Source organism: Ananas comosus, linkage group 15 (genome assembly GCF_001540865.1).
Source record: "Ananas comosus cultivar F153 linkage group 15, ASM154086v1, whole genome shotgun sequence".
Taxonomy (NCBI): Eukaryota; Viridiplantae; Streptophyta; class Magnoliopsida; order Poales; family Bromeliaceae; genus Ananas; species Ananas comosus.
The window spans coordinates 2,092,011-2,217,037 of NC_033635.1; the positions used below are offsets into that span (position 1 = coordinate 2,092,011).

The window sequence follows — 125,027 nt, forward strand, 5'->3', positions numbered from 1 at the left end:
AGAAATAATTTTATTCATTCCTGAGAATAGCAGTTTTAGATACCAAACACAACTTTACTTTTATTCCTGATTATTCTGAAATAGTAAGCTATTCCGAGGGTGAAAAAGTTTATCCTGTTCGTTATCCCCGAACCAAACGGGCCTAAGATTAAAGAATATTGAATTGAGAGTATTTTAATTGTTTTATAAAGAAAATAGGCTATATTACAAAAATAAATTTTGTAAATACCAATTTTTCATTTTTTCTCTTTGACTTTCAAAAATCTATGTTTTATTCCTTAACATTTCAAGTTGTTATTTAGTCCCCCTCTATTAGGGTTCTATTATTATTCTGTCCATTTCTTATAATTTATATAAAAAAAAAATTTTTAAAATAAAAATATATTAAAAAATTATTTTTTATATAAGAAGTAAAGATAATTTAATTATTTTGCCCTTTCCGTTAATGTCGCATTCTTCAATCTCCACACCTCAGATAAACTTACATCATAAGTAATATTATTGTCTATTTTTGTAACTTAATAAATAATAAATTATAATAAATAAAAATTAATATAATTATATCTCTATACAATTATAAAATAAAATTTAAAATAACTATATTAAATTTAATTTAATAAATTATATAATGCAACAAATAAAATTCTGAAGTTTAAAAATTATTAACATTTAATAAATTAATTTTTCATCATTTTTTAAATATATACAAATTAAATAAAAAGATATATTAAAACTTAACTAACCAAATTTTCATCATATTTTAAATATACAATTTAAAGAAAAAAATTAATAACTTCTATATCACCATAATTAAGTTCATATTTTTCAACTCCTCACTTACCAAAATTGACTTCGCCCAATAAAAGAGCGGAGGCAATTTCGGTAGGTGAACTGAATTTTCAACTGTAATAATATTACGATGAACCAAACAGCAAAAGTGATCAGTTTTCGCCGAAAATCACTTTCTTCTATGTGACACCCCATTAATCCCACAACGGATGAAAATGAATTGTTATTGAATATATAAGAGAACTTTACCCTAATAAGAGTAATGCTTCTATACTTTTTTTTTTTTGGTTACCGTTCATTCACGCGTATTCAACGGCTCAGATTTAGTTTTTTTTAAATTGTGACCTGCAATAGCAGGTCACTTTGGGAGAGGTACCGGTTACCAGGTACCTCAAAAAAGAATATTTTTGTCTTTTAATACATGGGCAATTTAGTCATTTTACATCTACTATATTTTTAAAATTTTTATTTTTTCTTTGTTTCCTTTTGCTCTCTCTATCTTTCCTTTCATAATTTGGCATTTCATATAAGAAAAATTTCAAATGATTTGACAATATGATCATTGAATTTAAACTTTAAATAGTAATATAAAATTTCTCTAATTTAAATTTCACTTTTAAATTTAAAATTTAATATTATATTCAAATTTATATTTTAAAAATTTAAGTTTCATATAAATACTTTGAAATATGGTAAACAGAAATAATTGTTTGAATTCTAGTCTTCTGGTTTAGGTTTGATTTTGGGTTTCGAAAAATTGGTCAGTTTTGAATTTGGATATGGATTTTTGAAATCCGTCGAGTTCGGAAATAAGTTTTGTGATTGTTAGTCAGATTCGAATTCAAATTCCTAACTATTTTTTTTCTCACCAATAATTCTAATCTTTTTAATTTATATGTTTAAAATTATATTTAAAATATTTATTAGCTCTAACAGTTAAATTATCATTCTGTTTAAAATATTTATTATCTTTACCGGTTCCAAATTGTTCTTAATGTTATTCGGTTCAATAGGTTAAAATCAGATTCTTGATAGAATAGGTCAAAGTCTGATCAGTCAAATCAATCGGTTCAATCTAGTTTTTAAATCATTGAATTTAAAATTTAAATAGTAATATGAAATTCCTCTAGAGAAATCTAGTTGTAGAAATCTTACTCTCTAAGTTTTTTATGCATTACGTTTTAAACTGGTGCGAATAAACTGTATTTTAAATCTTGGTAGAAATTTAGTTTTTAAATAGTAATATGAAATTCCTCTAATTTAAATTTCACTTTTAAATTTTAAGTATTTAATTTTTAAAATTTAAATTCATCGTATTTAGAAATAAAACTATTTCTAAAATTTCTATAATTTAAATTAATGCATAATTTGAGAAACACTAAAATATTTAAAGTAGATTCCTAAATTAATGCCTAATAATTTCATAAATTTGGTTAATCAATTAATTTTCTAAATTAGTACTAATTAATGCATAAATTTAGGACCTCAATTAAAAATTTCTTTAAATATTGTATTATTTAATTACCAAACTAACCTTGAATAAAATAATCATTTTACCTGCTAAGTATTAAACTTATATTTTTACCCTCTATTAATCAACGGTTAAGATTTTTTTTATTTTTTTAAAAAAAAGTACCGAATCATTTCTCCCCTAATAATAATAGCTAGGCTTAAGTATTTTAGGCCGGTGATTTTGGCTCACCAAATTATTATTGTTAGTGATCGAGTCATTACATTTGATATCGAAGCCGATTCACCAGCTGAAAGTGTGAGATAAGTTTTGGCCGAGTCAGGGTGGAATGACAGATTAAGATAGGGTCGGTGAATGACAGGCTGAATTAGGATCGGAATGAGAAGACTAGTGAACATCGTTCGATTCGCTAGCTGAAAGTATAGGATAAGTTTTGACCGAGTCAGAATCGAAATGATATATTAAGATAGGATCGGTGAATGACAGACCAAGTCAGGATCGAAATGATAAGATTAGCGAACATCGCTCGAAATGACAGATTAAGTCAGGATGGAAATGATAAAACTAATAAAAATTGTCAGATCACTGTGTGTCTAGGGCTGACGCAGATAGGGGGGGTTTGACCGTGCAGTCCCACGCACAAAACCGTGCGGAGCTTGTCTCAAAAAGCTGCACGATGCGGCCCATTCGTGGGTCGCACAGGGTCATCGTTCCTGCACCAAATATTAGTTTTAGATAATTTATTTATTTTAATAAAATATAATTAAAATATTTTTTTTGTCGTTATATTTGGTTAATTTATAATACATTCCGACTACATAATGAACGACAACTTATTTTAAAAATATACTGAAACAAAAATATATTCTTTTAAATCTTTCTATTTCTTCCTAAATTAATATCTTAAATATTCTTAAAGAACTCAGGTTGGAGTTCATATAGAAAAAAAGTAAACGTAAATTTTATATATTTTTATTTAAAGTTAATTTCTTTTCACATCACGCTTGTTAAACTCTTTTTAAATATACAATAAATTCAACGTAATATTTAAATTTTTGAATAAATAAATGTAAAATTTACACCTCACTTTTCACTTTTTCAGTGTACAATCCGCATTTCTCTTCTTAATTAAGAAGACAAAAAAAAAAAAGAAGATAAAAAATTCTCAGCGAGTCGGACGGCTTACCATTTGGATGCATGGTAAACATAGAAAGACTCATTCAACCATTGCAAGATGATTGAGACATTAATAAGATACTAATAATACTTCGAATAAGACACATGAATTAATTTAGGTCATTTAATTCCTCAAGATTCAAGCACTATGCATGTATTTGACGAGGCAATCTATCAATCTATTTCTATATATTATTTCTCATAAAAATTGCCACATGGCAATTCCTCCTTCACCCCCTCTCCACACTCTTTGATGCTTCGCCTTCCCACCTCATCTCTACCCAATGTTTTGTCTTTCCATCCGCCAACTTTCTAATTAATGTATTCATATGATTTATTTTTATCTAAACAAATCGTTAAAAAAATATATATCTATTTGCTGTTGTAACTTTTATTATTGTTATATATGATTTATTTGTTGTTGTAACTTTTGTCACATTTGTATATATTTAAATTAAAAATTTTTAAATTTTAATTTTGTCAATTTTTTATCTTTTATAACATTAGCCCGTCACAATGCACGAGTAACTTCACTAGTATTTTTTATAACATATGCTGTTAAATAAAAACAAACATGATTACAAGCCAAAGATAATTAATTTCGTCCTCAAATTTCGAGATCCATAACTTTTGATAAGATTGTATTTTAGGAGCAGGACTGCTGTGCTTCATAAGCCGTTTTCGATGATAGAATTTTTGAATTGATGATTGGCTTCGCTAAATTTGATCTAGCATATTTAAAATTTCTAAAGAATAATTTTTATAATTTTTTAATATTATTTACTTAGTGATCGAAATGTTTCAAAATTAATAATTTTTAATAATTAATGTCTATCGTTTTCAAGTTTAACAGTGTAGAAGTGTTCAAATCAGATGAAATTTTGATGCAAATTTTTTTATACTATTCACAACAGGATCAATATCTCTAATTGAAAATTTTAGTGTTATATCATTATTTTTTATAGAATTTTTATTTTCAGCTATTGATGTTAAATCCTTCTGATTGCTAGTTGAATGATATCGAAAAATCGTAAAAATTATTTTCTAAAAATTTCAAATACGCTAAATAAAAACTAACAAAGCCGATCATCGATTCGAAAATTTTACCATCGAAAACGGCTTAGGAAGTATAGAGGCTTTCAGGCTCCTAAGAGCACGACAGCCCTGCACATATTTTAGTTCCTAATTAACGATATTTTGCTTCAGTCCTTATCATAAAGTAAGTAAATATTGTTTCTCACTTGATCTGTACACCTCTGCACTGAATTTATTGACTCATTATCTATGTACTTTCAATTCAACGATTCAATTTTTGTATATGAATCTATGGACGTTAGAATTAGAATATTAGGTGAAGAAAGAAATTGATAAATATATATAAAAAAATTATATAAATGGACAGAGGTGGCCAATAATTTATTCTTAGATAATAATCGGCATGAGAATTAGAGTAAAATGTTTATAAACTTTTAGGAACAACTAATGTTGAACTTATAGGTCTAAGAGCTAAAGTAAAACTTTGCTAAAAGTTCGAGATAAAATAGTACAATTTATCTATAATAAAATGATAATTTTAAAAAAATAAGATTAAAATATTTATATATAATGCAGTTACTAGGCCACAAGATGATGATGATCCAGGGAAGTAGCAAGTTTTTTTTTAAAAAAATTTTGGGTAAATTTCAATTTGTCCTTCCTGGCTTAGTTCATTTTTTACTTTCAAAAAAATAAAATTAATTATTATATAATTTTATATTTATTTTTATTAAAAAAGTTTACTATCAAATAAGATAATAAAATAAATTTTTTGATAACGACAGTATACTTAAGTGTAAAAAAAATAAAATATGCTAATTATAAAATAATTTTTTTAGAGAAAAAAAAGTATGTTGCCTATTTCGTTTATTTTTTTATAAATAAAAATAAAAAAATAGAATATCAGATATCAACAATTAAATAGCTGAAAATGATAAGTGAAATTATAAAAAAAGTTAAGTGCAACTTTAAGCTATACTAGTGAATTACCCGCGCGATGCTGCAGATATAAAATTATTTTTATAATAAATTATATATTTTTTAATATTTTTATATAGTTTTATAAGTCTAATTATTAATTAAATAAAAAGTTATATAAAAATAATTATGCGCAAAGTAAATTTATACAATAATTTATTTTATAAAATTTATATGAAAAGAATTTGAGATAAATCTATCAAAAATAATTTAAGAAAACCAATAAATAAAAGGAAAATAAAATTGTAAAAAAAATTATTTAATAAAATTAATTATATATATACACACATATGCACTATATTTTTTAAATTTTAGTCCTAAAATTTAAATTCTCTATTTTTTTAAACAGCGATATTTTATGTAATTTAAATTGCATTTATTAGGTTAGATTTTATTACGCAATTTACTACGCGTATTATTAGAATTTAGAGATTTAAAATTTTAAATTTTGAAAAGTTTAAAATTTGAAAATAAATATTATAATTTAAAATATAAAATATTAAATTTAAAATTTAAAACTTTAAAATTTAAAAATATCAAAATTTTAAATTTTGTATTATATATATGTGTGTAGAAGGAGAGAGAAGAGGAGGGTTGGGGGGATACGTGTCACTCTAAGGTTTTTCAAATCCTCCTTTAATGTAGTTAATTAATAAATAAAAAATAAAATAAATAAATAGATTATTATGTTGCGGCAAATTAAAGTGTTTTTTTTTCTTTATTAATTCCTGAGGAAATAAAAGGTTATTTTAAGGCTTTTTTTTTTTTGACCCTCATTCGAAGAACTTAAAAACCTAAAATTAATGAATTAATTAATTAAAGTACTGTTTTTGGCAAACGCACGATCTCTGTCGTCGTCCGATCAAATCCATTCTCAAATCTCATCCCACACGACGCGAAGCTTCCCGGCTTTTTCCTCTCCCCTTCTCTCTCTCTCTCCTCTCTTTCTCCCCCCCCCCCCCCCCTCTCTCTCTCTCTCTCTCTCTCTCTCTCTATTGTTGATGATTCGTGATCCAATCGCAGGTCCCAATACTTCGGACGCCGATCCGTCCAACAATTTAGTGGGAGGGAAAATTAGGGCAGGTGAGATCTCGTCTCTGATCGATTAGGGATTTTTTCTGCCCTTTTTTTTTCCTTTTTTTGGTGTTAAAGTTTCTATTTTTCTCATTGGAAATGTGATTGATTTCGAAATGGAACGCTGGATCTGTGATTCCTCGCGGATAAATTGAGTAGCTGTGAATTAGCTGTTTATAATGGGAGTGGAGCACCGATGCATGCTAATCTTTTTTGTTTTTTCATCGGTTTTACTTAAAAAAGCCGTTTTTTTTTTTCATTCATAATGGTGCAAAATAAATTAGAGATGATTTAGTTTTATTTTTATTGCCTGCGTCTTTGTTTTGTACTTTGTTTGTGCATTTGATTAGGGCAGCGGATTAACGGAATGGGCTTTTTGTGAATTTTCTGTGGTACCAATTGTTAATTAATCTGCTGATAGATGTTAAAGTGGGTAAAAGGTCCTGTTTGGCCCAGCCGGAGCTTCTGCAGAAGCGCCTTCTGACTAGAACTGTTTGAGAAAACCCTAATTATTCTTCAATCCAATCATCCTGGCGGCTAAGTTTCAAATTAGAGCGTCTAATTTTGATGCCCAAAATATCACTTTGACTTCTTGCTCAATCCAGAAGCTCGGGACTTCTATGTTGCCGAATTCTTGGCTTTTACTTCTGGACCGAAAAAGTTGATTACAAGTCAGGCCTAACAGATACAATTGTTTAGTTATGTTTGGAATCAGCCTTACAGTCGAAGGTTAATGAAAATAATAATGTATAATATGTTTGATGGTTCTTGGAGTCCAGATGGGGGCCAGAGAAGAAACAGTTCATGAACTCGATGGTGAGACAATTGCTGGTTCACCTCTATCCGTGAGGAAGATGCAAACGTTCGAGCATGTTGGGTCACTTGCGGCCGTTGCACAAACATTTGCCCCTAGGAGGACAAGGAGTAGACTTTTTATGAGCATTTACATTGTTATAATTCAAGCCAAAATTAATGTTCTCTTGCCTTTCGGACCGTTGGCGGTCATGCTTCGCTATCTCACTGGAAAGCATGTAAGAATTGTCAATCTTTGTATGATGGTTTATATCTTTTTGGGTAGCCTATTCTTAAAAGAATGTGTTCTACTGCCTTTATGAACTAAGCATAGTTATATTGATTTCCTTTACTTCACAGGGATGGGTTTTCCTTTTCAGCTTGATTGGTATAACACCTTTAGCTGAGCGGTTGGGATATGCAACAGAGTAAGTTGTGATGGATTTTTGAGTCGGTCTTAATTCGAGTTGTCCTTAGCTTGATTCTAGGTCTGTCCATTTACATGATATTCTTGTTATTTGTGCAGACAACTCGCTTGTTATACTGGCCCAACAGGTGCTTTTCTCTTTGTATCTGCAAATTACCTTATCTCTGTTTACAAACCATGTTCTTCTTGTTTCTTCTCCTTTTTTCTTTTCCATATTTGGTAATGCAATCAACATCTGGGAATTGCAGTGGGGGGCCTTTTGAATGCTACATTTGGAAATGCAACAGAGATGATTATATCAATATATGCACTGAAAAATGGAATGATCCGTGTCGTCCAGCAGTCTTTACTGGGTTCTATTTTATCGAATATGCTCTTAGTTCTTGGATGTGCTTTCTTTGCTGGTGGTATGGTTCATTGCGACAAAGATCAGGTCTTCAACAAGGTAGTTTGTCTGAAAAGCAAAGCCATTTCGTTGTACATGTTTTCTTTGTCTAGTTGGTTGCTGTGTTATATCTAGCATTTATTGACTTCAGGCATCAGCTGTGGTGAACTCTGGATTATTGTTAATGGCTGTCATGGGGTTGATGTTTCCTGCCGTGCTTCACTTTACACACTCGGAGGTGCAATATGGAAAATCAGAAGTTGCTCTGTCAAGATTCAGCAGTTGCATCATGCTTGTCGCTTATGCTAGCTACCTCTATTTCCAGCTTAAAAGTCACCGCAGTTCATACAATCCTATTGTTGAAGTAAGTTGTCCCAGAAAATTGGCCTCTTATTTTGAGTGTTGATTCAATTATGTAGAGAACTGTTGATTATGCTTGTGGCTTATGCTAGTTAACCCTAGTGCTGTCATCTGATTTCTTCAACGCTAAGTACAGAATAAAGCGATCGAAGTTGGTCAACTGAAAAAAAATGATGGAATTGCAATAGTACCTTTCCTGGAGTGTGATTTCCATGAATTGGCGATATAGATATCTTGCCATGTTCTACTATAACATGTCGAGTGCTATAAAGTATAACAGGTATAATACAAGGCTTGTCAAAATAAGTTTTCTAATATTCATTAGGATTTTGGATGTTTTATCCATTCTCTGACAAAGTGGACTTTATTCATGTCCACGGCTGTTTGTATTCCATGTTCTTCTGCAATTTACTGCTTGGTCAGGAATTTCAGACTTTCTATAGGTGAATAATTGATTTTTATGTAACGGATGACAAGTAGTGCTGAAAAATTTTCAAAATAAATGAGGACAAAATTTACATTCAATGGGGGCCCTTGGAGATGGTAAGGAGGAATAAAGGAAATAAAAGCAACATTAGATGAACTATAAATTGTCTGAGTTGCCTATTTTGGCACATTGCTATTGATGCTATAGTTTAAGAGAGCAACACGATAAATTTGCTATCCTAGGAGAATCATGAATGGCATTTTTTTTATCTGGCTAATGCCAACTGTCAGTTTTATAATATTATATGCATCAAATGGGCTATCAATAAAACACTTGTATGTTATTTAATATCACAGGAAGAGGGATCTAATGAGGGTGATAGTGATGAGGAGGAGGTTCCTGAAATAACACAATTGGAAGCAATCTGTTGGCTTGCTGTATTGACCATTTGGATTTCCGTTCTCTCCGGTTACCTAGTTGATGCAATACAGGTATAAGTTACTTTATTGCGTAGAGTTGTCGTTTCGCCTTGTATATTTGATTCCTTCCGTTTCTTTTCTGGGAATGCTAAAGAACTAACCCTGTTATGCTTCTATTTGCTTCCTAGTGGCTGGAGAAAAAATCCATCAATTAGAAAGCTAATCTTTTATTAGATGAATGTGTAAATTCTATTCTTCTATTGTAAATTACACTATGATTCTTAACCTCTTAGTGTACCTTCTGTTTAGTCCTCCAAAGTTCCATAGGAATTGCTACAATTAAGTCTCTAATGTTTATGTACTGAGATGTACGGGCAACAGTCAGGCAAGCAGTTAAACAAGTTGAAAGGTTGATTAGTCAATTTGTCTGACATGTGATGGTTCTGACTTAAAATATAAGATTTCTCCTATCCATTTATTTTTGGTTTATGCCATATCAACTGTTCTAGAGTAGTTCAACATGTGGCGCTGTAAGCAGTCCCTGTAATGGTTGTTATTTTGTGAGGAAGATATTCATGCTGCTTTATTGACTCTCCTTGATGTCTATATGTTTGAAGTCTGTGTGTAAAATTTTTGATGCATTAAATGCTATGATGTTAAGACCATAATAGAACCATTTGGTACATTATACATAATTACCTACTTGGTTCTGTTTTCAGGGAGCATCTGAATCTTTGAACTTGCCGGTTGCTTTTATTAGCGTTATTTTACTTCCTATTGTTGGCAATGCTGCTGAGCATGCTAGTGCTATTATGTTTGCCATGAAAGATAAGCTTGTAAGTGTTATAAATGTTTCTGAGACTCTTTTGTGTGTATAATCCAATTGGTTTGTTCATGAATCCTTTTTTATCCCTTTAGGACATAACATTGGGGGTTGCAATTGGATCCTCTACACAAATATCAATGTTTGTGGTAATCATCTAAACTTATAAAACTTACCTGCTTTCCATGTACAAGTTCTTCAATTTGTAACCGTCAAACTCTAGCAAATTGATTTGTTCTGCAGTATCATCAACGATATTGTATATATTACATAAAATCACTGAAAAGAATGTTTTATCTTTTATCTTTTTTCCCTGTCATTCATCTTTTTCTCAAATTCCTATAACGAACATATGATGAAAATGGTAAGCTACCAAAATGAATGTGGTGAATGTTTGCTGTGTTTCACAAAACTAGTAAATCTCAGTATTTGTGGATAAGTAAAGCACTATACGAATGTTTTCCGTAGTTATCTCAATCGAAGTGGGCATCTCCTGTATCAGATATGCATATTGACTGCATGGCGCACTCATTAAAGTTTCTGTGGTTTTGCAGATTCCATTCTGTGTGGTCATCGGTTGGATGATGGGGAAGCGAATGGACTTAAATTTTCAATTATTTGAGACTGCAACCCTCTTTATAACAGTACTGGTCGTGGCATTTATGCTTCAGGTTCGTATTAAGTGGCAATCAGCATATGTTGCGTTTTATACATTTTAGTTTCTTAATTAATGAAGTTTCTCCTTTCATGATAAAAGCTATGCTTGGTTTTCTACAGTCGAGACTATAACCATCTGTATTAGGATGGAACTTATTATCTCACAATTGATTTTATATTCTTAGGAGTATGACTTCATTAAATGGCTGCGCACTAATCATATATCTCTCTTCTTTAATAATCTCTTTCTTCTTTGTTTAAAAGATATTTTGCTGGTTCGCTGATATCATCCCGCTTATAACATGAGTGTATGGAATTTTTTACCAAATACTAGCTGCATGTGGAGAGTATATTTGATGGATTCATATGAATATAGCGAGTAAAAACCAACTCTCAACTATCTAAAGCTTGTTTGCATATGTGAACTCTTGACTATATGGTTACACATGAAGAAAGAACTGCTATAAGCAACATAGGCTTGGCTTCTTTCGCTCAAATTTCAGGTTTGAATAGGCTCATTCGAGTCTGGAAGGCTCAGCTCAGCTGAAGTAGCCGATGAGATGAGCCATTTACTGATTCTGACATTCAGCATATTATAGCATGAATAATTAGAACTGCATTTTTCTTTGTGTGTTTAAGTAGATTCACCTATTAACTAAGTTTCTTAAATTGTGTGTTACTGGTTTTCAGGAAGGTACTGCAAACTATTTTAAGGGGCTAATGCTTATCCTATGCTATCTTATAGTTGCTGCCAGTTTCTTTGTGCACATTGACCCTGCTGCCAGTAAGTACCAGAAAAGATTTGCATGAACTATTTAACCATTTTAGTAACCGCACTTTGGAATGATTATTTAGGGGCTATTGAAGTTAATTTTTTGTCATATACTTGACCATATATCTGTACTATCACCCGAAATCTGTTCCTGATGGAAGGAAATATGTAATGCCTTTTTGCACAGGCTAGTAGGCAATGGTTATTTCTCAAGAATAGTTTGTGTTAATTCCTAACTGCAAATTCTTGAAATTTGTTGGTTATGTTGCAGGTGATGATTAATAAGTTCGTATTCATCGCCAAATTGTCTTATTCTGACAATCAGCCAACCTGCTGGACTAGACATATTAACCAAGTCAGATTAGAGCACTAAGACAGGTTCGACGTATGGCAATTCTCAACCCTCAAAGTTTGAGTAGTCTCTTTTGGATCTAGTTAAGTGCTCCATTGCCCAAGAAGCCTATGAAAGTTTGCAGGTTAAGCACAGATTCAATCGGATTCACTTGCTTGCGGGGTGTATAGGCCATTTTTGTCACATTCTCAGCTTTATCCTTCAGTAAATGATTTTTTTCTAGGACAGAGTTGTTGTATCATCAATTGTGAAATAATCTATGCTGCAATATTCTGTCATATGCTCAGGTTATTGAGATGTTAGTTTTCCAATTGCACATGGAATACCACAAATGATAATCAATGAAAAATAGAAAGAAGATGATTCTCTCATGCATTGCAAAAACAAAAGTGAGCGTCCAGGTCATATTATATTATTCAGGCCAGAGTTGTGTATTAAAACATGAGACTCTTTGCGTGTTATTCTTGATTGAATGTTACATTCCCTAAGATCACACTTAATTCCTGCAGTGTCAGGAAACTAAGAACAGAACTAATGTGTGATATCTTCGCACTTGAAAAAATTATTGATCATTTTTGGGGTCAAAGTAACCACTGGTTGTGCGAGTGGAGGATGGATCCATGCTGGTGATCTGCAGGATGTATTTCTAACAGTAAAGCATTAAATACATACTGTACCTCTGGTGAATCTAAATATATTGCATTCTATTAATATCAAAGTTTTAACTCAGTTGTTACAGTGCCCTCTTTAGGATTCCACACTTCATGTGAAAGCCTGCTTCTATTTGATATCAACCCATGACAAGGTAATACGTGCTTTGGAAAGAGGTGAAAATAAAAAAAGAGAGCTCCAGCTCTGTATTCACTCCTATCCTATGCAATGGAAACTTCAGCTTGAGTCCTCTTCTGGGCCCGATTGGCTAGCAAATTGTAATCCTACAAATTCAAGTCACCAAATTAATATGTAAAGCCTGTTGAACAAGTAAGCATATGAAAGTTTCAACAAACCTGCTAAAATGGAACCTGCTAAAATGGTGCTTTTAATCACCATATTACCAAACTAGGACGTGAAAGAAGGCAACGCTTTAAGAATATATCAGAGGAAAGAAAGGGATCTTAGCTACACTTCTATGGAGATAAATAAGGCTGTGCCTGTTTTATAAATGACAATACCCCAAACAATAGTCAATCCTGGAAACACGTGAACTAACTTCAAGAAAGCAATCTTTTTACTTAAAATAGTTTTGAATGCAGAATCGATATACAGATGCCAAGCCATTGATATTGGTGGGGTGTTGGGTTCATGAGTTCTGAGTCTTAGGAGGACTCTGCTAGAGACTGTATTCGGGTACTCCAATTCTCAAAAAGAAAATAAAATAGAATAAAATAAAAAAAATTCACTTAATAGTAAAACTATCTTGTTCAAACCTGGGACACACCTGCTCGTGTTCAGAATAAAGGCAGGCCCAGTTTGAGGCTTAGGTTCCATTTGGAATTGCGTAAAAATAGTGTTATGATTGATAACAAAGTACGATAAAAGAATATTCTATTTATTTTTGTGCATAATATTGTCTTCCGCATATCGCAACGAATCGACTACGATATAGTTTCTACGGTCCCACCAGAAAACAGAGAAACATATTCCTATAGGCTTTCGCTGCAACTTTATTGACTCTCCTTCCAATTCTATTTGGTTTATTAGTGTTAAATAAGCCTCAATGCTGAACAGGCCCCCTAGAGTATATTTGTCTAAAATCCAAGCCTCCGGTCGGTTGGGACAAAATAGATTTGTTTACCCTGAGCGCTAGTTGACCGAGGTTTCCAGAACCTGAATTTTTGCTGATCCTGCATAGGTATGCGTGCATGTGTGTGTGGACATGGGTGCACACTCCCTTGTTGTGCGAGCCCATGTGCAATTAACAATATTGCATCATGATTTTCTATGCTTGAGAGATAAAAACGACTACATGCATATATCCCTGCGAAATCGTTGTCTCCATTGAATGTGACGGTTTGTATAAAAAAAACCAAACCGTGCTCTTATTTTATATAACATATACGTAAGAAATTAAGTTTTGAAAGGGATATGTGAAAATCAAGATTTTGCAGGGGCATATACATATGTAAATATAATTATTTCCTTGGACCATATATGCAAATATTTCTGAAGGAAAATTTTCTATCAAGTAGCTCATCTTAGAGGTAAATGATATTTTCTAGCAAGAGGGCACAAAGAAGTTCTGAGCAATAAGTGTAAACAGTTGGACAGTGGAAACAGGGAGAGAAAATAGTACCTGTACAATAGCCTGTGCACAAAGCTTCCCAGATAGAACAGCACCCTCCATAGAAGCTAGGTATTTCTGTTTTGTGTAATCGCCAGCCAGATAGAACCCTTCGATTGGGGATCTTTGCAAAGGGCGGCATGATTCACAGTTCGGGATAGTCTTGTAAACCGATCTGCAACAGTCCACAGCGAGAATTATGACAAGAAAAAAAAAAAATAGAACTAGGGAGACCTTATTCAAAAGCCGCATAAAATTACTAGTTTAGAACTCGACAAACTAAAATGGCGTCAAAAATGCAAAGCATTAAACTGCACTGGGTATTTTAAAGACCCATATAATGCAATAAATCAAAACCTGCTTAATCTGACCAGTTGCTTTGATAAAAACAATTGTCATCAATTCAATGCCCTTCACTTTGAGCCATTCTATATTTTCCCTTCTTCAAAAGTTCTTAACAGTTAGATTGCACACTCACTTGCATATAGTCGCCCTCTTTGTTTAGTTTTTTCTTTTCATTTTTTATTTTACACTTCAACCGTTTATTTGCGCTATAACATATCATCAATGACAAGATTACCCTTCAACTCCACACTTCCACAGATACAAGTTTTAACAGAAACAAGTAGGATAGGCGTTTTAAGTAGAATAAGTGTTTCATGCTAACCTTGGTGTTTTGACAACGTGATATTTCAGAATCTTTGCTTTACTCTGATCCGCAGCAATTTCGTCAGGAAATAACTTAGCTAGTTCTTTCATAGTAGCATCAATGATTTCAGTGTCACTGCGTGAGATCCATTCCTCTGCAGGAGCGAAAACTAACTCCAACATTGAACAGTTAGGATCATAATACTCCTGCATGGAAATTATGACAACAATTAAAGGATAGAAGTTTGGTTTTGCGATGCATACTGATGTTGATAATGAAGTTTAGCTGGCAGAATAAGTGCATATTTCATGAGAAAGCATCATAACTGAACAAATGTCCAATTTCAAGATAACAAACAGTTTTTAACACTTCTGATATTAAATGAAATTTTGTTCTGAGAACTATGGAGGTTAGAAAGGTTTGATGAGAGAGCAACAGGCTCATCCTCAAAGTGAATATACTTTCAAAGTGAATATATACTTTAGGAATCAGTAGTGAAGTTTTCTGAAGAAAAGAATAGAATCAAGCCATGCCGGTGAACAACAGAAAACTTTCACAAAAACTAACGATTTACTGAGAAACCTGTACCTTGCATGTCAAGGACATGTCTGCATACACACTCAGGAGGGGACTCCTGAAGAAACGAGTTACTATAAGAAATGTGAAGTTGATAACTACAAGACAACGGTATAATATAATTGACAAAAATTGAATATAGAAACAAAATTACGAAAATTTAGCCGTTAGAGGGAATGATAAATTTTAAAAATTAGAATCTACTGCTCTGCGGCATAAATTGGACTCAACCCATGGTCATGTGGTTCAGTAAAATTGTAACTAAAGTGCCTCAAAGCTTCTAAATAAACAAACAAAAAATTGTACTCTGCAGCTGAGATTGAATCAGTAAATGGAAAACTTCATCTGTTATGTAGGAAATACAATTATCAAAGATTTTTTTTCACTCACTCACAGTATATCACATAAATCTTACAATAGAGGAGTATCTAGCTATGGACCAGAGACAATTGGCACTACCGAATATTTCCTTCCACCATGAATACTTCAGATGCTAAGTTTAGTAGCTTAAAAATGTATGACCTACTCCTCAGAAATAGTTAACTGATAAGAAGTATTCTGAATATATTTGTTCTTTTTCTTCGAAGTGAAAAATTTTACTTGTACTATATGCTTTAGAGAACAGTTGAGAGAGTGTCATTGCTTGGTTTCTGTGAATGTTCCAAACCCTAAATGAAGAGAAAAGCTAGAAGATGAAAATGTACTCGACTGAAAAAGAAACTGTTATTTCATTTACAGATTTCAAAATGAACAGATATTAACAAGTAAATGAACACCGTATTAACGTAATCAATAATGGTTAATTACTTAAGTAGGCACCAAAAATGAAACAAGCAAACTAAACTAAGTAAAATCAGAACCTGCTGAACAAAAGATGGTCATATGTGTTCTTCAGCTTCCTGTCAAACCTGAGAAATTCAAAGAACAAGAAAGTATCCACGTTAATAATAAGCCCTCAATCAAAACAGAAAAAGTAAACCCAACAAAGCCTTATAATAATTAAGGTAACCTAGATAAGTCATCTCTTTCATTCATTGTCTTGCAGCTCCTTTTGCTAAGGAGGTTCAATTGATATACTAGAGGACAGTGAATATTGAAAATGAAACTCAAAAATTTCAACTGACCATATATGGACGTTAATCACTGGAACTCCCACCAACTTTTCCAGCTTTTTGAAGTAGGGAATTTCCCTCCACTCTTGTGGCAAAAGAAGCTTCAATATATCAACTGTTTCATCAACTAATTAGTCACACCCTAATGATAGCAATCAAACATGTTACCCTTTTCTTGTAAAGGAAGCATACCAGGAGCAGCAACAACATAAGCATCTCCCGTTATTAGAGAACCATTGCTGAGCATAAAGTGCTTTACAGTTCCATCAGAGTTCAACTCAATATTCTTTACACGTGAATTAAGTCGGACTTCACCACCCAAGGACTGAATGTGATCCACAATTGGCATGCAGAGCCTCTCTGGAGGGTTCCCATCCAAGAAAGCCATTTTGGAACCATGCTTTTCCTGTATTCTTAGAAATTAATCCTTATTCAGTTAAAATGTTGTCTATCATGCACTAAATACTATCCTCACTTAAAATTATGAGTCAAATATTTATAGACACAATAAGAATGACAACAGCTACTAAGTATGCTAAAAGCTATCAGCACTAAAAATTACAGTTTTTCAAATAAGAGACTGCTGTACCTGAAGAAAACGATTCAAAGCAATCAGAATGCACTGCATGGATAGCTCATCTGGGTTGATGAAATTAAGTGCCTTTGACATGGCAATGAAAACTTCATCATTCACTCGATCAGGAACACCCTGTACTGATCAAAACAATAATGTCAGGTACCATATGCATCCAACAGAAAAGGAAGAAAGGTTGGTTGTGAAATCAACAAGTCTTTATTAACATGAGATCATACAATACAAAGTTGACAAGAAAAAGAACCTAGAGCCAAAAATTCTGCCTTCTTTAAGTTCACTCAGGGGCTAGGTTGTTGGGAGGGGAAAATTACTCGCTATTTTCTTTTTACTGTGGTCTTAAATATTACTGTAGTAAAAAAAACAAAACAACTAACAAAGAATCAGACTGCCAATCTGCAGATAAAATTAGATTTGTTCGGTTTATCACAGCATTGCTGTTTCTTGTTCCAACTTAATCTAACAAAGATCAAAATAAAAGGAAAAAAAAATCAAAGAGATAAGAAGCTCGGACAGTTTTTTGGCATATTGATTGACGTAGCTTTATAAATTTCCCATCACGAATAGCATGAGAAATAGTTTTCATCATAAAATAGCAAAATGTACAAAGTGGCTAGGCCATTATGTCCAATGCATGTTAAATTCATCGTTTGTTAAATGCTAAGCAAGACATTCAAGTACCATTATCTCCTCGTAATTTCATGGTTTCTCAGAACATAAACTTCAAAAATTGGGTATTTGTACTTTGTAGCATACATATCCTTCTTTACCTGCTTTTTCATCCACTCGGTAACACTTAAACCATCCTGAGCTTCAACATATGCTTGGCCACCAACCATTGCGGGCAAAAGTCCAATAGCAAATTTCACCTTCTCTGGCCAAGTTAGCATTTCATTGTTCCTTAATATGGCCCATATCCCTGCCAATTACATTCTTAGATTCCATCACTATAAGTGCATTTAATAAAGAAAAATTTTAAAAAAAACACTCACATACTAGTTCTCTACAATACTATTGCATAGACTAGAAATAAGATAACTTGTTACAGAGCTTGCGTATGACAAACTAATCCGTAGATACTCACGTCTAATGGAGTAATCATGATTCTATTTTCATACCATTCAATGGTGCAGGCAGAGATTCTGGAAAATCAAATCGGCTGAACTCTCCTGGCTTGTTTGGCATCGCAAATATCATAGAATGCTCCTTCCATTGCAAACGATCATTAATGCCAAGTTCACCAAACAAATTCTGCATGTTGGGATATGCTCCAACTTCACCGCAGCAGTCAAAAGAGGAGCATGTTATGGACATGATGCATTGAAAATAATACGAACAGAAAAATGAAAAGAAGATGGACTACAAGTACCCAACAAAGAAAAAGAATAAAAGTAAAGAGAAGCCTATGAAAGTTTTCTAAAATCCAAAAAAAAATTGTCTCATAGTGAGGATGACTACAGAGAAACAAGAACATATGAAAACTTTCATAGGCTTCTCTTTACTTTTATTCTTTTTCTTTGTTGGGTACTTGTAGTCCATCTTCTTNATAAAAGTAAAGAGAAGCCTATGAAAGTTTTCTAAAATCCAAAAAAAAATTGTCTCATAGTGAGGATGACTACAGAGAAACAAGAACATATGAAAACTCATGAGGTTACTTTAAGAATAGATTCACCAAAAAGCAAAACTGATTCAATGGTTATTAATTGAGCAAGTCATACATGAGTAACTTGTGATTGCCAAAAATCCTAAAATCTTGGTGCGACAAAGTCTCGAACAAATATTAGGAACTGTTGACTGAGTATTACATGGTATTGATTACATTGGGGAAGCTTGAATAAACTATATATATATATATATATATATATATATATATATATATATATATATATATATATGGCCACTGTAACAAGTCATACAGAAGCAACATATGCTACTGACTGCTCAGGCAGACAAATAAGATTAATGAAGTATCAAGATAAACTTGATATTGCGCAAAAAAAACTCGACTTGAATACTTTAGCCACCTTTTTAACCTTTATTAACCACAAAATAGCAAGGCGAGGGATAAGCAACAATGCTAAAATCTAAAAAGATTGAGTGCTCAGGGATATACTCACAAAATATATGAAGCCCAGTCTCGTACCAGTCTCCATCAGCATCCTTCCAAGCTGCAACCTGTTTAAAAAGGTCCTATCAGGATGAGAAACATGAAAGGTTTTTTGTTTTCAATAAGCCATGAAACTAAATTTTCATATAATGAATGACTCTTTTATGAATGACAGAGGAACCAAAAGAAGTATCATTTGCTTACGACAGTTAAAACAAAAAATCATTATTGATTAAAGCAGCATTATATGACTAGGTTTGTGACCTTAAGAAAAGAAAGTATGAGAGCATTCAAAAGCTTTGAGAGTTGACAAATGCAAGAGACAGAAGCATTCAAGTAGCTACATGACCTTTCCACCCAGGACATCTCTGCCCTCCAACAGTATAGGTTTGTGACCAGCATCTGCAAGATATTTTGCTGTTGATAAACCAGCCAAACCTACCAGAAGGCAATACTCCTCATCACAAGAGATTAAACAATGCAAATACCGAATCGAAATGGCTTAAATAAGCTTAACTGTTATGGCTTTTTAAGTTTATGATGCAACACAACGGAACAAATAAAACAGAAAATTTCTGCACAAAATATTGCGGGTATAAAAAAAAGGGGCCCCAGCAAAATACACGGAAACAGTATGAACAGTAAAATGTCTTACCTGCACCAGCAATTACAACCTGCAGTGCTTTATTTGGACGTGCGCCACTACGGAAAAATGATGAAAGCTGAGCAGCTTCTACAAAATTGACGGTATTCTCAAGTTCAGGCCTTGGATAGTCCTTGCAGACAATCTATTGTGGGAGACGAATCAAAAAATTATTCGTGGTGACATTGTCAGAAAAGATCGAAAGGGGCTATTTGTTTTATCAGAATTTAGAAACCCAGAATCCACTTCAATCTGAAGTGCCTGGTCCTGCCATTTGGGCAGCCAGGAATGCGCCATTTCGACCAGAAATGGAGAAACAAATCAGGGCACTTGCAACCTTAGAATTTAATGCCGATATATTCGAAGTGGAGCTCACGAGAAGGTCACACTTACAAATAAAATAACAGGTCTCGACCTGGATATGAATATAGAAGGACATGAAACCTGCAAATGGCCCGATTGATGGTTTGACCTTCTTGTGCTCCATGGAATGGAAGATTCCAAGCGGCAGCCCATGTGCTCACAATTTTTGAATCCTTTGACGGTGTTGCATCTTGAATTTCTGCTAAAAGAGCATCTTTGAGAAGGATTATGACTACGAAAATATCTATTCTGGATAGCTCCATTAATATTTGCAGCAGACACGCACCCCACGTCCATGTTAACCTGCGAAAAAAAGCTGTTCCAACTCAGGATTAACTTCGCAGCCCACTTTGATTTGCAAAACTTTGAACCACGACAAGTAAGAATTTCAGTAATCCCCAAGATAAGGAACAAACTTGTAAGCAGTATATATAGCAATTTACTTTCTGGAACGAATAAACAAAACGAATTGTAACAAAAATGGCATCTTGTAACAGCTCAGTAAATACATCAGAAGTTCAAATTCAACAATACGATTGCTTAGAGCTGTTCGAAGAAGCAGCGACAGCTTTTCATCAAAATCTCCTAAACTGCTTCCGATAGAAGCTAAAAGCAGAACAAAAATAAAAGTTCTGATTAAGGGTAAGAATCTGAATTCAGATTTCCAACAAATACTCCCAAAACAGCATAAAACTGAAGCATAACTCAACTAATTCAACAATTAAAAGATAAGCAGCGGATCCACAGAAATAGACTAAGCTTGCCGAAGCTGAATTTGAGAGACCCTAGCTTCAAAGAAGCCGAAAAAACACCAATTTCTCACCAAATCCCCCCGTAGAAACCATAACTTTACTGCAAAACAACAGAAAAAAGGGGGCCGGGGGAGGAACAACTTCGCAGCGATGCTTACCGAGTACTAGAATTGGAGATTAGAGTTCGCGGAGGAGGGGGGATTTGAAACCTACGGGAGCAAAAGCTAGGGTTTTAGTAATGCTCATGCAAAGAGTAAGAGGAGGAGGAAGACGAAGAAGAAGAAGAAGAAGAGGTGGTGGGTTTGGTTTTTTCAAAATCGCTTTTTTTTTTTTTGGGTGAGGGGAGAACGGAGTTTGCAAGGGTGCGGTCGAGTGGTGGTTTATGTACGCACCGCGCTTTAACACGCCACTACCCGTTGATAAAGTACGTCGTGGACCGGCCCACCACGTCATCTATAGTCCAACCAATCACAGCACAACACATTGGGACCGCTCAACTATATATCTTTGCCAAAGAGGCCCCTTAATATTTAAGTAAGAGTTTTTTTTAAAAAAGAAAAAATTAGCACGCTACACGCTTTCATTTATAGAGAAATTAAATTAGGCTACAGGAGTGAGGCAACCGTGACCTCGAAAAGAAAAAAAAAATTGACAGTTTCTTCGTCAGTGAACTGTATTTACAGTTAGTAGGTAGTATGATTATCATGAAAAAGTAATTCCCAATATACCGTCAGAAGAGACAGCTTCCGACCAGCTAATAGGGGATCCAGTGTGATGTTTCTGAAAATCATCCCATTTCTTATCTCTCAAATGATCCACTTAAGTAAGAATTAGTTAAACTCTATAATTGTATTAGTTATTAGTTATTTAACATTTTAATTTTATTTGCTTAAAAATTGACCAGAGTTATCAAATTTCATGAAGTTAACGATTAACTTAGTCAACCTTCCAGACTAATTTGACTGAAATTATTAGATTCAAAAAATAAGTCTAAGTAATTAAAATCATCCAAATAAAAAAAATATATATAAGGTATTAACCAAAAAAGAAAAAAGAAAAAGGTTGAAAAGCTGGTTACAATAGACTACAGTTGAGGGGATCTCCGTGCAATTTACTAGTTTTCTGGGGCGGTCTATAGATCTGGTCCAGGGAGTTGTTTTTCCGCGTGGATGTGCAGTGGAGGAATATGCGCCGCTGCCTCAGTGCTACGGATAAGACAACACCGAGGGCATTCTCGGTGTAACGGTTACATTGTCAGGCGTGCCAACACGTGGCAGTTAGCGATACGTTCACGGTTTGACGCATAAAGAGCCCGTCCATGTGGGGCCCACGAAGATGGTGGGGCCCAGGAGTCGACTTCGCGTAATTCCGTATAACGGTGTTGAGAGCGTGCGTGTGTGAGCCCTTGGGCCTCAATGTATTCCTATGGCCCATGAGCCAACGAGGGCCGCAGCCCACGACACTTAGCCCATAGACCACACCCCACCGCTCATGGACCACGGCCTACATAGAATGGCCCACACCCTACGGACCTCAGCCGTGGTCCACAGCTTGAGGCCCACAGCCTACGGTCCATGGCTCACAGACCGGGCAGAGGCCTACGGCTCATGGCCTACACCCCACGGCTTATGTCCAATTGTGTATGGCTCACGGACCAAGGCTTACTTGTGGACCCAATTTATGTGGGGCCCACATGAACCAGATGCAAATCGTCAAACTTTTTGTCACTTATGCAGTAATAGTCGATTACATGTCAGCATTTCAAGAGCGCCAAGTCATCGCTTTTACATAATCTTGAAATTATACTACTCTTTACTTTGGTTCAACAGGAAAAAAAAAAAAAAAAAACTATGCACAAGATCTTCAAAAGTGCACCGCCCTTCACCAACAACTTCGTGCTATAAAATTTTTAACTAAAAAATTTTAACTTTTGTTCAAGTTCCATGTCTATAAAATTTTTAACTCTAAAATTTTAGTTTTTGTTCAAGTACTTAAAAAAAAAAAAAAAAAAAAAAAGATAGATAACATGCTATTCATTTCGTTTATTTTATTTAGAAATAAATATAGCTGAAAATGTAAATCAATTTTTTTTTTCTAATTTGCTCCAATCCACTAAAAAGTCTTTGTCAAGTTCCGTCTAAATAAAATAAAAATAAATCTATTTCAAATCCGTACTGTTTCATTAAAGAAAAGAAAACGATGCGTGAACAAAAAGTAAATTAGATAAAACAAAATAGTAAAATTAAAAAGCGGATCCACCTCGGAAACTGTTAGGTTGGAACGTGGGCCCTTGAATAGCCGTTGGAGGGGGCGCGCGCGCGAAAGAAGAGAAACAAAATGGCGGGAAACAGGTGGCCACCCAACGGTCCAATTCCGAGCTCGTCACCAGCAACTACCCCCTCCTACTTAAATGATCGGTTCCCTTTTTTTCCTTTTTGAGGTGAAACCCTAACTCCCCATTCTCCTCCCCTTCGCAATTTTTCGCCGCCTCTCCGGTAAGGTCCTTCCGATTTTCATCCTCTTAATCCTATTTTTGACTCGAAATTACCGCCAAAAGAGACTCCGTAGATCATCAATCGCCGAGGTTATATAAAATTTTGTTGCTAAAAGAATTGTATTTCAGATTACAGTTGTCAAATTAATGCATCCTTGAAGAAGGAAAAGGTTGAAAGTTTCTGATTGAATTATGCTTAGAGTAGTATAGTGGTATGATGATGTGTTCAAATGGAATTACGTGAGATGTAATTGTGTAAATTTGAGTTCACGTAATCCGTTTTCCAAACCTAGTTCTCATTGGGCTTACGGTCGTCATCGTTGCAATATGTTTAGTTTGCCGAGAGAGACCAAATTTAACATGGATGAACTGGAAAAACCGCTTCTTGGACCTGAAAATTTTAATAGAGAAGCGGTCGATTTGGTGAGTAATTAGTTTATGAACGGAAATACCTTCCAAGGAAGATCACGAAAAAGACGGTTCGCTAGCTAACATTGTTGTTATTTTGGACGCAAGGAATGTATGCCCCTGGAAGAAGTCTTCGAACAACTTAGAACATCGCGCAGCGGCCTTTCAGCGGCAGATGCTGCTGCACGGCTGCAGCTTTTCGGCCTAAACAAATTAGAGGAGAAGCGGGTAGTTTGCTAACCACTTCGACGTCTTCTTGCATGCGCAAACTCGAGCGCTTATTTATTCAGCAAAAATTTCTATTTCAGGAGAACAAATTTCTCAAGTTCCTCAGCTTTATGTGGAATCCTTTGTCCTGGGTTATGGAAGCGGCAGCCATAATGGCGATAATTTTGGCTAATGGTGGGGTAAGTTTTCTTGAGAATTGAGGTGCTCTCTCTTTCATAATCACTTGGACGAGAGGATTCGATTATTATTTTTCTTTAAATCTACCTCAATTTCTATGTTTCTTTCTTGTTTGCAAGGGAGAGGGTCCTGATTGGGAAGATTTTGCCGGGATTATCTGCTTGCTGATACTCAATTCGACAATTAGTTTCATCGAGGAAAATAATGCTGGAAATGCTGCAGCAGCACTTATGGCTCGTCTAGCGCCTAAGACGAAGGTTTGCGACAGATTACATTTTGTTTCGTAAAAGCTCTCTTATAATCAATGAAACATCATGCCAACAATAGGCTACCTGGAAATATACTGCTTCACTGAAAAAACATAAAGTTTATTAGCAAACATCCCTACCATTTTGTTCCGACTTTTGACACTTCCAGGTGCATAATTTCATGTGAGAGATTTATTTTTCCTGGCATCGACTTTTTTCTATTAGTATTCTGAGCCGTAAATTCACTTTTAACTTCGAATTTAGATACTAATCACACATTTTTTTTTACTTAATTTCTAAATTCAGATGTTCTTAACATACTTCAGCCTGTTTATTAACTATAGGTTTTGAGGGATGGGCAATGGCAAGAGCAGGACGCTGCCACTTTAGTACCTGGAGATATAATCAGCATTAAGCTTGGCGATATCATCCCCGCAGATGCTCGACTGCTCGAGGGAGATCCTTTGAAAGTTGACCAGGTATATCACTTTGTTCGCTATTAATATTATATTGCAAATTCAGTAAAATTTTAATTTTCAGGGTAAGATGTGAACAATGTTCAACACTTGCTGGATTTGCTCTTTGATCTAGTATACAATTAGTCCTTTCCTGCTATATCAGATAAAAACAAGCCCCCTGCATAAATTCCTAATCTTAAATTGATAATACGAATCACATATACTGTTCCTGCCTTTATCTTGCAGTCGGCTCTCACCGGTGAATCTCTTCCAGTTACGAAAAGGGCCGGCGATGTAGTATTTTCTGGTTCAACATGTAAGCATGGAGAAATCGAAGCTGTTGTAATTGCAACTGGCGTTCATTCTTTCTTTGGAAAGGCCGCACATTTGGTGGACTCCACTGAAGTTGTCGGGCATTTTCAGAAGGTTAAAATCATGTAAAATTGTACTGCATTATTAAGCACGCAAAGTTCTTTACATCCGACGACAATTGAACATGTTTCAAAGATACACTTTTGTGACCTGTAATAAGCATGTCTTAATACAATATCATGTGTACCGTATGAAATTTTCAGTTGAAGTAACTAATTTTTCAGGTTCTTACTGCCATCGGGAACTTTTGTATATGCTCAATAGCTGTCGGAATAATTGTCGAGATTATTGTCATGTTCCCAATCCAACATCGAGCTTATAGAGACGGGATCAACAATCTTCTGGTTCTTTTGATTGGCGGAATACCGATAGCCATGCCGACGGTATTGTCAGTAACCCTCGCAATTGGTTCGCACCGCCTGTCGCAACAGGTAAACTAAATTGGGGTTTTCTTTTCCTTTTTTTGGTTACTGTTTTCAATCTATGTTTGTCTGCAGGGTGCGATTACTAAACGGATGACTGCTATTGAGGAATTGGCGGGAATGGATGTCCTCTGCAGTGACAAAACTGGAACACTTACTTTGAATCGCCTCACTGTCGATAAAAATCTCATAGAGGTGTTCAACAGAGACATGGATAGAGATACGATCGTATTGCTCGCAGCTAGAGCTTCGAGACTTGAGAACCAAGACGCAATTGATACGGCGATTATTAATATGCTTGCTGATCCTAAGGAGGTTAAAAAAAAAATTTTAAAAAAGAAGATCTCGCATCTTTATATTAATTATGTTAAATTTGTCGTATCATTTTGTTTACAGGCCCGTGCAAACATCACCGAAGTGCATTTTTTTCCATTTAATCCTGTGGATAAGCGGACAGCTATAACATACATTGATTCTGATGGAAGTTGGTATAGAGCTACCAAAGGAGCTCCTGAGCAGGTACTGAAGCTTTAGAATTTAGTAAATTTTAACAATTGAAGTAAAACCATCTGGGTTTTAGTCGTACGAGGTAATAAACGAAATGCAACATTGGGTACAATAATCGATTCAGAAGGCATTGGATAATAAGCATATGACTTGATGTATTGAATCGGTATTTTACTTACATTTTGTTGCACGAAAGATTTGCTAGATGCTGTATGAAATCTACAAATTCATTATTATTTACTTCAGATCCTAAATCTCTGCTACAACAAGCATGAAATCGCCGGAAAAGTGCACACGGTCGTTGATAGATTTGCTGAAAGGGGCCTGCGCTCGCTTGCAGTTGCTTATCAGGTATATCCAAGAGCAAGGTGGATCAGCAAATTAACATTTATGATATTAGCAAGCCTTTAACTAACATCACTTGCGACTTTTTTCATGTAAGTTTGTGTGATGCTTGGTTTTAGGCTGTTCCTGAGAAAAATAAAGAGAGCCCTGGCGGTCCGTGGATTTTCTGTGGATTGTTGCCATTGTTTGATCCACCAAGACACGACAGTGCGGAGACCATTCGTCGAGCACTAAACCTCGGTGTCTGTGTGAAGATGATCACTGGTATGTTAGAACTGAAAGAAACTACCAAAGATGAACTCAATTTTGGCTCCTCAAATATTGGCAAATACTTATTATTCCATGTTTCGGTATTACTCTTTAGTGTTTAATACTGAGGACTCAAAACCATTATGCTTCTTTCCCTTAGTTCTATGTCAAAAACTGTACCTCACGGTTTTTCAGCAAAAGACACTGCTTTTTACTGCATCTCATTAGTTAATACTATGTTTCTTTTTAAAAAAAAATTAGTCAGAAAAAAAAAAACTTGTTTCTGGTTCTATAGGTGATCAGCTGTCCATCGCAAAAGAGACTGGCCGACGTCTAGGAATGGGAACAAACATGTATCCTTCCTCGTCATTATTGGGTCGCGATAAAGATGAAAATGAAGCCCTTCCTGTCGACGAACTTATCGAGAAGGCTGATGGATTTGCTGGTGTTTTTCCGGGTACTGTAACATTACTCGACATTCTTTAAGCATTTCCGAACTACAATGACTAGTGATCACTTTCTCCTTCCCTCGGTTCCGCCGTCTATTTCAGAGCACAAGTACGAAATAGTGAAAATTCTTCAAGAGAAAAGGCACATAGTCGGGATGACTGGAGACGGTGTAAACGATGCACCTGCTCTGAAGAAAGCGGATATTGGGATAGCAGTGTCGGATTCAACAGATGCTGCGAGAAGTGCCGCTGATATTGTCCTCACAGAGCCCGGATTGAGTGTCATTATTAGTGCTGTATTGACCAGCCGGGCTATATTTCAAAGAATGAAGAATTATACAGTTGAGTATTGGATTCTTAGTTGATACTTCTTTTTTTTTTAAGTTCTTTAGTACTTGATAATGATCATCCCACATGAATGCAGATTTATGCTGTATCAATCACAATAAGGATAGTGGTAAGTTGAACCATACCATGTATATTCTTCAAATTTCTAGGTTTCTTGCGGCTCATAATGCTAATCGAAATAGCTCTTTCTTTTCAGCTTGGTTTTGCGCTTCTCGCATTAATTTGGGAATATGACTTCCCACCTTTCATGATTTTGATTATAGCCATATTGAATGATGGTAATAACTCCTCTCTATAGGAATGGTGGTATCTTTGAAAAACGAAAAATGCGGTGATAAATATACTATTACAGGTACGATCATGACGATTTCCAAGGATCGTGTGAAGCCGTCTCCAAGACCTGATAGTTGGAGGCTAAAGGAGATTTTCGCCACTGGCATCGTCATAGGAACATACCTTGCATTAGTTACTGTTCTGTTCTATTGGGCTGTCAGAAAGACCAACTTCTTTGAGGTATAGAACATGACACTGATGTGCAGATAAAAGATGCTTCCTTTCTTATTACCAACTTGAAAGTTAAGTTAGATTATTGGCGATTTTGTTAGTAACAAGTAATAATGCTTCGCATTGTAGGCTCACTTCAAAGTGAGATCTCTCGGCAGCAGCGACGAAGAGATTTCATCTGCTATCTATCTGCAAGTCAGTATCATCAGCCAAGCTCTAATCTTCGTCACGCGCAGTCAAAGTTGGTCATTTGCCGAGCGGCCCGGTACTCTGCTGTTGTGCGCATTTGTGGTAGCCCAATTGGTAAGATTCTCTGAGTTAAACTATCAGTCAGACTTTCTGACTTAAACATCAGACAGAATTCTAATTCTAAGAAGATCAGTAGCAAGTAGAATCTTTAAAAGCTCTTTAATGTTACACCTGTTGATGCCGTAACTCTTGGAAATGTATTACCTTTGAACTGTATTTTGAGGCAAAGCATTGAAGCAGAAAAAGTATTCAATCTGCATACCAACAAAGATGTGACCTTGGATGCAGGTGGCCACACTTATTTCTGTTTACGCGCATATCAGCTTCGCTTCAGTTCGCGGTATTGGGTGGGGCTGGGCTGGGATTATATGGGTGTACAGCGTGATCTTCTACATACCTCTCGATATAATCAAATTCACCGTTCGATATGCCCTCAGCGGAGAAGCATGGAATCTGATATTCGACAGAAAGGTGTGTAGACCCAATAGAAGGGGTAGTAATATTCTCTCTCCTATTCTAAGCTTTCATTTCATCAACTTATTACTAGACTGTTCTTGTCATATATTTTTTCCTGGGACTATCATAAGTGTAATTTCTCACTTACTGACTGATACTCCTGCTCTTTGATAGACTGCTTTTACCTCAAATAGAGATTATGGGAAGGAGGATAGAGAGGCCCAGTGGGTACTCTCTCAGAGGCTTCTGCAGGAGCCTCTATCCTCTTCAGATTTTGTGGGCAAGAGGAGGAGATCTTGTTCGATTGCTGAACAGGCCAAGCGGCGTGCTGAAATAGTGAGGTAAAAAGCTTAGGCTTTCTTTGTTGTTCCCAATAATGTAACAGCAGTCACAAATGTAAAAACTGCCCAATTTAGGCCCCTACAAGGATACGGACAAAATTCTAAATTTCTGTCATAACATGAATCACAATGTGCTGCAGTGCAGCATATTCATCTAAGTGATGTTTACATCGCAGGTTGGGAGAAATACAGACACTCAGAGGGCATGTAGAATCAGTGGTGAGGCTGAAGAATTTAGATGTGAATGTCATCCAGAGTGCTCATACAGTTTGATCTCAACCAGACGGTAATTTAGTATCATTTCAAAGAGATTGGTTCAGCTCTAGTCTACAATGTTCCCAACTTCATCAGTTGCCTCGCGATGCCGAACAGGGTCGACAGAGTCGGTCGGCAGGCGACCCTGTCGATGAAGAAGTAACTCTTCAAAGATTTGTTAAAGTTAGTTTGTTGAGGTACTTCCTGGAAGGTATCATTGCCTTTTTCCTCTAAATCTTGTGATTCAAAGAGATAATAAGGATTTCGGGCATACACTTTTTGTGCTTTTCCTATCCTCATAAATTTGAGGTGACTGTAATCATAAGATAATATCCGTACAAAGTCATGGTGCTTCCTGAGACATCAACTTTTTAAATAAATTCTATCAACTCCCACCGAATCAAAGAACTCATCTGAATGAAATTGATATAAATATGACTACTAAGTCATTGTGAATCAATGTAAGCTTGGCACCTATTGGGAAACTCCACTAGACTTATACAGCGCTAATTAGACATCAGTAAAAATAAGCCTATATTTACCAACAACATGGAGATAAACAGATCACCGTCTGAAGTATTGAGAGAACCAAGGCAGCTACCCCGATGCATTAATTAGAACGTGTAATCCTGCGTGTCCGGGTCGTCGGCTCGCCGTGAAGCCTCTTGTCCGTCTCCACTGAGCATCCTCCTACTCATGTTTGCTCGCTGCACCAGGCGAACCAGCGCTTGCACCACTTCCGACATGGGTGGTCTGAATTCTGGCTCGGGCTGTGGTACAAGAAAATTTCAGCGTATTTTCATAAAACTAATAAACCCTAATATTAAACAGAGATAGAGGCACTTGAAATAAGAGCCTGTTTGGTAGAGCCGGAGCTTCTACAGTAGCATTATTTGAGTAGAGCTGTTTAAAAGACTTAGCAGTTTTCCAGGTAGATTCTCATAAAAACTTCTCGCTGCAGCACAAACAGAAGCTTCCTATCAGAGCTTCTGTTTTTGCAGCTTAATAGCTCATTTTAGCTTTCTCACAGACAGCAAAACCATCTAGACTTTTTACCAGCCGAACCACTGGCTTGTAGAAGCTTCTGCTTTGTTGAGTAGAGAAGCATTTCAGGAAACCAAGGCAAACAGTCACTTAACACATTAATGTACAGAAGCTGAGTCCAAGTTCATTATATACCTGAACACATAGAGCAATGATGTCTGCAAATCGTGAGAGAGATTTCGCAGGGTATAACCCCTTGAGGGCCGGATCAACCATCTGGTCTAATGCATCAATGTCATGCAGCTGAGGAGTTGCCCACCGAACCAATGACTGCTCGGATCGTGGTCTAGAGCTGTAAACATTTTGTCTCAACAATTAGAACTTCGATAGGTCCTAACTTAAACTATTTGACAAGCCACCAGTTCGCAATAATTGGCATTAATCTACATTAAGATTTCTTGCAATTACATTAACTCTAGTCATCTAGGACCTAGAAGTGTCAACATATAGAATTTACCTGTCAAACGGCTTCCTTCCAGTCAAAAGCTCAAGCATGACCACCCCAAAGCTGTAAATATCACTCTTCAGTGTATACTGGCCCGACATGGCAACCTCAGGAGCACCGTATCCAGAGCTCTGATCTAATGCCTGGGAAAGTGGATCAAAAAGGAATATTAAGAAAACTATCATGTAAACCAAATATTGGTTGCATATAGCCCTAGAATGTTCATGTTTATCAACAAGTTTGAACTTTTATTTAGTCCTTCCACTCCTGCAACACATTTCTTGTTGATCATGTTTGCCATGTGTATATAGCACAGAAACAACTGAGTGAGAAAACTACAAATTTTGAAATAAATATAGCATCGGGACAGTGGAAGAGAAATAATTTACAACTTAAATCAATTCTGTCCAACTTGTCCATAATGTGACAGCACTCAGAAAGCAAATTGTACACAACTTTACCTGCAACTCCGCATCAGGAACAAGGCTAGCAAGACCAGCATCTGAAAGGTGAGGATTGAGTTCCATGTCCAATAGAATGTTGGAGGATTTGAAATTCTTGTGGACAACAGACGGTGAGCATACTTCATGTAAATGCCTAGAAATACCATTTAAAGGGAAAAAATAATTAAGCACCAATGTGTCGCTTAAAGAATGTATTCATTAAGCTTCTTAGGCTACTAGTAAGATTTAGAGGAAATTGGCAATGATAATAAATATTGTAACAAAAATATTTTGCACTGCACCAGCAAAAACAGATTAACAAATAATCTACAAGAAAAAAAAAAGTGAATCTTATATTTTTTGAATCATGAAGCATGAAGAATACCACATTTATGTCTAGAACCTGAATGATATACAAACCTTGACTAGTTTATAAAATATTAAGGAATATCACTACGACTTTGAAATTATAAGTTCCTAAAAAAGGACTTCTTAATATATGTAATGACAAACATTTTAAATCAGGATAGAAAACTACCAAAAATGTCCACTTACTCTAACGCCCGTGCAGAGCCCAGTGCGATCTTGACACGAGTATTCCAAGTCAGTGGATTGGTGTATTCATCCGAGAGGTGAAGGCGATCTTGCAGTGAGCCATTTTTGTGATATTCATAGACCAAAAGGTGCTGTCCGTGCTCTGAACAGTAGCCTACCAGCTCGGTCAGGTTTGGATGATGTAACCGCGAGATGTTTGAAACCAACTCAATGAAGTCCTCTGATCGTTGGTTGGCTAGGATAGTTGAATTTATTTTCTTAACAGCAAGAACCTATTGCAATTAATAACTTCATAAATCAGGATTCTTCGAATCAACAAACATATAATAGACTAAAGGAAATAATTTTGGAAAACATTTTTTGAGAGCCCGATAGGAGTAGGGAGTGCTATTAAGCAAATATAATATGTTTAACCAAATAGTCATGCTGCTGCAAACTTTACAATCCAAACAATCAACCTCTACAAACCGCAGAAATGCAGAACATAAATTGATAATTCAGAAAAAACCCTCTATATAGTATTGTAGTCTTTTTAATGGAGGAACAGCTGCCATTTGGCAACATTTCATAATAAGTTTAGCCTGTTCCTGATTTCTCTCCAACAGTATAGTCAGGAATGGGCTAAAATGTGTACTACTATATAAATAAATGTACATATAGTGGAGCTCCATTCTGAATGCGTACGACTTTGTTCCTATGATTGATCAGAAAATAATTATATCTTTTTTCTTTTCGACATTTGCAACATTTTCCTTATGGATGAGATTGCAGGCAAGAAACAAAATGTTTTTGACACACACACTTCTGCAAACCCAAACTGTTAATTTTGAAAGAAGAAAAAGATCACCAAATATTTACCATATTTCTTGCAATACGAAAAATTCAGAGTTCTAGCACCAATTATGAAAGCTGACCTTTCCATCATGAAAATGTGCCATATAAACACGTCCAAAAGTCCCTTCACCAAGAAGATTATCCATGCTGAAGCTGTCTGTCGCCATCTGCAGATCTGCAACTGAATACACTGTTGCTTTTATGGGAGTTTTGTTTGTTTTCCTTACAACAGGCTTTTTTGAGAAATCATCTTCATCAAACGACTTGTTGCGCTCAATCTTGGGAGGAGGCTTAAGATTGATCGGAGCAGGAGGGTGCAGTGATGTTGTGTCGATTGTAGGAGGTGTTTGGATTGACTTCATCTCCGCAACTATTGTGAAAATGAAATCATATTATTTATTCGGTTTTGCGCGAAATATAAGTGCAGTTATCAAACGGAGCAAGAATTGAGATGGAAAGTGACGAATAAGCTGAACCGAGCCCAAATTCATCAGATCTTCATACCTTTAACCTCACTTGAATTAAGAGGAGCGAAGGAATGGTCATACCTTTAACCTCACTTGAATTAAGAGGAGCGAAGGAATGGTCATCTTCAAGATGTTCTTCCCTTGAAGATTTCCGTGTTTTCTTCTTAATCACAAAAAAAGCTGCTATTCCACCTATTACCAATATAGCTATTATGATTCCTGCTATACCCCCACCACTTATACCAGAACTTCCGCCGCCGCCACTTCCATTGTTATTAGATGGGCTGTTACCACTGTTGGAACGTCCAGGGTTTGTTCGACGACCTGGCGGAGGAGGCGTGTATGGTGGAGGTGGAGGTGCAGGGCCAGTGCTCCAAGAATTGCCATCAGTCCTGCAAAAGGACATATAATGAGTTTCAAATAGAGCTCTTTTATACGCCAAAATTGCAAAAACCCCTCAAAAGCCGTTTGCACCATTCCTCCTCAATACAGAAAACTTATGCAGCACTTTATAGTTTGTCCCCTTGCTCTCACATTTTTGGTCTGGAGCTGGTCGATAGTCTTAAAACATAATCTTATGTACCCATTATACTGTTTTAATCTCTAGACATATCATATTTTAAGACTTTTCAACAATTCTTGGGTGGAAAATGTGACAGAAAGGTGGCTTGAGTGCAAATAGTCAAGAAACTGAGGGAGTTAAATGAAGTTTTAACATCTCAAGAGGGTAAAATGTAATAAATACTGCATTTTAGCTTTTCCTTATATGATTTTATTGAAGTTAATTAAGTACTCACTGAAGATTGTTTATCTTTTTTAGCTGCTCAGGAATCCATCCGGTGAAGCGGTTATTTGCAACGTTCCTAAAAGCATAGGCGAATAGGTCATTTGAACTTGCAGACAAAAATGTTTTAATAATTCAAATGAAAAAAAAAACTTCATTTACTCACAAATCTTGAAGAGGCAGATTAGCAAGGACATCAATAGGACCTGAGAATTGGTTGTTCTGCAAATATCTGGCAAGATGAATATTAAATCGCAAATATAAAATTAGTGGAATTACCGTTTCACGTCAAAGTAACACATAAATTGCACAAGTTCTTTCTTACAGAGTTGTTAGAGTTGATAAGGTGTTGAAGCTTTCCGGCAAATTACCGGAAAGTGCATTAAAGGATAGGTCCCTGCAGCATATGTTTTCCACATATATTTCAAAGACAGCAAAGCACAATAAATAAAAGGAAAATGAGGAACTTTGGAGACTAAAGCAGGGAGAGAAAAAGAAAAATAAAAACTTACATTGTTGTTATATTTGTAAGTGTCGAAAACGAATCGCTGAGACTGCCCTGAAGTTGGTTATGACCAAGGTTTCTGCGTTCATCAGCACACAAACATTTAGTTGGAAAGAACAAAATAAGTCGCAAAAGGGACGCAAAATTAATTTGCTTCTAACTCGTTACATACAGATATCTAAGTGCAACCAGCTGAGTTATTGAGTAAGGTACATTTCCACTGAATTGGTTCCCCGCAAGATTTCTGCATATCAAATTCTTTCGAAAGTCAACCAATACCAAGCCCAACGGACAAGAAAAAAGAGAAAAGAAAGAGGTAAATCTATCTAAGTTTGCATAACTTACAATCTCTCGAGGTTAGGTGGGAGATTATAAGGTATAGGATTACCGCCTCCGAGGTTATTATTGCTCAAGTCACTGCACCAAATTAAAAAACAAAAATTACAAAAAAAAAAAAAGAGATTGAAGAACCAACCAAGTTTTGAAAGATGCGAAACACAAAAAAACTGGGGGGAAATGCACTCACAGCTCAACTAGTGAATTCATGTTCATTATATTGTAACCCAGTGTCCCAGATAGTCCCAATCCAGATAATTTGCTGATAAAAATGTATAAACAGAACACATCATTAGTTCAACTCACATTGCTGTATTTTCTTATCACTTCTCTTTATTATTTTCTTATGTTCATATAACTTGATATTTACCATACTTTTTCTAAAAAAAGTATGAAAGAAAGAAAAAAAAGTCACATTGCTGTAACTGCTGAACCAGAGCATGTAATTCCCTGCCATGGTTGCCCGCACGGGTCGCCGTTGTTTGCGGTCCAGCCGTTTAATTGAGATGGCGAATTTAGGCTTGTAAAAAGGACATTGAGAGCAGAAACTGCATGTAGGAATATCAGAATTGTTAATTCCTGCTCAGTTAAAGATTTTCATCATATACCAAATGAATTGGATACAACCAATGTTTTTTTTTTTGGATTCGGAGATGTAAGTTTACAAATATAATGTTATCACCACATATGAGATCAATAAAGATGGATCTTTTATGTGTGATTAAAAGTAATAGATCAGTAATAATTTGTACAAACCTCGCCAGAGAAAAAAAAAAAAAAAAGATTAGATCACATGAAATTGGTCATCTGAAAGATGAAGAGTTCTAGTGTTTGCGAGAAACCTACTTCAACTGCGCTTTTTCTTAAAAAAAAAAAAAGAGATTTTTCCGCAGGTCATAGATCGAAGGAGCCAATTTCAAGAACAAGAGTGCATGATAACACCAAAAAGATTAAAAAAAAGGGAAAAATCGAAGAAACTTTAAGGATAAATCCACTTCCTTAATCCCAGTGTAAACTCATCTAAGAGAGCTAAAAAAAATAATAATACCACATACCAAATAAGAATCAAGATGCAATCAAATTATTTGACCAAAACAATACATAGCAATGCAGATCATTTTACTCAAATCCTTCCTTTTCCTCTTCTAATCTAGCAAGAAAATAATAATAAAAAATAAAAAAATAAAGATAAACCAAAAATTAAGGGGGGAAAAAAATCCCACTCACCATCAGATGAATCAGTGTTGGCAACAGCAAACATTGGATTCCAAACCCAAATGCATGCCAAAAACATCACCAAATCCATCCCCACCATCTCCTCCTCTCCCTCTCACCACCTCCCCACCTCCACAAAACCCAAAAAAAAAAAACAAAAAAATCAAAAAAAGATCCCTTTTTTGTGTATGTGTGTGTGTGTTCTTTGAAGTACAAGGCCCGCTCCCCTTTCCTCCTCCTCTTTCCTTTTATAACAATAATAATAATAATTTGTTTATTTTTTTCCTTCTATAAATAAATTTTGTGGGAGTGAATAGAAGAGATTTATAGCTGTCACCAAAGGGCAATGTGAATCCAAGAGGTGGGATATGTAAATAAATGATTTTGTCGGTAGTTTTGTGCAACTTTTTAGGGGCTTTTTTAGAAAAGAATCTTTTTTTCAAAAATTTTTACTGTGGGGGGAGAGAGAGAGAGAGAGAGAGAGAGAGAGAGAAAGAGGAGAAGAGGGGAGGTGAGCGTAAGCGAGAAAAAGGGGAGGTGACGCTAACGGGGCGGTCACGGGACTCGCGGGGAAAAAGTGCATCCGACCCGTTTGGGGGGGGGCGTTGAAAGGGAAAGGAATAATTGCGTGGACCGGGTGTGTCCGTACATTTCATGCACAGATTTAAAATATTTTAATTTACTGTTACTTGATGCTATTTTTGTTTCACCATAAAAACATCATTAAATAAAATTGTAAAATTTAAAAATATAATTTACCGAAATGTCTTTCGTGGCATTCAAAAAAAATTTACATGTGATATAAAAGAATTTTGAACAGCTCTTCTTTATATGATTGAATTATTAGTCTTAATATATGGTCAAATTATGATGACTATTTTATATTTTGGTGTTACGTTTTGAAAAATTATATAATATTTTTATTATATACATTCATCCTTTACTTATTGCATGAATCACATCTTTATTTATAGTGCACGGATCATACTTATACACCAGGTGCAAGCAAATTGTGTTCACTGGGGCCACAAAATTCGGGACTAGTAAAACATAAAGATGTGGTGTATGATTAAGTGAGAGTTACACCATTCCTCACCTAATTTGATCATTAAATTTAGTTTATATGCAAATTTAAACCCTCTCTAATTCACAACTAATTCCATAAAAAGGTTTTATAAATCTTTCAAATTTAAAAGGCTTCGTACATTTTAATAAAAGTAAGTTGTATTAGGAGGGGAAAAAATAAAGAATCTCAATAAAAATAAGATTACAATAAAATTGCACCAATGTTCTATATATGATTGATGTGTTATTAGGCCATGGTGGACCTAGGGATTTAAATGTATCTAGACTAGTCGAGCTTTCCTTTGTTTGGAATGATAAGTGGGAGCTATAATAATAATAATAATAATGACAATTCGCCATAATCCACACAGATCCACCGAAAAAATAGCAGAAGGTGCGGAACCCTTTTTTTTTTCCTCTGATCCATCTCGATCAATCAAAAATTCAGTGTAGTACTCCCGACCTGCCTCAAATGAATTAAGCAGTAAGCAGAGACAAAAAAAAAAAGACAAAAATTAATTGATTCCAAATTCACCCCAACCTACTAAGAAAATAGGACAGGAGGTGGGAGACTCCTCTCGCCCCTGGATCCGCTGGTACATGTGCTCTTTTTCATATATATAAATATATGGCCCATGTGGAAACACCCAATCATACACCTAATTAAGTAGTTTCAAATCATTGTTTAATAACTTGGGGCCAATATTGACTAAATATTGCTTAGATGATGAATTGTGTATATTTACTCATTCATATTTGACCTTGCTATAACATGATATTATGCGACTGATTTAATACTACATCTAATTATCTTAGAGTATATATATATTATTAAGTATTTAAGTAGAAGGATATTTCTCACTAAGACCTGCTAAAAATATGTGCATTTGAATATAAAAAAATGTTAAATTATTATATATGCATCATAAAAATGGTTCTGAAAAGTTCTTCGAGCTTAATTTAGTTCTACGTTTTCTTGGTATTTTAAAGTGTATTCACACACACTAATGTGCAATGACAAAATATTGCGAAATAAGATAAGGTTTATTATATTTGCGTGTTACGAAATTTGGAATGAGCTTTTGTATATATATATTATTATTGATGTATTGAGGAACACAGCTATGAAACATTCTTTTTATTCTTGGTGATTTGTTTTTTTCCTGCATGATGGTGTCACGGGGATTGAAAATGAAAGGTGGAGATCCAATGACCGACTCCTACGCTTACCTCCCTAATTAACCATCACCATCCAATCATAATAATATATATATATATATATATATATATATATATATATATATTTTGTTATTATCCTTTTTAAGTTAACTCAAAAGCTCATTTAAAAGTCAACAAAAATGTATAAATGTGAAGAAAACTTGTCCAAACACACCAAAACTTTTTGGACTTTTTATTTGCCGAATAAACGATCGTCGCACTACTCAAATTTTATATTGTATACCTGTGTTTTATTTATTTTGTCAAAAATTAAAAAATATAATATAAGATTCACATTTGTATATTTAATCCCAAAAAAAAAAAAAAAACAAGAGAAAAAATGGTATACGTGCTCTGGTTATTTTCCCTCTTGTTGAGGAGTCATTATTAGCATCGTGAAATGTAGCAAACGTAGCTTCAAAAGATGTTTTTAAACACGTAGCAATTGCTTCAAAGGATTTAAAAAGAATAATGCATGCCATTTATTATTATGTAGCATAATAATACCTCACAACCGCATCAAAATTCTCGAACGTGACATTTTTTTTTTTTCTTAATTGAAAAGGAAGTGAAATATATAACTTTTATTGATGAATTGTTGGCTCGTCTCAATCACTAGCTGTACACAACTCATAATCGCAGGAGTCGTTTTAATCACTACTTACGTACTTGTCTTCCTAATCATAGGATTTAGGATTCGGCGATGACACGAATATTAGGAAAAATAGTTTTGTATTAGATATAGAATAAAATTTGTATATTTATATGATACATATTACATTTACAAGGTTAATCAGCTGGCGAATCTGTGGGAGAAGCTCAGCCCAGCGAAGCGACTTATTTGTAACCAACAGTGATAGCCAGTGTTAACTGTAACCTATAGTATCTTCTTTTTTCTTTTTTCGTTTTTTACGCCATCCTCCGAGGCCAGTGCTGCTTCACCCCGTGTAGCTAAATTTACCGTCTGAATAAATAACGCGGGTAGCTTGCTACCTTTATCTAAAAATATATATATATATATATATATTACGAACCAACTCACTAACATTAATAACTTGTTCAGTTCAAATCATCTGCTCGAAACGCCTGAATCCAATTTAGACCATATAATGTGCGACTATTGACGCGTCACTTTTTGTTTAGATTCTGACGTTCCCGTCCTATCTAATTTCCTTGCTACTCCCTAGTCCCCAGTTTGAAACAAGTAGATGGTCTGTGCTGGACCTAACCCGGTCCGATTTCAATATTGAGGCCTGGGTCCAGCCCGGCCGGTGATAGACCCAAGCCTTCGCTGACATGGGCCTAAGGCCTCATGGGCCGAGCCTTTCCACTTATACACAGTTTTTTTTTTTAATAATTTACTTTTAAATAATTAAATTTTTATAATTTTAATACTTGATATAATAAAAATTGTGCTAGATAAGATTTTTAAAGAGAGATAAGCCACACCATTTGCTATTCTATGGAGAAACATACATCTCAGGCTTGTTTGATGCACCTATTTTAGATTTTAGAATTGGAATGAGATTCAACGACATTAATAGTTATTGTTTTTTCTACACAAATCGAATTTTTATTAGGAATGGTTCGGTCTGGTTTCGAATTTGAACTCATTCATTTCAAAGTACAGTATTCCAAAACATCTCTTACAAACAACTTCTCCTTCTGTCCCTCCATCATTCTCTTTCTTAACTAAAACTCGCTCTTGAAATCGTAGGTGTTCAAATTGTCCATTCCAATTTACATTTGAATAATGAACCAAATATCTTTGGCTGATTCGTTATCTCATCTTTTCATTCTAATACAATCTAATTCTATTTTCTATTTTTACACACACTAAACAGTTGGATTTCTAAATATGGGTTCTGGAATAAATGAACCTACTAATAAATTTTAGTTTTTTTAAAAATATTATTTCCCGTAGGGTCGGAACCCATTATATTCCAAGCCAATCTATTAACATTGACCCCTATAAATATATACACGACAAGATTCAAATCTCTGCTATATAAAAAATTTCCAAGGATAAGAACCACTGCACTGGACTATAGTTCTGAACAGATAAATTTCGTCGAAAGTACACTGGACCAGATACAATGAATATTTATTTTTATTATTTTTATTATTGAGAGAGAGTTGAAAGCCAGAAAGTGACAGTTAAAATGAAAAAAAAAGAAAAATAAAAAGCATACTAAATTCCAATAAGAATCAAAAGAAGTACAAGTTTGATTGAAACACTCCCCACACTGGCGTGTACTCTCTCAATATAAGATATTATATATTAACATTAACATCACTTACTAACTCTCCCAAGTCTCACCAGAACCCAATCCAAACTCCAGAGCTTCGTCCCTTCTTCTTTAACCTGCACAGACCCTTCCTTATATATATATATATATATATATATATATATATATATATATATATATATATGTATGTATATATATGTATACCTCAATACAATTCCAACTAGTTTATCTGAGTGAGTTTAAAACCCTACACCTGCCTCTTTTCAAACCCCCCTTTTTATTCATAATAAATTTATGAACCCTGGTCCCTAGATTTATTACTCCTGGAATATTAAAACCTCCTCCTTTTTTTTTGAAAACAAAAAAGTTTAAATTTTTTTTAGGATTTTATATAATTTTTCGTCTCCTTTATCCACAATGTCCCAAACCACCCAATCCATGCGCGGCGCCGCCACCGCCGCCGGCGGCGGCGGCGGAGGAGCAGGAGGAGCCAAGATATCGGCGGCGGCGGCGACGGAGCTCATGGTGGCCGTGGTGATCGTCGCGTTTGTGGCCTTCGTCTTAGTCTTCTTCCTCTACCTCCGCTCCAAGCGCTGCCGCGGCGCCGCCCCCGCCCTCCTCCCCGNGAGCGCCGGCGGCGGCGGCGGAGGTTCCGGGATTGCACGGGGCGGTGGAGGTGCCGCGGCGGCCGGCGGACGTCACGGTGTTCGAGTTCGGGTCGGCGCCGCCGCCGCTCCTCCTCCGGGCGGCGGACTCCCCGCTGCCGCCGTCAAAACCCTGCCTTGTGCGCCCTTCCGGTCCTCCGACTTTGAGCAGGGGCTCGAGTGCTCCGTTTGCCTCTCCGACGTCTCCGACGGCGAGGAGGTGCGGTTGCTCCCGCGCTGCGGCCACGGCTTCCACGCGGGCTGCGTCGACGCGTGGCTGCTCTCCCACTCCACCTGCCCCGTTTGCCGCACCCCCGTCATCGCCGACCTTTCATTGCCGCAAGCTTCTTCCGACCCTCCCGCCGCCGAATTGGCGGAGCCGGAGCCTTCCGACGCCGCTTCGGATGACGGTCAGTCGCCGGAACCGCCGATCTACCCCACAAATGTGCTGTTTTGGGGATCTCAGGATCAGATCAGTACAGGAAGTGTTGCTGCTGCTGTGACAGGTAGTTCGCATGCCGGATGTTCGATGAATTGTCCCAACTCTGCGACTTCACCGTCAACATTAATAAGCAGGGCTGATGTGGAGGAGATGAGATTGTCGACTACGAGCAGATTGAGGTCGATAAGAAGGCTTTTGAGCTGCGCGAGTAGGGGAATCGGCTCGACTTCGAGCCCTAGAGGCGGTGATATTGAGCTCGGCCTCGGAAGAGAAGAGGGTGGTGGTCTCTCATTCCCAAAAATGCCCATTAATTCTTGACTCAAGAGCTCTACCGAGGTCTCGAGAAATGCTGTACATGCTGGATTTTCATGTCTCTCTGTGTATAGGTGGTTGATTATGAATTGTTGCAATTCATTTTTTTTTCTCATTGGTTGCGCAATTCATATACTGTTTCTTTGTTTCATTGAAAACCTGTATCTTGTGAACTAGGAACCGACGGTAGCTTGTTCATAATAGAATTTGTATAGATATGAAGTATTTTTATGTTTTTATGTTAGTAAGATCCTGCATGAGAGCGTGCCCCTTGCTGTTACCAAAGATAAATTCAAAAATTTGTGTTGATGCAAATTTGCTTTAAAGTCATTTGTTTGCTGTGGATATATTTTTGAATTTTGGTCTAAAAAGGTTGTGATTTTAAGGTACTCAACAGCTATGTATCTGTGTCCAATAATATATCATTCCATCTGATGGATTGATATTTCTGGAAATATATCTTACTTCAACTGCCAATATGGTTCATCTGATAAATTAGATGTGAACTTGTTCTCTCTGTTTATCAAGTATTTTGCATGTTCGACAGTTCGGTAAAAAAAATGAATGATAACTTTTCACATGTATAATGACTTGATCAGTTGTATAGTTGGCTTGTTTAGTAGGACTCTATCTTCTGTATGATTTTCACATCCAATGGAGTTTAGGAGCCATATGATTTATCCCTGGAAAGAGGATCAATATATATTTTGCAATTTCTGTTTATAAAACCGAAATTTTCTTCTAGAGTCTTCTACTCATCCTTAATATAATTACAGGCTTTGAATTAAATGCCAAGTGTACATGCTGATTTATCTGTATTCAGACATTCTGGCTACTCTTTATTTGCCTGTCTTTTTCGGTTTTGCCTCCCTTATATTGCAATTTTTCAGATTGGAAGTTTATGGACACTGCATGTACGGAGACGTTGGTGGTCCAGTTCTGGAAAGCTGATAAAGATTTTGATGAGAATCCTTATCTTTATGTGGATAATCTTTCTTTGAATTTTTCATCAAGTAGTGCAAGGAATGCCTAATCTTTACATCATCTGACTCATACTTCATTAGCCAACATCTGACCTGTTTTCTGATGAATTACTACTAGCATTCTATCATTCTTATCCAAGTTGTTTTCTGCCACTTGATTTAAGTCGAAATCAGTCTGTTACCTTCATATTTGACAACAGCTCTTGGATTTTTGCACTTAGCTCCAAATTTCTTGCTTGTTCTCTTCTTGATCCCGAACAATCTTGAAACACTGCCACCTTCGAAGCTCAAATACGCCACGGAAACTGAATGAAAAGGAAAATGATGTGGATGATTAGAGAAAGTAGCTTTTACAACTAGCCTCTCTATTTAAGGATGTGAGACCTTGATGTGGCCAGTGACAATGATCTTTTGGTTTGTGGTGGAAACTAAAATACAAAGGCTAATTTGCTGTATGCGCTGGAATGCACACACGAGGATTAAGACACCCCAACTGCAGAGCAAAGTGAATGAGAGCAATTATTATCTCAATCATTATTAAGTTAAGGTGGTATATAACTCTCAATGTAGTTGAGGTGGCAAAGCAGATGGCTAGAGCAAATTCATGTATTGGTCTAATTCTCATTCCTAAATTTTGGTTCTGCAATTTGGTCATGCAGCTTTCTCTTTCTGGACATTGCATTAGGACTAACTTTGTATTCTGCAATTGGAGTCACGTAATCGGCACCAGTGTGTAATGCTTTCAGAAAATAAAGTGGTAGAAAAAGTCACTCCAATTGATTTGGACATCAAAATTTCCCACATATGATGAACAGGAAAAGTAAGATAAACATCTACAGAATCTCACAATCTACTTTTGAAGTGAAAGGAAAGAGTTAGGACTGTTTCTTTTGTTTTGCATATAATGTATGTATCAAAGATATTTGCTATTTTCCTTTCCTTTCAGTAATTCTTCTGTAAGTGAATATATTTGACACTTTTCATGAGTACAGGTTTTCTTTTCATACACCTACCCTGGAGGAAATTAAACAAAACATTGCTGTTATGACCACTTCAGATTATATTAACTGCGAAAGCATTATCATTATTTCGTCACAAGAATCTATTGCTCGTTTCTTTCGGTTTAGACTTTCGCTGTGAAATACAATACATTAAATACAAAATGGATAATTTCTTCTAGCAAAATTCTTTGTGATAAAGATCAGCGACAGAGTTACACAAAGGTTGAAAGCAAAATCTCCTCTCGTAATCTACATTTATTAGCCTCTTAAGAACTTAAAATAGGAGAAGCTTCATCTCTCCCCATCGGTATGACTCATCTTTTCTGCTTCTTCAAGAAAGGAACCCTGGCACCTTGAGACTGGTAGTTTTCATTCTTCGTCGACGGTTTGAACAGTTCGCGCACATCTGTTGAAGTCAGTGTACTCTTACAAGCCAGATCAGCAAGCTCAGTTCCTGAGGATTTTCTCTTGCCCGATTCCCTCAGAAAGGATGTGTTACTACCACCACTTCTAATGAACCTCTTCTTCCCATCAGCTTCTTCACCAGCAGTTTCTTTTGCAAATTTCCGTTTCTTGGTACTCTGCTTGTCCATCGGGAACCCTAACTTAGCCATTGAGATCGCAAGCCCAGGAAATTCTGAGCGTAAAGATGACAAACCATTGGCCAGATTATCGCCATGATCAGTATCATCACTCGCCTTTTCCTTTCTTTTCCTTCTGTTAGAGGATTTCTGAGATGATTCAGGTGGCTGTTCATTTGATCCATGTTCATTTTTGGACCCAAATGTGGCCTGAAATTCTCTGTATGCAGCTTCTTTCGACGACTGGCTTTTTTTCCACTGCTCAGGTCTTCTTGCAAATCTGTAGGGGGGAAAAGAGAGAAAAAATTTATGCAAAAACAGTCCTGAATTTGCCTATCTGCAGAGTAATTCCAGATAATCAGGAACAACAGAAGAGCTATAGCAGATAGTTACCCATCAATATCCAGCTTCTTTAATATATAAGGACCGTGCTTTGTCTTGGAGAGCTCAGCTTGCACGGCGACCAGTTCCTCAGCCATAGTCTCTTTTAGGGAAACATTACTTGCACTGAAGCACTTCTCAATTGTGAATGAGCTCGAAGGATTCAGGGCAAGTTCTCCATAATGGCCTCGTAATCTTTACAAATAAGAGAAAAGGTACAGACTTTAGCATGATAATCAGAAGGTTCCACCTTAGCTGCCGCTACTTCTCTCTTTTGGGTGAATTACGGATGATATTAATACCAAACATCTAAAATACAAAACTCTTTCTTATAAAGAAAGGGCAGGCATCACATTAATGAAGGAATTCACAGGACGAGTGTAAATATTGGATGTAGAAGAAATTGCTTACTTGGCAATTACTTTGAGCTTCAGTTTTGTAGAGGCCGCTGAAGAAAGAAAAGCCTCGAGAACACGGCTTCCTCCAGCATCTTTGGCAGTTTGGAAGATATGAGCATCATCCATAGAAGTTATACTGGCAATGTACGGCCGAATATATTGCTGTTCATTAATCATAGACAAAACAGGTCAAAACTCTTACTGAATACCTACAATTACAGAGTAAATAACTAGCAATAGATTCGTAGGAAGACATGCAAATATAGTAAAAACAACAGTCAGATTGCCTTCCCCGCCCCCCATTAATAGGCAATGAAAGAAGAAATGGAACTGGACCAACAAAACAGAGAAAGACCACAAAATGAAAAAGGAAAAAGAAGAAAAAAAGGATCAAGGGCCTTGGCCGTACATTTGGGTACTTAAATATGGTCTGCAACATCAAACAGCCCAAGACATTCATCTTGCCTGATGGTGGCCATTCCCAATCAGCCTTATCCCTGAAGTAGCTCTCAAGGAACAGGATATGGGAAACAACATGGCTAGGAGACTCGGGATCTGAATTTACCGCTGCAGCAAGAGCCTCACAGCACTGAAAGCCAAAGAGATGAATTGCATCATGCAAGAAAATGAGATCAACTTAAAAATGTTGATCTAATGAAGTTAAAGAAAATAGGAAAAACTCAATAGCAAATCATGAAAAAAGGAAACCTCACGGCCATTCACTTGAAGACGCTGACATGCCGCTAAGATGGAAGCTACTACTCCTGGCTTCCCAAGTTCAAGCAGTTCCTTCAGCTTCGGACAGAGCTCCTCCGAGATCAGGTTTATCTGCATATCAGAAAAGAAGAACATCATTAGCTGAGGCATAGTAAGATATTAGATAGAAAACTGGTCATCCAATTGCCAAGAGACAACAGAGTCCATAGGGAATACTGAAATGACTCCTTTTCGAATAAGAGCCCAAGTAGGTGATTTTAAACAAATAAACGAATCCACATTTACATAAATCATATAACATACATATACGTGCTTTACATATACAAAATGTATACATATGCATGCACAACAAAGTTGCCATACGTGATCCCTCCTAAAAGCCCAACAAATCAATACGCAAAAGACAAGGAAAATTTCAAAATAAAACAAATGCAAAAAAAATTCAAAGTGAAAAGAGAATTGACATGCATCATACGTGATCACTAGTTCTGGCAGAAGCTATCAATGCTTGCACAACAAAGTTGCCATAAGGGTGAGATGAAATTTCGAACAATGATCCCTTGAACACTTCAGTAAGAAGCTCAGCATACAAAGTCTCTGGTGCAACTTCAATTATCACCTGCAAATCACAAATAAACTAGCTAACTTTCCAAAAAAACAGCATCAGAAATATATGCATGTACGCGGATAGTCCATTAATATGTAAAATACCAATCGGTGGTTTTTGAAAACAAAAGGAACAATAAATATAGTTTGTAAAGTACACAATTGTAAAAACTTGGCATTTCCCTACAGCTTTTTCCAGCATCCTGTCATATGAGTGCTGTGCAAAGCAATGCTACTACACAACAAATGAGGTAATCAGGAAGTGTCAACAGAAAGAGGATGTGACAACACTCCTCAAGCCTGCAACATAAATAGCTAATCATGTACCGCAATGTTTTGCAGCAATTCAATTACCCAATAGGATGTTATAATAATATATTAATATGCTTATGCATGGCCATATAACCATCAGAAATTACAATATTTCACAAAGGTTTTCATTCAGATTATATTTAAAAGTCAGGATCGGTAAGTTTCACAACATTTCCATTATTTTCAGTAGAAATTTGTTGTTATTCTGCATATGCCAACTCTATCTTCTCTAATTTCTATGCCATATTACACCTGAAATTCAACATTTTGAACTCCCTAGTTGTTGTCGCACCATCACTATCAAATTCAACATATTAGGTGCACAAGTAGTGCTACAGACTCTGTTTCCTGACATCTCAATAGCCTGCGCATGATTGTTGGTGCCACGTCTAGCAGATAAAGCAAATTACATTAGCAAAAGAACAATTAGTGCACCTCCAGTAAATGGCTGGAAGCGGGGTCTCCAAGTAAAACCATTATTTCCTGCTTTCTTTCAGAATCAATTAGTTTTTCCTGTGAAACATTTTCCTCATGGCCCCCAAGAAGAATTGAAATTGCATGAATCAATTCTTGATCATTCCCGACTGACAACTTTAGGGCTGTCTGCAAATGAAACCACTTATTAGACCAAATAAACCAGATTTCATAGTACATACTATCATTAACTACTATGATTTTATAAAAAGGACAAACCTGCAACACAAAGCTACTGTACTTGTCAGCTCTCAAAGCGCTGATCTCATCTTTGGCATGGTTCAGAGTTTCCCTTACAAGGAATTTAAATGTATCGATAAAGCCATTCTCCAATCTCCCAGGGTTCTTGTCAACTGATTTAGCTGGATTTAACCGCTCAGAGAGAACAGCAGATGGCTTAGTAGTATGATATTCTTCTAAAGAGTCCAAAGGAACTCCCTTACAAAGACAAAGAAGACTGCGGAGGACATGGGATCCATAGCGGCTTTGCATCACATTGGCAGCATCAGCAGCAACAACCTAAAATAATGTGGTAATGCATAGGTGAATAGAAGAACTTCCACCAGTAGTAAAAGCCGGTGGACATTGTCTTTATATGGATAAAACCCCTGGTAAATTGTATTACGGACATATATACCTGCAAAATCTAAATTTTATACAAATCAGAGGGAGTACCTGACACATCAAATGCAATGTCTCTTCAATATAACAATAGGATCGCTCATCTTGATGTTTGGCAAGAGACCTGAGAGCTGTTTCGATCACATGGGACCCAAACTTATCCATCGCAATTGTTGCGAACACCTCTGCACAATTATGGAGAAATCCACACAGTTGATCCAATTCACAGCCTTCAAGAAGATTCTGCAAGGTACGGCTTATTACAATGTCGGTGGCAAGCTCAAGTTCTTTGCCCCTAGTTTCTTCCAACGCATTGCCACATATGGTTGCTCGGTCCTCTAAATCTATTGCATTACTCTCAAAGAGATTTGCAATTTCTGAAAAGTACTTTGCAGTTTCTGGATCCACCCTTTTCCTGCGTTGTTTTCAAGAGTTCATCAGCCCAAGAGAAATGCCACTATGAGCAGCAGATAAAATTGGCATTTAAGAATAAAAGTACATGCTAAGGAAAGAAAGAAGGCGCATAGGAAACAGTGAAAAACACACGAAAGATGGAGTAATAAGAACTAGAAATGATGATTAATCGAACCTAAGAATAGATTGTACAGGCTTGGATGGCTCGAAGTTCTTTGAAGACTTCAGATTTTTGCCATTGCCGCTCTTTGATGAGCCCTCTGAAGGGTCATTTTTAACTCGATCATGAGGCCTTTTTCCTAAATTCTTCTCCTTTATCTTTCTATTCTGCCTTTTCTTCGACGAGCTCCCCTCAGGAAGCCTAGAATGGCCTTCTCTGGGCTTCTTATCCTTACCCTTCTTCCTTCCTCGCCGCTTAGATGTATCTTCCTCATCACCAGTATCTGATGAACTCGGTTTGAGTTTTTTCCGTTTAATAGTTTTTGAACCAACGCACACCATAGTTTCAAGGTGTTGTGGCACTATAACTGCACACAAAGCACACAACACAAGCAAGAAACAAGTGAGACTCTCACGAGTAATAATACACGTGGCGAACAAGTTGATCTATAGATTAAAGCGCACAACGAAATCTCATCAAAATTGGCACATTGCCACCACATATGGATCAAGGAACATGTATTACGATTCAAATATGGCCTTACAAGAAAACATTATTCCAAAATCAACATTTTTTAAGCAACTTCGAAAGCATTAGCACTAAAGAGAGAGCCAAAATTATCAACTTAGGACTATATCTTCATCAAAATACACTTAATTGCTGCTCATAACACATCAATTCCAACAAAACAAAGTAAAGGATGATGCGTTCCCACTGCCAACCGCAACAAGATCAAATTTTATCTTATTTTTTCCCACCTCTCATTAGTTGTTTCTAACATCGCCTACTGAAATTCATCGAATCGAATTGCGTAAAGAAGAGATCTTAGATTGGAGCCGTGATGAGCAGGAACGAGAAGGATTGGGATGTGCGAAGAGAGATTCGAACCTCAGAATCTGCGAGAGGCGGAGTTGCGCGGGAGATTTCTCGCGCGGGATAGTGCTCGATTCGATCGGAGAGTGGAAGGGAAACCAAATCCACAGAGCTCCTAAAACCCTAAATCAAAAGCGTCGGCTTTTCGCCGAACGAATGGAACGGCGGGGGCGAAAACACCGTTTGGCACCGCGGCTCGCCCCGCGCGGTTGAGAGAGACGCTGCGACAGGCACGTGCTCGGATGCGGAGCTAGGGTTTAAAACGGGTCGGATAATATCCGATCCGCCCCGAGTCTAAATCCAAGCTCGTAAGTGGACCAAACGACAGATTTTCTATGATCCAATATAAAATGTACTTCTTCCAAAAGCGCTTTTCGGCAAAGCACTTTTTGTCAAACGCTAGTCATCCCAGAAATCCACAATAGCGTCGAATCTTTCTGCTTTTAAGAAAACTTCAAATATCACTCTCATAGTTTCGCATTTTTTTACTTTAATATTCTGTAATTTAAAATATAATAAATTAGTATCTCATAATTTTATTATTATTTTTTATTATCCTTTTTTTAATTTTTTTTCGTTAAATAAGTGACAAAATTAAAACTAAAATGTACTAAAATAAATATTCGATAAATCTAGATAGGATATTTAAAATTTTTTGTATATAATTTATCGTTGTTAACGGAGGAGCCAACAAAAAGAAAAAAAAAAAAATCACAAGGTACTAAATTGGTACCCTTTAAATTATAAAATAGTAAAGTGAGAAAGTGGCAAACTACAGAGGTGCCCTTTCTTTTTTTATGTTAGGCTAAATTTTACGTGAATGTAAAATTTTTTAATGTTTTTCCAACGAAGTTTCGTTGAAAAGTTTTCGATTCACTAAACCTTTCAACGAAGCCTTATTTAGTTTTTAATTTACTGGCACGTGTCAATTTTAGTTTTATTCAAATATTATAATATTATTATTAAAATTTTATTTTTTTAAGTTTTAATGTTAAAAAAAATTTAATAAATTTTTGGGTGGAAGCAAAATCGATATACGGTTGTTTCAAAGCTTCTCTCTATCCAAAAATTACAACTTTCTCTTTAGGGCTCAATTTTTTTTTATAATAAATTTTTGAATAGCGATAAATTTGATACGCATCAACGAATCAAAAGCTTCCAATGAGGTGTCTAAAGCTTTTTCTTTAGCAAGGTAATTAAAAGTGTCTGTAAAAAGCAGGACCCCTTTTTTTTTTTAAGTAATGGAATTTTATTCCCTTCTTAAAAAAAGTTAACTTATATTTTAAAAATAATAATAATAATAATAATAAATTTTTTTAAAAAAAACGCACCTTGTTTATTGTGAGTAGAATATCTATGGGTCCACGGTGACCACTGAAAATTAAGACACCCCTGGAATAAGAATCTATCCAGTGGATTAACAAATCAAACCACCCCACCCTCTAAATTACTGACCAAACTTAATTAATTGACTGGTTAATTACAGCCTTTAGAGTCTGACTTTGAATTTTAATTTTATTTGCAGAGTTTTGATTGGCCCGATTTATTATTAAAGGACTTATGTAAGAGACGAAAAAAAAAAAAATAAATTAAGGCTTAGTTTGGTATTGAGGTCTATCTAACGCTATTAGATAAAATGGAGTTGAAAAAAAAAAATATAGAGATATGCTTATGCGTTTTCTGGTGGAACTGTAAAAAATATATTGTAACCGACTCATCGCGATATACGAAACACAATATTACATATAGAAACAAACATGATATTTTTGTATCGTACTTTCTCACTACACGTAACGTAATCTTCCCGCAATTCCAAACAAAGTCTTAGTCTCATCCTGATATTTTATTTCACTTTTTTTTTTCTTTTTTTGGAAACAGTCTAATAGCTGGGCTAATGCAGCACATAGGACTTCATTACTATATTGAATATTGAATGAAATTTTAGAGGCCAAAAAATCATGAAAACCATATTGTAATGTACAAACCCTATTGGTTAAATTTTAGAATTAATATTCAATGCTATTAGTTAAATTATATAAGATGGAACATAAAGAAATTTTGAAGGAAAAAAAAAAAAAGAAGAAAAAAAACAAAGAAATGAGCTTGAAAGCATAATGGCGGGGTCTAGTGGGACGCAATGTAAATTTTCAAATAGAAAAATGCTACTTTTACGCTTATTAAAAACTAGATGTAAATTTAATACTAAATTCATTCAATAGTTTAGATAATTCTTTTGCATTTTTAGCATTCAAATAACCAAAGTGTGATAAAAATAGTGCGAGAACTAGAGAATTGGATGAAAAATGTATAAAATTTGTATTTGTTTTTTTGCGAGACAAATAACAGTACTCTTTCAAACACTACATTTTATTTAATTTTCAACTATCTCAATAGAATTATCAGTTCTACTCAAACTAAATATTATAATCTTTCACGGCTCTCATTGCCTCGTAATCGCTAGCTCTTTTTTTCCTCCCATGTGATGCTTTTATTATTATTATGATGATGATCTCTTATCTTATTGTATGTAGTTTAATCCGACCCCTAACAAAATAATAATTATTTCTGATAATATATGGTCAAGAAGAAAAGGTATTGAATACGATAATAACACTATATTATTTTTATAGGTTAATTGCATACAGGACCCTACAAATATGATGAATTACAGATATATTCCTGTAAAATTCAATTTTCATAAATTATTCCTGCAAAAGTCTCAATGTACTCAGATATGTCCATTTGATTAGTATCCGTTAGAGAACTGTTTAATTTTTAACAGTAAATTTGTGAAATGATATTTTCTACGCTCACATATATATCCTTCCAAAACTCCAGCTGGTATCCATTTACAGAAATGCCCTCACAAATCTCCATTTTTCTCTTTCTCTTCCTTTTCGGGCTGCGGGAGCGGACGGCGGCGGCGGCGTCAGCGGTGGCGGTGCGGAGCTTGTCGGAGTTGCAGTCAATGAGGATATGGCTGAAACTTGCAGCGACGAGACGGAGGGTGAAGGTGCAGCCGATTCGAAAAAAGAGGAGGAAAAGGAAAAGAAAGAGGAGAAAAAGAGAAGAAGAAAAAAAAGCAGGAGAGGAAGAGGAAGACGAAGACGAAGAGAAAAAAAAAGAAGGACAAAATTATCAATTCATATTATTAATTAATTATAATTAAATATTTTAACTGTGATTAACTAGATTTTTTTTTAATGGATACTAACGATAGAGATATATCTGAATACATTAAGATTTTTACAGGAATAACTTATGAAAATTGAACTCAGCAGAAATATATCTATAATTCATCGTGTTTGCGAGAATCTATATGCAATTAATCATATTTTTATTTCTAATCAATCAAATTATATCTCTAGAATTTATTAATCTCACCATAAATTTATTTTTTTAGAAAATTTGTGTGCATATTCGCTGGGTGGTGTGAAAATATAGATGATACAGTATAACTGCTGTGAAGCGGCACTTGTGCGCGCCCCCTCCTCACATGGAACACGAATACCATTCACGCGTACTCCCGTGGGCTTATGTAAGCACAAACAGCAAAAGAGTACAAATTTGCACCTCCCCCAACACACCCCACCTCCCCCAATTCCATGTCCTTTTCCTGTGGGCGTTTGCCCCTCCCCCACGCAATCCGACGCAGTTCCCACGAGGACTCCTTTATATAAATCCCCCGAGGAGGGAGAGGGTATAGAAGATGCGTCGATTCGCCACGGAACGAGCGAAAAAATTGATCTTTGGGTCTCTCCTCTCCCGATCCGCCCCTTCTTCGCCTCTTTGCTCTTCTTCTTCTTCTTCTGCTGCTGCTGCTGCTGCGGCGGCGGCGATGTCGTCGACTACCATCACCTCTTCTCCGGTTTCTGTGGAGTCCATTAACCCAAAGGTGAGGCCTTTCTGGAGTTTTTTTTCGATTTGATCCGTAAAGGTGCGATTTTGATTTGCTTGGGGGGTTTAATTTGGGGGTTTTGGATCTGGGATTCTCCCAATTTGTTCGATTTGATGCTGTCGACTCCTTTAGAGATGCACCGATCGGTTGTTCCTGGGATTGATTTGGCCACCTTGGTGGTGATTTGAAGTGGATTGTTATGGTTGCTGTTCCAACTATTTGTGTCGAAGGCGATAGTTTTATCTCATTGCTTGCTTTCTCTTTAGTTCCAAACTTGCTTCGCACTCGATAGCTTGTTTACCAATCAGTGGTGCCCTGTCACTGTTGCAAATCTCTCTGCTATTTCGTGGAGTTAAAGCTCTAATTATTGTGGTTAATTTTCTTTTGATCAATGTTCTTTTCCTTCTCTACATGTGTCTATGCTTTGCTCGGTCTCAGTGGATGAGTGTGATTTAAAACTTATTCTTTTTTTTTTTTTTAAGTTATTGCATATCTACATTTTCCAGTTTATTGTAGTGTTTGGCTTGGTTTTAAGAATCCACCTGTGCAAGAACAAATTGTATTCGGCAATGTTGTTGTCTCACCTCACAGTATAGATGCTTAAGTTGTTGGCTTCTGTATGTTCCTACTTGGCTTTGTCCAAGACTTAAATTTGACCATGTTTTTGAAGTGTTATTACTACATTTAAGTATTAACTTCTTTAATTTTTTTTTTTCCCTCTAAAGTTTGCTTGAGGCGTTATACACGGCCCGAGATTATCATTATTTGCTTATACTGACATTCAAACCCATTTTTAGGTTTTAAAATGCGAGTATGCCGTCAGGGGAGAGATTGTAAGCCATGCTCAGGTAAATTAAATTAGCTTCCCATTTTCGGTCTTTTTCAATTGCAGTCAAATATAGTTATCGATCCAAGATTGAGATAAGCTATAGAACATAGCATGAAATAGTATGATTTTTTTTTTTTTTGGGTAGCATTCTAGGAAACTTTCTCCAAATCAGACATTATAATGAATCGATTTTGTGGATGTTGTTTCCTTAGCTGGTGTTTGTCATAGATTGTACTGATGCTATATTATTCATTCCGAAGACAATTTAAGATTCATTTGTGAAACGAGAACAGTCTCTAAACTGCTTAGTTTGCAGAATGTAATGATCATTGAAGTTTTGGCTTGCTATTGAAATTTTATCTGTATCTTTTTTGCCCAACTCCAGCGCTTGCAAGAAGAGTTACAAACAAAGCCAGGCTCTCACCCTTTTGATGAGGTATACTATAAATATTACTTCTCTTGCATCTTTAGGTTTATCCCTGTTCTTTTGTTTATGTTTGTTAAAATTTGCAGCTGAAAATATACTTCCATCTTGTGGGTTGTTTCTCAGTTTAATTTTGAATTCCCTTTTTTTTTTCCTGATAGATACTCTACTGCAACATTGGCAATCCTCAGTCACTTGGTCAGCAGCCGATTACATTCTTTCGTGAGGTGAGCGTATTTCCTTTGAATTTTGGTTTGTCGCAATGTAGTTCAATTTCTGCTGCACATTTATGAATCTTTTTCCAGGTCCTTGCCTTATGCGACCATCCATCGCTGTTGGACAAAGATGAAACTCATGGCTTATTCAGGTAAAACACCAAGATATTGAAAACCGAAAAAAACTTTATTATCTTATCCACTTTAAGTGCAATATATTATTTATTAGTAAAACTTTATAGTCTTGCTTAGGATCTGTCATATAATGGTTTATGAAAAGCTTATCATGGTACATGACTGCTAGGAGTTCGTCGTATACATTGCTCACCGCTTTCTTTTTTTTTTTTTTTTTTTGGCTCCTGTTTTAAGAATCTCGATAGCGGGCTTTGGTGTAACGGCTAACTTTTTCTATTGTGACCTGGGATTTTTGACCATCTCTCAACTTGTGACAGCATAATTGAATATATTATTTTATGGGACCAGAGTATTATTTTTCCGCGTCTTGTTGCAGCGCGGATGCTATAGCTAGAGCTTGGCAAATTCTAGATGTGATCCCCGGTAGAGCTACGGGAGCATACAGTCATAGCCAGGTAAGAGCACCCTACCTTAGTATTCGTTTAAAAAAAAAACCTCGATGGATTTATTCTTTTTTATTACTACTTTTTAAACAGGGTATTAAAGGCTTACGGGATGCGATTGCTGCTGGAATTGCTGCCCGTGATGGTTTTCCTGCTAACCCAGAGGATATTTACTTAACTGATGGAGCAAGCCCTGCAGTATATACTTAGTCTCCATTTTTACATTTTTTTTTTGACAAATAAACACAAAGATTTGTTGTTTTTCTCATCATTGTTTTTTTCACCCCCTTCTCAGGTTCATATGATGATGCAGTTATTGCTGCGGTCCGAGAATGATGGTATTCTCTGCCCCATCCCTCAATATCCGTTGTACTCGGCCTCTATCGCTCTTCATGGTGGCTCTCTTGTATGTCTGCTATTTTGCTACTAAAATTCTTTATGATTTATTACTAATTAGTGCAATACAAGTTGGATGATCAAGTACTAATTAAGAAAATATTTTGCCTTTCAGGTTCCATATTACCTTGATGAAGCAGCCGGATGGGGACTGGAGACTTCTGAGTTAAAGAAACAACTGGAAGAGGCTCGATCCAAGGGCATCAATGTTCGAGCATTGGTCGTAATAAATCCAGGCAATCCTACTGGGCAGGTTGTTTCATGTTCTTTTGTTTCTTTGACATAAAATATTGACACTTTGGGATTAGGATCAACACATTTTCATCATATTTTTTTTCCTCACAACATTTGATCTGTCAATTCTGCTATATAATACTAGAATTTCCTTTTAGGGGTTTTGCGATAGTCATGGAATAATACTATTATTAGGCCTGTTTGGTCCCGACGGAGCTTTTGCAGACGTGATGTTTGGCAATGGTTGTTTCCGCCCCCAAAAAAAACCTAATAGCTATGTTTATGTAATCATCCTGAAAGATTTCTTCTACAGAAGAAGCATATGCTTCAAATTGGGGCTTTTGCTTTTGGGGCTCAGGAGCTCATATTAGCGACGAAAGCTCAATCTTTTTCTTTTGCTTCTTCTCATAGTAGAGTCTGTTCTAGAAGCATAACCTAAACTGGGACTTTCTCTGTGTTCTCATGATGATGGCTCAATCAACAGAGATGTACAAAAAAATTTCTAGCAGTTGCAAACAGTTTTGCGTGCGTGTGTGTGTGTGTGTGCGGGAATGATTGAAATTACTGCCTTTGTTTTCTGGTAATGATTATTGTATCCTTTTCAGGTTCTTGGTGAAGAAAATCAGCGTGAAATTGTTGAATTCTGCAAGAATGAAGGCTTGGTTCTTCTAGCAGATGAGGTAGGAAACTCTTGAAATCTTTCATAGATTGATCTGTGCCCGAATGGCCATTCAATGGTTGAATTTGATTATTGATACTCTTGTGCACTTGTCAGTTCCAGTGAGCTAATTCCCTGTACTTATTAATGGATCATGCAATTGTTTCGTAGGTTTATCAAGAAAATATCTATGTCGAGGACAAGAAATTCAACTCATTCAAGAAGGTTGCTAGGTCGATGGGATATGGCGAAGAAGATTTACATCTAGTATCATTTCAGTCCGTTTCTAAGGGTAAACCTCATATTGGTCCTCGGTTCATTAAATATAATATAGTCATAATATATAACTCAAAGCCCTTTTCTTTTTTTCGAACAGGCTATTACGGAGAATGTGGCAAAAGGGGAGGTTACATGGAAGTAACTGGTTTTCGCGCTGATGTTAGAGAGCAGATTTACAAGGTGGCATCTGTAAACCTATGTTCGAACATCTCTGGCCAGATTCTCGCAAGCCTCGTGATGAATCCACCTAAGGTTAATAAGTTGTTTTATGTGCTTCAAACCAAAATTCTATCCTTTGATAGCACTGCAAGATGAAATGTTCCATTTTATAAAGTTTCGGCGATCGTAATAAAATGTCTCGGATAATTGTGCAGGTTGGGGATGAATCATATGAATCTTATGTTGCGGAGAGAGATGGTATTCTCTCATCTTTAGCTCGCCGTGCGAAGGTTGGTTCTAAATACAGTCTTACTATCGTTCCATCTTTTCCTCTAATAAGAGATATGCTTATGTATAACCTTGCAAAGTTATCTATTCATATTTATAACCCTGATTCCCTGCAAATTTTGAATTTTCTGAAACCTTCAAAAGTCGAAGCTGTAAGGTCTACTCCCTCGTGTCGACAAATGTACCCCATCTTTGCAATACTTCTTATATAAAATCAACTCCTCCCTTGAATTGGGTAACTCCCCAACTTAAGATTTGGGCATTTTTGTCAGAAATTGCAGTTTGGAGAGGTATATATGAAAATTAAGAATTTACGGCGTTCATACGTATAGATGATTTTGCAGGGATGTACATATGTAAAATCCGCTTTCTTAGACGTACCTTTCATGACATTAAAATTATCTAAGCTCTACTTATCTGTCCGGGTGCAGGCTTTAGAAGATGCATTCAACAACTTAGAGGGCGTGACGTGCAACAAGGCAGAGGGAGCGATGTATCTCTTCCCCCGAATCTGTCTACCGCAGAAGGCGATCGAGGCTGCTAGAGCAGTCAATAAAGCTCCTGATGCCTTCTATGCTCTCCGCCTTCTAGAAGCTACTGGAATCGTCGTCGTGCCTGGATCTGGCTTCGGACAGGTACCCATTTTCTCCAACTTAGGATTTATTCGGTCTATGAAGTAGTTATGCCAAGCACCCTAGATTGGACATCTTCATCGTATTCTTCAATATTATTTTTATGATTCTATTTCATATATGTGGTTCTTACTAATGATGTTCTTTATTTGTGAGAAGGTCCCTGGAACATGGCATTTCAGATGCACGATCCTGCCGCAGGAGGATAAGATCCCGGCCATCATCTCCCGTCTCAAGGCATTCCATGAGGCATTCTTGGACGAATTCCGCGATTAGGGTTCGCAACTTTTTCTCGAAGAACTACTAAAGGCCAGATCAAATTCCTGGAGTGCTCTTCTTACAGTTCTTGTGAAACATCAGTTGAATCAGAATAAGCATAGCCATCCATCTGTTTTTCCCCCTTGTGATGGATCATAGCAGAGATTGTCTTATGACTTGTATGTTACCGAATGCTCATTTCTCATTTCGTTGATACTTAAAAAAGGCGATTGTTTTTCAATCGATTGTGGTGTTTCATGATCTTAAATGGTGAAATTGTGTGATAATCGTGTGGTCTCGAAAGTTCGGTTGAATCTGCCATTTGAATGAGCTCTTGAAGGGCTGCTTTGAGCATTGTTCTGGTGCTGTTCTTCAGCTAGAACCCTTTTGATCATTAGATCCTGTGCAACAATAACTGTATTTTTTTTTCCAGAATAAGGGCTACAATTGAAACAGTTTAAAACAAAGTTGAGGGGACCGACCGTCTTTAAAATAAGTGGCAAAGGGCTTGGTGGTTGGTACCAGAGGTCCAAAGTTTGAATCCTAGTTGATTTATATTTTCGGCTAAATTTATTTCTAAATGAAATAAACGAAGCGGATAATCTCTCTCAAAAAAAAAAAAAAAAAGAAAAAAAAAGTTGAGGGGTAAAGTTGAATTTAAAACATTTGAGGCTGCATAAGAAATTAACTGAAATGTGAGGGTCTTTAATGCAATTTTACTCTCTATTCAACTACTAATCGGGTTTGAGAGCTTTTGTGCCCGGTTTGTTGTGATTCGACCCTATTTCAGGAAAAAAAAAACAAAAAAAACAAAAAAAACAAAAAGCGATTCTTTTGGCGCCCTAGAAAATCTTTGAACCCCTTCCTCTTCTCCAATTCCCGCTCCTCTCTCTCTCTCTCTCTCTCTCTCTCTCTCTCCCCCAACCTTTTCGGGGATCTCCATCCATGGCGGCGCAGCAGCAGAAGCACCAGAAAATGGCGGAGGAGCAAGAGGAGATAGAGGAGATGCAACACGGCCCTCTCCCCATCGAACAGCTCCAGGTGAAAAAAAAAAAACTATCGAGTTCTCACCAAAACCCTAATCTTCGTCTACATCCGCATCCGTTGTTATCAAGATCGAACCTTTCTCCAGTTTTTCCTATTCTTATCAAGAAATTTATTACCGTTGGGATCTGTATTGGTTCTTGCTCGCCCCGGCCGTGGCCAAGATTTGATCTTTATTTAGTTTCTGTTTCAAACACCCATTTTTCTCAACTGGATATCATCCATTTTGGGTGCTAAGCTCTTCTTCTCCTTCTAAAATTTGGTATGCAAGCGTTGCCTACATTCGCCCCTAACTTTGATGCAGGGAGATGAATCCAGCTGTTTGTTTTGTTTCCCTTTTCTTTAATGATCATAATATTTTTTTCATTTCCTTGTATTGGTCATCATTTATAACATATACCCATGCGAGTTTGAACCAATTGATTTTTTTTATGCTTCTGTTATGGTTGCTCATGGTTATTTCTTTAACATCTGATGATTCCCAGGTTTACTATTCAGTTAGGACTAGATTAGAAGTTTCCAACACTTCCTAGTCATTTCTTTCTCTAATTCCGACTATCAAGTATAAACACAGTGATAAAATTGTTTGCCTTGGTGTTGCTTGAACAAATGAACAACGTTCGAGCCATTGACAGCGACGACAGGCATGTAATCCGTGAATTTGGTTTTTTTTTCTCGGTAGAGTTAGATGCATCCCGAAAACCGATATCTGAGCTCATGAAAATTTTAGTACATTCTTTTTTATTCTTTGTAATGATTGAATTGATTCCATGGCTCATAAATCACGACTTCAGCCTTTTCTAATTTTAGAGAACAGGTCTACTAGTTCTCCAATGCTAGTTAGTAAAAGACTACTTGAACTAGTGCATAGTCCTAGAAAATTGAAATTAAAAAAATAAAATAAAATCAACATAAGAGAAGAAGTTAATCCTTTCGCATCTCTTAGTGTGATATAAGTTCTTCTCAAGGAGCTCTCTTGCGTTGTCATAATCTACTTGCCGCTGACTTCACTGCTGTGAAAGTTCAAGTCATAGCTTTTTCAGTCGTCACAGCTAACTTTTGAGTCTTGATTAAGATGTCTTCGTGGTAAGTAGTGAGCATTTTTGTTGTTACAGTGATTAGTTTCTATAACAATTGGTGCGTATCAAAATGCCAGCTTATGTTACTTGCTCCAGTTGGGTGTCTTATTATTTTTGTTGCCTGCCGTAGGCTTCTGGAATAGCTGCCCTTGATGTCAAAAAACTCAAAGATGCTGGTCTTTGCACGGTGGAATCAGTTGCATACTCGCCAAGGAAAGATCTTTTACAAATTAAAGGGATCAGTGAAGCGAAAGTTGATAAGATAATTGAAGCAGGCAAGCTACCTTGTGCTTCTTACATCATTTTAGGAGTGTGTTCTTCCGTGTACGGGATGAATTATTTTATTAAATTGTTTTAGTTCTATGCATAAACTTTTTAATTGACAGCTTCAAAGCTCGTTCCATTGGGTTTCACCAGTGCTAGCCAACTTCATGCTCAGAGGCTTGAAATTATCCAAATTGCAACTGGATCCCGCGAGCTCGATAAAATATTGGAAGGTAATATCTGTATCAGTAGGTTGGATTTTCACAGCCAAGAGCAACTTTTGGTGCTACTGTGCTCTTAGATGTATCGTGCAATTTTTCTTTTTATTATTATTTTTTGAATATCGTGGCTTTGAACAGGTGGAATAGAGACTGGGTCCATCACTGAAATATATGGTGAATTTCGCTCTGGAAAAACTCAGTTGTGCCATACTTTATGTGTTACTTGTCAGGTGAACATCTCTGCCAACCGGATCCGTATGCAGTTTGAAGTTAACATGCCCTTCTTGATATATGCTGTTAATTTATAGTACAATTTTCTCTTAGAAGATGTTTGGTTGGAGGTAAGAAGTAGTGAGGAAGTGTATTTCCAAATTCATCTGACTATTTTATTTTATTTTTGTTTCGTTTAAGTGAAATGTAAGTAGTAAGTGATGAAGTGTTGAAGCAATAGAAAGCAGCCCACTTATAAGAATTTTATTGGCTCCTGGAGGGGGCACAAGCACAAAGTCAAGTTTTTCGGAACTTTACTTTGAAACTTACATAAAATAACTCCTACCAAACACTTAATCTTCCGCTAGTTCCCTTACATAAGATGATATGTTAGAAAATATTTTTGGAGTAAACAGTTGTTACATGCATGAATAGTTTCTAATCTGACATTTCAGCTCCCACTGGATCAAGGTGGTGGTGAGGGAAAGGCAATGTATATAGATGCAGAGGGCACATTCAGGCCACAGAGACTTCTGCAAATTGCAGACAGGTTTTAATAAAACCACAGTGTAATTGTGGGCATGTGATGACTTGCATTTGATAACTAGCACGGGAACTTGCTGTTCATGACAGGTTTGGATTAAATGGTGCTGATGTCCTAGAGAATGTAGCGTATGCTAGAGCGTATAATACGGATCACCAGTCTCGCCTTTTGCTAGAAGCGGCTTCTATGATGGTCGAGACCAGGCAAGTATATTTTGGTTATCTTGTATTTAGTAGATCTAGTAGTTTGTCCCTTTTGTTCCACAGCACTAAAGGAAAAAGGAAACTCTTTATATGTAGAGGAGCCTCTTTTGAAGGGAAATTTTAGGAAATATGAGTCTGGTTCTACAGAGCCTTGACAGGCTGTGTTTACTGTTTAATAAGGCAATTCTTACTCTCATTTGATATATTTAATCATCTCGTGAGTATGGTTCTTTTGTTGCTACACCTGATGCTAAAGTGGGGAAGCACAATTAAAATTTTGGAAATGATAACATTAGCTATCGTTGGTAGCTAATGGCGAAAAATTAAGTGCAGCATTTGATGCTACATGTGGATGAATCTAGTGCAAGCTAAAGTTTCTGATTTTGCTAAGCGAGTGCTGTACATTACCCTTTTTTGAGCATCGATATTAATAGTGCTTTATGATTAACCAATTGCTGACATTATGGGACCATTATTATTATTTTTCTTTATGTGTTTTCTTTTTGGTAGGTTTGCTCTAATGATCGTGGATAGTGCCACCGCGCTTTACAGAACAGATTTTTCTGGAAGAGGAGAACTATCGGCGAGACAAATGCACCTAGCAAAGTTTCTGAGAAGCCTTCAGAAATTGGCAGACGAGGTACTGCTCATCAAATTTAGCTTTTACTCTATGGATAATCTTCGAGTTTAGATCATTAAAGCACTTTCTAAGTCATAATTGATTCTAATGCTTTCTTATTCGTTGAACTCCTTGGCCAAATAAGGTTGAGTTCATAGTATTTTTTATACATAATTTCCTGTTAGTAACTTTTTCTTCTGAATAGTTTTTTGTGTTCATTCCACCTTTCGCTTCATCATCTAGTTCGGAGTAGCTGTTGTAATCACCAACCAAGTTGTCGCACAAGTCGATGGCTCTGCGATCTTTGCCGGGCCGCAGATCAAACCGATCGGTGGAAACATCATGGCACATGCCTCCACTACGAGGTCGTCTTACTGAGATGAACTCGAGATTGCATTCTTTCTTCCTGTGTTTTTTTCCAACCTGATTTGATTACTTAAGTTCTGAATTCTGCTGTACGAATCAGGCTTGCTCTTCGCAAGGGAAGGGGGGAGGAGCGCATTTGTAAAGTGATAAGCTCTCCTTGTTTAGCTGAAGCCGAAGCAAGGTTTCAAATCTCTTCTGAAGGTGTTACAGATGTCAAGGATTGACCCAAAACCCCTCTTCTAGGTATTTTACTGAGGCCCTCTAATGTTCAAAAATGTGGTTAACTTTTTCTCTATATATTTTCGAGCTTTGCTGTCGCTGGGTTAGCTCGCCAGCAGCAGCTATTTCCCCCCCCCCCTGTTTTTGTGGTGAAAAAATGGGCTTGTCATGCATGGAGATGACTTTCATGTGGCGTTTTGGCTTTTAGGTGTAGTATGTAGCTCTTTCTCCTTTTTACCATTTCTCCTTTTAGTCCTTCCTTTGAGCTATTAGTAAATATGCATGTTCGACGCGCCCTTTGAATATGAAACACTGAATTTTAAACGTAGTGTTTGAAGTGGGTTAATAATTTGCAAACAAAAGAGACTTTTTTGGAATACTACCCAGGTCTATACTGAAATCTAAGGGTGTATTCCTAAAAATTCACATTGGATGCTCATTTCAGCTTCTCATCATGTTGACTATTTTAGTAGTCATTAGTAGCCAAACTCAGAGGACAACAGTCCCTAATTGTCACTCTGAACACTCTCATATGTATATAAAAGATCATCTACTACACTGGCAAAAACAGCTATGTTACAGTTAGAAAAGGGCAGCAATATATGCATGTGTGTGTTAAAAAGTCAATTGTGCTGCTACTACTATCCTCCGACGATCCGATGCTCGCGCATTCAACCGTGTGAAATGGTTCGTTCTGCTTCCCTGCTTTGCCGAGGCACTTTCGCGCTCGCTTCTCTTATCCACTGTCATTTGGTGGCGCCGGCACTCGGCGCTGCAAAATCCGTGCTCGCCTCTGCATGTTCACATTCAGAAACTCTTATATGATAAGCATCCAACATGCTGTGTTATCACCTAAAAGAAAGAATAGCATCAATTTTCCTTTGGTGAAAACTATACTAGGCTTAGTAACTGAAAAAAATAGTCTTACTTATACATGAAAACATCCTTTTGTAGGCTCAACTCCTTGTGACAGAGAAAACAAGCCTTTAGAAAGCCCATTCGTTGGAAACTCTTGTGATCTTGTCGAGCATTCTCATTCGATTCTGGAAGCACCCGTAGTTTCACTTCGGACTTCATAACAACCCGCCCTTCTCGTCGCGGCTGCTGCATCAGAAGCCGTAGGCCGACGGCGTTCTCCGGCCGCAGCCGCGAGCTCGACACCTCTGCATTGGCTCCACCAAACTCATTACTGGCCTCACTGCACTCTTCCCCTATGTAAAAGATGCTGCTTGCCCTTTGGAGCATTTTNGGGGGGGAGAGAGAAAAGTAAATGAAAATGGTGACATTTGAGTGTTTTTATAAAGTGCAAAACTAGGAACTAAGAAACAAAACCACCACTTGTTTCACGTGGCATATTTGTTATATACTTTTTAAAAATATTATATATGTAAACAGCTTTTCGTGGCTTATTTTGGCGTGTCCTAGGCTATTGGCTTGTTATTCTACCTCAAATTATGCCCAAATTAAAGTCATCAGTGTTGACTCCCTTTCATTATGATATATAGCCGACAATCGTACCTATCGCAGTAGATTAAAAATTTGCTAATTGATATTCGAGATTTTACCCCGACTTTGAAAAAAAAAAAAACAAAAGCACAAACAAGTTAAACATTGAGAAAAGGCTTTATGTATCGAAATCGAAAATAAAACTATATATTTATACCACCATTTGCTTCTTTTTTTAAATTCTTTTTAAAAGATTTACTTGGTGATTAATGTTTGAGCTTAACCAAAAGTGTGGGGTAGGTGCATTTTCAATTTCACATCACTTCTTTTTAGGAAAATGCCTCGTGCTACTTTGATATGTGTGCATTGGACAGGGGAAAGTGAAAGAAGCATGGGTCCTTCAAAATCCTTTTTTTTTTTTGCTTTTAAAATTAATAAATATACTTTGTCGTATGTTCATGAGGACATGAAACACGTTTTACTTTTGCTTATTTGTTTATTTATTTGGTGGGGAATGGCATTAATGATCTTCCCCATTTGCAGTTCATAAGATTGGAGTAATAATCAAATATTAAAAATTAAAAAGAAGTTAGTACACTTAGCGCATTCATGTCTCCACATACTTGTCACACCATTGGAGTTCCATTTATCATAGGATCCAGAAAAAAAAATATAAAATAAAAAAACTTAGAGAAAGTCCTCAAAGATATAGCAAAACATAGAGAGGAGAAAACAATGATGTAGAAATAGAATTAAGTTCCATTGATCCGATCATGACTAAGTCTATAAAAAGGTTCTATTCAACCCTTTAAACTAGATAAGTAAAAAAAAATCGCTTTGTACTATTTAAACTAGCGGTTGAACCATAGAACTAATGTACTAGTCTAGTTTTAATCAAACCGGCCGAATTTTATTGATTAAGTTATATTGAAATTCAACAGCTTAAAACTAACTTTACTGATTTTATTTTCCGTAGATTGGTCTTATAAAAAGTAAAGCTCGAATTACACCTACTTAATTTAGTTTTAAAATTAGTATTTTTATAATTAAGTATAATATCGGAATAATAATATATATATTTTCTATGTGACCATTGACCCAATAACATTCCGAGTCGCCGTTTAATCCGATTTTTAAACCATGGGTGAAATTAAGGGGCCTACTATTATGACAAAGCCCAAAACATAATGGGCCTAAATTGGGAAGCCCACAGTAGGAAAAAAAAACTTAAATTTTATAAAATTATGAAATAATCCTCATGAATCATAAATTATTGTCTAATAAATTATTTCAATTCGCAAAGAGGCATTATTTAAATTTCTTTTGCATTTCCCAACCAATTAATTATATTAAATAAAATATTTTTATATAAACAAAAATGTCTGCGGAAATGTGTTTTTCTTGTTTTTTTTTTTTAATTTTTTTTTAAATTTTTTTTAATGCTATGTGTCGTTCTCGTTCTCGCTCAACTTCTGAGCTTCCTAGGGTTAGGGTTTCATCGAGAGCTCCCGGCTCCCGTTCCTCTCCCTCGAATCCAAATACGCTGACTCAATTCTCAAATTGTAACCCTAAATCATTCCTCAGATGGTGGTGAGCTCTCGATTCCTCTTCCTTTTTTTTTTTCTATAAATTTTTGCCCGATTTTTCGTGCTATTTTTCTCAATTTCTGACCATTTCTTCTCCTCTATCTCAGTCGATCCTCGCGGGCGCGGAGTTCCACCACCTCATTCGCATCCTCACCTCCGATCTCCGCACGCAGCCCCTCTTCCGCGGCATCGGCGACTTCTTCAATCGAATCCTTTCGCAAGGATTTGAATCCGATGATCAGCATAGGTGGCCCTAAGTCTCTGATTCCTGTGTTAAAAATCGCACCTTTATTTAGTATTTGTTGCTATCATTGTAATTTGATCCGTATCATGCGTTCTACTTGGTTACGAATTCGTTTTGGCTTGTTTTTGTTGATGCACTCGGATCAGTCGAGCTAATGAGCAATCGAGAAATGTGGTAGTAAGCCCCGTAATTGATGCCGAGGAACCTTATCGGATCAATGCCGGTAGCTGGTTCTTCGATAGGGAACTCCACCGTAGCTCTGGAGAAGACGGCGGCGATCCACCTGCTGTTTTCAATGTGTTGGATTTGGTCCTCATCGAGACGATGGAGCGGTTGAAAAAGTTGAGGTGCGTTCGTATGCTATGCATGTATGTTTTTGATATTATCGGATTACGGTGTTTGGAAATGTTTGTTAAAAGTTAAAACCGCAATATATAAGAGTTTATGGCCTGTTTGGCCTGACTAGAGCTTTTGCGAACTTGGTGCTTAAGTAGAATTGTTCTAACATTTAAACTAGAAACTCCCAAACACTTTCTTGCTGCAGCCCCGCTAGAAGCTTGTGCTTCAAATTGGAGATTCTGATTTTTTAGGGTCAAAACTTCACATTTCAACCGCTTATGGGGCACAACCAAAAACTCTAGCTTTCTTGTTCGCCGGACATGTCTTTCTCGCTTCTTGAGTGAAGTTGTTCTAGAAGCCAGGCCAAATAGTCAGTTGAGTGAAATGAGGGAAGTTTTCACCTTCAGAATTCATAATTTCCACTAATTGATCCTAAATGTGATTTAGTCTATATCAAAATTTTGCCCAAATTAGACAGTTGCAAAGATCATGGTAGTCCTGCTGTTCTCCCGTCTTTTCCATTCTATATTTACATATTTTCAATGAATAATATGTTCATACATGCAAATAGCTCATTGTTGAAAATAGCTAGCAGGTTTGTCCAGAATTTAGTAGGGTTATGCTGCACAGTCGATAAATGGATAGCCATAACGCCAGTTCTCATATCCTAGCTTTGTCTCGTCTTTACAGGGAAAGCATAACTATTGTTGGAAGATGTAAGTTGTATGATGGTGTCATTAATGTGTCGAGTTCAGAGGATAGTTCTGAACTAGATTCTCGTCCCAAAAGATGTGAATTGATTAGGGCTTTATGTGTAGAAGGGAAAGTTGGGGCTGCACTCCAGCTTCTTCGTGATTTACTTGGGAAGTGTGTGTATCCGGACCTTTTTACTTGTAATATCCTTGTGAATGGGCTTTGTAAGAATGGCGACCTGTCGACTGCCACTTGGCTTCTTAATCTCATGCCAAGTTTCCGTCTGTCGCCCAATACCGTGACATACAATACGCTCATTAATGGGTATTGCCATTGGAGCACCGTGGATAGAGCTCTTTGTCTTGTGTCTTCCATGGCAGAAAGGGGAGTTAGGCCAAATAGAGTCACTTGTAACATACTTGTTCATGCCCTTTGCAATAAGGGTTTATTGGATGACGCCAAGAAGCTTCTGTCTGATATTTTAAATGATCACAAAGCTACAAATTTGATCACTTCAACAACACTCATTGATGGCTATTTTAGGGCTGGGGACATGGCACGGGCTCTTGAACATTGGAACGAAATGTTGACTAGGGGCATTTGTGCTGATCGAATAGCTTACAACGTAATAATTAATGGATTCAGTTTGGGGCAGGACATAAAGTACGCATATAGATACATTTCTGAGATGTTCAAGAAAGGTTTTATACCTGACTTAGTGACCTTTAATACTCTTTTATGTGGCTTGTCGAAAGAAGGGAAAATTGATGAGGCATGTGAGATCTACACCCAAATGTCACTTGCTAGTATTACGCCAGATGAAATTTCACATAAGTTGGTAATTCATTGTCTTTGCCAGCATGGCGATGTTCTTAAAGCAGCAGAGTTCTTAAATAACATGTTAATTAACTCATCAGTCCCTAAACCTCAAATATGGAATCTTGTTATAAATGGCTATGCGAGGATTGGAGATGTTCGGAATGCTTATTCTGTTAAAGATTTGATGGTCTCAAATGGTGTATCTCTAAATGTCTATACATACAACGCTCTTATTCATGCTCAAGTAAAAGGGGAGAATTTTATGCCTGCATTTTTGCTTAAGCAGGAGATGCTTGCTGAGGGGCTTTTTCCTGATGTAGTTACGTATAATTTGTTGATCACTGGTGCATGTAGTGCCGGTTATATATATTTTGCTAGGCAATTGCTTCGAGAAATGCTGAATAGGGGTTATCAACCTGATATTGTCACTTTCACAGTGTTAATTAGAGGCCTTTGCTCGAAGGGAAAAGTGTGGGAAGCCATAGATCTGTTTAACAAGGTGGAGAAATCGGGATTAGCTATTGACCATGTGCCATTTCAAATTTTCGTAACTATGTACTCCAAGATGGGAAAACTTTTAGAAGCATTAGAGCTCTATGAGAAAATGACCAGAAAGGGTCTGTTAGGCAGCTACAGAATGTACAAGTCATTGTTTAAAGCGCTGAAGAAGAATGGCTATTACTTTGAAGCAAGTCAAGTGTATGATCACATGCATAGATTTATGGGGCCTAGATGTAAAGAGATCGGTTAACTTCAATGATTTGTTCACAAAGAGCCTCTTTTGAAACTGAAATGCGATGTCAAGGAAATGCAGCTACTGAGCATGGTATATGGATACTTATGAAATTAGGAGCTTCCACCTAATTGGGTTATCTCGGGATTGCAAAGTTCGGAATGAAAGATTCTAGATATCAGCTAGTTTCAAAATTACCGACCGTCCCTAGCGCAAGTGGCAAAGGGCTTGGTGGTTGGTATCCGTGGTCCCAAGCTCGAATTCTAGTTGATTCACATTTCCAGCGAAGTTTATTTCTAAAAGAAATAAATGAAGCAGGTAGCATGCTACCTTTCTCTCTCTAAAAAAAAAAAAGACTAACTTCAAAATTATGAGAGGTACATGCCATGGCTATTGAACATGATTTATAATCTTGGTGGTATGAAACTTGAGGGTTTTTTTTTTTTCCTTGGCTAAATTGCACTGTTGGTCCTCAAACTATGATACACGTTACACTCTTGTCCTTGAACTGTAATTTATCATATTTTTTGACTCAAAACTTTCTAGATTGTTGTGCAATTTAATTGATTAAGTGATGATGTGTCACTGATATGGTAGTGTTATAGCAATATTGTGGTTGATGATGTGGAAAGAACTAAGAAGATGTCACATGACTAGCACATCAAATAGTTCGAGCTACAAATTACAAAAAATAAAAAATTCGAGGATCAAAGTGTCACGCACCTCATAGTTCGAGGACCAAAAGTGCAATTTAGTCTTTTTTTTTCCTTTTATGTGCAGATATCACTCTTGTGATTGGAAAAAAAGAAATACATTCATTGAAATGGAAAAAAAAACTACGAAGTGCTGGTAGATGATGCCAGCCTAACATAAATGTAAATTGCTGTTCTCTGCTCGTGAGTTTTATTTATCAGCTTTTTAAATGACAGCTTCGAAGCTATTTCCATTGGGCTTCACCAGTAGCTATCCAACTTTCATGTTCAGAAGCTTGGAACATTCAGATTGCATGTGGATCACGAGTGCTCGATAAAACATATTGGAAGGTAATCTTTGCTGACTAAGAAACTTTTGTGGCTGGCCTGTTGGTAGAAGTTCTTATGTAATTCTTGCTCCTTTTCATTAATCTGATGTCTTTGGATAGGCGGAATAGAAACTGTGTTCATCGATCTAAGAAAAATCTCAGGTACGCCATACTCTATGCATTGTTCGCATGGTTTGATCTACCGTGTTGTAGTTTCTTAACGCAGTTTCCCTCGTTCCATCAAATGCTATCGATATAAAAAGGTTTGTCTTTGTTTTCACATTTCAGCTTCAACTGGATCAAGGCGACCCGCAGTTTGATGATTGGTATGAGAATTTGCTCCACGTAGCAGGTTCGGATTGTATTGTGTATAATATGAGAATTTGATCGACGGTCTCGGCTTTTCCTGGAAGCAGTTTCTACACTGCTTTTTTAGATTGGTACACAGATCTTCGAGAGAGAGAGACTCAGTGTTTTTCTTGCTTTGTTTGAGAGGCTATGTATAACAAGGCATTTCTTACCTTCTTTCGAAATATATTTGATCATTTTTGTGATTATAGTCCATTCTATTTCTATGTGATGTTCCTTCCATCATACTAACTATTTGCGCCGCGTACTCCCAAGTCATTCTTGGCTAATTAATAAGTTTTTTATTTCATTATGTTCACCAAAAAAAAAAAAAAAAATCCGCACCCGAGTTGATCTCGGATAATAACACACATTGACCAGATCAGATGATGCACAAAACGTTTGATTGATGGATCATTCGGAAACGACTCTTCCCATCTACCAACCTGGCTCAAAAACCCATCGAATCGATTCAACACAATCAAATCCCTTAATCGAACTCAAACGCATCGGCCAAATTTATGAACGGCATGGAAAAATTTTTAAGGATTTGATCTTCTGATCCGAAACCAAGGGGCTTTTTGGTTGCATGCATTTAGAAATACATGCATCTATTAATTTTTTTTTTTGGTTTCGTATAGTTAGGCTTAACTACTGCAGTTGCATCTGCACGAAAAAGTCCAACTGCAGCCGTTGGTACTCCAGCCAGAGTTGGCTCACCCATTAAAAAAATAAATAAAATTTGATTTTTTTTTCATACGCTTTTTTTAAAAACTTTTTTTTTTTCCTAAGAATACCTATTCATGAAATCTGCTAGAATTTTAATAATACCTGTTAGGGTTCAATAATTTTTTTTATACACTTTTTTTAACTTTTTTTTCTTCCAAAAATACTTATTCATGAAATAAACTTTTCCAGCTAAATTATTTCTAAATGAAATAAACAAAGCGGGTAGCATGCTACCTGTCTCTCAAAAAAAAAATATTTGTTAGGATTCAATAAATTTTTTTCATACGCTTTATTTTTTTTTTCCAGTCTACTAGTTCAATAATGCCTTAATTTTTTATATTTGTATTTAAAATTTATTAAATTCATACATAATTTTAAAATATATAAATTATATATAAATATAAAAGTCTTAATCAATAATCAAAGAATTTTATGATTATATTATATTTAGAAAAAGAGATAATTTCACATTTCCATCTAAAAATTATGGAAATTTATAAATACAAATCTCACTGGCAGCTTATTCAATAGAAAAAATATGAACAATTACATGTACTTCGAATTATTATGTTCTTATAACTTGCATCAAACCAAAGAGCCCCAAAAATGATTGAATGGTTCAACATCATCCCACCTGCTACCGGAGCCAACATCTAACAGCGACACGTGCTCTTGTCCCTCGCACGTGCGCACTGTCCCCGTTGGTAGCTGAAGAACATTTCCCACGAACAAAAATATTATTTTCTTTTTAAATTTTTTTTAAAAAAAAATTTATCGCAATGGCGAAATCGAAACACTTGGATCTCCCAATCAAAGCTCACATCAACCACTCGATCAAAAGAAAAGGAAAAAAAAAAGAAAAAAGTTGAGGAGAAATTTCCCTGAGAAGTTATAAAAGAAAAGATCTTCCTTTAATCCGATTGGGCGACGTAGAATTTAGTACTACCACCCCATGAGCCCGTGATTGAATCAGATTTATCGAATCATCAAACCAAAAGCAGGAAAAAGAAGTAAAAAAAAGAGAGAGAGAGAGAAAGAAAAGGGAAAAGGGAAAAAAATCCAAGACCCAACATCCGAATCCAAGAAAAGTAAAATACCCATTTCGAGATTTCCGAGAATCTCCTCTCCTAACCGATAAAAATCCCACCTTTTTTTTAACTTTTCCCCGTTAATTCCCCTGTTCATGGGTGCACAGTCGTATCAGAATAGTATATATGGCTAGGATTACCGCAACACGTTGTTGTCGAATCCTTTGATCCTTCCTTTTATCTTATATATATATATATATATCACTATTATTATTATTGTTGTTGTTGTTGTTGTTGTTGAATTTGAATTTAGATTTTATTATTATTATTACTTTTCTTTTTCTTTTTCTTTTTTTTGCGGGGGGGTACCTGGATGGGTTCTTTAATTGCTCCTCGCTTTTGTTTTGTTTGGGTTCGGTGTTTGTTTCCAGTTTCGCCAAATGATGGATTTTTATTGCGTTGTTTGACTCCGCGTGGTGTGGGAGCGACGCTTTTGGGTTGGTTTGCGAGAGCGAGAAAAGTTGGAGCCAAAGGAGAGATTTTGGGGAATTGGGTTCGTCGCGTTTTTGATTCGGGGGGTGGGTTTGTGAAACTTTTTTTGTTTTTTTGTTTTAAATTTGAATCGCTTTTTGGAGAATTTTTTTGTTGTTATATGCGTGTGTGATCGTAAAGAGAGGTCGGAGTTCTAGGGTTTGGTTTTTCCCCGCCCCCTCTTTGTTTACTTTACTCTTCGCCTCTCCTCTTTCGCCCTCTTCTTTGGGTGGTTCCTCAACGCCGCTTCTTTGCGTCGGATTTGTCGATTTTCTCATCTGGGTCGGCGATTTTCGCTCGATTTCGCATCTGGGTGTTCGTCTTTTGGCTGATTGAAGAGGGATTTGAGTCGTTTTGGTGCGAAAGGTTTGGATTTGGTGAGGATTTTGGTGCTATAAAGCAGATATTTTGGTGTCAGAAATTTGGGGGCGAAGGATTTTGATTTTGTTGCGAAAAGTTTTTTTTCCCCAACATTTTCTTCCGAGTGTCATGTAAGTATGATGATCCAAGCTCAAGGTTTTGGAAGAAGAAATTGCAGGCTCCTCGCCGTGTTATGCGGCAAATTTGCCGATAAGCGAAGGGAGGGGCCGGAACAATGTTCTTCTTCGTATCCTTTTCCTGAGCTTATCTCTTCGGGGCGCCTAGAGGTAATTGTTTCGTGTTTTGCGGTAGTGGTTTGTATTATTTTTTTTGTTTTTGATGTTTTGATACAGATATGCTCATCTTTCTGTTTTAAATGCAGGTTCATGTACTTCTTAATCCCACATTGGATAAATTTGGAGAGGCTCAGAAGCTGTTAGAGCCAAATTTGCTTTATGTTCAAGGGGAACTATCTGGGGATGGCGAAAGAATCGGTTCGCTTGTTTGGGGAAGCGTCGATTTGTCTGAGCCCCAAATGTTTAGCTCGCTTATTGGCCCTTCTTTACCTACAATAGTAAGTTTTATTTTTTTGTTCTTTTTCCTCTCTTACTTATACTCTAGCAGTTTGCTTTACAGTTAAGTTCTTTGTAGAAAGGAAGTACAAGAGTTTGATGCATCAGTTGAAATAGAATGTTAAAGAAGAACATGCATTTAACATGCTCTCCTATTACGAAAATCTGCGATGTCAGCATGGATCACTTTCGTGAAATTCTTTGATGTATATTCGTCATATTATTGGTTGCAGGTTTATTTGGAGATACCAAGTGGAGGTAAAACCGCACACGCGCTACATTCGAAGGTGAGTAAATACGGTGATGCATCTCTTCTATGTTACGTGCTATATTGTCACCTTGTATATTTTTAATCTGTCATATTCAAACACGAGGGGCTGAAATTATGTATGTCGAAGTTGTAACGCCTGTTCTAATGGACCCTTATACTCATTTATCTTTACATGTTGGTAATGGCTATGTACATAAGATTTCGACTCAGCTATTCCTAGCAAATTGGCTCTAGTTTTTCTATATTTATAAGGTCCTTGTGCCCATTTCTAGTTAGACATTTCATTCTTTACCCTATTACTTTACAGTGCTACAGTTCGTGAATTATTTATCAGCAGAATCTTCTTAGTTTTTCGTGTTAGTGACTAAGTTCCTCTTCTCACTCAGGGAGTACCATATGTCATTTATTGGAAGAATGCATTTTCAACCTACTCAGCGACTCACTTTCGCCAAGCATTGCTCTCTGTTGTGCAGAGGTATCGTATTTCAACCTCATTTTATACATTTCCAATGTAAAATGCTGTGCAATCTCATGGTATGAAATTTGTTTATGCAGTTCATGTAGCCATATTTGGGATGCATTTCAACTTGCAAAGGCATCTTTCCAACTATATTGTGTTCGAAACAACTATGTTTTACCGGCTGATGGTCCAAAGGTCAATGGGAAATTGGGTCCCCGTTTACTTGGGGATGCTCCTAAAATAAATATCGCTCCTCCGGAAAAAGTTATGGGGGAAGGAGAAGAAGAGGAAAACTCTTCTGATGGCCTTCCTGCAATACAAATATACAGTGATGATGTGGATATGAGCTTTCTTGTTTGTGGAGTTCCCTGCACATTGGTATTATTGAAGCACCCTACTCCTACAGTCTTGAGTTTATACTTTCTCACTGTTTAGCTAATGTGGTTAAGTTAATAATAATTGGTTCGGATTAGTTGATAAGAGAATGCAAGCAACTTATTCTGCTCCTTTTCCAGGATGCTTGTCTGTTGAGTTCGTTGGAAGATGGCCTTAATGCTCTTTTGAACATAGAAGTAAGTACGATGAAGCATTAGTGATTTTCGCAATGTTTTTGAGGCATTTTGCTGCAGCTTGTTTTGTTGCTTATTGTATATATGAAGCACCTGAGTAAGATATATGGACAGGTTTTCTTTCATCAATTTTTGTACTTGATAGAGTTATGTGCTTGTTGATCGATAAATTAATCTCAATGTTAGACAGATATTTGCTATTTTGCTTGTTGTATTAGTTCCTATTTTGCTTATTTTTTCTTTCATCAATGTCATCAGACAAATAGTTGCAATTAATTTATTCATATTTTGTTTTATCTTGTTGCTTCAGATTCGTGGGAGCAAACTACAAAATCGAGTGAGGTATGCCAAATTAAAATATGATTACCATCTTTTGTTGCTTTATTTCCAATGTTTGATCGTGTATTTTAGCCAAGTTCGGCAACTTAACGAATGAAATTCTTATGCAAAAGTGTTAAATATGCTCTAAGTGATTTTGCAGTGATTCCATGAACATCTTTGTTCTTTTCTTTGTTCGTGTATTTATGCATGCATTTTGAGCACAAATGAGTCACATAGACTAAGTTGATAGCATGTGCATGGAACAGTGCCGCTCCTCCTCCTCTTCAAGCCGGAGCATTATCTCGTGGAGTTGTCACAATGCGGTGTGATATCACAACTTCTAGTTCTGCCCACATCTCGCTTTTAGTATCTGGTAGCGCACAGACTTGTTTTGATGACCAGGTAAAAGTCACAGAGAATTTATTGCCTGCAACTGGTGCGCCGTGTCAGCCCATGCACCATCCAGTAATCCGCGCTCCATAGCATCACATACTTCCAATCCCCAATTGTCCAGAAGAGAATAATCTTTAAATTAAGAGAAGGCTGGCAACTTACTGGGTCGTGGGGACTGAAGTATATGATGTGATGGAGGGTAAATGGCTGACTTGCTCACCCGTTGTAGGTGATAATCTGTTGTGATAATCTCTTCAAATAAGCGTTTTGTGCTCGTTTAGTTGTTAATATTTGATGTATAATTACCTGTTTTTCCCTATAATTGCAGCTCTTAGAGTGCCATATAAAGAATGAGCTCATTGAGAAGAGTCATCTTGTTCATGCTCTTTCAAGTCATGGTCAAAGACATCCAAATTTGTACGAACCTCTTAGATCCATCTCTATAGCTTGCGGGGCATCAGTACTTGAAGTTTGGATGAAGCTTCCATCTTGGGCTGCTCAGGTTGCTTTCTTTGCTTCTTGAATCTTATCTCATCCAGTTTTGAGAGATTCAGAATTGCTCACATTTTTGTTCTGAGAATTGCTTTTATAACTCGGAGTCTAGATATAACTGGCCCAGTTTAACCTGGGTAATATCATTAGATTGCTAAATAAAAAGGATAGTAGGATATAATATATTTTAAAGTTTCATTTGCAGAAGTAAAGTACCGAATATGTTTTATAGATCATCATTTACCTTCGTTTCATGGTTTCTATTGAATCTTGTATTTCATTCTTACCAATAAATTGGGAAGAACCGTAGGATCTACAATGAGGTTTGATGTACTCAATGTTTTGGTTCATGATTTCTTGTGATTCAATGTCAACAACATGGGTTCTGATTATTTTACTATCAGGAAACCAACAGCAATAGGAAAATTTCCTCTTGGAAAAAGCATTTTCTCCTTGTAAAGTTCTATAATACTAGATGGCGTAATTTAGTTGTTTGATAATCGATACCAGTATCCGGCACAGTGGCGCTAATATTGTTGCTTAATTTATTATTTGATACAGGTCTTGAAAAATCTTGCACGTGAAGTCTCTTATCGCAGCTTGGTTGCTCTCGGCATTGCAAGTGTTCAGGGCATTCCGGTTGCTTCCTTTGAAAAGGAAGACGCAGAACGCCTTCTTTTCTTTTGTAACGGACAAGATAGTGGTTTCCATATTCCAGCTGATTTGCTTTCTCGCATGCCTACTTGGTCGTCCTCTTTTACAAGAAAAAGGTCCGCACCAAATCCAGAAACAAAACCAATAATAACCAACAATACTACGAGCAAAAAAAGGTTGAGGTTTGGGAAAGATTATCAAGCCTTAAAGAGGGAGGGGGAGCTGGTTACTTGCAGATTGAAAATTGATGCAATAAGGCCTATTCCTCACTCTCGACAGAAAATACTTCCATTTTTGGCAGTTCATGAGACAGATACTCGTGATGAGATTAAGGCAAAGCCCAGCCATATGATTGTACAATCCTCAAAGACTGCTTCAGTAACACACCGAAAATCCACGTCAAGTTCGGCACATCCGCAGCCGCTAATTTCTGTAAATCCTTTGCCATTGAAGAAGCACGAGTGCAACCGGGCTCCAATTCAAATCTGTTCTGAAGTGAGTCTCTTTAGTCCTGTTACTGTATGAATTAGTATACACGGTTTGTAAGTGGTTCTTAACCTTCCTTCTTTGCCCTCCAGGAGGAATTCCTCAAGGATGTCATGGAGTTTCTTATTCTCAGAGGACATAGTCGGCTCGTTCCCCAAGGCGGCATAGCAGAGTTTCCTGATGCTATACTCAATGCGAAGCGATTAGACCTGTTCAATTTGTATAGAGAGGTTTTCCTTTTCCCCTTTATGGAAATATGTCAATGTTGGATGATGACTTAAAAATGGATTGAATATGACGATGATGCACTTTCCGGGAATTCGATCTCATAACTCATAGTAGATATCACTTGATGTAGGTTGTTTCGCGAGGAGGATTTTATGTCGGGAATGGCATAAATTGGAAAGGACAGGTTTTCTCGAAGATGCGTAACCATACTGCTACAAACAGAATGACAGTGAGTGTTTTGTCAACCCCTTTCATTCATGTTGCTTTTATATACACAATGCAATTCTAATTACGATAAGCTTCGGGCATTTAATGTACCTTTAGACGAGATCGAACTCGATGTAGGTCGAACGTAGTTTGATAATCTTGTTGAATTTAAGCTTTTGGAATTTTTTTTTTTTATATTGATTGGAGTTTATCTGTATGCATGCTGAAGTCTTAATGATTTATCTCAATTGCAGGGTGTGGGCAATACACTTAAGCGGCATTACGAAACTTACCTCTTGGAGTATGAACTTGCACACGACGATGTTGATGGAGAGTGTTGCTTACTGTGCCACAGGTCGAATAGTTGTAAACAAATTATTCTGTGCTATTTGTCGTTTGCATATGCTTTGAAATTAACAGTCGCAGTGTGGTTTTCCGTGTGCCCTTGTACAGTAGTGCTCCTGGAGACTGGGTAAACTGTGGCTTGTGTGGTGAATGGGCCCATTTCGGTTGCGATCGAAGGCAGGGTCTTGCTTCTTTTAAGGTAAATATAACATTCTCTCCCTCTCATGCACAGACATAGTAAGAAGTATAAATTATCTGCATTCTAAAGCGCGGTTTCGTTGTTGTGACAGGATTATGCTAAGACAGACGGTTTGGAATATATATGCCCTCAGTGCAGTCTGACAAATTTCAAGAAGAAATCGCAGAAAGTGGCGAACGGATATTCAAACACATCGATTCTTTCTCGTACTGTATAGTAGTCTTTTCCAGTTATTAACCTTTTTTTTTTTTTTTTACCCCCTTATAGTTTAATTAAGTAGAAAGCCCCAATTTCGTTGGGCTTGTAATCTGTGTTTATATGGATTGTAGCCTCATTTGTCTCACCCTTTTTTCCCCATGTTATCTCATCACATGTAGCCCCTTAACCAACAACAGAAGCATAATTACCAGGAAATATTGTATCTTTTAAGCTGGAAACTTTAAATTTCATGTCCTTTTAATGCGAATTTCGCTAGCTGGGGCTTACAGTGTATCAGCATTTTGATCTAATCTAACTTTTACAGGGGATGCTCATGTATAATTGTTAAATGTTTTTATGTTGATCTCAACCTTGCGATTTACAGATAAGCCAAGCCTGATCTTGAATATCCTTGCTTATAATCAAAGTTAAAATTGAATGATGCATCTGATGGTGTTCATTCAGAATGGGCTCTGATCTGGTGACCTCAAAAACTCAAAAACATCCCAGTTGTCATTAAATGGAGAAGATTCAATGCAGAACAAGCTTTATGAACTAATAAATTGCTGAAATTGAAACTATGAGAATCAAATTAAATTCAAAGATCATTTTTGTTAAAAAAAAAAGGAGAATTTTGTACTTAGCTACTAAAAAGGAGAAAGTACATTATTAAGTTCTCTCAAGAACAGAACCTTAATAAACAAAATTGGTAGCACTTGTCCTTACTTTGAACACCTAAACTCTTGTACATGCATGAATTGAACACTTCCAAAAATTCCTCAAAATTCAAACTCCATCTTTTTCCTTTGCTGTAGTAATAGAAACAATTAAAATAACAAAGGGAACGGGTCGATCACGGGTCTCGACATAAGTATCATAGTCACGCATTGTGGAACTTGGAAAAAAAAGTAATAAATCCGTACATAATTTGTTCAAAAAATGTTTTTAAAAACTGATATTGAACGAACACGACGCAGTGCGAGATAAAATGCTTCTTGTAATATTCTTGGTATCTCCAAGAAATTCTTATTCAATCCCTCCTCATAGTGTTTGTGACATCATGGCACATGTAATTTAATGCGACGAATTAATAATTTCCAAACTATTCTCCTCTTCTTAACGCGTAAACCCTAGCCAAAACCCTAGCTTAGGGACCCGAGATTAAAAGTTATCGTTAGTGCGCGATTGAGCTACCATCACGTGCATCAAGTTCGACTAAAGCTCAATGAAACGAATTCCCCCGCGTAGTTTTGAGGTTGCAATTGCAGCAGAATCGTATTCTGTATTCGAATCATGCTGAATAATTTAACAAATGCCATGAGACATTTGACAAAAAACAAGATTTTATTTATTTTTGTTTCCTATCATAGATTTGACCAGTTGATATAAGCAAAATGTGTTGAACATGTAATTTAACGAATTATTTCCAACTTGATCAAGCATGAAACTCACAAATCAAACCATATACTTGTATGTAGTTTTAGTTATTATTTTCAGGTAGATTTTATGCACAAAAAATTATGCATATAATCAAAGTCTTCGATCAATCGAGCTTTAAAAAAAAACAAACAAAAACAAATTATGGGTCAACATTATTTTGTCACAATTGACTGAGATTAATTAGGTCAGTTCCAGCTGTGAATACATAGAATCTAGTATAAAATCTGAAATGGAACAGCATGGTGGATTTTAAACCTAACTTAAAACTTTTTCCTTTTTAATATCTCCAACTTGTAAAGGAAATTTGATTCTAATTCTTCTTGCGAAATAAAAAAATTCACATTGTGTAAGGTATCAACATAAAAAGTCCATTTCTCTAGCCACATTATTGTACAACAATACTTTGGGATCACTTCCATTTTCCTTTGATTAATTTGTTGATCTCTGTGTTGTTTTTTCTTATTATCCTATATATTTTTTGGTAAAAATATATGAAACTTATCTGAATTGTCAATCATTTTGAATTGACTATTCAATCTTTTAAAATTTTTATTTTATTATCGAATCTTTTAGTTTGTTTGATTTGAGTCAATCGTCGATACTTTGATTTCAAAATTTGAATACGTCGTTTATTTTACAAATTTAGTTTGCGCACTTCATGCAATTCTGAAATTATAAATTTACTAAAGTATGTAAGTAGTTTAAATTTTTAAGTCAAAGTATAGCTGACGGATTCAAATATCAAATTTATTTAAAAGTTAGGTAGTAAATCAAAATATTAAAAAATTAGATAGCTATTCAAAATAGTTCATAGTATTGATAAGTTCTATAATTTTTTTTTTCTAAAATGCTATAATAAATTTTGAGTACTATATAGCTTGCAAATAAACTTCTAATACTGTTTTCATGAGAAAGTAAGTTCTAGAATACATGAATATATGCTGTCCAATTGCATGACATAAACTAAAATATTAAATTTATATTTAAGTTAAATTTTAAATTTTAAATTTAAAAATTTAAAAACTTAAATTATTTAATATAAAATTTAGTAAAAAGATATATTTGTAAACAGTAAAAAAAAATTTACAAAATATGGTTAAGGGTAATTTAGGAATAGACTATATTTTATTGTCTAGATTACTGAATTTTTTAGACAGAACCAAACATCGTAATGCTATAAACACTGCAATCCAACATTACATTACTGTATTAAACCAAACGCGCTAATACAGCATAAGTAGTAATCTCATTTAGAAATCCAAGATATCTGGATATATTGAAATACTCTGTAATATTATATAACTTGAACCAAACGTGCACTTATGGTAATAACACAAACGAGTATTGTTGATGTAAGATGTGATCATTTGAGGATCCTGTGCCCTCAAAAAATACTGGAAGAAGATCATGATGTTGATGTAAAATTTTAAAGAAAGTAACTAGATCCACAATAATCCACTAATAAAAGTTGCAATGTCATTTTCAACCAAGTTGCATCTTCTGGTGAAATGAATCTTGTTTCATGTAAGGATCAATTACTATGTATCCTTTGAAAGCAAAATATTGGTTGTTTTCTACAATTTTCTTTTTCATTTTTTTTTCTTTAATTAAAATGCTTTCTCTAATTCCAAAGTAAACATCACATCTTGTTTTGATTTATTAATTTGATTTTTGGTTCAGAGACTCCATTAAGCAAAACACAAATAAATCGTACGAACCTTTCAGTATCAATTAAAATAATCAAATGGTATTAGAATTAAATGTTCTATTAAAGAATTTAAACAGTACATAAATACTACACATTCAAATAGAAAAAAAAAACAGGAAAATAAAAAATGAAAAACAAAACACGTTCTTAATTAAGGCATGTTGGTACATTAACTTAACTAGGGTTAATATTAGATGAGTGTAGGGATTTGCGCGATACAGTAGATAAATCTTTGTAGAGTAGCATATCTCGAATTAAGATTTATCGGATCCATATGTAATCACGCTCTCAAAATTGGGGATCAAGAATGATCGATCGATGAAGTCGAGCTCAAGTAGGAATCAATCTTCATACTTCTCAATATGTTTGATCTTGATCGTTTCTTTTCCGTCTTTAATCGATTCTTTATGATCTCGCGAGAGATTGAGGAGTGAAGAGATTGAAAAAGGGAAAACGATCCTGTTCCTTGTCGCGTTCTTGGTCTCAATGTCGGTCGCGCCACCACTATGCCAAGAAAAGTGGAGCGAGGGAAGGGAGAGAAAACTTATAAGGGGTTTAGGTATAAAAGAAGTGTGATTTCAAATTAGATTTTGATGACTTTAAAAGAAAAGTATAAAAACCGATCAGACGGAATAAAAAACTACTAAGCTTCTGAAAGTCTTTCTCTATAAAAAAGAAAGAAGAAAAAATAATACAATCTTTAAAAGATGGCAAGTTTAAAAGGAAAAGATGAATAATAAAAGAGATGACCCTACAATAATAACTAAGATAAGCTTGCCACGTAAATAAAATTATGAGAATTAATATAATATTATAGATGGATTGTTTGACTTAAGGAGTAAATAATTACTAGTCCCAAACTTACACATGTGCGCACACACAAAATAAAACAAAATAAAACAAAAAGTAAAAAAAAAACCATTTCCTTTTCACCATTTCCTCTACTTATCATGACTATATATATATATATATACTTATCATGACTATATATATATAGTCATTTCCCCACTCATTCATCTCCCTCCTACCACTTATGAAGAAGTAAACAATATCCAATTAAATTAAAAATTAAATTAATCAATAATAAAAAAAAAACGAACACACATTTATTATACCAATTCGCCACACGACAACACACGAATATAAAAACGCCCCACCTCTCTCTCTCTCTCTCTCTCTCTCTTTGTGTGTGTTTTCTCTCTCTAGGAAAGGAGCTCTGGGCCGTTGGATCCGAGATGTGCGGAGGAGCGATCATCTCCGACTACATCCCCGCCGCCGCGGCGAGGAGGGCGACGGGGCAGCACCCGTGGGCGGATCTGAAGACGACGAAGAAGAAGAAGAAGTCGGCGCCGAGTCGCGGGGTTGCGGATGTCGACGACGACTTCGAGGCCGACTTCGAGGAGTTCGATGGCGAGTCCGAGGAGGACGACGATGTGGATGTGGATGTGGATGTGAAGCCCTTCGTGTTCACCGCAAAATCCACCCTCTCTCGTGGTAATTTTTGAAGACCACTTTTGTTTTCCTCCTTGTTTTGTTCGGAAAAGTTGGGTTTTTTATGAGTTTTTTTTATGTATTTTTGGGTGAATTTCTTCTCGTAATTTGTCGCAAGGTGCGATTTTTATGTGAATTTTGGGCTTCGTGGTGGATTTTGAGATAGGGGCTATTTATGATGTTGTAGTGCATAAAAGGTAAGCAGTAGAAGATGATATCAAAGTTTGTGTTTTTTCAGTTCTGGTTAGTTCGTTTTGATGATGTTTTTGAGGTCTCATGTCAAAGCCCATCGATAATAAAGGAAAAGAGAGGGAAAAAAAAAACTTTTTTGTTCCTGTTGTTTGTGAATCTGGAACTTGAAGGTCTCTTCTACTGCCTATACGTATTGTTTATAGTTCCCCTTTTTTTTTATTTATTTATTTTTCCGTTTTTCCTCTTGTTACTGATGCAGGGTTACTGTTCATTCAAGCTCATTGAAAATTACATGTCAAATTGATAAGATTTTTTTTTTTTTGGTATTTCCCCTTTATTGTAGTACATTATTTACTATCTTTAACATTCTCAATTCATGATCTTTATGTTCCTCAATACCACAAATCCATAACCATTGATTATTACATGTCTCCAGTTCTCTATGAGCCCGAAAAGTTGAAATCAATTTAGGCATAATATTGTCACCATATCCAAAGAGATCCTCAACTTAAGAATCTAAACAGAGGGAACAATCTCATGTATTGGATCAAGCTGCCTAACGAAGATTTTGAAAGTTGTATCCTCCTTATATTGCTAAACTATACACATCTGTATCGTTCTCTGACCGCTTGAACCTTCCAAAATATGTAGGATTTGATGGGCATGCGGCTAAACTAGCCAGCCAGAAGAGAAAGAGTCGATACAGAGGGATTCGCCAGCGCCCGTGGGGCAAATGGGCTGCGGAAATTAGAGACCCCCGCAAAGGGGTTAGGGTCTGGCTCGGTACGTTCAACACCCCGGAAGAGGCTGCTAGAGCTTATGACGTGGAAGCCCGCCGGATTCGCGGGAAGAAAGCCAAAGTGAACTTTCCAGAAGCCGGCATAACTTCCCAAAAGCGCTCTTCTAAGCCAAGTGCTCCGGCGGCAACCAAACAAAACCCACCGTCGGAGAAGTTGGACTTCACGCAGTCCTTTGATTACATGAATTACCCAGAAACCAAATTGTATTCTTCTCTCGCGGAGGAGCTTAGTAAACCAAAAGCACTTCCTGAGGGAGCTGGCAAGAATCTCTTCTCTGATCAAGGAAGCAACTTTTTTGATTACACAGACTTCGCATGGGAAACTAAGGTTGAAACACCTGAGAGTGCATTGATTTCCGCTCCCTCTATAGCCAATCATGTTGAATCTGAGATTCCGGAGTACGGGAGCCCTCGGAAGAAGATGAAAACCTGTTCTGGCGACGCGACACCGACCGAGGAGAACACTTCATTAGAGCTCGCCGATGATCTGGACTTCGAACCCTACATGAAGCTCTTACAGTTCCCTTATATTGAGGGGAGTTCATATGACTCTATTGACGGCCTCTTCGGCGGCGAGGTGGTGCAAGATGGGTCCAACCTTGTCGACCTTTGGAGCTTCGATGACCTCCCCATGGAGGGTAGTGTTTATTAAGAGTCCTCGCTTCTGTTTTTGATGTAAATAAAGAACACAATGTGAGCATTTCGATTTCGTTGCATTCGAGCTATTCTAACTCGCTGTTCGACGCGTCGAGAGAACTCATTTATTTCTATATTTGCTTTCTTGTTTCAGGAATTGATATGGTTGGGGTTGGTCTTTGTTTCGTGTTGCGACAAGTCTCTTGCTCGCTGTTTCAATTTTCAGTTGTTGGACTTGGGTTTCTGTCATGCTGTCGAATGATTTCTTGTTCTGAATACCGATCAAAAGCTTATTATGGCCGTGTCTCGTTGCCTGTTGTTGTTGTCGAAGAAGCCTGTGAACTTGATATTGTCATGAAGTGATGAGTTTGCTTTGCTGAAGCTTTGTTGTTTATGCAGAAATGCAATCCCTCAACTGCAGAGGATGTTAAATTTTCGAATAAAACGTTGCTAATTGTTCATAATTTTTAATAGTTTTTCGCAAAGTATTTGCCATTTGGTGATCTGTTCTGATGAATGTACGTTTGTGGTATTCTTTGTCTCTAACTCTTCCAATTTTGTTTGTTTTGATTCTTGGTGTTAACACATTTTTACCTGAATTTTGTCATCAAAAGATGATCTCCAAAACTGCTTTGCAAATATGGTGGGTGCCGAATCGCGATTAGTGGTTTTGGTAGTTGTTATCTAACATGCAATGAAAAGAAATTTTATTTGAATATGAAAGGTTAGTGTGGTTGCATCCTTTTGCACTTAAACTGAGGTTATTGTGCTACTTTCAAATACAATAATAATTATCAACAAGATTCCCATACTAGGCCAAAAAAATGTGGGCCATTATTATTATAATATAATGGAGCAGCAGTATCATCAATGTATCTGGCTTGTGGAGGTGAGATCGCACAAGCAATTTGTGCGAGACTAAGAAAAATTTTGGTTGGTTAAAGCTTAGAAGTAAGTGCCTCTTGTATTAGTAGTATTATAATCCAAATTAGGAATGTAAACTGGATGGATCCGGAGGTGGTCCTTATCTCCCGCTCCATTTCTTATCGAGGCGGGCGAATAATTAGGAATACAAACAGGACGGATCCGGGGGTGGTCCCTACCTCCTCTATTTCTTGTCGAGGCGGGCGAATTCGGTGCGGATTAGTTTTTATTTTTAGCTCTCACTTACTGTCTCATTCGGAGCGGATCGGGACGACAGAGAATTTTTAACAGATTGGGACGGATTGAAAGAAAAAAAGAGTCTCCCGCCTCCCGCCTCCCGCTCCATTTACTTGGCTAATCGGGATGGATTCAGGGCGGATCAGGACGGGAGCTCCACCAGCCCAAATCCATTTGTATCCCTAATCCAAATTGTTATTGTTTATTAAGGAAAATGATGAGTGTGGGACTGGGTGAGTCAATGGGTGGACGCAACTACCCACCCTTAAATTGTGGATGGTAGACCAATTGCATGTGTAACACACGCGCTTTTCATCGGATCTGGTTATAGGTCACAGCTGTAATTTTGCCTGCTCTAAGTTTAAAATTCGCGTGCTACCTATCTCTGTCAAAAGAAAAAAAAAAAAAAATCATTTTTTTTTTTTTGAGCCTTATTCAATCCAAAATGATGAAAAGTCGGAGTGTAAGAAACTCGTCAGTTTGACTTGTTAGGAGTTATGAACGAGCAGAATGTAAGAATTTTCAACAACCGTCGGGATCAAAGCGAAGATTTGAGAAGAAGGATTCTTTGCACAATGAGATCATAGAGAACTGTGCTAAGAAGCTGAGATTGCTTATTCCCTTTTATTCTTTTTAGATGCTTTCGTTTTGCTAGGTTGCGTTCGCCTTGCGGACCTGATATCTTGGTGCCGTTGTACGCTTTTCTCAAATAGCTTATAACCTTGTTTAATCAAAAGAATACAACTTGTTAGTTTTATAAACTCGACTTTTCTAATTACAAGGTCTATCTCTGAGATCCAAAAAATCAAACAGATCCTAAGCGAAATGAGGAAATTTGAAATCACACGTGTCCGTCTTAAACTGAAACTTCCAATTTTTTTATCACAGCAAAAATTTTCTCTTTTTCTTTTTTGGTGAAAATTTGGCTAATTTCTCAGAGTCGCAAAATTTTAAATGTAAATTTATAATCAAAGTTTAATTTGAATTATTATATTATTGCCTATTCAGCCGTTAAGTTTAGGCCCAAACTCGACATTGCGCGAACTTTAACACGACGTGAGCTCGAATATTTGGGCCCGATCAGATCCGTAGCCAGCCGAGGCCAAGTATGAATTTGGGCCCAAACCGTGAATCGGGTTCGATGGAGCTCGATTCATCTACGCCCCTCTAGATTAGGGTTTCTCACATCTTCACCTTCCTCTTCCTTTCCTCGGTTGCGCCTCTCTCTGCCTCTCCATCTGCATCTCCCTCTCACATCTAGGGTTTTGGGGTTTTCCGACTCTAGGGCTTCGATCGAGAGATGGGGCGAGAACCTCAGCAGCAGCAGCAGCAGCAGCAGCAGCAGGGCTCCTTCTCCGTGGAGGAGCTCGTCAATGTGAACCCCTACAACCCCGATCTCCTTACCGATCTCGAGAACTTCGTCAACGAACAGGTGAAAAAGGGCACCTTTTGGTTATACTAGTGTTCGTTAGTGGATTGCTTGAGTGTATCGTTCATGTTTGGGAACAATTTAGCTTCCTTACTTGTAATCTAGCTTAGTGTCTTTATCGAATTTGGAGGAAGAACGCCATTTTTTTGTTGCTTTTTTCTTCATCTGTTTTGTTGAAAATTCGATATTCTCTATATTTTGACCGATTTCCTGCTGTCGGTACTGTGTTCTATTGCAAAATCAACTGTTCTAAGAGAATATTTCTTGTGTGAAAGGTAATTGTAGATAAAAAACTTCCTTGGTTACATTATACCGGTTAGAGTCAGACCTAGTTAAAAATATTTATTCATCTTATAGTCTAGGGTTGATTAAATGATGAGCTTATATATGTAAATTCAGTTTTTGATATAGGTTTGCATACATAAATTACCCACGAAAGTGTAGCTCTGCTTGGAACAGGATGGGGTCAAAATTTATGCAGGAATTTATTGGTCACTGGTCAATGAGAGCCTTTTGCTTTCTCTTGTATATTGTAACTCTTTTGGCTCAATCTTGCTTTTACTTGTGCGGTTTGTCGAATGTGATGTGCATGTTGCGTAGAGGTTTGTAGTTCACTCGTGGCTTTATTAATCAAGTCACTCTTCTCCATTATTCAAAGATATCTCATCATTAACATCCTACTTCTCATATCTCATCATTACTATCCCATTTTGAACTATACTAGTTTGCTAAGTTCTCAACAATAAGTAACCTTTAAAGTGCACCTTATGGTGGTGGCATGTACTATTTTTTTTAGTTTTCTTTCTTTTCCTTTTGGTTTATGCATTTTCTTCTGTACTACCTCATAATTTGGTGACCTCATTCTTCATTAACAGGTTTCATCTCAAACATACAATTTGGATGCGAATCTTTGCCTTCTCCGACTATACCAAGTAGGACCCCTTTTTGTCAGGCAGAGGCCATAGAGTGTTTATTTAGAAAGCTACGAACATCTTTTACTAATAACATCTTTTACTAACATTCTATCTCTATGTGTAGTTTGAGCCAGCTCGGATGAGCATACCCATTGTGGCCCGTATATTGATCAAGGTCCGTTACATTCTATAGTATTAGCATTTTGGAAAGATATAGAAACTATTTTCTTGTTGAACTGCTAACTATGTACCTTGTTTTTATTTATCTTGGCAGGCTCTCATGGCAATGCCAGCGCCAGACTTTAGCCTCTGCCTGTTCTTAATTCCTGAACAAGTGGTATGCATTAGTTTTCTTTTTATTCTTTTTATGTGGTACCTTTGCTTGCATGCTTGAAGAGTGTTCTATTGATATATGTCAGAAGTATGCTATAACCTTTTCTTACCCTCTTTCATCCCTTTTTTTTTTCCTATCAGCAAATGGAGGAGCAGTTCAAAACACTGATTGTTCTCTCTCACTATTTGGAGGTACTTATCTATGGTGGTTCGGAATTCCATTTTAGTTAAATAGGAAAAACACTAAATCTGAATTCTATTGGTTACAGACTGCCAGGTTCCGTCAGTTTTGGGATGAAGCGGCAAAGAACCGCAGCATACTGGAAGTTGTTCCTGGTAATCAATAAATCCAAAGTTCTCCAGTACCTTTTGTATCTTGGACCGACCACTAAACAAAAATGATTATTTACCTAGTACCTACAATACCCTCTCCCGCATTGGCATGCTTCACTGTTCCGTTCAATGTGATCTAGCATATCGGTAGGCTTTGATGATTTTTATTCTCCCTTGAATGCCATTATTATAGTAAGTGCATGTTGTATGGTCGAAAAGCATCAGTATGTGAATTGTATGGTTGAAACTTGAAAGCACCATCTTTAATGTCCTCTGTAGATGATTTGCACAAGTTTTTCTTAAAATATTTCTAGCAATTTGGTTTGCCATTAAATTCAGATGAGTTTCGAGTCCCTAGTTTGTTTTTGTCTTTTCCCTTGACCTGTTTTCTGGGTTTCCACGTGCTTGCACATTTTACTGGCGATCCTCTTGAAGTTCCATATATCTTTCTGTCCGATTGTCAAAATCTAGATTTAGATTGCTTAAAATGTTTCCTAAGTTTTTTTTGGTTGTATAAAGACCTCAGAAGAATAAAGCTTCTATCTCTTTGTTTATGTATATTTCTGTGTCATTAAACCAATCAATGTGGCCTATGACTAATAAGTAATATTTACAGGTTTTGAGCAAGCAATCCAAGCGTATGCAATTCATGTTCTGTCCTTGACATACCAAAAAGTACCTAGGCCTGTTCTTGCAGAGGTAATAGCGTTTTCCTTGTTATTTTACTTGCTTGTAAGGAATTTGTAGCAGAAACTTAAATTTAATATCCATCATCATGACTGTAGGGAGTCTTAGTAGAATCACTATGATCACATAGGAGTTTATTTCCTGGAAGTTTAAGTAACTACAGGAAATTTGAACATGGAACAATCGGATAATGTTCTCCATATCTGAAACTCATCTTATCAAATCAGCAACACCAAGTAGTTGCAAACCTGTGAGTCAACTCTCTGCAAGTTAGTATGGGTATTAATAGATGGCCTTAATCTTTTTTTTCCCACCCCTTTTATGTTTAAACAGGCTATTAACATTGAAGGTCTCTCCCTCGACAAGTTCCTCGAGTACCACATCAATAACTCAGGCTGGGTCATTGAGAAGAGCCACGGCCGTTCGCAGGTGATCGTCCTACCGCGCAGTGAGTTCAACCACCCGGAGCTGAAGAAGAATACGGCGGACAGTGTGCCGTTCGAACATGTTACCCGCATTTTCCCCGTCCTAAGCTGAATCATTAGAAGTATAGAACAGCGTTTCTTGTTGTCGGACTCTGATCATTCGTATTGCTTCTTATAGATTGCCATCCCTGAAGTTTTGATGATATATTGTCGGTTTATGGTGAATTTATGAGCAAAGTTGTTCAGCAGAGTGGAATCTTGTTTTCAGTTTATGGTGCAGTTTTTGTTTCTGTTAATAATCTTTTAAAATGATTAGCCTGATCCATTTGCCAATCGCCGCTTCTTAGTTACTACTAACTACTGTTATATGATGATTAACAGAAAAGATGTGTCTCAAAATTGAGCCTTTTTTTTTCCCTGTTTTGAGGGAAACTTGGGTGATATTTATTCCACATATGTTCTCTCTCTTGTTTTTTTTTTTTTTTTTTTTTTTCCTATATGGTGCACGAATATTCGAATAAGAGCAGTGTTTAGTTAAACACGGCCCAGTAAAAATTGGATAGTGACTAGGCCGGGTAAAATAGTGGAAAACAGGTCCGGCCCAAATCCGGCCCGGACGAGGACAATTTGGTAAAATTACTTTGGGCGCTAGGGTTTTTTCGAACGATCCAGTATATAATGACTTAGAACGCCCCCGCACCAGCCTCTTCTCATTGCTTCGTCCCCCTTCGTTCATCTGCGCAAGTTACTAGTTAGGGATCTCTTCGTCCCCTTCCCCCTCAGATCCGTAAACCCTAACCCTAGTTCTCCCTCGTAAGTGGCCATGGCGGCGACGCGGGCGCTCTCGCAGAAGGAGCAGGACATACAGATGATGCTCGCCGCCGACGTCCACCTCGGCACCAAGAACTGCGACTTCCAGATGGAGCGATACGTCTATAAGAGGAGGAGCGATGGTACGAAACAAATCCCCTTTTCCCTCGAGTTCGCTGATCTCTTCTCTCTCTAATGCGGGATCTGTAGCTTGTGTTCTTGTACTTTTATCAAGGTTTGGTGATTTGTTAGAGTTGCGAGTGCTTATTGTTTGCTTGGTACTTTTGGGAAGTCGATTGGGTTTCAGGAAATCTTGGAAACTGGTTATAGTGTATTGAATTCTTGTTTGGTTGCTGTTTTTGATGAATGGCGTTGGAAAAATTCCTTTTTGGAGAATCAACTTTACAGAAAAGTTCTTCTGGGGGCTAAATTGAGGTTAGGCCGAGGTTGTGATATAGCTGTTTAATCTAGTTGAATTAGATAACGAACATTTCAATGACCCTTGTTAGGCTAACAGATAATCATGTGAAAACCAAGATTTTTTAAAAAATTTTGGAACGCTGTAAATGAAGTTGTTGATTGATTTCTTCAATAAATATATGGAGGAATGATCTTGGGAATGTAGGATATACTTACTGAAGGGAATAGTAGACTGGTATGTGTTATAGTACTATCATTTTTGTTTTTAGCATCGGTGCATTCAATTTCCAAGAAGTGCTATCAACTGTCTTAAATTTGTCCAATGCAACCTCACTCTGCGATAGCGGCCGGTGATTTCTGATTGCATGTCGCATTTGATTTACTTCTTCATGTTTACGAGTCATACTACAGCTTGCTCTGTATCTCATATGCATGTTCCTGCGATATCATGCTGATTACCTGTAGGAATTGGTTGTATACTCAGGTTAGCCATGTGGATTTAAATACATGTTGGAACTTTATTTGTTTGTTCTTCTTTCCTTTTTAATGGCCATTCTTTCTCTTGGCTTGTGCTATCAATAATCATGCATTTTCCTCAGCTTATCAATCGACCAAAGTTTATTAGCTGCCTTCCTTGTTTGTCTTAGGTATTTACATTATTAACCTCGGAAGAACCTGGGAGAAGCTTCTCCTGGCAGCTAGGGTCATCGTTGCCATTGAGAACCCTCAGGATATCATTGTTCAATCAGCGAGGCCGTACGGCCAAAGAGCTGTCCTTAAGTTTGCACAATACACTGGTGCTCATCCTATCGCGGGTAGGCACACGCCTGGAACCTTCACCAATCAGCTTCAAACATCCTTCAGTGAGCCTCGCCTTCTTATCCTTACTGATCCTAGAACGGACCATCAGGTGAATATATCAGTGCTACAAGTTTCTATATTAGGCCAATATAGTGCTTGTTGACTCTCAGGTTGTGTTGCCAACAGCCAATTAAGGAATCAGCTCTGGGAAATATACCGACTATTGCCTTCTGTGACACTGACTCTCCCATGCGATATGTCGATATCGGGATTCCCGCGAACAACAAAGGAAAGCACAGCATTGGCTGCCTCTTCTGGCTGCTGGCAAGGATGGTTCTGCAGATGCGGGGCACAATCCTTCCTGGGTGCAAATGGGAAGTGATGGTAAGAGATAGTGATGTTATGTAGTCAGTTTTATGCCCTATCTGTGTAACTAGCAAAGTCTGCTGGCTTTGTCATATTTCCTGTTTACGAAAAATCAATTTTCCCTTTAATTAAGGATAGATTTGATGCGCCTTTCGCAGGTTGATCTATTTTTCTACAGAGATCCTGAAGAAGCAAAGGAGCAGGAAGAAGAGGAGGCGCCCGTGGCCCCTGATTATGGTGCGGTTGCGGAATACACAGGTATCCCCCCTGCTGATCAGTGGACTTCTGACCAGTGGGTCTCTGATGCCGGAGCTGCACCAGCAACCGTTCCTGCAGTGTCTGGTGTTGAGTGGACTGCTGCCCAAGGTCAGTATTCTTCACAACCAGAATTCAAAATATGAAGTACTTCCGCGATTTTAAATTGATCTAGGATAGATCATATCCAACAGAATGAATTGGTAATGTAAATGCTCTAGCATAAATATTGCCTAGGCACTTTCGATGGTATGCAGGCCACCAAGCTAATGTCCTTGTCGTACATTATTGTCGCCTGTCTACTCTGACAGCAAGCAACGGTGCCATCAGTTACATTCAGTTTTTGTGTTGTTTCAAACTATTTAATGTTTTATCGTGCCTGCGATAAGTACCTCGCCTGTTACCACTTGGTGTATTCCTTTCCTTTATCTTTGTCAAAATTTCTGAAATTTACATACTTTTGCTCCCCATATGTCGTGCATCAAAAACAATCATGGCTCATTACTGTGTAATAATACTAAGCATCAAGCTTGCACATGGCATCTGTATTACGGCTGATAGCGTTTACATTGGAAACTTTAATGCGGGCGGGAGGTAAATCTTTTCTTCTCTTTTAAATGACAGCTCCCGTTGCTGGCGACGGATGGGATGCGGCCGCAGCACCAGCACCTGTGAATGGGATCGCCGCCCCGGTTGCTCCCGTTGGTTGGGAGGCTGCTCAACCTGCTGCCACTGGCTGGGAGTAGTGAGACCATTCAACCCTTACTAGTCCCCTTTTCATCTTTTTTTTTTTCATTTTTCAGATGCTGTCAACTAGCTTCTCTTTATTACGAATTTCAACATTAACTCTCTGCTGGTAATACTGTATTTGTTTTTTATTTAATCTAAATTTCCTTTTCCCGGTTTTTGTTTTGAACATGGATAGCGAGCTATATTTTGTTCACATTTGAGATACACGTTTCTCTGCCTCTCCTTGCTCATATTGTTGTGTTCAGGTTAATTTTTTCTTTTTCTTTTTCGCCATGTCGAGTTGAGCGAGGAAAAACAAAAGGGCTCGTATGGTATCCTTAATAAAACTTATTTAGATTTTTAGTATTAAAAGAAAAAAAAAAGGGCAAATTTACATGTATAAGCTAGGCATACAAGTAACATATCGCTCACGTTGAAGTAGAGATTTCATGTGACTGGGTGCGTGGACTTCATATTTGTATTTTATGTATTTGTACCCTTACGGGCTTGATCTTTTACGCTCGGTAATAAACATGCATAAACCATTTATCAAAGTATGCGTCCGGGTAACCGGGTAGCCTAATGTCTCAGATAGTGAATGCTAAATCTTACTTCAGGGATGAAAGATTATTAGTTAATGCCAAGTTTAATAAGTTCATGAAGGGTTGCATTGCGAATGCATCTACAGGTAAACCTACAACCAAAGATTATTAGTTAATGCCAAGTTTAAAAGTTTCATGAAGAGTTGCGTGGCATTGCGAATGCAGCACCGGGTAAACCTACAGACCTGGGAATAAAGGGCCTGCTGCATTCCGATCAACACGCCTAATTCTTAAGAGGGAGAGATAAAATTCAACTCAAGGAATATCTTTACTTGGACACTCACTTCTGAAATGAAAAAAAAAAAAAAGAAGTAAATTTCTACTTTTTTTTTATGCAATCTAACCGTCTCACATACAAATTCTACAGATATAGTTTCCGATTGTAAACAATCAGGAAAAAAATTGTCGTTGTTGCATACTTTCGATCTCTAAATTTTACTATTTACAGCTAACATAAACCAAAAATTGAGTATATGGAAACTAGGGCACCACCCAACATAGAGAACTGAATTAAAAAAAAAAAAAAAAAAAGGGCAAGAAGAAGAAATTCCTACAGCGTTAAGTATTTCTATCACCGCAATTTCTAAACGCTCCCGAAAATACATCATCATATGTAGCAACTTGGTTTGGATTAAAATGTAGGGGGACCACTGAACTGTAAGCCATTTTGAAATAAGCTTTTCATTTCTTTTTTGTTTTTCGATTGACACCCTTTCAACTATAATTATTTTATTTAAGTTATTTTCCTGATTTGATTTGATAATATTTTAAACTTAAATGGATCCACTAGTAATCAGCCATCAATAACTAATAAATTCTGCAGTTCTATCAACATCTAAAGAAGAGCACTACAGCAGTTAATTTTGATCGCATAACTATTGGAATAGAATCTCCAGTTTAATTGGTAAAAATGATTTAAATGAATCAGATTCAAAGGTTGAAGAGGTGCCAATAAATATCTTTTTAAAAAATAACTACGGTGTCTAATTCAAAATGACCTAAAAAGTAGATATGGTCCCTGTACATTTTTACCCAACCTTTTATTTAAAACCAAACGGCCGAGTCGTGCGTGTACAAACGTATGTAGAAACAGGAAACTTCAATTGAAACAGAATATAACTTCCCTAAAGAAAGCTCAAGAAGAGTAAAGAGATCCTACTGAGTTAAAGTGCTTATCTGTGCAGCCGCTGTCATGTATTCTCCACAGTTACTGTCCCCTTCAGTTGCCCTTTCAAATTGAAGATTCTGATAAAACCATGTGACCGTCCAAAGACACGCAATATTGGAACTTTGAACAACGTATAGAGGGAGAATTCTACTCATCCACATCGGTCTCTTCCCTGAACAGAGCGGAAAGAACGAAAACTTAGCAAAGTAAATAACCAATCATTCCGGCAAAGAATTATGAAATTAATAGACAAGTTTATAAATGTTCATTTAGCAGTTTTCATGTCGAGTTTTAGTCATTTTCCTTATATAAGTGTGAAATTAATGACATTAGTTTGGCTGCGTATCTTATGAGCAGATTTGCACGGTAGAGAAATAGTGTGCAAAATAAGTTTAAGAAACAATCTATTAACGCCCTTCAATTCATGACATTGGTATCTTATCTATAAAATATTCCCTTTGCCCAATAAGTTACCTTTGAAGATCTAAATGCCATATCACCCACGAATAACAGACACAGGATAGGCACACCAAATTATAAAGCATGTCAAGCTCGCTATCTTATTCAAGAGAGGTTGTAAGTGCATCATGGAAACTAATATAACATTATCAAAATCAATTCAACTAAGTGATTATAATTAGGGAAAACTTCCAATACCACTCCTGTAGTTTCACACTTTTACACTTTAGTACCCTGTGGTTTAACGTGTATCAATTTAGTGCCCTATGGTTTCATTTTTATCTTCTTATTATCGATTCCCCTAATTTTTTTCATTAAATCAGTGACAAAGTTAAAACTAAATGGTACTAAAGTGAATATTCGATAAACCTAGGTGGGGTATCTGAAGTTTTTTGTATATAATTTAACGAAATATTAATGAAAAAGCCGACGAAAAGATAAAAATGAAACCACATGACACTAACTTGACACACTTTGAACCACAGGGCGGTAAATTAAGAAAGTGCGAAACCACAGGAGTGGTATTTGAAGTTTACCCTTAGGGTGCGTTTGGTTTGCGCTATTGTTTTAAGATTCCTAGTAATCCAATAGGAATAAAAAAATATGACAGTGTTTGGCTAAACGCACTAAGTAATCTAATTGATAATATTGGATTTACTTAGGAATGAGATTCACCCCAAACTACTAATCTCATTCCTTTGAGAGATGATGGGTATCCTCATATTAATGAATTGGGGTAATTATATATGTCTAATCTCTTTCTTTCTCTCCATCCGTCGGCTAGTTGGTATTGTTTTTCTTTAAACTCTAACCTCATATCTCTCTCTAAACTTATCTTTTTCTCTCCAAACTTTAACTTTTTTTCTCTCTCTAAACTAAGCTCTCTCCCCCTCTTTTTCTAAAATCTCAATTCTCTCGCTCCCTCTAACCCCGACTCTATTTCTCTTCCTATTTTCTTTAATTATGCTCTCTCTCTCTAACCTATATTCTCTCTATTTTTTCTAAAAAGATGTTGAAATTTTTTATAACATTATCTAAAATTAATTAACAAAATAAATAAATTAATTGTATATTTTTCGTAATCTTAAATAATATGACTAAATAATATGACCGTGCGAACCAAACACCGGAATGCCACATTCTTAGTAATAGAGTGAATAGGAATAAGATTCTCGGACATCTTTTTACTTCTAGTAATATTTTATAGTGGGAACCAAACGCCCCCTTATAATTAAGTTCATTGTCTACCTATGGATAAAGTTGCAGTAAATATATTACCTTGCACTATTTTCCTCCTCTGAAGAATTCCCAGATGTAAGCCACCTGAGATCCACAAAATTTGATTTACGAAACTCTGCTTCACTTGAAATCCTATACGAACTATCGGGAAAAGCATGCCTGCAGACATCAGTAAAGTGCACTTTTAAAACAGTGAAGATATATTTACACATTTATGGAAAGATAAAATTAAGCAGCTCTTTTCCTCGATGGAACTCTGGAACTGCTAAATCATTATTTTAGATCTATCTCATTATCTCTTTATTTCAATATAGGATTGTAGTTGTAGTAGTTGTTGTTTTTATCTACTCTCTCTCATGAAAATGAGATACTGGTTGAAGCATTAGTGGCAATATTTACTTTTATCCAAGAATGACAGCAGACATGATGCCAAATTAGAAAGCATGTCAAGAAACAACAACAATCTGTCGAAAGTGCATCACTCTAGCTAAAATAGGGTTGTCAAAATATTCGCAAATAAGTGATTAAACATATAGTGACTAACTACTCATCACCGAACCAGCAGTAATATAGATTACCTATCCAAAGTTTCCTCATTGGATGAGCTCTCAGAAGACCAATCAAGGTCCTGAAAGTTTGATTTATCAGTCCTTTGCTCCTTTATTTCATAATTATCCGGGCTGTATGGAGAAAAATGCCTGCAGGGAACGCAACATTAGTGTTAAAAAAAAGCAACTGTTGCTCATATTTGTAGATCCGGTTGCTCCTTTAGCACACATAGGCATATCGACGTATGGTTCAGGAGTCATATAACGAGCACGTTAGCCATATTCAATCATGCACTAAGAATATATTTGAGTAGATTTAGCACAACATGTTTATATTAACTAGTCATGTACCTTAATCTGTTAAATTTCATATATGAATCTTTTTTAATTTCTCTACTAATCAATTTTTCATACTAAGGCTCCTTATGTGGAATAAGTTACATGAAATTTGCAATCCTGGCACATATAAGTAATTCTGAGAATATCTTTCATGACAATTGTCCTATGCATAGTGCATAGATACACGTATATGCATCCGGCTTCTGCATAGATATTAACGGTACTTTGGCTGCCTGCGTACTGTTATCTGCTTTTAAGAACATTGACACTTGTGGTCAACATAAACTTGATTGAGTAGGCATAATTGTAAAACCTATAGAAAACTAAAACAAGTGATCTGGGGTGCAAGAGCTTTTCAATTAATAAAATGTGAAGAAACTGACCTCTCATACAAGGCACTTTCCGTCATCGAAATTTCTGGTGTTGAACCAAGAGAATCTCTGATGTATTCAGATTCCATCATTTCAGGCACTGCTGAGTTGATGATTTCTTTTTCTCCAGCATCACATATAACCTCACGTATGCTACCGTCACATGTAGCTTCTTGTTTGTGGATCCAGTTGGTAGATGACCTGCTACACAAAAAAGCAGGTTGTTCAACAATATTAATGCTCATATTCAGCTGAGACATTTGAGATGCATATATACAATCAGGTGAATCTTTGTGTTACATGTAATCTGCAAACATAATAGTTGAGTTATATTTTTGTTATAACATATTTTGGTTGAATGAGTCGTGCTTGATATTGTTCATCCCGACTTGATTATTCCACAGCTTATATACGTCACCCTACTATAATTTGGTCAACTAGCATTTAACCACCTCGAGCAATGCCGCCTGCCACCTTCGCCAACTGCCAACAGGCCAATCTTCCTGGGTGACCATCACCACCAGCACCTGGCCACCTCCAGCATATTCTATGATTGCAAGTACTTTTTGGGTAATTTCATCAATTTCCTATTTATGACCTACCAGGCTACACCTTGAAAATCATACAGCCTCTACAAGCAGTGAATTGACCACAAACTAGCTGGGCACGCTCAGGATCCTCTCTTCTCAGTAGGCATACTTTTCCTCCTTAAACCTTCACAAGCGACTGCTCAGTCATGAGCATCACATGTTGAACCCTGGGTAGTCCTCACTCCTCACCCGAGGACATGCCTGAAAGAAACTTACAAAGCCTCTTTTCCATGAATCCTTCTTTCAGGGAAAGGGCTATACAATAAAATACTTATAAAACCACCTAAATTGATTGTGTATGCATGCATAAACGCAATGAATACTGGTACCAATGACCTAGAATGCAAGAGCTTTTCTAAATTAAAGACACTGACCTCCCATGTATGACACTTTCCACAGTAGAAATTTCAGGTTTGGATAAAGGCTCTTTGATATCTTCAGATTCTGTCATAATTGAAGGCACTGCCCGGTTGCTGATTTCTTTTTCTCGAGTATCCCAGACAGGTGCAAAAGAACTTCCATTTGGATCTAGACCTCTATCTTCCCACATTGTGTTTTCTCCTGGGATCTCGTCAGATGACCTGTTTTCGGAAAAGCAGGTTATTCAGCAAAATATTTAAACTTCTCCATAGACATAACTGAAATGCATATTAACCATCAGGAATATCTCTGGATTGCATCGAAAATCTGTAACCAGTATACAAGTGCTACATGGGTCAATGTATGCTCTGATAGTACCTAATGATTACAAGTAACTAAGTAAGATAACAGAGAAATCGCCCTTGCCAAAAGTATTGCAGCAGGAAGGTAAGTTATAACTGTTTGGAAGCATGACAAACTTGAATCATTGGCCAAGAAATCAGATATCAAAAGATATTGATTTTATATCACGGACGTCCTTGTATATATCTTATTTAGGCATATATGAGATGAAAAATGATTCTCAAAATGTGTTACTAAAATACTGTAGTTTCTATTCAAGTAAACAGAAATTGATAGATGCGAAATTGACCATATATCACGAAAAATAAGGCTAGAATTTGTGAATCATGTTAGTATAATAGTATTAGAGGAAATCAAGAGATCTTCAATGATTAAAAACAAAACCAGACTGAAACAACTGACCAGCCATGCGAGCTGTCGCTTTCTGATGCAGACTTAGAACGCCTAGTGACATCTAGAGGTTGATTCATTCTTTGAGGCAGTAATGAGTTGTGAAGTTCTGTTTGTCCAACATTAGAGATGGATAGAGGAATGCTGCTTTCACATCGAATATTGCCCTCTGATACGGCCCTTTTCATAGATGATCTGTCGAGAAAAGCAGGTAGTTTTAGCAACAGTATGTACATATCTATGCACTCAAAATATTTAAGATCCGGTGATGCATACATAAGTAACATAACCATCAACTAAATCAGTGTCATATAATTTTTAAAGCTGATAATAATATTTATGGTGCCATGACTTTTAATATTGTATTACTAAACCTCTAGTTAGGACACGCATTATCCCGAGGGCAAGCATCTCCCCTAGTATTACTTCACTTATGGTCTTTTTAGGCACTGTACTTCCATGTTGAATGCCATATTTAGCAAGTCTTATCTCTCTTGAAGCCCGATGGGCATGCGGCATGCCCAAAAGTTGAACAAGTACATTTTAATTGCTATAATATTTGCAAAATTTGCAAAATGAGGGTGAGAACTAAGATATCGATACCTCCCATTTTCGTCAGTAAAGGCATGTCCTTGCCTCCTGATATTGTAGAGTTGATCCGAATCCAGCGGCCAAAGTGCTGGTTTACCCTGTTGGGGTCGGAAGTACCCCAAGAACCTTCATTTTTTTTCAATAAGATAATACAAAGTAAAATAGTTAAAGCTCAAATTCATTAAACAAAGAAATTCCAAAGGTAGAAATTATGTAAGTATAGATGATTCCAGGCAAGAAAATTTGATATGAAGTTATGAACTTACAAATTTATAGCATCCTGTTTTGCACCATCTGTGAAGGCATTGCTATAATATCGTTCAAAATTTCGGATTAACCCGCAATACTTTGTTATTAGTGGACATTGATCTTTCCGTGAAGCGAATATCTATATGGCATCACAAATGCAACATTAATATTGATGACTGAGTAATGCTGCAACTTTAATCGACAGACTACAATCAAAAAAAGTCTTAATTCAAATTGTTGAATTATGATGGCATGATCTACTCATCCTCTATAGAAATACAAAATGCAAGAAGAACCACAAGTTTAAGTGGTTGGCCAAAATTAAAGACCTCATTACACTGTAGTAATTGATAATGAACATCAACATGATTCATCTGTCCTTGAATTTCATAATACTAGCTACTGGTACACATACATAAATTTTTGGCTTCAATTACAAATAATCATAAAAAAAGGACAGCATAAATTGCAGAAACATATATTTCCCAGGAATAACAATGGAACCATCAAATACCAAAATGTTTATAAAAGTCCATAATAACCATCTAGGCTACATATGGACCTATCAAATGTATGACGAAAGTAGAATCTCTATAATGTCTGGAGTAGCTATAGAATTAGCACTGATGGTGTGTATATAACTAAATACCTTGTTGTGAGCAGAAGAACCAACATACTGTAAAGCAAGCGCGTCACCCATCCCCTGATAGAAATCCATCAGATAACGAGCCAAAGGAGAATCTAAACCAATATTTGGGACATCCAGCAGTTTCAAAACATGGAGCTGACGCCCAAGAGCAGCTAATCCATAGGCATACTGTGCAACATTTGTGCGGTCCAAGCAGTCAATGCAATTTGTCCTGAGGACCCCTCTTTGAAACTTAAGTGGTTTGACCAGATAATTTCCATTAGTTATGACTTTGTTCTCAAGAGCATGTTCCTCATGCGTACCAAAGTTCTCTACCGTATCTTCCCTGCATCCATTGCCCGATGAAACAGCATCATCACCAGCATTTGTTTCGTCAAACACATATCAGATGCACAACATAAAAAAATTGCAGATAGTACAGAAGTGATAAAACTTGTGAATTTTTAACTGGGAATGCAGAATGCCATGCATAGGTAGATCAATGTCCATTACATATATCATAACATGTATGAACATGCAAGCCAAGCTCCATATTGTCTTGTTTAGCTGATTGAGCTCAAAGTCCTGGGTCAAGCTTCACTCATTTATTAAATGACAAAGCTCAAAGCAAGCCAAAATGTACAGAGGTTAAGGAGCTCGCACGATGACTAAACTTTTTAAGAAAATTTAACAAGCAGCGAGACCTGAAACTTGCTCCAAACACCTATCTTAAAGCAATTAAATATGAAACCTTTGCCAAAAGGTTATGAACTATACACCACTTCGATATGAAGGCAGAACATCTACCATGTAAACCAAAGAAAAGCGAAGAATTTTTTTTTTCCTATGTACCTTTAATCGGAAGAGCGACAAACAAATGTTGCAAGATTCAATACTTAAGATGAAAATCAATATATTTACTATCGAGATCAGATTTCAAAAAAAAAAAAATTATAGACAAGAACAACAACCTTAATACATTCTGAGTTCTTGAATTTGGGTTTATCTGACAATAAAAGAAGCCCATTCGATCCAACGGATCTGCCACCACTTTGCCCAGTGATTCCAGCACGTCTCTACGCTCTCTGGAATAAATTTCAACTTAATATTATGAATACATTGCTATCATATGAAGAACAGACAAGAAAAGACCAGTAACTGATATTATTACTTTTTGTAATGCATATTCAGATCCCACTGCAAGAATTTCAAACGATCCTCCTCTGATGAATTATTGTTTAGGTAACAAACTGCACATTCATATTCTGTAGAGAGCAGGGATTCACGGGGCTTCTTCTCAATTCTCTGAATTGCATAGATCATAAATAGGGGGGAAAAAAGGCATATTATTCAAAGTGGTGATATCAACTACTGCCTAATAGAACAAGTAAAAGAGAAGCATGAGATATGAAATACACTATGTACAACCATAACAACCAAAAGAATGAACCGCATTCACACATAAAGTAACCTTATTTAAATCCAATATTGTTATTGGTTTTCCATATCTCTTTGCAAGATCATCAAAATGGCGTTGGGTTGCATTGTAATTCGGATCCTTCCCATGTACTGCAATAAATAAAGGTGAAAAAGGATATCAAAGCTATTTATTCTATTTAGCAGATAACTACTCTATGAAACTTACTAATAATGTTTTGCCTAAATATATGAGCTGAAGTTTCTTGGGACCAATAAAGGGGAATTGAACCCCTATTTTGTACGACAGAGGTTATCTGTGGTGGAATTTCTCCAACTTTGTCTTCAAAAACAATCTGTTCTGTCTCCACATCATTGGCTACTCTACCCTTCTCATTAACACCACGTTTCAGGTACCTGCTTAGGGGGGAAAGTTAAAATACATATATGGGATAATGAGATAACATTCAGTAAAATCTAACAACTATGACAGTTTTAATGCAAACCCTACAGTTAACTTTCTATTAAGAGCATACTCTAGAGTAACCTGGTTCCGGCAAAATAGCGGGAGCGCCTAGCAATGAGTGTGAACATAAAATGTTTCCCTGATACTGGAAGCCTGGACTGAATAGACAAAATAAGTGTGTCAATATTGCATATATGAAAAACTTTCATTGACAATTAACTTAATATAATTATAATAATAAGAAAATTAAATGATCAGAGTGCAAGTCTACATACAAACATGAGAAAGCGTAAATTTTTTTTTTAAAAAAAAAATCTCTCATAATCACATACGTCCAAAAGCACTCCTAAAGAATTTTACCTGTTTGAAAAAACCATACACTAAGGAAACTGTCCAAGTAGTATTTTTGAGATGATTTCGTATCCCACTCGTCAAAAACTCATTCCAAACAAACATTGAGTCATTAAAAACTTGCCCGGTTTCCCCTTTGGATAGGTTCTTCTCGAGACTATGCATGATGTCGTATGAGTAGCTAAAGAAGAAGCCTTTTGTAAGATCGATTGTGCATAGGAGCCTCTTGTATCTATGCAATCAAATGAAAAGCACAAGATACATTAATGTCTCAGCCAAGTGCCAGCATGCAATCGACAAAAATGCTAGTGACAAAGATACTGATTTGATAATATAATCACTAAACATAAAGCGACATAAGAAACTTAAGCCTTTTTGTGTACCCTGTACCCAGAGGAAAGTGTTAGGACATTCTCAAAACTGCAATAAACTTGCCTCAGTACATTAGAAGTAGCCAACTGCTCTGCTGTTGAGGCTTCCGAGAAGATATAGCGGCTAGAAAATCAATAGAGATGGCTTAAAAAAATTTACCTACTCCATATGAATCTCAAAGACTTGTAGAAGCTATAATTCATACTAAAATTACATCTAGATCAGCTAAGTCCTATTAAAGAAATTTAAGACGCATAGCTATCAAATGAATTCTCCAGTGAAGCTCACAGTGCAAAATATACGAAAGACGAGTGCTCTAAACTAAGATGGTTTACCACACAAAAGAGACATATGATCAAGTATTAGCTCCTGAGCACAAAAAGGAAGCAAGATATTAAACTTGCACTGATTATCTTATTAATAATACAATTCACATTACACTTTATAGCGTTTATTACATGCAGAAAGAACAAAGACCTGTTCTCATCCTTAGAATTAGGCATAGTGGACCACAAGACAGGATTTTGAACAGTGATAATTTCGCTCTTGGAGATGGCAAATACCGCATGGCCACAAATCGTACCGATTTTCCTTCTCTTAGTAATGAGCAACATGTAGTATGGACCAAGAAACTTGATAAAACCTGAAAAACAAAGAGTAACTTTCAGATTACTGTATTATATACTCTAATAACCATTAAGGGAAAGACCATATTTAATGTCTCAAAAATCATCTTAACCCTACCAACATGCACGCCCCCTTCCTTCCTCTGTTCCTCATTTACATGTAGAGGTAAAAGAATACAATGCCATAAATGGCGGATGTACTAAGGACTAGCTTTGATATCACATTCCAAAAAGATCGAATTGATAGAAAGCGACTTGGGAAAACATAAATTACCGACAATTCCGTAGCATTTGGTGACCAACTTGAACCCTCCATTTGGCTGATTCTCAGCATGTTTTTGCTCCATCAAGTCATGAAATTCGCGTTTCGAGTACAATCTAGGATCCTCACAGATGCTCAAATTTGATAAATCCCACCTATCAATCTCTAGAACTCTCCATAATGTTTTGTTCTTGTTTCTTCCAACCAAATAGTACTTCTACAATAAGATTGTTCAAGAATTAAAAAAATATATAAAACATCATGTATATGTAATCACGAATTAAACTTTTGATTACATATATCGAATTCCTGCATCAGCCACAAAGCTAGAACAAGTCACAAAAGTATGATATTCATCAAGAAGGGCTTTATAAATCAAAATGGTCTAATTAGCAAAAATGTAGCTAAGTGGTATCTCTTTCAAGAAAGTGAATGGATTTAAAAATTGAATACTTCAAAAAGATATTTCAAAAAAAAAATCCATCCAAATAAGGTGTAAAACCCAACACTCCAATAAAACCACTATTAATTGGTCCCCCCCAAAAAAGAAAATAATATTAAAAGAAATAAAGCATTATCGATGGCATGATTCAAATGCAAAATTATTCCCAAAGATACAAATCCAAAAGTTAAAAAAAAAAAAAAACCATTTATTAAAGAATAAGATGAGTCAAACGTCAAATATAAATACTAAAAACATCATTCTATGTTTAGTTTAAGTTTTTAGAGATAATCGATTATTTTCTATGATTTAATATAATATCAAAGCATGAGGTACTGAGTTCAAATTCTGTCAAGTTATTTAATTTCCTTCCGTTCTAATCAAGTCCAACACCATCCATTCTCTTATAGTTAATGTTTTTTTTTTTTGAGATAAACAATTGTTTCATATAATCTAACATAAAAAAGAACAACTTTTAATCTATTCTTTCTTCTATAAAAACAATGTTATATCATCAATTACAGGTCAACAAAAGATCAGAATCAAAAAGATCAGAATCAAAAAAATCTACGGTTTAATCATCCCTCACCGATCGCGCCTCGTACAGCAGGAATTTCTGAAGCAACCCCGCGCTGGAGCCGACCTCCATCGTCGACGTCGTCGTCCTGATTTCGACCTCCGGATCTCGAGGAGCTCCCGGCGACAACGACGACGACGAATCACCCCAGCATAACGCTTGAAACAAACTTAAACAACAACAAAATAGATCATTATTTCCTCCTCCTCCTCCTCCTCCTCCTCCTCCTCCGATCCTATCATCGTTCTCATTCTCGTTCTCTTCCATTTGAGGAGGAGACCAAAAACAAAAACAAAAACAAAAACAAAAACAAAGAAAAAAAAAATTCTCCCTCTNATATATATATATATATATATATATATAGAGCCACGAGGGTTTATGAAGATATTTTTCGCCGATAAGTTTGTTTTTTGGGCGATTACATCGGATTCAAAAGGGAACGAGAAAGAAAGGATCTTAATAAAAAAAAGTACAAAAAGGCGTAACATGCAAATATGCAAGCACTAAAATGCATGAGACCCTCAACTATTCGTAATTTTGAAATTATGCCCCCTCTGTGTGTAACTCCTCAATTTTCTTTCTTTTTTCAGTTCAGTTATTAAGGTGAAATTTTGTTAACTTTATTAGACTAAAATTATTTAATTTAAAAAATTTAAAGTTAAAAATATGTCAATAAAAAATATAAAATTAGAGAGTAATATGAGCAATGCCTATTCTTATGGCCTACTTTTTGAATTATAATTTCATAACTTGGCCATCCAAAGACTAAGTTTCATTCATTAGTCCTTTTTTTTTAATAATTCTAAAATTCAAGAGAGGTTGGATCAATCCTAAGATTGAGGGTTGTATGATTTCAACCCATTTTAAATTATAGATCTAGCATTTCTCTAGCAATGTTTATTCAATTTTGTTTAAAAAAAATTAAGTTACTAAAGAGAAAAAACTAAACTTTAATCGGTGTCCCGGCACCTTTTGACAAAAAAAAATTTACAATAATTTCAATCACATATTTTATCACTATTTTACATAGGCCAAAAAAATATTGGTCGTACCTTGCGTAGTTGAATAGGTACAAATTTGATACTTAATACTCAAGGTAACAAGTTTGAAACATTATTACTTTACATTTTTAGCTAAATTTATTTCTTAAAAACATAAATTAAAAGCTTTCTCTCAAAGAAGATAAAATAAAATAATTACTATATTGAATACTGTTTGGATGTGGAAATGTTTAACATTAAAACATTTCGAGAGACAAAAATTAAATTTCTACTTTCGAATTACACAAAAAAATATTTATATCAAACAAATTATCCTTGAATAATTTTTTCTAACATTTAGAAAAGGTCTAAAAAAATTAGTTGAAAAATAGTGTTAGTTGTATTGATAGAGTGGGTAAATATAAATCAACTAGATAAATTGCTGGATAACTTAATCCCTATTTGGTAGTACAGTTATCCACATTATTATATATTAGCGTAAGACTCTTGCTTCACAGCGGATAAATAATATTTCAGTCAATCAAGATATATAGTTTATTAAAATTTTAAAAATAAAAAATTATATCAAAAGAAATACACAAAAAAAATCTATAAAATAGTCTTATATACATTATAAAAAATATTTTTTATTAATATATTTTTAACTTTCAATATTTATAGAGTTAAATTATTCTAATAATTTTATTTAAAAATTTACCCAAAATCTATAAGCTTGATATCTATTTTATAAATAAACTTTTTTAACTAAAAAGTTAAAGTTGGAGTATTTATTTCAAATTGAAGAATAAGTAAGTATAGTCTTTACTTTATTAAAATTGATATCAAGCTTATAGATTTTGGGTAAATTTTTAAATAAAATTATTAGAATAATTTAACTCTATAAATATTGAAAGTTAAACTTTTTTAACTAAAAAGTTAAAGTTGGAGTATTTATTTCAAATTGAAGAATAAGTAAGTATAGTCTTTACTTTATTAAAATTGATTGGAGGAGAAAAAACTATGGAATGCACCTGGTGCATATTATTACTTCGTACACCGAAACTTATATTTACATCACTAATGTTCTAATATCAAAAATTAATTAAATATAAATAATTTATAAAGCTTAATAATTTAAATTATATTTAATGAATTAATTTTAAATTTTCTATTAAAGAATATTGAGGATCGAGAAATCTTATCTAATAATATGAGATAAACTGTGAGGCCACGTGGCTCTATTGCTTAGGCGAAATCTTTACTTGCACTGGTGCGTACTAATTTTGCATACACTGTATAAAATATTATATAATTGATAAAAAATTTAATAATTAATATTATAAAATAAAATATAATATAATAAAAAATATTCAAATAAATTTATTGTACTATAAAAATTTTATATTTGATGCACATTTTAAAGTGCAATAGGCACGGCCAAAAGTTTTAATAAGTATGCGTTAATCCCCATTGGTCAATGACTTAATGGGTAAGGTGAGTTTATCACGTTTTGGTTTATGTGACCCAACCACCAATTCATATATTTTATAAATAAATATTCTAGAACTCAAAACCTGTTAATTTTGATATTCTTATCTTTTATATATACAAAGAGAAAGAGAGTAGGGCTATATTATATTCTCATGAATATAGAGTTTTTCGTACTGATAAGTTGTTTTCGATAATGGAGCTGCCGAATCAACGATCCATTCTGTTAAATATGATCTAGAGTATTTGAAACTTCTAAAAAACAACTCTCATAATATTTCGAAATCATAATAAAATTCATCAAGCGGGTATAAAAAGAACGGCCAAAACTGAAGGACGTTCTAAAAATAGATAAAAGGATTCTTCAATTTAAGATTAGAATTATTGATCTTTATTTAGATAGTGAATAGAATTTTATATCAAACATTCAACCAATTTCGATTCTTTTACACCGTTAAACTAGTAAGAATTTCATATCGGTCATTAAAAATTGTCAATTTTAAAATATTTTGATCAGAAGGTAAATAATGTCAAAAAAATCATAAATTTTGATTTCTAAAAATTTTAAATGCTCTAGATAACGTTTAATAGTATAAATCGTTGTTTCGGAAGCTCCATCATCGAAAGCAAGTTATGAGTACAAAGACGATCATATACATAAGAGTGTAGTAGCCGAACTCTCTCTCTCTCTCTCTCTCTCTCTCTCTCTATTTTTTCCTAAGCAAAGCAAAAATATCTCTCCAATTATTATGACTCATAAATGTGATGTACCCTAACTTCCACTTATCAAGTATAAAAAAATATTCGTGAGAAAATGACCAGGACATGTGCTTTAATTAACTAAGCGTTATGCAACTTATTAAATATGGTGTTAATTAAGCCTAATGATTGGTCAAATTTAAATTTGGTAGGTTCATTTAATTGCAGGCCACATAATAAATTGCATAACACAAGCTGATTCGGGTATCAACAAGAGATATATCATTTCAATATACATTTAAATCTCGTAATTATTTCTTTCAATATAAATTTACATAGAATAAAATTGTGAATGAATTTGTTTGTGTTTGCTCTGAACACGCGATAAAATATTATCACGTCTCTGTTTTTTTTTTTATTTTTCTTGGTTGCGAAACTACTTTCGCAGATGTTTATAAAATAAGATTTAAGACACAAATATGATGATGGAGTGTAAGATTTATATTTTTTTATACGTTGATTGGGTCAAAATTAGAAAAATAAAGTTTACTTGATTTTTTCCAAATCATAAAATGAGTTGTACAGCAGCCAATTATTATTTGCTAACAAGTGGTTGTAAACGTGCCGCGCATTGAGGATTTTTTGTTTTTTCCCCCGGAGAATTAGGGCCAGAGAGAATATAGTATACTATCTGTTTCGCTTAATTTTAAAATAAAATAAATTTAGTTAAAGTTAAAATAAATAGAGTTTCGAATTTGAAAAATCGTCACCAAAGCACTGTTCTCAAGCGAATTTGCTAATTTAATCTTGTAAAGCTTTAGAAGATAAAAAAGTTCCGTTTTTTCCCACCTAGTTGTAATAATTGAGCATATGAATTGAAGAATAGTATGGACATATATATATTTCTATCTTTTATTACTTTTCCCTTGTACTAGAATTCAAAATATAAATTTTCTTGCGCTTTAGAGCTTTGCAAGTTTATATTCAATACAAGCGGCCAAAATGATTAAATAATTAATAATTTTACTTTCGAATAGTAGCCTTTTTAACTACTGATAAAATTCAAAAAATTTAATTGCCAAAATTAAATGTTCAAGTGTCTTCTTTTGTAAAAGACCTAAAGTTTAAACGATCTTTAATAGGAGCTCCGCGAAAACTTCCGTAGTTGTAAGTTGTTTTCGATAATAGAACATCCGATTCGACAATCGGCTCCGTTATGTATAATCTACCCCATTGAAACTATCTAGAAACTAAATTTTATAATTTTTTAACATCATTTACCAAGCAATCAAAAGATCTCAAAAATGATTATTTTAACGGCCAATGTGGCACGTTTTTAAGTTCAATGGTGTAGAAGTATTCAAATTATATAAAAATTTACTAAAAAATTCTACTTAACATCAATAGTAAAATCAATACTTCCGATTTGAAATTTGAGTATTTTATCACTGTTTTTTATGAGATTTTTATTTTCAGCCGTTCATTTTGATGCCACTCGTTCACTAGACAAACGAAGTCAAAAATTATAAAATTTGGTTTCTAGATAGTTCCAATACCGTAAATCAAGTTTAACGAAACCGATCGCCGAATCGAATGTCCCATCATCGAAAACAAAAACAACTTACTAGCACGGAGGTCTCCGTACTTTTGAAAACATAGGAGCCTAACTACATATATATATACATATATATGAATAGAATTACTATACTATCGGAAGTATAAAATATCTAGTGCTTTCGATTTTTTGGCCTTTAGATCAGCCCCTTTAATTATTTTTAACCTTTAGATTAATACTATTACCCTATCCACTCAACCATAGAGATACTACTCAGTTTTAAGGGAGACCGTAATCATTCCAATCATACAATTCTTAATCTAAGAAACAAAAAATCCAAAGCATCAAATTTTCTGTACTTTTGATACAGTAGTATATATATATATATAGAGAGAGAGAGAGAGAGAGAGAGAGAGAGAGAGAGAGAGAGAGAGAGAGTTGTAAGATATTTTTTATATAAATTTGCTTCGGTTTGCGTGTAAGCGAAGGAAGTGTATTTCGGTCAAAAATTGCTTTGAATTGGGAATGTTTACAGGTCCGAACTAAGAAGGTACGGATGCTGAATAAGAAATACTTTAAAATTAGGAAACATGTAACACGCGGGTTTTAAATCTTAGGTCGGCCCATGAGTGTTAAATGACTCTACACGGAAAATTAAAAAACAAAAAAAACAAAAACTTGGAGAATCTGTGGATAAGCTTGTAATCCGGGCATGTTTACTTGGACCACGTGTGAGAAGTGAATTTTAGATTGAATGTTACTTTCAATTGAACTAAGTTCGAAACTTAGTTACTTCATATTTATAACTAAATTTATTTCTGTAATGTACTGAATTTTAGTATGCTTCCGTTCAGCGGATCTGTACACGCATCTGCGAGAGCTTCCATTGTGGGATAAGACGGGACGTGACAATTTCTACAAAACGTCAAATCAAGTAGCATATAAGGCTGATCATTACGTAAGCACTCACGATGAGTAGTTCATTTTCTGGTGGTTCGAGAGAATGATGGCAAGCTATCTGTTTCGTTCATTTGTTTAGAAATGAACTTAACAAAAAATATAACGCAATTCAGCTTTGTTCTCAAGTACCAACCATCAAATTTTTAGCCAATTGCGCTACAAACAAACGGCCGGTATTTTATATCTCAAATTAACGACAAGAATAAAGCAAGTAAAAGATGTTATAAATATATTAATATTTACAAGAGAATATATAGGTTTCATTGAAGGAGATGAAGATCTTGTCTTGCAAAAGAATTGGATGTGTATTTTTTAAAAGCTGTTTTTATCAGCCGACCGCGACTTGAACCGCAGTAATCAGATATTTCTATCAGCTGCATCCGTTGACGCCGAATTGATAATGGTGAGTGACGAGGATGATATCTTAGAAGTGAGTCGTCGTACCTGCTCCCGACCGCCTCTCCCCCCTCCCTTCCGGGGTCCGTCCTCCTATCCATTTTGGATTGAAGAAGCTTCCAAAGAGGCGAAAATTCTCCAGGAGTTGTGAAGATGGAAGAAATCGCGCGTTAATAGCAAAGTGTGCCTCCATTTGCAACCCAACTTGCAAAGCTGTCGGAAAATTCTTTGGAACTCGAAGCAGCATCACGCGGCATTTGCCTATCTGTTTCCTCTTGAACCTGGCGAGCGAAAAGAAAAGACCACCTTAAGAGATGGATGATGCCGTAAACAAACAACTAAAATTAACAAGATTTCTGCGAGACAAAAACGTTTAAGGATATGAATCTATTAGGTTGGCAAGCACTAGGATCTAAGGCATGTTTGTTTCCCGCAAAGTCATCAGCCAAACTACAGAATGCAGGTAAGTCCCGACCAGAGCCGTCGGGTACAGATGATGCAATGCAAACTTCGCTAGGGCTCGCACAGGAACCATGTATAGGCTCTCTCACGAGGTCATCAGTTTACATACAGCCGCAAAGTGGCAACATCGCAATACCCTGCACGCTGTCTCAAATTCACGAAATTTGGTAGCTTTGTTGGTTGATTTTTTTTTTTTTTTTTTTTAAAAAAAAACATCAAACACACTCCTACATGATGGCTTTGCTACTTTTATTGGGTAGACATAAAGATCGATCACTCAATATGTGAAAAGTCTCAGAAAGAGGGGAAGAGGAAAAGAAAATACGACCTTCATGGAAGACCCTTCTCCAGTTAAAGTTCCAGCTGTTTCAGCACTGACAACATTAATGACATTTTCCGCGGAGCGAATCAGAACAGGTGAATTAATGAGCGAGGACCTGTAAGAGAGAAGGTCAACACAAAAGCAACCCAAAATTGAGTCAAACTGATTCATTGCTAAATGTAGAACATTAGTACAACAGTATTACTGATCATGGTTTACAATATCATGTAGAAAGTTGATTATAATTGGATTGAACTTTGAATAGTTGCCAACTATTGACACTTGTTCTAGCTTTTTTTTTATCCGAGAAAACTAAACTAACAGGTTACGAAGACAAAATCTAAGTTTAGAAGTGGAGTGGATGGGCCAAAATATTTTAGTAATAAAGGTTTTCATATGACACTATTGAAACATTTAAATGCTACTTCACGATTTTTCCTAGTACAAGACATGGTAGGCACACCTAATCAGAAAATATGTCTACACATATGCCATCACCTCTTATCACAAAAGTAGCAACTCAGTACCTTTCGTTTATTTCCTCCTCGCACGAATTCCCAGAAGATGACAGCCAATCAAGATCCAAAAAATTTGAACAGCTTGATTCGTCTGATCCTAATTCAGTTATACAACAATACCGACTATCTGGAAATAATTGCCTGCGAGATATCGTTGGAATATACCTGTAGAATAGAAGCATAATCAGACTATAATTCCATGGAAAAGCAACAGCTAGTTTCCCATATTGACCTCTGCTAAAGATTAACTACAATTTTTACATTAGCATAAAACCTACATAACGCAAACAACAAGTTATAAGAGAGAAAAGGATAGATAAAACCTACATAGCACAAACAACAAGTTATAAATATTTCGGAACAAGACATTTAGGGCCTGTTGGATGAATGGATATAGTTTTCAGCAAATCAATTTTGTTCATCAAATGGGCATTTTTATATTTGTCTGCGGTGCACGACAAAATGTTTACAAATGCATCTATGTGGCCACTAAATCATTTTATTCTGGATGTGATAATCACCTCAGCAAGCGAAGATACTGTACTGGAAAGCTGGAATAGGTAGGACTTTGGAATAGCTAAAACTCCGACTAATAAAGGACCAGGCACAATTTATCACCACATTCCGAAAGGCCATTGAATCTTAGTTCAACAAGAAAAGGAAAAAAAAAAGAACAATAGATGTGGAGGGACAATAGACTGCATAAAAAGAAGTCCTATGAGAATACATTTAATTCTGGCATATATGAGAAGAAAAAGGACACTGGGAGTTTGTGAACCAAGGTATATACTTTGGAGTTAAATAAAGTTGAATTCGCGATCCACATAACTAATATAATAGGTCCAAAAGAACAAATTTGACTGGAATACAATAGCTAGGCAAATGAATGAAACAGCGATGACTGAAGAGATCAACCTTGAATATAAGGCACTATCGCACGCAGAAATTTCTGGTGCTGAATCAGAAAGACCTGTGATATCCTCTGGTTGTGGTAGTCTTGAAGGTACAGCTGAGTTGAGAGTTTCTCTTTGTCCCAAGTTACAGGCAGGCGCGGGAGTGTTGCTTTCACACAGAATATTGCCATCTGACAGTGACCTTTTGATAAATGACCTGTTTATAGGGAAGCAGGTTGTTCACCACAAGATTTCACATTTATATGCACCTAAGACATTTGGAAAACTAGAATTTCTATATGAAGTCAAGAACTCAGGTGTAAATACCTGGCACTTTCATCAGTTAGGGTTCCTCGCCTTCCAATGTTGTAGTGTTGGTCTGAATCTAACTCCCACAGTGCTGGTCTACCCTGTTGGGGTTGGAAGTGCCCCAAGAACCTTCATAATTTAAAAAAAAAAATACAAATCCAGGTAAACAGAGTGTAAGTTGTNAAAAAGAAAAAAAACAAAAAAAAGCAAAAAAAAATTTACTCATAAGGAAGAAATTGAACAGATGATTATTTGTTTGTAATATAGCTAATTTGCATGATAAATTTGATAAATACTTACACATTTATAGCATCCTGTTTTTCAGCATCCATATAGGCATTGCTATAGTAACGCTGAAGAGTCCGGATAAACTCTTGAGACTGTGTCGCTGCCTTCCATTGACCTCTTCTTTCAGAGAATATCTATATGGCACCACCAAATGTATATTAAATAAATGGTCTCAAAAGATAAAGATGTCTGCGAGGATGCATAATTTGTAGGAACACTTGAATGAATAGAGGCCATTCAGAAACAAGTATTAACAATAGATACATATACTACCCAATAACAATTCTATCTCCAAGTCACGTTTCATATCATGGGAGCCTAATGTACCTCTTAGAATCAAGGAGAACCATAAAATTACAATGCGTCAGCACCGAAGAACTTCCTAAACATCCAAGCTACACTATGGACATATGAAAGGTAAGACCAAAGTAAGCCCTCTATCATGTGACTGATGATGTACAGAATATCGAATAGGTGACAACTTCGATGCAAATCATGACAAATACATTACTGCTATATACCTTATTGTGAGCAGCAGAACCACCATACTGCAGAGCAAGTGTATCACCCATCCTCTCATAGAAATGCATTAATTCATCAGCCAATGGAGAATCTAAACCAATTTTAGGAACATCTATAAGTCCCAAGGCATGAAGCTGACGACCAAGCGCAGCTAAACCGTAGGCATACTGTGCGACATTCGTGCGGTCCAAGCAGTCTATGCAATTTGTTCTGAGGACTCCTTTTTGAAACATTAGTGGTTTGACCAAACAATTCCCATCACTCATAACTTCAATCTCCTCAGTATCATCAAGTTCATCAAAGTTCTCATCACTATTTTCCGTATCACATCCTTTATGTGTCTCAACATTCTCTTCTTTATCTTCACTACACCCATCGGTAGGTACCACAACATCATCTGTTTTATTGCAAGCATCGCATGACTTGTCGACAGTTTCTTGCTCTCTGTAACGCAACACATGAAAATCATCCATATTGTTAACTGTAAGCAGCAGGAGAAAGTGGGAACAATTCTTCATATTTTAACCAAAAGTACAAAAAAAAAAATATCGAGCATGTTTTTGTATTAAAAGAATAATGATGTTGTTCAATGAACTACTATACCAATTGAAGATCCGAAGATGTGATTTAAATACATAAAACCTTCAACTCTTGAAGTTCAGTGACTGTAGTATGTATTATCATGTAATCTTAAAAAAGAAAAGAACATCTGGTATAGATGTGGTAAAGAATCATTAATAATAATGTTTAGATTGGTTAGATAGTAGTGTGAGGTAAAAAAACAAAAAACAAAACAAAATAGTATGGCATTTGCTTTTCTAAGAACTTCAGTAAATATAAAAAGGAAAAGCCACCTTAAAGTATTGAGAGTTTTCGGATCTGGAGCGATCTGACAATGAAAAAAGTCTGTTAGTTCCAATGCGTATGCCGCCACTTTGCCCAACAATGCCAGTACGTTTGTATCTTTCCTGGATGTATTTTTCACGTAAAGTTAGAAGCATGTCAGTAGCCAGTTACTTCAAAATAACAACAATATTGATGAGAGATGTCCAGCAAAAGATGCACAACTCATCACCTTCGCGAATGCTTATTCAGATCCCAGTGCAAAAACCTCAAGCGAGCGTCACTCGATAAATCCTTGTTTATAAAATGAATTGCACTTGCAAACTCTGCACAGAGCAGAGATTCACGAGGCTTCTTCTCACGTGTCTGAATAGAATAAATGACAGAACAGAAAATAATAAGCGCAGATTACTAAAAGTGTAAAGGAGCACAAAATCTGAAAATATTATATCTATATATCTATATCTCTGCATAAGCTACAAAAGAATAAGCAACAGTCTATATAAGCCAACCTTAATTAAGTTCAAAATAATTATTGGGTTGCCATATCTCTTTGCTAAATTGTCAAAGTGAAGCCGGGTCGCTTCATAGTTCGGATCCTTTTTCTGCACTGAAATATTGAAAGAGAAAATAGGGAAATGGTTATCAGAACGAAAATTTCAAAGGCATATCATTAGGAAAGTACCAACTACCTGTGACTTACATATAATATCAGGCCGAATATTAAGGCGCGAAGTTTCCTGGGACCAGAAAAGGGGTATCGAACCCCTGTTTTGTACAACAGAGGCAATCTGTGGTGGAATTTCTTCATCTGTGTCTTCGAACACAATCTGTTCTGTTTCAACATCATTGGCAACTCTACCTTTCTCATTAACACCACGTTTCAGAAACCTGCCCCAGGAAAGAGAAGAAATATAAAATATGATAATTAGAAATAAAACCATCTTTATTATGACATTTCTGCGTTAATATTGAGGAAAATCATCTACTTTTTTTTGAAAAAATGATGACATAGTAACCTGGTTCCAGCAAAATGACGCGAGCGCCTAGCAATGAGAGTCAACCAAAAATCCTTTCCAGATATCGAAAGTTTTGACTGAATATACAAAATAAATGTGTAAATATAGGATGAAACAAACGTCAAGCCAAAAAAAAGGAAAATAATTATGAAAGGAAACTGAAAAATGACCAAAATTTTAAAAAAAAATGAAAGGAACAAAGCAGACTGGAACACTACCGCTGGTAGAAATTTGACAGACTAGTTTCCTCCTACAAGAGTTTATCCAGTAGCAAACAAGTATTTACACAACTATTGTTGTCAAAAGGCACGCACTATTATCGACAGTCCAACATATCAGATTTAGTTTAGACACTAAAAATGTTAGTCCACGATGCAGCCCTGTATGCAGGTACTAGGCAAAAATTCAAACACTCAATCTCAAACATGCCACCCAATTTCTATTCTCCAGAACAAGGCCACAGTTAGGTCTTGCAAGACAATTGCTGGAAGACTGAAAAATAAGTAACAGCAGTCAGAAAACATATTGCACAATTAAGAAGCAAGTATTGCTGCCTCTAATGACAACTACGCAAGAAACTTGTAACTTTAGGTTTGATGCATGTCTAGTGTAGATGAATTAAAAAAAAAGCAGCACATAAAGGTTCCAAATGGAGTGCTCTTGATAGAAGAATTAGTATCTTGTCTAGTAACATTTCACTTACGAATCTAAAAAGAGAAAATGTAAACTAGAAGATTAGCAAATAAAAAGAAATTCCAATATCCACATACATCACAAAAGCACCACTAAAAATTTCACTTCTTTGAAGAAACACAAAATTTCACCTGTTTGAAGAAACCAAAGACTAAGGCAACTGTCCAATCTGTATTTTTGAGATTGTTTCGTATTCCGCGTGTCAAAAACTCATTCCAAACAAACATTGTTTCATAAAGAGCTGGCCCCGTCTTCTTTTCGCATATGTTCTTCTGAAGACTGCGCATGATGTTGTATGAGTAGCTGAAGAAGAAATCTTTTGCAAGATCCACCGTGCACAGCAGCCTCTTGTATCTATGACACCAAAAAACACAGAATTTACATGAATCTTTTTGAAAAGAAGCAATAAAGTAAAGCAACAAGAAACTGAAACGAAAGTATTATTCGATTATCCAACCAACAAGTTCTACTGTGGAAGGACATAAGAAACCTGAACCTCTCTGTATACCTCGTACCAAACGAACATATTTCAACAACCTCAAACTGCAAGAAAGTTACCTCGGTACATTAGAAGTAACTGATCTGGCATGTGGATTCCCAAGAAACCATGGTGACTTGGAAATAATCAGAAATCCTTAGAGAATTATCTAGTTGAAAGAAATTGCAAAGACTTACAGATAATATCGATTCACATTAAATTGCACCTATCGATAACAGAGACTAAACCGCATAAGGAACTGGATGAGGAACTGGAAGATATCTAACTCGCGAAAATAATTACACGCAACAGAAATTGAGGTCCTAAATAAGTACACTGCCAGCAAAATTACAGCCACTATGGTGTAATAATATAACAGAAATATAAGTCCACTACAATTTAGATGATTAATTCCTAAAAAGGAATATAAGTTCAATACTATTAAACCCCACAACACAAAAGGACAGCAAGTTTCAAGTTTAGTACTGATTATGGCCTTCATTAGAAGTACACCGGACATTACACAATTTTTACATGCAGAATGGACAAAAGACCTGTTCTCATCCTTAGAATATGCCATATTGGACCGGATGGTAGGACTTGGAATTGTGATAATCTCGCTCTTGGAGACAGTATATACAACATGGCCACAAATTGTACCAATTTTCCTTCTCTTAGTGATGAGTAGCATGTAGTAAGGACCCAGGAACTTGACAAAACCTGAGAACAAGAAAAAGTGCAAAAATACTTCAATATGAGAATTTCCAGAGAGATCATCCAATTATTATAAGACATAATCATGTAGTTTCCTTTAAAGCTGAATTCAACTGACCAACAATTCCATAGCATTTGGTAACAAATTTTAGTCCTCCAGTTGCCCTGTTCCCATCATGTATTCTCATCAGTAAGTCGTAACATTCAACTTCGGAATACATCGTAGGGTCCTCCCGGATACTCAATTCAGAAGGTTCCAATCTATCGATTGTCAAAACTCTGTAGTGTGTTCTACTCTTGTCTCTTCCAATCATATAAAATTTCTGCAAAACAATGGAACCGAAATAAGAATCCGACGTGTTAACCAGAAAAAATGAAATGAATTGTGCAAACGTCGCAGTAGTTGTCACGAAGGGAGAAATGAACTGTCTATGACATAACCAAAAAGCATACTGCAGATTACATAAACCATAGAGGAATGATTATCATGAAAAGAAAATTAAAACTAATAAAGAGGACATCAAGAAACAGCTATCACCAGATTATAGAGTAAGATAATCAACAGATATACAAGTAACTTGAGAACCCTTAGTGATCAAACTGGTAATTTCTTCTTACCTATAATCAACTGTAAGATCCTAATTTTTTGAATAATCCGAAGAAAAGATCTATCCTTTCGTTGCTTTAATTACTAATGATAGATCCAATAACCGGAGAGAAGCACGAGAACCGACAAAACCCACAAAAGGCCGCATTTTTACAAGATCAAACGGACAAAACATCCGAAAACATATATGAAGGGATCGAAATTGAACACAAAGAGGCGATTCCTCACCGATCGCGTCTCGTAAAGCCGAAACTTCTGAAGAAATCCGCCACCAAAGCCGCTCTCCGCCTCCATCCGATCCGGATCCCAAGCTCCTCGGCCTACGAAGTCGAATTCCCAACCAAATCAGCAGCTCCTCAGCGGCTGCTTCAGATATAGCATGGCTTCTCCCTCTCCAATCCCTCTACGATCATACGAAGAAGCAAAAAGAGAGCAAAAGAGGCAAAAAAGCCCCTACCTTGTGATCTCTCGCCAAAAGTTCCCTTTTTGGGGATCAAATAAGGTCCGAGGAGCGAGAAAAAGGAAAGAATTCAAATCTTACCCCACTTTTCCTCAAAAACAACCTCAAAAAATAGGTGGAAAATAGGAGAAAAAACCCTAGATTAGGATCTCTTAGAAGAGAAGGAGCAGATAAGAAGAGGAGAAGGGATTAAAAAGAGGGAAAGGGATCGAAATGGGGGAGGCGACGGGAGAACGATCGGCGACCACAGAGCGTAGCCGACGCCTCTGTCCACAAAAACCCCACGCAATGGCGAAATGACGAATAATTATTTTTCTAAAAAAAAATAGGCCGTAAATATATAAATAAAGTAAAATAAAATTGGTTATGGTTCACGAGTGAACATAGAAATATGCCAATTTTCTGTATAGGTACCTGGTTATTAAAAAAATATTTAAAAAGCCCTTAATGTTTTTAATCTTTTTACACAATTTTTTTTAAAAAAATTTTTAAAATTTTTTTCCAACTAGTCTAGTCTAAAAGGAAAGAAATAATGTAATTTTTAAAAACTACTACGCTGACCCTCTTTTCGTAGTCGGACGTATTGAGAAGTCGATAAGAAAGTGGAGGGACTTTTGTTAAACTGAGTTATCTGTTGATTGTTTTTATTGTTATCTTTTTTCTTTTTTTTTTAGTTTTTTTTTTTTTCTCGAGGTTATGTTGTCTTATTGTTTGTAGCCAAATTTATTTTCGAAATGAATGAAGTGAATAGCATGTTATCTTTTCCTCAAAAAAAAAAAAATGTATATCGTATTGAAAATCTGCAAGAGAAAGGAATAATTAAATGTAAAATGCTAAATCTATATCTTTAGAATTCTAAAACAAAAGAAAAGGAAAAAAAAACAAAACAAAAGAGGAAGCCTTAAAAGCTGAAAAAATATAAACTTTTTAAATGAAAAAAGGGGGTTACAAATTTTGGAATTTGGGAAGTGTTTGTGCAAGGTAATAATCATATCATAATAACAATTATTAAATTATAATTATAATTATAATAAGGCTAAATTACAGAAAACTCCCATTGTAATAACCCGCTTATTTTACTTTCACTCCGTGACATTTAAAAACCTACACTTTGCCCCTCTGTAAAATAAAAAATGTGCACTTCACCCCCTACCGTTAGAATTCCGTCAGGGTTCCGTTAAAAAATATATTTTTATGCCGAAAATACCCCTCCGCCATCTCCTTGTTGCTTCGACTCCCCCCGGCTCGCCACCTCGCCGCTACCTCGCCGCCTAGCCGCCTCGCCGCCTCGCCGCCCTTCATTGCCTCGCCCTCACCCACATCCTCTTCGCCGTCCTCTGCCGCCTCGCCTTCGCCTTCTTTACCCTTCTCCTACTGTCGCCCACCTCGGTTTTCTCCTATTGTCGCCGAAATCGAGGGCGGCGAGGGTGCAGGAGGAGAAGGGGAGCAGGTGGAGAAGGTAATGGAGAGAAATCGCGGCCGATTGAGCTGGAAATCGCGGCCGAACGAAGGGGCGGCTGAGAAAGATGGAGAAGAAGATGACAATGGCGAGGGGCAAAATGGTCATTTACACACCGTAACCCCTCTGTAAATATTTTTTATTTTACAGGGGGGGCAAAGTATAGGTTTTTAAATGTCAAGGAGGAAAAGTGAAAAAATGGGTTATTATAGGGGGTTTTCAGTAATTTAGCCTTATAATAATAATCGTTATAATTAGCGAGCCCGAACAAAGGGGCGCTTTTCGAGGATGCTGTAAAATTCGGGAAATTCTACGGGATTAGGCCTATGTTGCATTTGTTGCGTGCGAGGCGACGTGTCTCACTGTGCCACGTGGCGGTGCTTCCCCTTCTTCTTTTATTTTTTTATTTTTTTGTCTCTCTCTATTATCTCGTGTACCTCGTGGGCCTAGACATAAAATTTTGACCTTTGGGGGACAAAAAAATTATTTGTTACACTTTCTTCTACAAAAAGTAAAATTAAAATTAAAATAAATTTTTACCGAAAGTGATGTTCCGGTTAAACTTTAAAGTAATAGAATAAATTAAGAGTTTACGGAAATATTACTCTTCTTTTCATTATTTTTTTGTATAGTTATGAATCTGAAGCTTTACCAATTCAGCTATTGGTTTGGCAAAAATGAATAATGTAAAAATTGAAGGTATGAAATCTGGGTTAATGTTTTATTATTGTTATTATTTCGTTATTGATTTTTGGTTTGGGGGTGGACAAAAAGTAATTATACTGTTTCAAAGAATTTGAGTTTGGATTGAATGTGAAGTTTGTATTTATGGCCGAAAATTACTTTACTCCTCTTTGTTTTTGGTAAAATGAATAGTCACTCTTTGATTAGTTTAAATTATAAAGTACATGTTGACAAATAAGTAAATGAAAATGAAAAAGAAAGAGAATTTTTGAATGGATGGACCCGTTTTAACGCGTAGAATTATTATTTGACAAAATATTTGAGTAAACTTGCGTACCAGTTCGTAAAGATTAGCATGTTCAACATATATAGTCTCTACTAAAATGTAAAATAAAATATGTATCAAGACGTGTCAGCGTGCTGTGCCGAATAAATAGCAGATCCTAATTTCTGAATATATATATATATATATATATATAACTAGGCTACTATACTATCAGTAGCACGGAGCGCTCCGTGCTACCAAATTGTTTTCGATGATGCAGCTTCCAAATCAACGATCGGCTCCGTTAGACTTGATCTACACTATTGAAAGCATTTAGAAACTAAATTTCATAATTTTTCGATATCATTTACCTATCAAACAAGTAGTCTAAAATTGAACGGCTGAAAATAAAAATCTCATGAAAAATGATGATAAAATATTTAAATTCAAGATCAGATATACTGATCTTACTCTAAATAGTGAAAAGAATTTTTTATAAAATTTTCATTGCATTTGGATTGTTTTACACCGTTAAACTCATAAACACACCACATCGGCCCTTAAAATTGTCAATTTTGAGATCTTTTGATCACTAGTCAAATGATGTCTCAAGAAATTCTGGGGATATTAGCATTTTCGGGTAACTGGTTCGTAATTAGGCTGTGTTAGTGCTACACTGTAGTCTTACGAAGGTGCGCGATCGATCGGGCTTTTGTGAATAGTGCATCTCGCAACATTCGTGCACGGAGCGTGCCGCACTACGATAGAATAGCAGACCGGTCTTTATATTTATATATATAATATATTCAATATTATATAAATAATTGGGTTCTATGCTTTTATAATCAGTAATTGGTTGTGTGTAGTTGTTCGCCCTTGGATGTCATGCAAACGTGTGCGGTTTACGCACTAGGAATGTGGGGGTCCCGCTGGCATAAAGGAAGATTGCAAGTGGGAAAAAGGACTAATAGGGTGGTGACTTAAAGAAAAATGAATTGGATGAATAGTATTAAAATATATCGGTACACAGCGCTATGAAACTCATGAAATCACAAAAGAAAATAGATCCTAACTCTATTATATAAATGGTAGTGGGCCGTTATAATTTGTATAAATAAACTGACTACATAAGTATGAAATACTGGTGGTAATTTTACAAGATCATCACACACCTCTTAAGCAGAGATATCATTATATTATTTAAATATATTATTATATATATCAATAATATATTATATCAACTTATATATATATATTATTAGAATTTCTAAAAAAACCTTTTCTTTAAGATAATTACTTTAATTATCTAACATATAATATTAATTATATTAAATTATATAATTAGTAAACAATTAATATTAGCCGGATAGGCCTATATTCTAATCTATTTGATTCAGTCATCATGGAATTCCTAAAATATCTAACTCTCAAATGATAAATAAAATTTTGAACTAAACACAGAATAATAAACTTTTGCCCTATTTAAAAATAAAAAATAAAGTTTTTTTCTTTAAGAAAAACAAAATATTTTCTGATATATTTATTTCCAATCCAAGCATTGTCTCGAAGTCTCTTCAAGCAGAATAGATAGTGTTCCGTGCACACATGTTTACACTTGGCCTGCACATTTTCTGGGTAGTACAAATCACTGCAATGTTTCATACTTGTGTAAATTGCGCTTCTGTTTCCGAATCATCTTGATCTCTAAAAACTTTTATTAATTTGGATGTTCAAAAGCCTAAACTTTAATAGATTTTTATTTTAGTCTGTAAACTTTTTTAATAATATTTTATTACAAAATTATTGTTTGCAGTTAAATTCATCGTATGTTCGTAGGCCATATTTTCTTATCCAACTGATATTTTTAATTTAACGAACAAACTTTTAAATAGAGCAGAGACTATTGCTCGATGGGTAATGTGAGTGAAATTTATAATAATGAGATAAAAAAAATAAATGCACAGTATGTGAATATACAGATATATACCATAGACAAATTGTGGAGCACATAAAAATACGAATATTTTTTGGCACTATGTATATGTATAAATATAAATATATATATATTTATTTATTATATATTATTAGGTTGTTTTTCTCTCTCCTAAGAAGAATCTAGACAAGTGGAGAACCAAATGATGAGAACAAAACTCGGCTAACCAGCGCATGACACGTGCAACACATGGTAATTTTCAATTTTTTTTTTAGGTGGCGTGTCATATGATTCATGGACGGGATTTATTGTGGTGGATAATAAATGCCTCGTTATTATTTATAGTTAGTAAATATAACATTATGCAACTTTGTGCCACGCAAATTCTTTCGTGGAGAGCAACTCTTTATTTTCCTTCTTAAAAAAAAAAAACATAAGTCAACTAAGGCCAATTTGCATAAAAAATTCACTTATTTTGGCCTTTTGCAAAATCGGGCTATCTTTTTCGTTTTTGCAAATTTGGTTCGCTTTTTCAGCAAACTGACCAAAATACTCTTATTACTTTTTCTCTTTCCTCTTTCTCTCTTCTCTTCGTTCTCTCGTTCTTTTTTTTTTTTTTCGCCGAAAAAAAAAAGCGACGGCCGGAGCACCG

At 36.0% G+C, this 125,027-nt stretch overlaps 16 protein-coding genes across 31 annotated transcripts; 10 read left to right on the forward strand and 6 right to left on the reverse strand.

Annotated features, from left to right (window-relative positions):
- LOC109720916 (vacuolar cation/proton exchanger 2-like) lies at positions 6,387-12,377 on the forward strand. Of its 4 annotated transcripts, XM_020248273.1 has the most exons (12): positions 6,387-6,532; positions 7,303-7,554; positions 7,676-7,743; positions 7,842-7,870; positions 7,991-8,187; positions 8,279-8,491; positions 9,271-9,405; positions 10,053-10,169; positions 10,252-10,305; positions 10,711-10,827; positions 11,504-11,597; positions 11,857-12,377. In XM_020248273.1, exons 2-12 carry the CDS (start codon positions 7,303-7,305, stop codon positions 11,865-11,867), a joined length of 1,287 nt encoding a protein of 428 aa, XP_020103862.1. In that variant the 5' UTR covers positions 6,387-6,532; the 3' UTR covers positions 11,868-12,377. The 4 variants fall into 4 exon arrangements, with proteins under 4 accessions (XP_020103862.1, XP_020103863.1, XP_020103864.1 ...); XM_020248274.1 differs by lacking the exon at positions 11,504-11,597; XM_020248275.1 differs by lacking the exon at positions 10,053-10,169.
- On the reverse strand, positions 12,616-21,382 carry LOC109720915 (phytoene dehydrogenase, chloroplastic/chromoplastic). Of its 3 annotated transcripts, none has more exons than XM_020248271.1 (15): positions 21,171-21,382; positions 20,291-20,563; positions 19,910-20,042; positions 19,604-19,692; positions 19,265-19,322; positions 18,266-18,421; positions 17,918-18,066; positions 17,145-17,264; positions 16,748-16,961; positions 16,568-16,670; positions 16,304-16,351; positions 15,456-15,501; positions 14,886-15,073; positions 14,231-14,393; positions 12,616-12,872 (listed from the first exon to the last, which is right to left on the reverse strand). In XM_020248271.1, exons 2-15 carry the CDS (start codon positions 20,555-20,557, stop codon positions 12,810-12,812), a joined length of 1,797 nt encoding a protein of 598 aa, XP_020103860.1. In that variant the 5' UTR covers positions 20,558-20,563; positions 21,171-21,382; the 3' UTR covers positions 12,616-12,809. The 3 variants fall into 3 exon arrangements, with proteins under 3 accessions (XP_020103860.1, XP_020103861.1, XP_020103859.1); XM_020248272.1 differs by having other exon boundaries at positions 20,342-20,576; XM_020248270.1 differs by having other exon boundaries at positions 20,291-20,576.
- LOC109721260 (ATPase 10, plasma membrane-type) lies at positions 23,806-29,795 on the forward strand. Its single transcript, XM_020248756.1, has 20 exons — positions 23,806-23,929; positions 24,023-24,142; positions 24,223-24,321; positions 24,439-24,576; positions 24,912-25,046; positions 25,272-25,451; positions 25,622-25,828; positions 25,895-26,134; positions 26,216-26,338; positions 26,573-26,677; positions 26,791-26,935; positions 27,216-27,377; positions 27,472-27,710; positions 27,794-27,826; positions 27,914-27,995; positions 28,070-28,230; positions 28,351-28,524; positions 28,759-28,941; positions 29,101-29,267; positions 29,444-29,795. Exons 1-20 carry the CDS (start codon positions 23,834-23,836, stop codon positions 29,538-29,540), a joined length of 2,886 nt encoding a protein of 961 aa, XP_020104345.1. The 5' UTR covers positions 23,806-23,833; the 3' UTR covers positions 29,541-29,795.
- LOC109721261 (protein STRUBBELIG-RECEPTOR FAMILY 7-like) lies at positions 29,921-36,440 on the reverse strand. 2 transcript variants are annotated; one of them, XM_020248757.1, is made up of 16 exons: positions 36,163-36,440; positions 35,351-35,483; positions 35,126-35,197; positions 34,945-35,016; positions 34,772-34,843; positions 34,607-34,678; positions 34,420-34,491; positions 34,261-34,326; positions 34,108-34,173; positions 33,392-33,702; positions 32,924-33,213; positions 32,010-32,281; positions 31,473-31,608; positions 31,024-31,154; positions 30,702-30,858; positions 29,921-30,292 (listed from the first exon to the last, which is right to left on the reverse strand). In XM_020248757.1, exons 1-16 carry the CDS (start codon positions 36,248-36,250, stop codon positions 30,137-30,139), a joined length of 2,166 nt encoding a protein of 721 aa, XP_020104346.1. In that variant the 5' UTR covers positions 36,251-36,440; the 3' UTR covers positions 29,921-30,136. The 2 variants fall into 2 exon arrangements, with proteins under 2 accessions (XP_020104346.1, XP_020104347.1); XM_020248758.1 differs by lacking the exon at positions 35,351-35,483 and having other exon boundaries at positions 36,163-36,439.
- LOC109721494 (RING-H2 finger protein ATL3-like) lies at positions 41,100-42,360 on the forward strand. Its single transcript, XM_020249145.1, has one exon. The coding sequence runs from the start codon at positions 41,100-41,102 to the stop codon at positions 42,084-42,086; it is 987 nt and encodes a 328-aa protein (XP_020104734.1). The 3' UTR covers positions 42,087-42,360.
- LOC109721420 (pumilio homolog 23) lies at positions 44,122-49,781 on the reverse strand. 2 transcript variants are annotated; one of them, XM_020249055.1, is made up of 12 exons: positions 49,617-49,781; positions 48,744-49,095; positions 48,209-48,569; positions 47,753-48,052; positions 47,495-47,662; positions 46,617-46,760; positions 46,133-46,252; positions 45,834-46,013; positions 45,438-45,586; positions 45,039-45,221; positions 44,723-44,925; positions 44,470-44,645 (listed from the first exon to the last, which is right to left on the reverse strand). In XM_020249055.1, exons 2-12 carry the CDS (start codon positions 49,067-49,069, stop codon positions 44,605-44,607), a joined length of 2,175 nt encoding a protein of 724 aa, XP_020104644.1. In that variant the 5' UTR covers positions 49,070-49,095; positions 49,617-49,781; the 3' UTR covers positions 44,470-44,604. The 2 variants fall into 2 exon arrangements, with proteins under 2 accessions (XP_020104642.1, XP_020104644.1); XM_020249053.1 differs by having other exon boundaries at positions 44,122-44,925; positions 49,617-49,780.
- LOC109721334 (alanine aminotransferase 2) lies at positions 53,162-58,736 on the forward strand. Its single transcript, XM_020248891.1, has 15 exons — positions 53,162-53,496; positions 54,297-54,347; positions 54,714-54,764; positions 54,914-54,979; positions 55,058-55,119; positions 55,479-55,557; positions 55,639-55,743; positions 55,841-55,951; positions 56,057-56,194; positions 56,781-56,855; positions 57,005-57,125; positions 57,210-57,364; positions 57,487-57,561; positions 57,991-58,194; positions 58,351-58,736. Exons 1-15 carry the CDS (start codon positions 53,311-53,313, stop codon positions 58,465-58,467), a joined length of 1,596 nt encoding a protein of 531 aa, XP_020104480.1. The 5' UTR covers positions 53,162-53,310; the 3' UTR covers positions 58,468-58,736.
- On the forward strand, positions 59,056-64,247 carry LOC109721336 (DNA repair protein RAD51 homolog). 2 transcript variants are annotated; one of them, XR_002219194.1, is made up of 9 exons: positions 59,056-59,490; positions 60,703-60,847; positions 60,959-61,069; positions 61,196-61,287; positions 61,723-61,817; positions 61,901-62,014; positions 62,525-62,654; positions 62,877-63,242; positions 64,173-64,247. XR_002219194.1 is itself a non-coding variant. In XM_020248892.1 (9 exons), exons 1-9 carry the CDS (start codon positions 59,395-59,397, stop codon positions 63,221-63,223), a joined length of 1,029 nt encoding a protein of 342 aa, XP_020104481.1. In that variant the 5' UTR covers positions 59,056-59,394; the 3' UTR covers positions 63,224-63,601. The 2 variants fall into 2 exon arrangements, 1 of the variants encoding a protein (XP_020104481.1); XM_020248892.1 differs by lacking the exon at positions 64,173-64,247 and having other exon boundaries at positions 62,877-62,998; positions 63,100-63,601.
- Positions 63,699-64,468, reverse strand: LOC109721337. Of its 2 annotated transcripts, none has more exons than XM_020248893.1 (2): positions 64,147-64,468; positions 63,699-64,011 (listed from the first exon to the last, which is right to left on the reverse strand). In XM_020248893.1, exons 1-2 carry the CDS (start codon positions 64,461-64,463, stop codon positions 63,834-63,836), a joined length of 495 nt encoding a protein of 164 aa, XP_020104482.1. In that variant the 5' UTR covers positions 64,464-64,468; the 3' UTR covers positions 63,699-63,833. The 2 variants fall into 2 exon arrangements, with proteins under 2 accessions (XP_020104482.1, XP_020104483.1); XM_020248894.1 differs by having other exon boundaries at positions 63,920-64,070.
- Positions 66,040-69,138, forward strand: LOC109721568 (pentatricopeptide repeat-containing protein At5g24830-like). Its single transcript, XM_020249235.1, has 4 exons — positions 66,040-66,254; positions 66,358-66,497; positions 66,641-66,841; positions 67,524-69,138. Exons 1-4 carry the CDS (start codon positions 66,249-66,251, stop codon positions 69,094-69,096), a joined length of 1,920 nt encoding a protein of 639 aa, XP_020104824.1. The 5' UTR covers positions 66,040-66,248; the 3' UTR covers positions 69,097-69,138.
- LOC109721034 (AT-rich interactive domain-containing protein 4-like) lies at positions 71,986-78,832 on the forward strand. The gene is made up of 15 exons (XM_020248434.1): positions 71,986-73,382; positions 73,478-73,669; positions 73,901-73,954; positions 74,325-74,413; positions 74,494-74,776; positions 74,914-74,970; positions 75,278-75,309; positions 75,555-75,690; positions 76,010-76,183; positions 76,735-77,322; positions 77,406-77,543; positions 77,672-77,770; positions 78,003-78,103; positions 78,202-78,292; positions 78,384-78,832. Exons 1-15 carry the CDS (start codon positions 73,233-73,235, stop codon positions 78,507-78,509), a joined length of 2,310 nt encoding a protein of 769 aa, XP_020104023.1. The 5' UTR covers positions 71,986-73,232; the 3' UTR covers positions 78,510-78,832.
- LOC109721035 (ethylene-responsive transcription factor 1-like) lies at positions 82,789-85,220 on the forward strand. Of its 2 annotated transcripts, XM_020248436.1 has the most exons (3): positions 82,789-83,132; positions 83,973-84,813; positions 84,911-85,220. In XM_020248436.1, the coding sequence occupies exons 1-2, from the start codon at positions 82,874-82,876 to the stop codon at positions 84,770-84,772; spliced, it is 1,059 nt and encodes a 352-aa protein (XP_020104025.1). In that variant the 5' UTR covers positions 82,789-82,873; the 3' UTR covers positions 84,773-84,813; positions 84,911-85,220. The 2 variants fall into 2 exon arrangements, with proteins under 2 accessions (XP_020104025.1, XP_020104024.1); XM_020248435.1 differs by having other exon boundaries at positions 83,973-85,150.
- LOC109721846 (eukaryotic translation initiation factor 3 subunit K) lies at positions 87,064-90,371 on the forward strand. The gene is made up of 8 exons (XM_020249656.1): positions 87,064-87,349; positions 88,222-88,278; positions 88,385-88,435; positions 88,535-88,597; positions 88,735-88,785; positions 88,863-88,929; positions 89,543-89,625; positions 89,947-90,371. The coding sequence occupies exons 1-8, from the start codon at positions 87,218-87,220 to the stop codon at positions 90,148-90,150; spliced, it is 708 nt and encodes a 235-aa protein (XP_020105245.1). The 5' UTR covers positions 87,064-87,217; the 3' UTR covers positions 90,151-90,371.
- On the forward strand, positions 90,731-93,644 carry LOC109721050 (40S ribosomal protein SA-like). Its single transcript, XM_020248470.1, has 5 exons — positions 90,731-90,991; positions 91,916-92,178; positions 92,256-92,453; positions 92,594-92,801; positions 93,315-93,644. Exons 1-5 carry the CDS (start codon positions 90,862-90,864, stop codon positions 93,434-93,436), a joined length of 921 nt encoding a protein of 306 aa, XP_020104059.1. The 5' UTR covers positions 90,731-90,861; the 3' UTR covers positions 93,437-93,644.
- LOC109721048 (phosphoinositide phosphatase SAC2-like) lies at positions 94,317-106,162 on the reverse strand. Of its 6 annotated transcripts, none has more exons than XM_020248464.1 (19): positions 105,841-106,162; positions 104,822-105,026; positions 104,399-104,564; positions 103,985-104,044; positions 103,559-103,781; positions 103,280-103,356; positions 102,962-103,149; positions 102,788-102,885; positions 102,488-102,621; positions 102,288-102,401; positions 101,338-101,662; positions 100,706-100,827; positions 100,452-100,565; positions 99,861-100,043; positions 99,110-99,316; positions 98,158-98,349; positions 97,466-97,585; positions 96,927-97,046; positions 94,317-95,361 (listed from the first exon to the last, which is right to left on the reverse strand). In XM_020248464.1, the coding sequence occupies exons 1-19, from the start codon at positions 106,093-106,095 to the stop codon at positions 95,337-95,339; spliced, it is 2,928 nt and encodes a 975-aa protein (XP_020104053.1). In that variant the 5' UTR covers positions 106,096-106,162; the 3' UTR covers positions 94,317-95,336. The 6 variants fall into 6 exon arrangements, with proteins under 6 accessions (XP_020104053.1, XP_020104056.1, XP_020104054.1 ...); XM_020248467.1 differs by having other exon boundaries at positions 94,330-95,361; positions 103,280-103,351; positions 103,674-103,781; XM_020248465.1 differs by having other exon boundaries at positions 94,330-95,361; positions 98,158-98,346.
- LOC109721140 (phosphoinositide phosphatase SAC2-like) lies at positions 111,714-120,329 on the reverse strand. Its single transcript, XM_020248570.1, has 16 exons — positions 119,803-120,329; positions 119,086-119,290; positions 118,808-118,973; positions 117,907-118,129; positions 117,083-117,159; positions 116,767-116,954; positions 116,576-116,673; positions 116,296-116,429; positions 116,075-116,188; positions 115,220-115,664; positions 114,711-114,832; positions 114,429-114,539; positions 114,124-114,318; positions 113,218-113,373; positions 112,697-112,805; positions 111,714-112,187 (listed from the first exon to the last, which is right to left on the reverse strand). Exons 1-16 carry the CDS (start codon positions 119,866-119,868, stop codon positions 112,077-112,079), a joined length of 2,520 nt encoding a protein of 839 aa, XP_020104159.1. The 5' UTR covers positions 119,869-120,329; the 3' UTR covers positions 111,714-112,076.

What these genes read in the sequence shown, in the direction of transcription:
- LOC109720916 (XM_020248273.1), top strand. Translation starts at nt 7,303, where the DNA reads ATGGGGGCCAGAGAAGAAACAGTTCATGAACTCGATGGTGAGACAATT. An exon ending in GCTATCTCACTGGAAAGCAT is followed by an intron (nt 7,555 to 7,675) that starts GTAAGAATTGTC and finishes TTTACTTCACAG; the next exon opens with GGATGGGTTTTCCTTTTCAG. An exon ending in AAGATCAGGTCTTCAACAAG is followed by an intron (nt 8,188 to 8,278) that starts GTAGTTTGTCTG and finishes TATTGACTTCAG; the next exon opens with GCATCAGCTGTGGTGAACTC.
- LOC109720915 (XM_020248271.1), bottom strand. Translation starts at nt 20,557, where the DNA reads ATGGACGTGGGGTGCGTGTCTGCTGCAAATATTAATGGAGCTATCCAG. An exon ending in GACTGGGCTTCATATATTTT is followed by an intron (nt 18,422 to 19,264) that starts GTGAGTATATCC and finishes GCTGCGGTGAAG; the next exon opens with TTGGAGCATATCCCAACATG. An exon ending in TTATGTTGTTGCTGCTCCTG is followed by an intron (nt 16,671 to 16,747) that starts GTATGCTTCCTT and finishes TTGATGAAACAG; the next exon opens with TTGATATATTGAAGCTTCTT.
- LOC109721260 (XM_020248756.1), top strand. Translation starts at nt 23,834, where the DNA reads ATGTTTAGTTTGCCGAGAGAGACCAAATTTAACATGGATGAACTGGAA. An exon ending in ATCCTTTGAAAGTTGACCAG is followed by an intron (nt 25,047 to 25,271) that starts GTATATCACTTT and finishes TTTATCTTGCAG; the next exon opens with TCGGCTCTCACCGGTGAATC. An exon ending in ATCTGATATTCGACAGAAAG is followed by an intron (nt 28,942 to 29,100) that starts GTGTGTAGACCC and finishes GCTCTTTGATAG; the next exon opens with ACTGCTTTTACCTCAAATAG.
- LOC109721261 (XM_020248757.1), bottom strand. Translation starts at nt 36,250, where the DNA reads ATGGTGGGGATGGATTTGGTGATGTTTTTGGCATGCATTTGGGTTTGG. An exon ending in CTGGTTGCACTTAGATATCT is followed by an intron (nt 34,679 to 34,771) that starts GTATGTAACGAG and finishes TGATGAACGCAG; the next exon opens with AAACCTTGGTCATAACCAAC. An exon ending in TAATTCAAGTGAGGTTAAAG is followed by an intron (nt 33,214 to 33,391) that starts GTATGACCATTC and finishes TTTTCACAATAG; the next exon opens with TTGCGGAGATGAAGTCAATC.
- LOC109721420 (XM_020249053.1), bottom strand. Translation starts at nt 49,069, where the DNA reads ATGGTGTGCGTTGGTTCAAAAACTATTAAACGGAAAAAACTCAAACCG. An exon ending in CTGCCAGAACTAGTGATCAC is followed by an intron (nt 46,253 to 46,616) that starts GTATGATGCATG and finishes TCTGATATGCAG; the next exon opens with ATAAACCTGATCTCGGAGGA. An exon ending in CCATATTTAAGTACCCAAAT is followed by an intron (nt 45,587 to 45,833) that starts GTACGGCCAAGG and finishes ATTAATGAACAG; the next exon opens with CAATATATTCGGCCGTACAT.
- LOC109721334 (XM_020248891.1), top strand. Translation starts at nt 53,311, where the DNA reads ATGCGTCGATTCGCCACGGAACGAGCGAAAAAATTGATCTTTGGGTCT. An exon ending in AGATTGTAAGCCATGCTCAG is followed by an intron (nt 54,348 to 54,713) that starts GTAAATTAAATT and finishes GCCCAACTCCAG; the next exon opens with CGCTTGCAAGAAGAGTTACA. An exon ending in CTGATGGAGCAAGCCCTGCA is followed by an intron (nt 55,744 to 55,840) that starts GTATATACTTAG and finishes CCCCCTTCTCAG; the next exon opens with GTTCATATGATGATGCAGTT.
- LOC109721336 (XM_020248892.1), top strand. Translation starts at nt 59,395, where the DNA reads ATGGCGGCGCAGCAGCAGAAGCACCAGAAAATGGCGGAGGAGCAAGAG. An exon ending in CTTCTGCAAATTGCAGACAG is followed by an intron (nt 61,818 to 61,900) that starts GTTTTAATAAAA and finishes TGTTCATGACAG; the next exon opens with GTTTGGATTAAATGGTGCTG. An exon ending in GCACATGCCTCCACTACGAG is followed by an intron (nt 62,999 to 63,099) that starts GTCGTCTTACTG and finishes TGTACGAATCAG; the next exon opens with GCTTGCTCTTCGCAAGGGAA.
- LOC109721337 (XM_020248893.1), bottom strand. Translation starts at nt 64,463, where the DNA reads ATGCTCCAAAGGGCAAGCAGCATCTTTTACATAGGGGAAGAGTGCAGT. An exon ending in AAGGATGTTTTCATGTATAA is followed by an intron (nt 64,012 to 64,146) that starts GTAAGACTATTT and finishes GTGAACATGCAG; the next exon opens with AGGCGAGCACGGATTTTGCA.
- LOC109721568 (XM_020249235.1), top strand. An exon ending in GAATCCGATGATCAGCATAG is followed by an intron (nt 66,498 to 66,640) that starts GTGGCCCTAAGT and finishes CACTCGGATCAG; the next exon opens with TCGAGCTAATGAGCAATCGA. An exon ending in GAGCGGTTGAAAAAGTTGAG is followed by an intron (nt 66,842 to 67,523) that starts GTGCGTTCGTAT and finishes TCGTCTTTACAG; the next exon opens with GGAAAGCATAACTATTGTTG.
- LOC109721034 (XM_020248434.1), top strand. Translation starts at nt 73,233, where the DNA reads ATGATGATCCAAGCTCAAGGTTTTGGAAGAAGAAATTGCAGGCTCCTC. An exon ending in ATGCTCTTTTGAACATAGAA is followed by an intron (nt 74,971 to 75,277) that starts GTAAGTACGATG and finishes TTGTTGCTTCAG; the next exon opens with ATTCGTGGGAGCAAACTACA. An exon ending in AGACTTGTTTTGATGACCAG is followed by an intron (nt 75,691 to 76,009) that starts GTAAAAGTCACA and finishes CTATAATTGCAG; the next exon opens with CTCTTAGAGTGCCATATAAA.
- LOC109721035 (XM_020248436.1), top strand. Translation starts at nt 82,874, where the DNA reads ATGTGCGGAGGAGCGATCATCTCCGACTACATCCCCGCCGCCGCGGCG. An exon ending in AAAATCCACCCTCTCTCGTG is followed by an intron (nt 83,133 to 83,972) that starts GTAATTTTTGAA and finishes CAAAATATGTAG; the next exon opens with GATTTGATGGGCATGCGGCT.
- LOC109721846 (XM_020249656.1), top strand. Translation starts at nt 87,218, where the DNA reads ATGGGGCGAGAACCTCAGCAGCAGCAGCAGCAGCAGCAGCAGCAGGGC. An exon ending in GCCTTCTCCGACTATACCAA is followed by an intron (nt 88,279 to 88,384) that starts GTAGGACCCCTT and finishes CTCTATGTGTAG; the next exon opens with TTTGAGCCAGCTCGGATGAG. An exon ending in TGGCCCGTATATTGATCAAG is followed by an intron (nt 88,436 to 88,534) that starts GTCCGTTACATT and finishes TTATCTTGGCAG; the next exon opens with GCTCTCATGGCAATGCCAGC.
- LOC109721050 (XM_020248470.1), top strand. Translation starts at nt 90,862, where the DNA reads ATGGCGGCGACGCGGGCGCTCTCGCAGAAGGAGCAGGACATACAGATG. An exon ending in ATCCTAGAACGGACCATCAG is followed by an intron (nt 92,179 to 92,255) that starts GTGAATATATCA and finishes TGTTGCCAACAG; the next exon opens with CCAATTAAGGAATCAGCTCT. An exon ending in GGTGCAAATGGGAAGTGATG is followed by an intron (nt 92,454 to 92,593) that starts GTAAGAGATAGT and finishes CGCCTTTCGCAG; the next exon opens with GTTGATCTATTTTTCTACAG.
- LOC109721048 (XM_020248464.1), bottom strand. Translation starts at nt 106,095, where the DNA reads ATGGAAGAGAACGAGAATGAGAACGATGATAGGATCGGAGGAGGAGGA. An exon ending in CTGAATATGCATTACAAAAA is followed by an intron (nt 102,402 to 102,487) that starts GTAATAATATCA and finishes AATTTATTCCAG; the next exon opens with AGAGCGTAGAGACGTGCTGG. An exon ending in AATGAGGAAACTTTGGATAG is followed by an intron (nt 97,047 to 97,465) that starts GTAATCTATATT and finishes TGATGTCTGCAG; the next exon opens with GCATGCTTTTCCCGATAGTT.
- LOC109721140 (XM_020248570.1), bottom strand. Translation starts at nt 119,868, where the DNA reads ATGGAGGCGGAGAGCGGCTTTGGTGGCGGATTTCTTCAGAAGTTTCGG. An exon ending in AAAACTCTCAATACTTTAAG is followed by an intron (nt 115,665 to 116,074) that starts GTGGCTTTTCCT and finishes GTTGCGTTACAG; the next exon opens with AGAGCAAGAAACTGTCGACA. An exon ending in GATAGTGCCTTATATTCAAG is followed by an intron (nt 113,374 to 114,123) that starts GTTGATCTCTTC and finishes TCTATTCTACAG; the next exon opens with GTATATTCCAACGATATCTC.